Below are 133,325 nucleotides of genomic sequence, written 5' to 3'. Positions count from 1 at the left end.
GATGATCCAAGTTCAGGATAGCCCGGAGCCCGACCAGCTGTTGGCCACTTTGGAAAAGTGGGTTTTTAGGCAGCGCCCTTGCTGGGGGGGAGGGGAGAGCCCTCCTGGGGCCTGGGGCCGGCCCTTTACCCTGACCCCCCCCCTCACCCCAGGCAGGAGACGATTGAGCAGCTCCTGAGCAACATGCTGGAGGGGGAGCTGAGCCCGTCAGTCCTGGTCAGTGGCATCCAGGTGCTGCTGACCCTGCTGGAGCCCAGGAGGCCACGGTAAGGGGGCCGCTTCCCTGGGTGGCTCTGTGACTCCCTGGGGACCTGGCCTTCCGTGCAGGGGTGAGGCTCAGAGAACACAGCCTCCCCAAGTGGTAACCACTTCACAGTGGTCACTGCAGTGCTGGAGAAGGGTCCTCTTGTGCCTATCTGACAGCTGATGAAATTGAGGCCAGGTCAGCTGCCCATAGCTTCCAGCTGGCCATTGGATTCCAGGGTCCACCAGGCAGGTTGCTTCCTGGGACACTGAGGCTTCTACCCTATTGCCCCGGACCCTGCCTGGGTGCGGCCGCGCGCCCAGGCTGGGAGCAGGTCCTCGCTCCTTTCCAGCTGGGGTCTGCGTACACACATGCTCACAGTCTGGGCAGCTCGCCTCGCCCCCTGTTCTCCCCATCGCAGGGCTGAGTCTGTGATCGTGAACAACTTCTTCAGCAGTGTGGATGGGCAGCTGGAGCTCCTGGCCCAGGCCACGCTCGACAGTGCTGTGTCCAGCGTGGGCACCCTGCACGCCCTGTGCCCGCGGCTCAGCTGCTTCCACCAGCTCCTGTTCGAGCCGCCGGAGGTGGGCGAAGCGGGCCGGGAGGCTGACAGGGAAGGTTGCTCCGTGGTCCCAGACAGCAGGGGGCTAGGTGTCGAACCTCCTCTTTGTTTGCAGTTGGAGCCGTTGTGCACGACGTGGGGTACCCTGGTCCCACCGCTGGGCAACACACGGCTACACGTGGTCAAGCTGTTGGCCAGTGCCTTGACTGCCAACGATGCGGCCCTGACCCAGGAGCTCCTGGCACTGGACGTGCCCAACACCATGCTGGTGCGGGGGCAGGGGCTCCGGGCAGCGGGTGGGGATGGGGTCAGCTGGGGACAGTGGGCCCGGGGACAGTGGGCCAGGGCCTCTGGGGCCTCTCCGTGCCAGCCCACCCTATCCTCCCCAGGACCTCTTCTTCCACTACGTGTTCAACAACTTCCTGCACACCCAAGTGGAGGTGTGTGTGAGCGCCATGCTGAGCACTGGGCCCCCTTCTGACAGCAGCCCTGAGATGCCTGCCGCAAACCCAGTCGTGAAACATGTGAGCTGAAGCTCCCGGCCACCCCTCAGCCCCCTGGGTGGGCTCTGCCCTGCATCCACTGCTTGCTTGCCTGTCCTGGGTGACTTTGTGTCCTGGGGGTTGGGGGCTTGGAGTCATCTTTAGGTCATGTCTGAGAAAAGAGGCTGACGTTCAGGCAGGTGGGGGGACCTGGTGGGCTTGGGAGGCGGTGGGTGTCCTAGGAAGGACTCTCCCAGGGTGACGGTACTGGGGGAGACGGGGATATGCCCTGCATGTGGCCCAGGACCTCGGAGAGGAGTATGCAGTGGGGCGCGTGAGGTTTGTTGTCCAGATTGAGTGGGAACTGGACAGGTTGAAGATGTTTCTGGGGATGCAGAGCAGAGCGCAGAGGGGCAGGGGCGGGTGTGTGTGGGCTGTTTTTGAGGGTGCGCTGCACGCTCGGAGGGAGGCCCGAGGCTGGGCTGCGGGTCCCCGGTGGGGGCTGCCTCTGTTCCTTCCTGCTCTGTGCATGGGTGGCCGGGCCTGGGGTGCAGCGCTGACCTGGCTGCTGCCCCCCCCCCCCCCAGCTGCTGCAGCAGTGCCGTCTGGTGGAGCGCATCCTGACAGCCTGGGAGGAGAACGACCGTGTGCAGTGAGTGTCCCCGCCTTCCTTCTGGGTGGGGGCGGGTGTGTGGGCGGCCTGTGTCCAGCTCTGGCCTCCACCTTTGCCCAGGTCTGCAGGGGGCCCGCGGAAAGGCTACATGGGTCACCTGACGCGAGTGGCCAACGCCCTGGTGCAGAACGTGGACAAGGGGCCCAACGCTGAGCAGCTGGGGCAGTTGCTGAAAGGTGAGGTGGCGGCTTGCTTTGGGGGGGTGTAGGCTGGTGGAGGCCAAGGGCCACCTCCTCATGTCTTTGTCCTTGTCCCTGTCCCTGTCCCTGCTGCACAGAGCTGCCAGCTGAGCAGCAGGAACAGTGGGAGGCCTTCGTGTCAGGACCCCTGGCCGAGACCAACAAGAAGAACATGGTGGACCTGGTGAGGCCCCCGCAGTCCCAGCTCCCTGTCCCCACGGGGTCCCCACAGCCTATGGGCCCTCACAGCCCTGCCCCCTGCCCACCCAGGTGAACACCCACCACCTGCACTCCTCCAGTGATGACGAGGATGACCGGCTCAAGGAGTTCAATTTCCCCGAGGAGGCCGTGCTGCAGCAGGTGGGGCTGTGGGAACTGCGGGATCCTCCAGGTCCAGTCCTGTCCCTCCCGTCCCACCCCCTACCCCCTGTTCCAGCCCCACCCTCCCCCCCACCCACCTGCCCTGCCCCACCAGCCAGCAGCCCCTGACCACCACCCGCCGCCCTACAGGCCTTCGTGGATTTCCAGATGCAGCGCATGACCTCAGCCTTCATCGACCACTTCGGCTTCAATGATGAGGAGTTTGGGGAGCAGGAGGAAAGCGTGAAGTGAGTGTGCCGCTCTGTGGGAGGCTGCCTGCTGTGGGCTCCCACCATCCCTCCCAGTCCTTCCCGGGCTGCGCGACTGTGTGGGACCAGCTTGTGCAGGGTCAGAATGGCCCAGAGGCCGGGATTACCACTTCCCCTTCCAGAGGCCTGGGGGCAATGAGAATTTTTTTTACTTACTGATTTTTATTATTTTATTTATTTATTTATTTATTTTGTGACAGATAGAGTGAGAGAGGGACAGACAGGCAGGAAAGGAGAGATGTGAAGCATCAATTCTTTGTTGCGGCTCCTTAATTCACTGATTGCTTCTCATATGTGCCTTAACGGTGGGGGGGAGGTGTGGTGGCTACAGCAGAGCGAGTAATCCTTTGCCCAAGCCAGCGACCTCAGCATTTCGAACTTGGGTCCTCCACATCCCAGTCTGATGCTCTATTCACTGCGCCACTGCCTGCTCAGGGTGATTTTTATTTTTAAAATTGATTTTAGAGAGAGAGGAAGAGAAACATCCATTTGTTGTTCCACCAGTTGGTTCTTGTATGTGCCCTGACTGGGGATTGAACTGGCAACCTTGATGTACTGGGATGACACTCTAGTCCACGGCACACCCAGCCACTACCACAATATCTCTTTCAGTGATCAGCTGTGCCCATTTGTTGCAATAGCATCTTAACATTATCACTTCTGGTGCTGTGGCCGTGAACATTCTTTTTTATCCTCTGAATTTTCTGCCACAGGCTCTGTTACTTGAACAATCAGAGAAAAGAATGAAAATTGAGTAACAGTTTATAAATTGCACAGGCACGCTCGTGACAGCAGCAGGCAGACAGCGAAGGGCGGGTGGCCACTGAATGAGCACAGAGGACACCGGATCAGGGGCAGGCGTGGCCACCACGGCTTTCTCACTGCCTGCCTGCCCAGGGGCCTCTGTTCTGAGCTTGCTTTGTGCAGTGTCAGGCCCTGGCCCAGGGCAGATCGCCTGTGTGGGCCTGGTCTCCTTGTGCGCACCTCAGGGTTGAGGGGTCTGTAGGGCTCTGAATGGAGCGCGCCCTGCAGGGCCCCTGAAGGATGTGCTGGTGAAGCGCTGTGTGCCCTGTGCCTGCTGAGCAGAGGTAGTCTGTGCTCGGGAGGAGCCTGTCGCATCCCCAGGTGGATGGGGCAGTGGGCTGACGGGGGCCCAGCCGGCCCTTGGGGTGCGCACAAGCACCCAAGGGGTGTGGTTTAGAGTCAGGTGGGAGGACAGCTGAGAGGGGCTCCTGCAGCACACAGCCCCCTTGGGCACCTTTGTACAAGGGCAGGGACCTCAGCTCTGCCAGGCTTCGCCCATGACGTGACTGTATCACGAGTGTTGACTTGGGTTACATATAGAGAGAGGTGAGCGAGTGGGGGGTTGGCAGAGGCACAACTGTGAACAGTAAGGGTACATGCATGAGAGAAGAAGCTGGAGGGCCCCCCCGCCTCCCCATCCCCCTACATCCCCTGCCCTGTGCCTCCATGGCCCCCCAGCCTCCCCTCACTGTCTTGCTTCCCTCTCAGTGCGCCTTTTGACAAGACAGCCAATATCACCTTCTCCCTCAATGCTGATGATGAGAACGTGAGTGCTGCCCTGTTCTTGGGGGGGGGGGGGGGCTGCGAGCCACGCCACTCACCCCACCCTCCTGCCCCTGCAGCCCAACGGCAACCTGCTGGAGATATGCTACAAGGACCGGATCCAGCAGTTTGATGACGAGGAGGAGGAGGAGGAGGAGGAGGAGGAGGAGGAGGGCCCAGGCTCTGGGGAGTCCGACGGGGAGGATGGCGCCTGGCAGGGCAGCCAGCTGGCCAGGGGAGCCCGCCTGGGCCTGCGGTGAGTCCCTTCCTGCCTCTCCAGGCTTCGTGGCCTGGTGGGGCAGTGGGCCCATAGTGAACAGTTCCCATTGGCCTGTGTGAGGGAGAAGTGTGCGGGGAATGGAGTGTATATTTGTCAGGGGACTTGCAGTTGTGAGCGTTAGGAACCCAGTTCTGATGGGTTAACAGTGGATTTCAAGATGTTTACATTTGGGAACTAGTGAAAAGAGGAGAATTATTTCCCAGGCTGCTAAGGCAGAAATCACCCCAAATATAGTGAATTGGACTGGGATTGTTGGGTCTAATAACCTTCATGCAATCAGGGTGGTTAACTCTTTCATGGACCGGTCCGTAGACTGGCCTGCAGACTGGTGGTTGAAAAACACTGGATAAAGCTACAAGAAGAGCGTAACAGCTTGTGTGTGGCTGGAACCTGAGGGGTCTCTTTCAGGTACAGCATGATCCAGGTGCATCTGCAAACAGCAGCTCCCGGGTTAGCTGTCGTGCCGTTGTTCCCAGAATGGTGGTTCCAGCAGCTTCTCTTTCTCTTAATTTTGGTAAAATTACAGGTGATAATCATGCCATCCTCACTGGCCTCGTGTCAGTCAGCTGTGACCAGGTCTTTGTGCTAACGTTGTTATTTCTCTGCATGCTGTCTGGCTCGGATGTCACTGACCATGTGGGGTTGTTCCACGTCAGCTTCTTGGTGCCTGCACCTGAGCCTTTGCCCCCAGGGTTCCTGATTTGAGGATTAGAGTGCTTTACCTATTGGACTTGTAACAAGCACAGGCGAGTGTGTGAATCCTGAGAAGATGGCCATATGGACAGCCCTCGCCAGGGACGGGGTTGGAGCCATCCCTGTACCCCTGCTGGCTGCCGCTGCAGACCCCTGTGGCAGGGGTGGTTCACTGCCATCCTCGGCTGTGCTGCTGTGGGGCCACCAAGTCCCAGGTCGTGATCACCCATGCTTCTGTGGGTTTAAGGTGGTGTTAGCTCTTACGCTTAGGTTTCGATCCACTGAGCGCTGTGCGGGGTCCAGTTCATTCTTGCATGCGGGGATGCCGCTGTCCCAGTGGCACTTGAAGGGACGGTCCTCTCTCCAGGGCAGGTTGTGGCACCCTTGTGGACACCATTTGACTGTGTGTGCAGGGCTTATTCCCACTCTTCTGGCCCATTGGTCCCGATGTCCATTTCTATGATGGACAGACGGGTCTTGATCACTGTTGCACTGTAGGAAGTTGTGAAATTAGGAAGTGTGGGTTCCTGCCACTTTGTTCAAGGTTGTGTTGACTATTGAGGGTCCTTGAGATCCCGTATGCATTTTGGGATCAGCTTGTCAGTTCCAACAAGAGCCGGCTGGGATTCTGACGGGGATGGCTCCGGGCCTGCCGCTCAGGGTGCGGGTGCTGCTGTTCTGACAGTATTTGGTCACAGCCTGTGAGCATGGGGCGTGTTTCCATGAATTCAGGTACTTTTAACTCTCAGTACTGTTTTGTAGTTTTCGGAGTGAGTTTTATGCTCCTTTGTTAAATGTATCCCTAACTTGTATTCTTTTGGATATGACTGAATGTGGCTGTTTCCTTGTCATTCTGAGGTGTCTCAAGTGTATAGAAACGCCATCATTCCCTGGCCACCGACGTCGTGACCAGTGCCCTTGCAGAATCCTTTCGGGTTTGAGAAGCTCCCCTTTGTCCCCCGGTTGCTGAGTGTCTCGTTACTTTCAATGCTAAGGAGATGTGTTCCTTCCCACTGTGAAGATGGTGGCATGGTCAGCATTTGCTCAGCTGTCCCCCTGGGTGGACATCTAGGCCGGTCAGACTTTGTGGTCTCAAGTCACATGTTAGTCCGCACTCAGCAGTATTTTTGGAGCCACTGCACATGCTGATGTTGTTCTTGGCCAAGGAAACAGTGGTGATGGGGACGAGGACAGCCACTCTTGGTGCTGGCGGTATCACTGGCCACCCGGCCCCTGTGGGACAGGACTCTCCTGGGCGTCTTGATGCCCCCTGGGCCCAGCCCGGGAGGCCCTAACCGACTTCTCCCCCCCACACACACATCACCTCCACCCCTTTTTGTGCCTGTTGATTCCTTCACAGATGGCTGCTGGGGGCCAGCCCGGGAGGGGGGGTGGCTGGGCAGTGGGGACACCGCCCTGCCCCAGCTCCATGGTGACAGCTGGTTTTGGTGGCAGGAGCGGAGGCAGCACAGACAGCGAGGAGGAGGAGGACGAGGACGACGAGGATGATGAGGAGGACGAGGAGGAAGACGGCCAGGCGGCCCGAGGCAGAGCTGGGCCCTCCGCTTACCCTAGCCCGGGCCCCCAGCCTCCTGGTGGGTGAACACGGGCAGGGCCGTGGTCAGCGGGCATAGGTGTCTGCCCGCCTGCCGTGCTCACTGCTGCCCCTACCCATCCCCCAGGCTCCGGCTGGACAGCCACCTTTGATGCAGTGCCTACAGATGCCCTGACCAGCCCGCAGGACTCCAGGGAGCAGGAGCCGTGCTCTGGGCCCCCCGCTCCACAGGGGCCTCTCGCTGTGCCCCAGGACCTCCCTGCCTCAAGCCCAGCCAGCCCTGCAGCCCCCAGCACCCTGCAGCTCAGGTGAGGCCAGGAGGCCAGGCTGGGGCACGGGTGCTGGGTCCTGGTTCCCTCGGGCCGCAGATTCAGTGTCAGCCGCCACCTCGGGCTGCCCCTCTCCCCTCCCAGGTCCCAGGACCCCGCGATCTCCTCAGCACCTCAGGAAGCCTCAGAAGGCGGCCAAGTAGCGGAGCCCTCAGGTGAGCTGCTGCCTGCCCCTGCCACCCTCCCCACCTCCACGCCCCTGCCTCCGCCACTGCTACCTGAGGGGTTGGCTGAGTGGGCCTCTCTTTTGCAGCCCCCTGTCAGGCCTTGGTCAGCATCCAGGACCTCCAGGCTTCCCTCAGAGGGACAAGCTCCGCCCCCAGCTCCTTGGACAGGTGACCAGCTGGGGAGTAGCTGCTGGGGCTGTGTGTGGGGGGTAACAGAAACTTGGGGTTGTTTCTGCCCCTGAGCTACTGTAGGGGGCCCTGGTGGGACCCCTGAGGTCCATGCCCCTTTCCTGGGGCCTCTAGCAGCTGAAGGTCCAGGACTGAGCCTGTGCCTGCAGGATGTCATAGAACCCAGGGCCACCAGCTCAGCCCAGGGGGGCTTCCAGCAGGGCACAGGGTATGTGCAGAGCCTGTATCCCAAACTGTCTGTCCTGCTGGGACAGCTCCTGGGGGCCTGTGGGTGTGAGGGCCCCGGGCCGCGGGCAAGTGTCCCGCAGGGCATCGGAGTGACAGTCACCCCACTGGTCCGCCCACAGTGCAACCAGAGACCCTGCTACCTCTGTTCCAGCCCCTTGGGCCCCCCAACCCCCCCAGGCCATGGAGGGGGAGAAGAGCCCAGAGCCCCCAGGACTCCCTCAAAGCCAGAGGTGAGCATGGGCTGTCTTCCTGCTGGTTGAGTGGGGTTCATCTTGGGGGGGGGCATTGACCTCTCATACTCGTCTCCCAACAGTGCCCAGGCCCTGCAGCCGCCTCCGATACCCAATGGCTCTGCCCAGGGCGGGCCCATGTCCCCGGGCTCCCAGTGAGTATCAGAGCCTGGGGGTGAGGAGTGGAGGGGTGTGGGGGTGGAGAGGGGGCCAGTGGGCCCCTCATGCCGGTCTCCCTCTTCCTTCCCAGGTGACTGCGTGGTTGCTGTGGTGGAGGCCAGATCCTTGTCCTGTGTGTGGACCCTGCCCGGGCAGGGTCAGGGGTGTCCCAGACAGCCTGGTACCCCCATCTCCCATCTCATCCCCCCTTATGTTCTCTCCTCTGGACTCCCCGGAGGCTGGTGCCAGGGAGACAGGCCCCACCCACCCCATTTGCACTGAGAAAAGAAAAGATGGAGTTTTACCTCCTAGAATAAAGATATAGAGTCGGGTAGAGAGAGAGAGACCTATATTATATATTATATGTATGTTGAGGGAGGAGAGGGGGTAGGAGGAGAGCCGGCAGGAAGCCATGCCCTGCTGTGGGCAGGGCTGGGTCTTCCCGTCCAGTGGTCCAGTGGGGGCTGGCGCAGCCGCAGGGGGCCGTGTCCATCCTGCCCACCCTTGGCACACCCCGCTCGGTGCAGATGTCCACACCCACACTCGGCCTTTCAGCTCAGGTCCACCTGGGGCCCGAGTGGGGGCCGTGCCTTTGCCCAGCCCCGCACACCCTGGACCCTGCATTTTCCCCCAGGCCAGGGAAACAGGAGCCCGGCCCGGCCCGCAGTGCTCTGGGGGCTGGGGTTCCAGTCCAGGGGGGGCCTCTCCCGTGACATTCCCATGAGGCCCTGACACACTCGTGAGCGCCCTGCGCCTCCCACAGGCGCTGGGGCTGGGCTTGGCGGGGGTCCGGCTGGGGTCCCCCTCCAATACCCGAGGGTCTGGGGTCCAGCCCAGCTGCCAAGTGACCTTGTCCCAGCTCCCTCTCTCAGGCTGTGTGAGTGCGTTTGTCCCGTGTGTCCGTGCGAGCTTCTGTTTCGTATTGCAGATATAAGTAATAAAGGACCGTTTACGACTTCTGTTGCTCAGACCTGGAGTTCTGGGATGTGGGGGGCGGGGGCCCTGTCTCCCGGGGTCCCCTTCATGATCCCAACCAGGGGGTGGCCCTGCAGGAAACTCTTCTCTGAGCCTCTTCCCTCTGGTGGGGCAGTGGGTAGTTGGAGGTGGCCATGGAGGCCGGACTGGACTGTGGGCGCCTGGTAGGTCCCTGCCATGCAGGGGGAAGTGAACAGACCAGTAGCACTCACCAGACTAGGGGTTCGAAGCTTTTGTTCTGGTGCCATCCGGGGGCCTTGGGGCGCAGGCTGCTGACAACCTCTCAGGGAGTCCTCCCTGACGCACATGCTCTCAGAAAGTGTTCGTGGGAGGCCCTGGAGGTGTGCAGGGGGCTGTGGACCCAGAGGGGCCCTAGTGGCGATGGGAGGAGTTTCATCTTGTCCCTCCGTCCCACCGGTGAAGACAAGGTGATGGTGCCCTGTCCCTCTGGTGAAGGAGGGCTGGCTGGGCATGGGACTGTGAGGGGCATTCGCACCCACAGCAGAGGGGTTGGAAACTAGGTTCTGGGGGAGGCTGGGGAATGAGTGTGGAGGGGGGTCCCCTGCATCCCAATGGGCACCTTATCTGCAGGTGCCAGGCTGAGCCATCCCTGGGTGGGGACAGCATCTCCCTAGGCCATTATCAGTCCCAGAGTCCACAGGACACTCCTCGGGTTAATGTGTAACCACACACCATCCCCTCCACCCCTAAAGCCATTGGTGCCCACAGACAGGCCACTGGGGGGGGGGGGGGTCACAGACCGTCATGGACGCCGAGAAAGAGGGGCTGCCCCGAAATCTTCACTTCTCAGCCCAAGTGAGAGCCTGAGTGTGAGAGGGGAGATGGGCCTGGGGTCCTGGCCTCCTGGGAGGCTGGACAACCTGGGGTCCCTGGGTGGGGGTGGCGCTGGAGCCCTGAGACCTTAATCTTGGTGGGGCGGGGCCTGACTGGCAAGGGCTGGGGGCTGGATGAGACCGCGAGGTCAAGCGGGTCTGGAGTGGACCCTCATCCCAGGGTCTGAGCGCTGGGCCAACTCCACTGTCTCAGCGGCCCCCCTGTCCCCAAAGCAGCTGCCCCTGGGCTGGCTGAGCCCTTACTTTGTCACCTGCACTGCCTACTTCCTGCTCTGGATCCCGGAGGAGCCGCCATCCTGGGTCGGTGCCCTGGTCAAGTGCCTGCCTATACTGTGCCTGGTGGGGCTGCTGTGGGCGTCCCCCGGCGGGAGGTATAGCCGCCTCCTGCAGGTGGCCCTGCTCTTCTCAGCCCTTGGGGACATCTTCCTCATCTGGCCTGAGGCCTTTGTCTATGGTAAGCAGGGGGAGCCGGCGGCGTCATCCCCTTTGGCCTCCCTTGCTGAGGGGTCCCGGTTGCTGGGGCGGCTCCCTGATAACACCTGCCTGCCGTGGGCTAGGTGACATTCAAAGGCACTGGGGTGCGGCAGAGACCAACACACACCTGGACCCCCCACCCTCAGGGAGCTCGGCTTGACCTTCGCAGGTGTGAGTGACAGGCATCAAGGAAGTTGAGTGTGGGGTCCGGGTGTGACAGTCTTGAGTAGGATGGTGTTGCAGACTAGGGGACATCTTGGTGGGGGTACAGGAAGGTCAGACAGTCCAGGCAGGGGCCCTAGGGTGGGCGTGTGCCCAGTGTGTGCATCCAGGTGTGAAGCCAAATGCATAGTGGAGCTCGGGGGAGTCGAGATAGCATGTGAGGGAAGTAAGGACGGAGGCTGCACCAAGGACCCTGGCTGGGAGCATAGTGGGGACAGTCCTGTCCCTCATGCCGTGGGCTGCACGGTGACGCAAGCAGCAGGCCTCTCAGGCACCCACCCCCATGTCCCCTAGGCGTCCTGGCTTTCACCCAAAGCCAGCTGCTCTACATCTGGGCCTTCGGCTTCCGGCCCCTGCAGCTGGGCCTCCTGCCGCCCATCCTGTTGACCTGTCTCCCATTATATGGCCTCCTGCTGCTGCACCTGCCTCCCGACATGGTCCTGCCCCTGAGCACCTACTCCCTGGCCCTGACCACCATGCTATGGCGCGGCCTGGCCCGGGGTGGCAGTGCCCGCTGGGGTGCCCTCTTCTTCACCATCTCCGACACAACACTGGCCTGGGATGCCTTCATCCAGCCCCTGGCCCATGCCCGCCTGCTGATCATGGCCACCTACTATGCCGCCCAGCTTCTCATCGCCCTGTCGGCCTTCCAGAGCCCCCGGCTCAAGACCAACTGACCAGGAGCCCGGACTGGCCAGCGGGTGTCTGCCTGCTCCTATCCAACAAGGTCCTGGGCCTCCCAAAGGGGCCTGGCCCCCGGAAATGCCGTCAGGGGGGCAGAACCAGGCCCCTGGACTCCTCATCTGCAGGCTTCCTTCCCTGTCCAGAAACGTGGGAACTGAGACACATGGGAACCCTTGGATTTGCTGAATTCCACCCAAATCCACAGCTGAATTTTGAACACCTCTCAGTTCTAGTTCGGGGTTCTGGGCCCTTCAACCCAACCTGCACTGGGCATTCCCCAAGGCCTCTGCCTGCTCCTGTGACTGCAGGTGGCCTCCTGTGTCTGCTGGCCAGCTTCCCTCTCTCTGGCACTGATCAATTTTTTTGTTGTCTGAGTAAAGTGAGTGTTGAAATGACATCTCCTTTATTTGGGGGAGGGATGTGGAGGAGGGGTGATTACCATAACACCCAAAGGGTTTTCCTTTTTTTTTTCTTACAACAAAATCTACCATTTAAAAAAAAGATTTTATTTACTGGTTTTAGAGAAAGGATAGAGAGAGAAAGGCAGGGGGAGTGAGGGGAGCAGGAAGCATCAACTCCTAGTAGTTGCTTCTCACGTGTGCCTTGACCAGGCAAGCCCAAACCTGGGGTTTCAAACTGGAGACCTTAGCGTTCCAGGTTGAGGCTCTATCCACTGCACCACCACAGGTCAGGCCTTTGTGTTTTTGTTTGTTTGTTTGTATTTTTCTGAAGTGAGAAGCAGGGAGGCAGAGAGACAGACTCCCACATACACCTGACCAGGATCCACCCGGCATGCCCACCAGGAAGCAATGCTCTGCCCATCTGGGACGTTGCTCCGTTGCAACCAGAGCCATTCTAGCGCCTAAGGTGGAGGCCATGGAGCCGACCTCAGCACCCAGGCCAACTTTGCTCCCATGGAGCCTTGGCTGCGGGAGGAGAAAAGAGAGACAGAGACAAAGGAGAGGGGGAAGGGTGGAGAAGCAGATGGGCGCTTCTCCTGTGTGCCCTGGCCAGGAGTCAAACCCGGAACTTCCACACGCCGGGCTGACACTCTATCGCTGAGCCAACTGGCCAGGGCCAGGCCTTTGTTTTTATTCTTGTGGTAGGAACACTTACAGTGAGAATCTCCCTTGGATCACATTTTTATATATGCAATGCAGTAGTTAGCTATGTGGACAGCAAACTCTCCTGGTGCCCAGGGCACAGACACCCCCCCACCCACCCAGGGGTTTTGATGGTGGCGGAATTCAGATGCCCATCTTTGGGTGAATTTACGGATCTGTGGCCAAGAGGAGACTTTGGTCCGGGTGTTAGTTCCTGGGGCTGCTGTCCCAAATGACCACAAACCCAGCAGCTTCCAAGAACAGAAGGTTAGTCTCTCACAGTCTGGAGGCCAGACATGCAGAGTCAAGGTATTGGCAGGGTCCTGCTCCATCCCAGGCTCTGGGGAGGGTCCTTCCCGCCTTTTGCACCTCCCAGTGGCCCCAGCCACACCTGGTGTCCCTCTGGTCTTGGTGTCCGTTTTCCCATGGCGTCCGCCTTCTCTGCGTCTCTTCTGAGGACACCAGTCACTGGTTTGGGGGTTTGCCCTACATCCAGGATGATCTTATCTCGAGATCCTTAACTTAATCACATCTCCAAAGCCCCTGTTTCTACATAACGCCACATCCATAGGGACTGGGACTGGGCCTTAAGATTTGGACACCTCTTGCCTGACCTATGGTGGCGCAGTGGATAAAGCGTTGACCTGGAATGCTGAGGTTGCCGGTTCAAAACCCTGGGCTTGCCCAGTCAAGGCACATATGGGAGTTGAAGCTTCCTGCTCCTCCCCCCTTCTCTCTCTCTCTTTCTCTCTCTCTCTCTCTCTCTCAATCTCTCTCTCTCCTCTAAAATGAATAAATAAAAATTAAAAAAAAAAAGATTTGGACACTTCTTTTCTGTTTTTAAATTTTTATTTATTGATTGATTTTAAAGAGAGAGGAAGGAGAGGGTTGGGAGACATTGATCTGTTGTTCCACTTAGTTGTGCATTCATTGGTTGATTTTCTTTTTTTTTCTTTTTTTTTGAGAGAGAGAAGGGGTAGGGGAGGGAGAGAGAGACAGGAAGGGAGAGAGATGAGAAGTATCAATGTATAGTTGCGGCACTTTAGTTGTTCATTGATTGCTTCTCATATGTGCCTTGACCGGGAAGGCTCTAGCTGAGCCAGTGACACCTTGCTCAAGCTGGTGACTTTGGGCTTCAAGCCAGTGACCTTGGGCTTCAAGCCAGAGACCTTTTGGCTCAAGCCAGCAACCATGAGATCAGGTCGATGATCCCATGCTCAAGCTGGTGGCCCTGCGCTCAAGCTGGTGAGATTGCATTCAGGTCAGTGAACTTGAGGATTTGAATCTGGGTCCTCAGTGTCCCAGGTCAATGCTCTATGCAGTGTGCCACTGCCTGGTTAGGCTCATTGAGTTGATTCTTGAATGTTCCCTGACCGGGGATTGAACCAGCACTCTTGGCTCCAACCAACTAAGTTACTTGGCCAGGGCTTAGAGGACACAATTCAACCCACTCCAGTCACATATAGTATCAGGAGAGGAAAAGATTGGGAAGGTGAGGAGATTCGAAGATGAGGGGACCTTTAGGAAGGAGTAGGTAGCAATGAGGGAGTACAGTTCTAAGGAAGAAAAAACCCAGGTGTGACCTTGGCAGCCCACTGCCCCTCTCTGGGCCTCAGTGTCTGCATTTGAGGGCATGAAGCCATCAGAATTGCTCTCCAGACCCTGCCTGACTTCTACATCTATGATGTGCTTATAGGGGACTCTTAAGGCAGAAAGGAGACTTAACATCCATGACATACTTTAGGGGACTTTTATAGCAGAAAGGAGACTTGTACATCCATAATATGGTTATAGGGGACTCATAGCAGAAAGGAGACTTAAAATTTATGACCTGCTTTAGGGGGCTCTTATAGCAGGAAGGTGACATGATGTGGGCATCTGGGCTGGTTCACCATCAGCAAGGTCAAGGGAAGATCTCTAGCCGATGAGAGCACGGGGGCCGGGGGGGGGGGGCGCACAGGGACACGGAGCCAGCGTGTAGAGAACACAAGATCAGATCTTGGTTGGCGGACTAGGATAACTTGATGTGCAGAGAATCCAATCCAGGCCCGGTGAGGTGTCCTGAGCCACAGCTGGGGCTCAGGTGGCTGCAGAGAGGAGCAGGTCATGTCTGGATCCTCAGAAGGAAGAACACATCCGCAGCCACAGGCGGGCTAATTGCTGAGTGTTATCGTGAAAGATTTGCTTAGGTAAACTCACACTGGAGGGAGGAGTCAACCAGAAGTGGAAGAGGACATGCCAGTCCTGGGAGAGCACAGGGCACGTGCAGACAGCCTGGCATTGAACAGCCTGGGGTACCCACACACAAAAAATGAAGACCTTCTGTGTATCTGGAGCAGAGCGAGGAGACTAGCTGGGATTTGGGTTGTGCATTCACACACCAGCAGGGACACAGTGCGCTATCTCTGAGTATTTCTCAGGGACAAAGGAGGGTCCAGAGGCCATGACCGAGGCCAAAGGACAGGGCGGGGCTGGGAGCGCACCCTGAAGCCTCCACTTCCTCCTCCGTTGTTGTCGGTAGGGCTGGGAAAGGGGAAATGCTGTCCATTTAAAGTCCAGCAGGTGGAAGGTCTGGGACCGGGACACCTGGGTCCCCGGGAGTGTCTGCAAACATGGCCGGCTCTAGTGGGGACCTCGGGGCCTGGGGGCGCCTGGTGCTGCTGGTGAGTGTGCCCAGCCAGCCTTGCGGGTCTCAGGGATGAACAGGAGGGGGCCACTGCTGGTTCTGAGGGACACAGGCCTAAGGTCACTGATCTTGGGTTCTGAGGGAGTAAGGGCTGACCTTCCCGGGAGAAGAAAGCAGGTGTCTAGGTTGGGGGTGATTGTTGGGGGGTGTTACACCTGCCCTCTTAGGGAAGGCAGCGTGTGGGATGAGAGCAATTCTGCTTTACAAAGACCCAGGGGTCCTGGCCCCCAAACCTCTCCCCCTTCAGACCCGATGGGGGTCCCAGCCCTTAAACCCCTCTTCCCTCAGACCCGGGGGTCCCGGCCTTCAAATCTCTCCCCCTTCAGACCCAGTAATTCAAACCCCCTGCCTCCGCCCCTCCAGTCCCAGGGGTCTGGCCCCCAGCCCCTCCCCCCCCAAGAGGAGTCTAACCCTCCACCTCTTTCAGACGGGATGTCACCTCTGGTCTCCAGCCTCATTATCAACCCCATTCTCAGTTTGTTCATTACTTTTCTTTTCATCATTTAATACTATTATTTAAAAAAAAAATTTAAAGATTTAATTTATTGATTTTAGAGAGAGGAGAGAGGGAGAGAGAGGGTGGGGAGAGGAGCAGGAAGCATCAACTCGTAGTTGCTTCTCCTATGTGTCCTGACTGTGCGAGGTTTTGAATCAGTGACCCTAGCGTTCCAGGTCGATGCTTTATTCACTGCACCACCACAGGTCAGGCAATTATTATGTTTTTAAATAATTTAAAAAATTTTTTTCCCATTGATTTGAGAGAGAGAGAGAAAGGGAGAAAGAGAGAGAGAGAGAGAGAGAGAGAGAGAGAAGAAGCATCAACTTGTTCCACTTAGTTGTTCCATTTAGTTGTGCACTCATTGGTTGCTTCTCATATGTGCCCTGACCAAGGGTCTATCTTGGTGCACCAGGTCAAGGCTTTATTCCCTGAGCCACCTGGCCAGGGCTATTTTCTAAATTTATATTTATTGACTGATTTTTAGAGAGAGAGAGGAAGGCTGGGGGGGGGGGGGAGGTGGGAAAGGGACATTAGTTTGTTGTTCCACTTATTTGTGCATTCATTGGTTGATTCTTGTATGTGCCCCGAAGGGGGATTGCACCCACAACATTGGCATACTGGAACAATGCTCTAAGTCAGTGATTTTCAACCTTTTTTGAGCTGCGGCACATTCTTTACATTTACAGAATCCTGGGCACACCACCTACCAAAATGACACAAAATGACACTCTAACACAATACATATTATACATATAGTTAATAATATAGTTTCTAAATGTATTTATACTCACACCTGACCATGTCTCATGGCACACGAGTGTGCCACGGCACACTGGTTGAAAAACACTGCTCTAAGTAACTCTGCTACCCGCCCAGGGCTGCTATTATTATTATTATTATTATTATTATTATTATTATTATTATGTGTGTGTATGTGTGTGTCTGTGTTTAGTGAGAGGAGAGGAAGCAGGGACAGACTCCAGCATGCAATGCAACTGAGATTCACCTGGCAAACCCCCTAGGGGGCGATGCTCTGCCCATCTGGGGCTATTGCTCTGTTGCTCAGCAGCAGAGCTCTTCTTAGTGCCTGAGGCAGAAGCCATGGAGCCAACCTCAGTGCCTGAGGCCAACTTGCTCCAATTGAGCCATGGCTGCAGGAGAGAACTGATAGAGAAAGAGAGAGAGAGAGAGAGAGAGAGAGAGTAGTGAGAGGGGGAGGGGAGAAGAAGCAGATGGGCGCTTCTCCTGTGTGCCCTGGCTGGAAATTGAACCCAGGACGTCGACACACAGGGTCAGCGCTCTACCATTGAGCCAACCGGCCAAGGCTGTGTGTTATTTTTTTTAACCAGCAAAATGTTGCTCACTTTTCTGCTTCTCTCCCACGGCCATACTTTTCAGGGGAAGCGAAACCATTATGTTTATCTACCGGCCTCAGGGGTGGAGCCAAGCCCAGCTCCCAAGTCCCTGGAGCCGGGCCTCTCGTCCCCCCACCCCCGCCCCGCACACCCAGAACAGACAGCAGGAGGTTAGGATGACCTTTGTCAGAGCTCAGCCCTGAGGAGGAGCCACCGTTCGTGCTGGGGTGACTTGTTGAGGGCAGAGGGCGGGCGGGTGCCGGCTGCTCACCCAGCCCCACAGTCTCACCTGGGTCTGGGGAGGGGAGGCTCACTCCGATGCTCTCCTCTGCGCTCTCCCCAGGGCCTGTGCTGCTTGTCGGGGGCCAGGACAGCTGGTGAGTGACCCTCGCTGAGTTTCCCACCCACGCAGACAGGTTGCACCTCACTCCCTCCCATGCGCTCCTAGGGGGGCGGGATCTCCATGGAGGACACAGGCGCGGATGGGGCCAGCCTTTCTGGAGTGGGGGCAAGAACTGGGTGTGGTGGCGGCGCTCCCTGCTGACCCACTGGCTCCTCCTTCCCGATTCTCAGCCCCCAACCCCGTCAGGAACCTGAGAGTGGACTCCCAGACCACCAGCTCCATCACCCTGACCTGGGAAGCCCCTGAGGGCCTAAACCCTCAGAACTACATCTACTGGGTCTGGTGGACTGGACAGGGGAACAGAAATGAGATCACAAACACTACAGACACCAGTTTTACAGCGAAGGGACTTGAACCCGGGTCCTTGTATGGGTTTTCCGTGTGGGTGGATGAAGGTGGCGTCAACAGCTCAGAGCAGACCCTCAATGCTACTACAGGTGAGTGGCAGCCCCTGTTTAATTTTATGTTGTTTGTTTCTTTTTTTTCTTTTTAATTTTCCACTGATTTGAAAGAGGGAGAGGAAGGGAGAGAGAGAAGCATCAACTCTTTGTTCCATTTACTTGTGTACTCATTGATTGCTTCTCATATGGGCCCCTACTAGGGATTGAACCTGCAACCTGGGCACACAGGGACAATGCTCTGTACACTGAGTGACCCGGCCAGGACCATTTGCTTGCTTTTTCTTTCTTTCTTTTTTTTAATTTAGTGAGAGGAGGGAAGGCAGAGACAGACTCCCACATGTACCCTGACTGGGATCCACCCAGCAAGCCCGTTACAGAACAATGCTCTGTCCACTGAGGCATTGTTGCTCCGTTGCTCAGCAAACAAACTCTTCTTAGCACCTGAGGAGGAGGCCATGGAGCCATCTTCAGTGCCTGAGGCCAGCTCACTCCAATTGAGCCATGCTTGCAGGAGGGGAAGAGAGAGTGAGAGCGTGTGCGCGCACACACACGACGAAAGAGAGAGAGAGAGAGAGAGAGAGAGAGAGAGAACCAAGAGGGGGGGGGTGGAGAAGCAGATGGGCGCTTCTCCTGTGTGCCTTGACCGGGAATCGAACCCGGGAGTTCTACATGCTAGGCCGAAACTTACTGCTGAGCCAACCGTCCAGGGCCTGCTTGCTTCTTAAAGGGAGGTGGCTGGCAGAGCTTGAGAACCCATTGGAGAATATGGCGAGTTCTGTAGACTGATAAAAATAGAAGCCACAAATATAAATTCAAATTTGCTATCAGCCACACTGAAATTAGTAAAAGAAAACAGCAGGTTGAAATTAGTTATAAAGACATACTTCATTCAGTCCAGTAGATCCAAAATGCTATTATTCTGACATGTAGTCAGTGTAAAGAGAGGCGAGAGGTTGGGCAGGCTTGGCTTCATGCCAATTCTTTGAACTTGATATTTATTTTTAATTTATTGATTGATTTTTAGAGAGAGAGGAAGGGAGAGGAATACAGAGAGAGAGATATAAAATTGCTGTTCCACTTATTTATGCATTCATCGGTTGATTCTTGTACGTGCCCTGACTGGGGATTGAACCTGCAACCTTGGTGTATTGGGACAATGAACCAATTAAGCTGTCTGGCCGGTGCTCGGTGTATATTTTACAAGTCTCATTTCCAGGGCTCAGTGCCACCTGGAAGTCATGACCTGCCCCATTGGACTTGTGGGTCTAGCGGTCCACTTTGCATTTTCTGAGTCCAGCAGCGGAGGGAGGAAGGCGGGCAGCGTGGGAACCAGAGACCTCAGCTGATTTCCCCTCCTGTTCCTCAGCCCCTAACCCCGTCCAGAGCCTGAAGGCGGAGCCCTGGACCAACAGCTCCATCACCCTGAGCTGGGCGGTCCCTGACGGCCCAGACCCTCAGGGCTACACCTACTGGGTCTGGTGGCCCGGAGACGGTGACAAAAATGAGACCAGAAACACAACAGACACCAGTTACAGAGTGGAGGGGCTTCAGTCGGCATCCTCATATGAGTTTTCCGTGTGTGCAGAGAAGAATGGTATCTTCAGCTCCGGAAGCACCGTCCGGGGCTCCACAGGTCAGAGGTGTCCTCTCCTTGTTTTGTTCCCTGGGGCGGGGGGAGGTCGAGGATGGCTGAGGTCCAGCAGGAGGAGGGGTCAGCAAGTGGGGGCCAGCATGTCCTTAGGGCTCATTGGGTCAGACCTTCAGCTGAAGCTCCACATGAGATCTGGCCACATCCCTGGGGGTGTCCACGGGCCCCCTGGCCTCTGAGTTAGAGGCTTGGGGAGCATTCTAGACCATTGCACCAGGGGGTGTCTCTGCTTCGCAGCCAGGGCTGTAGAGGGGGCAGGATTGGGAACTTGGAGGGTTAGCAGTGGCCACTGAGTGTCCCCTCTGATCTGAGAATGTCCTCTTTGGCTGACACGAATCTCTTCCTCTGAATGTCTTAGCTCCCAACCCTGTCAGGAAGCTGATTGTGCAGGCTTGGACCAACAGCTCCATCACCTTGAGCTGGGAGGTGCCCGACGGCCCTGCCCTTTGGGACTACAACTACTGGGTCAAGTGGACAGGTGGCGGTGACCAACCTGAGACCCAACACACAACAAACACCAGTGTCACAGTGGACGGGCTGAAGCCTGGGTCCTCCTATGAACTTTCCGTGTGGGTGGAGAGAAATGGAGTCAACAGCTCCTGGAGCACTTGCTTTGCTGCCACAGGTGACAAGCAGGGCCATCCATTTGTTTTGTTGCCATCGTGTGTGTGTGTTTGTTTTTTTGTGGCACAGAGAGAAAGAGATGGAGAGAGGGACAGATAGGGACAGACAGGAAGGGAGAGAGATGAGAAGCATCAATTTTTCATTGCAGCTCTTTAGTTGTTCATTGATTGTTTTCTTATGTGTCTCGACCGGGAGGTGGGGTACAGCAGACTGAGTGACCCCTTGCTCAATCCAGCAAACTTGGGCTCAAGCAGCGACCATGGGATCATGTTGATGATCCCACACTCAAGCTGGTGAGACCACGCTCAAGCCAGCGACCTTGGCGTTTTGAATCTGGGTCTTCTGGGTCCCAGTTCGATGCTCTATCCACTGTGCCACCTCCTGATCAGGCATGTTTGTTTTTTAAGACTTGATTCATTTTAGAGAGAGAAGAGACACAGAGAAAGAGAGGAGAGAAGGAAGGGGGGAGGAACAGGAAGCATCAACTTCTATATGTGCCTTGACCAGGCAAGCCCAGGGTTTCAAACCAGTGACCTCAGTGTTCCAGGTTGATGCTTTATCCATTGCACCACCACAGCCCAGGTGTGTGTGTGTGTGTCTGTGTAAGTGTGTGTGTTTTACGGGAGGTGGCAGGTGGTGGTGGAGAATCGTCAGGTGAAAAGAGCAGAGTCCCTGGCCCCGCGTCTCCATGGGTCATGTGGAGTAGGAGATGGGGGAAGAACATCTCTGGGGGTCGAGCTGCGATGGGTCCTGGGAGTGTCTTCCTGAGCTGCTGGGCTGTGTAGGGGGCAAAGGCATGTGGCTTCAGCCCTGGGGGGGGGGACAGATACTGTGCAATGTGGACACCTGAACCCTCAGACTCTCCTTCTAGTGCCCAGCTGTGCCGCAGATCCGTCAACAGCATCCACTAAAGTGGGCTCCTCCTCTGCTCGAGACCTCCGCTGTCCATGTGGCAGCCATTAGTCCTGTGTGGCTAGCTAAGGTCGCTAAAACTGCAAAGCCCGTTCCTCCTGTCACGTGCTCCATAGCCCTACTGAGGAGGTCCCAGCCTGCTCAGTCTCCCGCCGGGCTGGTGCCTGCTGTGTCGGACCCTCTTGGGAGAGCGTGTCTCTCCTCACCACAGGAACCCAAGGGGAAAGCTTTGGTCAAGACCCTTGCTACTCAATGTGGCCCATGGTTGGGCATCAACAGCATCCCCCGAGGAATGGCTGGAGATGCCAGATCTCGGTCTCGTTCAGACCCAGAGTCAGGACCTGCGTGCTAACAAGAGCCCGGCGTAGTGTGTGTACGCTACAGTGTGCAAAGCACTGGCCTGAACTGCTCACCCTCCCTCTCCTGGGACCAGTGGTGGAGGCAGCACTGGGAACTCAGAGGGTTAGAAATGCCCACTGCGGCTCTGGCTGGTTGGCTCAGTGGTAGAGCAGCAGCCCACCATGTGGAAGTCGTGGGTTCGATTCCCAGCCAGGGCACACAGGAGAAGCGCCCATCTGCTTCTCCACCCTTTCCTCTCTCCTTTCTCTCTGTCTCTCTCTTTTCCCCTCCCACAGCCAAGGCTACATTGGAGCAAAATTGGCCCGGTGCTGAGGATGGCTCCATGGCCTCCACCTCAGGCTCCGGCCACAAGGGAGTGATGGCCCAGATGGGCAGAGCATTGTCCCCTAGTGGGCATGCCAGGTGGATCCCGGTCGGGCACATAGAGGAGTCTGTCTTTCTGCCTCCCTGCTTCTCATTTAAAAAATAAATAAAAAGAAAGAAATGCCCACTGGGTGTCCCCTCTGTTCTGTTCCTGGGCTGACAATGATTCTCCTGATGTCTCAGCCCCCAACCCCGTCAGGAAGCTGAGCATGCAGGCTCGGAACAACAGCTCCATCACTCTGAGCTGGGAGGTGCCCGACGGCCCTGACCTTCTGAACTACACCTACTGCGTCCAGTGGATGGATGTTGAAACCAAGACCGAAAACACAACCACCACCAGTTTCACTGTGAAGGGACTTGAACCTGGGACCTTGTACGAACTCTTTGTGTGGGCGGAAAAGAATGAAGTGCGTGGCTCTGGGCAGGGCCTCAACATCTCCACAGGTGAGAAACACCAGTGTCCACTCTGCTTTGGTGAGAGACCAAGGACTGGCAAAGATGGTGCCTTCTCTTGGCTCTGGGCTCAGGTCATCCACTCTTCCGCCTCAGTGAGCCAGACCCACCCGTCCTGAGTCCACAGGGGAGACGCGGTCATGCCTGCAGCCTGGCCTGTCCAGGGGTGTGCTGCTGAGCAAGGGGCTTCATGGCCCCAGGTGTCTCTAGGTCCTATTGCTAGAAACTGTTTCTTTATAAATTGTTTTTAAAAATTATTTGTTAATTAATATGAGAGAGAGAGAGAGGGAGAGAGAGAGAGAAGCATTCATTTGTTGTTCCACTTGGGTATTCATAGTTTGCTTCCTGATGTGCCCTGACCAGGGATTGGCCAGGGCCTTAATTTTTCCTTTCCTTTCCTTTCCTTTCCTTTCCTTTCCTTTCCTTTCCTTTCCTTTCCTTTCCTTTCCTTTCCTTTCCTTTCCTTTCCTTTCCTTTCCTTTTCCTTTCCTCTTCTCTCCCTTCCCCTCCCCTCCCCTCCTTCCTTCTTTTTCTCCTTCCTTCCTTCCTTTCTTCCTTCCTTCCTTCCTTCCCTCCCTCCCTCCCTCCCTCCCTCCCTCCCTCCCTCCCTCCCTCCTTCCTTCCTTCCTTCCTTCCTTCCTTCCTTCCTTCCTTCCTTCCTTCCTTCCTTCTTTCCTTCCCTCCTTCCTTCCTTCCTTCCGAGAGAGAAAGAGGAAGGGAGGTAGAGAGAAAAACATGGATTTATTGTTCCAGTTATTTATGCATCATTGATTGATTCTTGTATGGCCCCGACCAAATCAAACCTGCAGCCTTGGCGTATCAAGACAACACACTAACCAACTGAACTACCCAGCCAGGGCCTAAAAAGTGTTTCTTTCTTTTTTTTTCTTTTTGACAGAGAGACAGAGACAGAAATTCAGGCTTAGTCTGCTTGGCTTAAACACTCAACTATTAAATGCATAGGATTTCAAATCCAGGTCTGTCGAGGTGAAAAAATGATGTGTGTGTGTGTGTGTGTGTGTGTGTGTGACAGAGAGAGGGACAGACAGATAGGAAGGAAGAGAGATGAGAAGCATCAATTATTCATTGCAACACCTTAGTTGTTCATTGATTGCTTTCTCATATGTGCCTTGACCGGGGTGGGGGTCTACAGCAGACTGAGTGACCCCTTTTTTGAGCCAGCGACCTTGGGCTCAAGCTGGTGAGCCTTGCTCAAACTAGATGAGTCCGCGCTCAAGCCAGCGACCTTGGGGTTTTGAACTTGGGTCCTCCGCATCCCAGTCCGTCGCTCTATCCACCGTGCCACCGCCTGGTCAGGCTAAAAAGTGTTTTTTAATGAGCTGGGCAGCATGGGGAGCAGGCACATGACTGTGTTCTGGATTTTTGTGGATGGGGAATGAAAAAAACCTATCTGTTTCTTCTGCCAGTCCCCAACGCTGTGACAAGTCTCAGGATACAGGACCAGAACAACAGCTCCATCACTTTGAACTGGACAGCTCCCCTGGGTCCAGAGCACGCTTTCTACGCCTACTGGGTCTCATGGATCCAGGAGGGTGGTGTTGCTACTAGGACCCAGGACACCCTAGGGACCAGCATCACACTGATGGAAATGGAAGCAGGGAGCCTGTACACCTTCGCTGTCTCGGCGGAGGCGAACGGGGTCCTCAGTGACAACAAGACCCTCACTGGGGCCACTGGTGAGACACAGTCTGTGGACCCAGGACTACTGGGTGGGGGAGGAGAGTGTTGGTGGGATGTTGGGAGGTTCCTGGGAGGTGAACTGTGCTCAGCAACCCCTCTTAGCCTCATCAGAACTTGAACTTGTAGGTCTGCTTCCTGGGGAGGTGGGGGGTGTCTGTCCTCAGCAACCAGGGTTTTCCAATTTGATGCTCTGCCTTTGGGGACAAAGAGAATCCCTGACTGTCCAACACCGCATCTCAGGAATCAATAAAGTCAGCAGCTAGACGATGATCCACAGCTTGTCCTGGAGAATTAGCTGAACCCACAGAACCCTGTCCCCTCTAACCTGCACACAGAGGGTCCTGAGAGTGATAGGCACCAGAATTGCCCCAGGAACTAGGTTCACTGTTGATGGATGGAATCAGAAACTGTTAGTCTTTGGCTGGTTGGGCTGAGAAGACGGAGGTCAGCAGCTCCGTCTAGAGACGTGGTGTGTCTAGAAGTGACAAAGGGGGCCTGCCTTGGGCTGCCCATGGAGAGAGGTGGGAGGTGGGACCCGAGGGCTTGTAGACTCAGGACAGACAGGACTGGTCCCCGCTTATTCTCTGTGGTTCACCCTCCTTAGGAAGTAGACGCCTCCGATGACCATGGACCGGGGAGTGTCCGCTTTGCAGGGAAGGGGAAGTGAGCGGGCTCCGGTAGGAGAGCCCCTGAGGACCCAGCCCCTTGAGTGTCTGTCGGTCCATCTGTCTGTCTCACTTCTCAGCTCCCAGTGAGGTCACAGCTCTGCAGAAGGAGATGCAGACCAACAGCTCCATCACCCTGCGGTGGAAGGCCCCCGCCGACCCCCACTCTGAACTCTACGTATACTGGGTCCACTGGGCTGGTAGCGGGCATCCCCAGAGGGAACGCGATCCCCAAGGACATTGGGACAACCAGACAGGCAAGACCAATAAGACTTGGTATGTGGTGGAGAGTCTGGAGCCCGGGACTCTGTACAACTTCAGCGTGTGGGCAGAAAGGAGCGACGTAGTCAGTTCCACACAGAGCCTCCCTGCATCCACAGGTGAGATGGGCCCCCATATACCTGGCGGGTGGGAGAGGGGGGCTTCAGTTCGACATTGTGGGCAAGAAGAAGGAAGTGGACTACAAATCCCATCAGGCCATGAGGTGATGACCTTGTAAGCGATGGTGATAAAGAGAGTTAGAGGGCTCACGGGAGTTGTAGTTTATGGGGACCTTTAGGAGTCCATTCGGGAGGAAGATGGAAAATGACTGATGAAGAGGTATTTGCTTTGGGGAAGGAAAGGATGGGCTTGTTGTAAGAGAATTGGCACCACTGGTGGGAAGTGGGGAGAGAGATGAAAAACCACCTTGGATAGTACCCACTGACTCCTCCTACTTGTCCCCTCCACCCAGAGCCGGACCCAGTCACTATCACCTCCTGCACCAGCACCTCTGGGGGCTATGGGGTGTTCCTGACATGGTCCTGCCCCCTGGGAGGCTATGAGGCTTTTGAGTTGCAGCTGGGAGGTCTGCAGGCCTCCAAGGACAGATCCTTCTGCGGGACAGAGGTGCTCGTGTCGGATCTCCAGCCAGCTCAGGTCTACCAAGCCACCATCAGGACCGTCTGGCACGGGTTGAAGGCCCCACCTGCCTCTGTGACCTGCCATACCGACAGTGCAGGTGAGCAGAGCCCCAGGGGACAGAGGAAGCCTCTCTAAACTCCATCTGGCTCTGCTGTGAGGGGGTCTTACCTGCCCATGGGGTCCTTTTTTTTTTTTTTTTTGTATTTTTCTGAAGTTGGAAATGGGGAGGCAGTCAGACAGATTCCCACATGCGCCTGACCGGGATCCACCTGGCACGCCCACCAGGGGGCGATGCTCTGCCCATCTGGGGCATCACTCTGCTGCAACCAGAGCCATTCTAGTGCCTGAGGCAGAAGCCATAGAGCCATCCTCAGCGCCTGGGCCAACTTTGCTCCAATGGAGTGTTGGCTGCTGGAAGGGAAGAGAGAGACAGAGAGGAAGGAGAGGGGGAGGGGTGGAGAAGCAGATGGGCGCTTCTCCTGTGTGCCCTGACTGGGAATTGAACCCGGGACTCCTGCATGCCAGGCCGACGCTCTACCACTGAGCCAACCGGCCAGGGCCCATGGGGTCCTTTTCATTTGCTTGTTTGTGGTTCATTTTCTGTTTCCTCTAAAACAGTCTTATTGAGATAACATCACATAACATACAGTTCACTCATGTAAAATCTGCAACCAATGGCTTTTTGTGTGTGTGTGTGTGTGTATGACAGAGACAGAGAGAGACAGAGAGAGAGACAGATAGCGACAGACAGACAGAGAGGGAGAGAGATGAGAAGCATCAATTCTTCGTTGTGGCAACTTAGTTATTCATTGATTGCTTTCTTATATGTGCCTTGACCGGGTGGGGGGCTACAGCAGAGCAAGTGACCCCTTGCTCAAGCCAGAGACCTTGGGCTCAAGCTGTTGAGCCTTGCTCAAGCCAGATGATCCCACGCTCAAGCCGGCGACCTCGGGGCTTAGAAGCTGGGTCTTCTGCGTCCCAGTCTGACGATCCATCCACTGCACCACTGCCTGGTCAGGCCCAATGTCTTTTGATACCAGAAGTATTGTGCAAGCATTGTCAGTATCAATTTTAGAGTATTTTCACCACTGCATAAAGAAAAACCACCTTCTGAGCTCTGAGAGGAAAGGGTGGGTGGGAGGAAAGGCTTTATCCCAAAGGCTTCTTCTTGCCCCTCTCTGCCCTGGAATCTACCTACCCTGTAAGCCTTTGGGTCACATCCTGGGTGTAAGGGTCGAGATAGGAGAGGTGGGACATCAGGAGACGGGACCTGGGTTCTTACAGCTCCCCACGTTCCCCTCCTCCAGGGGTCATCATCGGGGCCATTGTTGGGGTCCTCCTGTTTTTCATCCTGGTGGGCCTGCTGCTTTTCTTCCTGAAGAAGAGGTGAGGCTGAGTGGGGACTGACCGACCGCCCAGAGGTGGTGGCTGGGGCCAAGACCGGGACCTCTGGTTCCAGCCGCACTCCCTGAGCCTGTCATCTCAACGTCCCTTTTCCCAGGTATAACAAGAGCCAGAAGAAGTCAGCACCCAGGGATCTGAGCTTCAGGTGAGCAGACAGTTTGGGGAGCATCTGAAAGACTCCCTAGCACAGGGGTCGGGAACCTATGGCTGGTGAGCCAGATGTGGCTCTTTTGATGGCTGCATCTGGCTTGCAGACAAATCTTTAATAAAAAAAAATAATAATAACGTTAAAAATATAAAACATTCTCATGCATTACAATCCATTCATTTCCTACCGCTCATGTTCATGGTTGCAGGTGACTGGAGCCAATCACAGCTGTCCTTCGGGACAACACCAAATTTTTATTAGATAATGAGTAACGTACACGGCTCATTGTATGGCTCTCATGGAATTACATTTTAAAATATGTGGCGTTCATGGCTCTCAGCCAAAAAGGTTCCCGACTCCTGCTCTAGCAGGTCCAGCTGAGGGGTGCTTGCTGGTCACTGTGCGGGTCCGAGGGCAAGACTGGCAAAATGATTTGCATGAGTCTCAGAAAGGCCTAATGTCTTCTGTGACAGTGGCCACAACTCTTTCTTATTTCCTGACCACTAAACAGCCTTGGCCAGTGACTTTGGAAACAGCTCCAGTCCCAACTTTGGGACTTCCATTCACTCATCCCACAACATATTAACTGAGCACCCACTGGTGTCAGGCAGCGTCCTGGGTACTGAGAAAACAGTGAATTATTTTTTAAATTATTATTCATTTTGAGTGAGAGAGAAAGAGAGAAAGAGAGAGAAAAGGGGGAGGGGAGAAGCAGGAAACATCAACACCCACATGTGCCTTGACCAGGCAAGCCTGGGGTTTTGAACCAGCGACCTCAGCGTTTCCAGGTCGATGCTTTATCCACTGCGCCACCACAGGTCAGGCATGAAACAGTGACTTAAACAAAAGTCCTCCCGGAGTTTCCATTCTAGCACAAGAAAACATTGGTAAACAAGATACTGAAGACTGTGACTCTTAACTTGGAGATAAATAGAGCAAGAGGTGGGGATAGGAAAGGTGAAGTAAGTTGTCAAGATTAGAGGCAATGGTAGACAGGGTGTACAGGAAAAGCCTTACAAAGAAGATGGCTACGAGGAAGTCATTTGAGCACAGACCTGAAGCAAGTGAGGGGAGGAACCATGTGCTCATTTGGACACAAGGCATTCCGGGCAGCAAGTGCAAAGGCCCTGGGGTAGGAGCACGCTTGACGTGTGTAGAGAACACTGTGGTATCTCAGAGACTGGGCAGAGTGGGTGAAGGGAAGGATAGTAGGAAATGAGATCTGAGAGGTGGGGGCAGATCAGGAAGGACCTCATAAATGAAAGTAAGGAGTTTTTGCTTTTATTCTGAGATGGAAGTTTTGAGAAGGTTTTGAATAGACTAGTGATATAATCTCACCTATTTAAGAAGCTAAAGCAGCCTGACTGGGTGGTGGCGCAGTGGATAGAGCGTCAGACTGGGATGCGGAAGACCTAGGTTCGAGACCCTGAGGTTGCCAGCTTGAGCGAGGGCTCATCTGGTTTGAGTAAAAGATCACCAGCCTAAGCCCAAGGTCGCTGGCTTGAGCAAGGGATTACTTGGCCTGCTGAAGGCCCGCGGTCAAGGCACATATGAGAAAGCAATCAATGAACAATTAAAGTGTTGCAACGTGCAACAAAAAACTAATGATTGAAGCTTCTCATCTCTCCATTCCTGTCTATTCCTGTCTGTCTCTGTGTATCCCTCTCTCTGACTCTCTCTCTCTGTCTCTGTAAAGAAAAAAAAAAAAAAAAAAAAAGAAGAAGCAGCTAAGGCAAAAATAGGAAGACAGAAAAAAGAGCTATGTTATTATCCAAACAAGAGGTGGGTATGTCCTGGACAAGGAAATGGTTAGAGGTCGTCAGATTCCAGGTACAGCATGAGTGTTTCAACTGCAGATCTAGTTGATGAGAGTCAGAGGGGGCTCAAGGGTGACTTGAGCACTGGGCAGACCGGCACCGCCCTTGCTGGAGGTGGAATGACTGTGGGGTGGGGCAGGTTGTGGGGGCCATGTCAGGAGCTCAGCAGTGGACACCGTGTTGGAGGTGCTTGTTGGACATGCCGGTGGACATATTGAACAGGCCGTTGGATACACAGTGCAGTGATTCAAGAGAAACTCTGTGCAGATGTCTTCTTCATCACTCAGAGTCCTCGTTAGGTTGGGCCAGGAGTTATCAGATGGCTTTGTTGGAGAGAGGAGAGATGGGCAGGGAGAGACGGAATCTGGCAGACCAGTGGTGCTGCTCTGGGCACAGAGGAATAAAATGTCAGCGGAGATGGTGCCCACGGAGCAGAGAGGCAGTGAGGTAAAATACATTCAGGTGTGGGAGAAGGGGATATCCCGCTTCTTCTTTGCCCTGGCCAGTGTCCCAGCCCAATCAAGTTGGCCTTCCTCCACCATTTTCTGTGCCCGCCTGCCTTAATTGGTGTTCGTAACGCATCACCACATTCCTTGGAGTCCCGGTCTGGCTCTGTCTATATGGTGAGCGTGTGGTCACCCCCGAACTCAGCATGTATGGTTGGTGTCCCAGTGATAACCTTCCAGGACGTCTAGGTGGAAACTCCAGGGAACGGGCGGGAGGGGCGGGGATGAGACCTGATGTTCACAAGAATGAGAAGCAAGACCTGGGGAGAGAGATTCTGACATTACAGATGTGAGGGGCAACAGTCAGAAGTCGGGAGTGGGCCCTGCCGGTTGGCTCAGCGGTAGAGCGTCGGCCTGGCGTGCGGGGAACCTGGGTTCGATTCCCGGCCAGGGCACATAGGAGAAGCGCCCATTTGCTTCTCCACCCCACCCCCCTCCTTCCTCTCTGTCTCTCTCTTCCCCTCCCGCAGCCGAGGCTCCATTGGAGCAAAGATGGCCCGGGCTCTGGGGATGGCTCCTTGGCCTCTGCCCCAGGCGCTAGAGTGGCTCTGGTCGCGGCAGAGCGATACCCCGGAGGGGCAGAGCGTCGCCCCCTGGTGGGCGTGCCGGGTGGATCCCGGTCGGGCGCATGCGGGAGTCTGTCTGACTGTCTCTCTCCATTTCCAGCTTCAGAAAAAAAAAAAAATGATTGTTTGCGTGTAAGGCCAGTAGATTAGGGCACGGTGCCATGGAAGAGATAGTTTGCTGTGCTCACAGATTCGGAGTGGGGGGGGGGGGGAACATGGCCAGCCACACAGGGCCACTTGGGAAAGCCCCAGAGTTGGTCCGAGGCGGGGGAGGGGGGGAGTGTGGCAAGAGGCTTTATTGTGGTGCCTGCAAGAAGGAATGGGAGACTTTGTTTGATTGATTTCACGGGCTTTGGCCCTCAAGGGCTGTCCCTCCACCTCTGGTACCTGCTCTGGAGAGTGAGGACAGGTGGAGGGTGGCCGGGACTGTGCCTCATAAGGAGCTATAGGTTTAACTGCTGCTGCCTGAGAAGCGGAATAGACAGGCCTCTGGGCAGAATCTCAACATGGAGTCAAGACAGCACTTATAAGACTATCTTACAAGGGGGGCCGTGAGAAAGAGCCGGATTTCAGTGACATGAGGTCAGAAGACTTCTTTTTAACAGAAGGGAGATTAGTGTGTTGACAAGCTAAGGGACAGAGGACAGGGCACCAAGCCAGAAGACAAGGAAGAGCCATGGTTGAAGAAGTGGGACGATATTGAGCCCAGGGGGAGGAGAGTGGCCCGAAACAGAGACAAAGCAACTTTTCCTTTTTTTTTTGAATTAAAAATTTTTTTTTGTTAAGTGCAAGAGAGGGAGGCAGAGAGACAGACTTCCACATGTGCCTTGACCGGGATCCACCTGGCAAGCCCACTAGGGGGTGATGCTCTGCCCATCTGAGGCTGTTGCTCTGTTGCTGAGCAACAGAGGTACTTTAGCACCTGAGGTGAGGCCACACAGCCATTCTCAGTGCCCGGGGCCAACTTGCTCAAAGCATCTGAGCCCTGACTGCAGGAGGGGAAGAGAGACAGAGGGAGAAAGAAAAAGAGAGAGAGACGGGGAGGGGGAGGCATGGAGAAGCAGATGGGCGCTTCTCCTGTGTGCCCTGACCAGGAATCAAACCCAGGACTTCCACATACCAGCCGACACTTTACAACTGAGCCAACCAGCCAAGACTGAATTTTTAAAAATTAATTGAGGTAAAACCACAGTATTTGTTCTTTGTGACTGGCTTATTTCACTGAGCATAATGTCCTCAGGGTTCATCCATGCTGTGCAGCTGTCAGAATTTCCTTTTCTTTTTAAAATATTTTATTTTAATGATATTTAAATTCTTTTTAACATTCTTATTGATTGATTTGAGAGAGAGAGAGAGAGAGAAAAACACTGATTTGTTGTTCCACTTATTTATGCATTCCTTGGTTGATTCTTGTATGTGCCCTGACTGGGAATTGAACCCACAACTTTGATGTATCGGAATAATGCTCTAACCAACTGAGCTCCTGGCCAGGGCCTTTCTTAAAGCTGCATAATATCCCATTGTATGAGCAGACCACATTTTGCTTATCTATTCATCCATTAATGGACATTTGGGTTCTTTCTAGATGGGTCATTGTGAATAGTGCTGTTAGGAATATGAATGTACAGTCATCTTTCTGAGACACTGCTTTCAGTTCTTCTCAGTGGAATCCCAGGAGAATTGATGAATGAAAACATTTTTTCTTGTTTTTTGATCCCACAATTCCACTTTTGAGATTTATCTGAAGGAAATGAAATCACTATGTCAAAAACATATCTGCACCCGGGCGGGCTGGCTCACTGGTAGAGCATTGTCCTGGTTTGTGGAAGTCGCAGTTTTGATTCCCAGTCAAGGCACATGGGAGAGGCACCCATCTGCTTCTCCAGCCCTCCCCCTCTCACTTCTCTCTATCTCTGTCTTCTCTCTTTTCCTCCTGCAGCCATGGCTCAATTAGAGTGAGTTGGCTCCGGGTGCTGAGGATGGCTCCATGGCCTCCACCTCAGGCGCTAAAATAGTTCCAGTTGCAATGGAGCAATGGCCCCAGATGGGCAGAGCATCACCCCCTAGTGGGCATGCCCAGTGGATCCTGACTGAAGCGCATGTGGGAGTCTGTCTCTCTGCCTCCTCACTTCTCACTAAAATAAAAAAAGAAAAAACGAGAAAAAAACATCTGCACCTTCATATTTACTACACGTTACTCACAATAGCCAAGACATGTAAACAACCCAGGTGTCCACTGATAGATGAACAGATAAAGAAAATATGCTGTATACATAGACAGTGGAATATTATTTAGCCTTAAGAAAGAAGAAAATCCAGCCATTTGTGACAACATGGATAGACCTTGAAGGCATTATGCGAAGTGAGATAAATCAGACAGAGAAGGACAAATACTGTATGATCTCACTTATATGTAGAATCTAAAAATAATTTCTAAAATAATGAATTCATAGGTCCTGGGTGTGTTGCTCAGTGGATAGAGCACCATACTGGTGTGCTTAGGTCACGGGCTTGATCCCCTTTCAGGGCACGTATGAGAAGCAACCAATGAGTGCTCAACTAAATAGAACAACTAAGTAGAACAAGGAGTTGATGCTTCTCTCTCTTTCTCTCAAATCAATGGAAAAATTAAAAAAGAAAGAAAGAAGAAAGAAAGAAAAAGAAAGGAAGGAAGGAAGGAAGAAAGGAAGGAAGGAAGGAAGGAAGGAAGGAAGGAAGGAAGGAAGGAAGGAAGGAAGGAAGGAACTCATAGATACAGAGAATAGACTGGTGGTTGCCGGCGCTGGCTGGTTGGCTCAGTGGTAGAGCATTGGCCATGCGTGTGGAAGTCCCAGGTTTAATTCCTGGCCAGGGCACACAGGAGAAGCGCTCATTTGCATCTCCACTTCTCCCCCTCTTACTTCTCTTTCTCTCTCTCTTCTCCCTTCCTGCAGCCAAGGCTTGATGGAGCGAGTTGGCCCCAGGCACTGAGGATGGCTACATGGCCTCCACCTCAGGCACTAAAAAAAGTGACTGGTTGCAATGGAGCAAAGGCCCCAGATGGGCAAAGCATCGCCCCCTAGTGGACTTGCTGGTTGGATCCCAGTTGGGCGCATGCAGGAGTCTGTCTCTGCCTCCCTTTCTCTCACTAAATAAAAAAAGAAAAGAAAAACATTGTGGTAGCCAAAGGCTAGAGGCTGAAGATGTGGGCAAAGTGGGTGAAGGTGTCAAATGTGACATGCTTCCAGTTACAAGATAATATAAGTTCTGGGTGCGTAAACCACAATAAAAGCACCTTTCCTTTTTTTTTTTTTTTTTGTATTTTTCTGAAGCTGGAAATGGGGAGAGACAGTCAGACAGACTCCCGCATGCGCCCAACCAGGATCCACCTGGCACGCCCACCAGGGGCGATGCTCTGCCCACCAGGGGGCGATGCTCTGCCCCTCCGGGGCATCGCTCTTTTGCGACCAGAGCCACTCTAGCGCCTGGGGCAGAGGCCAAGGAGCCATCCCCAGCGCCCGGGCCATCCTTGCTCCAATGGAGCCTCGCTGCAGGAGGGGAAGAGAAAGACAGAGAGGAAGGAGAGGGGGAGGGGTGGAGAAGCAGATGGGAGCTTCTCCTGTGTGCCCTGGCCGGGAATCGAACCCGGGACCCCTGCACGCCAGGCTGACGCTCTACCACTGAGCCAACCGGCCAGGGCCAGCACCTTTCCTTTTTATCCCAAGAATATACAGACTTAAAGGAGGTTAAAATCTTTGTCCTTCTCCCACCAGCTTCCCACGGGAAATTCTAGCACGTGACTTTGCTGAACATGTCAGGAAAAATGAGAAGGACAGCAACTGTGGCTTCGCTGAGGAGTACCAGGTGGGTGAGAACAGAGAGGCTCAGCTGACCCTTTCACACGCTTTGAGATTCAACAAAAACAGCAGCAAAGAACTGTTCACGTGTACAAACATTCTCAGGTGTGATTATATACTGCTCACAAAAATTAGGGGATATTTCAACATGAATATAAAGCGATAAAATATTCCTTAATTTTTGTGAGCAGTATATTTTTGTGTGTGTGGGTTTTTTTGCTTTTTTTTTTTTAAGTTGAGAGGAAGGGAGACAGAGACTGACTCCTGCATGTGCCCTGATGGTAATCTACCTAGCAAGCCCCTACTGGCAATGCATTATCCATCTATGGATGTTGCTTGGAAACTGAGCTATTTTTAGCACCTGAGGCCAAGGCACCACAGAGCCATCCTCAGCGCCCAGAGCTGATGCACTCAGACCAATCAAGCCATGGCTGTGGAAGGGAAGAAAAAGAGAGTGAAAGAAGGGGGGGAGGGGTGGAGAAGCCAATGGGCGCTTCTCTTGTGTGCTGTGACTGGGAATCGAACCTGGGACATCCACACACTGGGCTGACACTCTACCATTGAGCCAACAGGCCAGGGCCATAATTTTGTTTTCTTGTCAGGGGGCTGTTACAGTATGATGGATCCTTGGGTCCCTCCTAGAGAAACAGCTTGGTTTTCCCCTGACACCCCCTCTCTCTCACCTGACCCTCTAGCCCCCACCATCCCCCAGTGCCCTGCAGGGATGGTGGCACAGACACATTCTATTTTTACAGTCCCTACAGATCTCCAGGGTGTGAGGACTCCATGGGGGGGGGCACTGAGCAAATCAAAGGGAGGAATGGGGGTGTCCTTCGGGGAAGGTGGAGGTATTCTCACACCATGCACCCTGCCTCTGGCTCCGCCCCCAGCAATTATACCTGGAGGATCAGAGCCATTCGCAGACCGTGGCCTTAGCATCTGAAAACAGAGCCAAGAACCGTTATGGAAATGTACTGCCCTGTGAGTCTTAAGCTTCTGCTGCCTTTGTCCCCAGGCGTGACTGTCAACACTCAACAACCAACACCCATCACCGGTTGATCCCTTATCCCCTGTGAGACATGCGCTCCTGACCCCCCTTCCGCCCCTGCACCCCCCACTCCCACCCCGGCCCAGTCCTCCATTCCTCTCAGAGCTCCCAGGGTCTGTCTGCACGTCAGCATGACTTCTGTCCCTCCCTCTGCACCATGCTGGCCTCTTCCATAGATGACTGGTCCCGCGTGCCCCTAAACCCCCTCGGAGAGGAGCCTGGCTCTGACTACATCAACGCCAGCTTTTTGCCTGTAGGTTGTGGCCGGGTGCTCGGTGGGGTGGGGTGATGTGGGGGGAGCTGAGGGAGTAGAGGAAAAAAGGGCTGGAGGGAGGGGGTCACGACTGGCTGCCCGGTTTCCTCCACTAGGGTCTCTGGAGCCCCCGGGAGTTCATTGCGGCCCAGGGCCCCTTGCCCCAGACAGTGGGCGACTTTTGGCGCCTGGTGTGGGAGCAGCAGAGCCACACCCTGGTCATGCTGACCAACTGCATGGAGTTCGGCCGGGTGAGAGGGCTTCTGCAAGGGTCCGGGGCGTCTGACCCCTGAGCTCCATCCCGTGACCCCACCCTGACACTGATCCCAGTGTGGACCCTAGCCAGCACCTCCCGATTCCCTCCTGTGAGACCCCAATCTCCTCTATCGCCCCTGGTCCACTCTGTCCACCTAAGGGGTGAGGCTGGTCCCAATGACCTTGGGAGGGAGCGGGGTCCTCCTGGCTGGGATGAATCCGCACCTGGCTGCCTGTGGTTCCCCAGCCCTGAATATAGGGGCCACCATGCAGAGGGGCCCTGGAACGGGTTCTAGGGGCCTCCTGTTCTCTGACCCTGACATCGTCCTCCAGGTGAAGTGTGAACATTACTGGCCTCTCGACGCCCAGCCCTGCACCCATGGGTACCTACAGGTGACCTTGCAGGGTGAGGAGGTGACAGAGGACTGGACAATCCGAGACCTGAAGCTGTGGCACGTAAGCCCACCCCCCAACCCTCCGGCTCTGTGTGCACCGCCCTCAATTCCTCCCCCATGACGTCCTGGGCAGCCTTCTCCCCAGAAGGGACTACAGTGTGCCCCCAGGGGGATGCTGCCTCCCAGTCAGGAACGAGCTCCCCACCCCCGCCCCTCCATCCCAATTCTGAGCTCTTCCTCCCCCTCCCCGCCCTCCGTCTAGACGCAAGAGCAGAAGAGTCTGTCCGTGCGACAGTTCCACTACGTGGCCTGGCCGGACCATGGCGTCCCCCACTCCCCGGACCCCCTGCTGGCCTTCTGGAAGATGCTCAGGCAGTGGCTGGACCAGACTCAAGGCGGAGGCCCCCCCATTGTGCACTGCAGGTAAGGACAGCCCCGCCTCCCCCACCCCGGCCCTGGTGAGACACGCACGCCCCCTAGCGACTCAGAAAACGGAGTAATCTGGGGCTGAGGGAACTGGGAGGGAAGGCAAAAGCGAGAAGGTGATGGCGACGAAGGTAAGAAGGCAGGGAGGCTGCCCGAAAACAAGGGTGTCCGTGAAAAGACGGGGAAAAAAGAGAAATGGGAAAGGAAGAGGAGGCTTGAGTGAGAAAGAGGAGGAAGAGGAGGAGGAGGAGGAGGGAGGGAGGAGGAGGAGGAGGAGGAAGAAAGAGGGGTGAAGAACGGAAGGGAGAAGCCGCCAGAGGCTCTGAGAAGCATTGGAGACTCCCCACTAGGGTCCTCTGCTTGCTGGGGCTTCGCCCCTCCACCCACTCCTGTTTATGCTGAAGCCACGCCGTCCCGTTCCCATGTCACTGAATGCACATCCCGGGAGGATGAGGAAGGGGCGTGCCTCAGAGGGACAGCCTGCCTCTGAGTGGGGCGCTGAACCCCTTCGCCACCTGGAGCCCTAACACCCATCCTAACTCTCGTCCTGTACCCCGGAGAGCGCCTTCCGGGGGGAGGCGTCCCTAGCAGACTGCCCTCCCTTCCCTGGTAGTGCAGCAGGGTCCTGCGGAGAGGTCCAGCTCGTTAGCCGGAGGAGGGGGAGGGGGAAGGGGAGGAGGAGGAGGGGAGGAGGAGGAGGAGGGGGAGGAGGGGAGGGGGAGGGGAGGAGGGGGAGGAGGAGGAGGAGGAAGAGGACGACGACGACGACGTGGTGCATGCTGGTTCCGGCGATGACGGGGGTGGGGGTGGAGGGAACCTCGAAAACATTCCGCTGAGCGAAGAAGGCCTGACTAGGAAGGTGGCTGCGTGCGATTCTGTTGACAGGAAATGTGCAGAACAGGCAGATATGCAGAAAACACTGGTGGTTGCCAGGGGCTGGGGGAGGTGGTGGTGGTAGTGGTGGTGGAGAGTGGGGAGTGAATTGTCATGGGGGTGCTGGGCCTTTTCTGGGGGAGTCAGGTGTTTGCATAAATCGTGGTGATGAGGACACAACAGGGCGAACGTTATGGAAGTCACCCAATGGCTTACTTTAAAATATGGTGAATTTCATGTTTATATTTCTTTGAAGTATTTTAAAATTTTATTTCTCAATGGCAGTCGACATTCATAGGATGTTTCTTTAGGTTCAGGCGTGCAGCCTAGTGGTTAGACGATCATGTTGTTGTATGAAGTGTTCCTCCGAGTATTTCAAGTCTTCACTTGGGACCACGTCGTTATGACAGTATTATTTGCTTTATTCCCTATGCTGTACTTTTACATCCTTGTGAAAATTTTTTTTTAAATTTTAATGTTTTTTATTGATTGATTTTAGAGAGGACAGGAGAAACAGAGAGGAAAAAAACCACATTGATTTGTTGTTCCACTTATGTATGCATTTGTTGGTTGATTCTTGTATGTGTCCTGACTGGGGACCGAACCTGCAACTTTGGTGTATTAGGACGACACCGTAACCAATTGAACTACCCGGCCATCCCTCCCCCCCCCCCCCCGTTTTAAAAATTATCATCTTGGGAGTTTGTCCTGCCATGTGTGAACCTCAGCTCTGTCACTCAGTAGCCGGGTGACTAGCTCAGCTGGTGAGAACATCGACCCCCATTTGCAAAGGTTGCAAGTTCGATACTCCATCGGGGTAGATAAAGGAACAGATTTCCATTTCTGTTTCTCTTTCTCTCAAATTTATTAAAAAAGAAAGAACACAGAGCTGCACATCATTACTTCTCCCTTCACTAAGTACCCCCCTACACACACACACACACACACACACACACACACACTGGATCCTCCCACAGTCTTGCTGAATAATGCCTTAATCACAGGGAACTCCAAGAACAGATCCCAGTTATCCGTCTCAAAAACCCCTCCCCTGTCTTTGCCTAGTGCCGGTGTGGGCCGCACGGGCACCCTCATTGCCCTCGACGTCCTGCTGCGGCAGCTACAGTGTGAGGGTTTCGTGGCACCCTTCAACTACGTGAAGAAGATGCGGGAAAGTCGGCCCCTGATGGTGCAGACTGAGGTGACTGGGGTCCTCCGGGAGGTGGGGGGGGTGGAGGTGGAGGCTGGGGGGGGGAGAGGGCACCCCTCACACAGCCCCGTTCCTCCTCCCCAGGCCCAGTACGTGTTCCTGCACCAGTGCATCCTACGCTTTATCCAGCAGTGGTCCCTGGCCGATATGAAGGCCACCTATGAGAACCTACTCTTCGAGAGTGAGGGCCCACCAGGGGAAGCTGAGCTTCGGGGCGCTGAGGGCCCAGCCAGTAGTCTCAGACTCTAGGCACAGACTTCAGCGCCAATGCCTGGACCCCTGGAGAGCTGGGGGAGGGGTCCCAGACTCTGGGGGCCCTGCAGGAGGAGGGGCTGGCAGCCTTGGGGGAGAGGTCAAGTGGGAGCCCGGATTCTGGTTCCTTGAAGGAGAGGAGGGATGGGGTCTAGGATGTCCTAGTTCTTGGTGGGAGCAGGAGGCTGGGGGTCCAGGCTGCAGAGTCTCCCGGAAACAAGCTGGATTCTGAGGAAGGAAGGAAAAAAGGAAGGAAGGAAGGAAGGAAGGAAGGAAGGGGAGAAGGAAAGAAGGAGGGAAGGTAGGTGTGGGGTTCTGGCTACCCAAGGAGCAAAGGCAGGCAAGATCCTGTCCATGTTTTACTCCAGAAACCAAATCTTGTAGGGTCTCAGGCTTTCCACTACCCACACCCCCTGTATGTACATAATCCCCCTCCTCTATCCCATAATTTATTAAATCACTATTCTCTGCACAAATACTAGCCCCAGTGGATTTCTGGGTCTGGGTAATAATCTTGGGGGTGGGTTCCTGTGGATGGGATGTCTATGTACCAAGGCAAAAGTCCTAAGGAGGTAACTAGAGGGACCCACAGATTTGTACCGGGAAAAACTCTCAGTTTGGATGACTGAGAAGGCTGGAGGTAGCGAGTTTTATGTCCACAACAATGTGGATGCGGTTCCCTGGAGCTAGAAACATGGAGGCTTGTCTCCTGGGCCTGGAGATAGGGGAATTTAGGGGTGGGGTGGTGCCTGGGGGTAATATGCTGTAGACTTTCACGCTGAGACTGGCGTCTGGATATCTGAATGCTTCGGAGTGGGTCTCCCGGATTCTAGGACTGGGTATTGTGGCACCCGGTTCTTTGAGCAATACTGGAGGTGTATGTGTGTGTGGGGGGCTGGATGCCAGGTGTCTGGACTAGAAGGCAGAAAATTCTGGGGGCCCAGGATGAATATCCCTGGTGGTTCCTGGCGGGGGCTGGAACAGGGGCAGGACGGGGTTCTCCACCTACCAGTAACTGAACACGCATGCGCGGCACACACACACGCATGCACACACATACATACATATATACATACACTGTCTCTTTCAACGCACACACACAGACACTCACATGGTCTCTTCCTCTCTCTCTCTCTCTCTCTCTCAACACACACACCCATACACGATCTCTTCCTCTTCTTCAGCGCGCGCGCGCGCGCACACACACACACACACACACACACACACACACACACACACACACGGTCCATCTCCGCCGCGCCCCCGCTCCGCCGCGCTCCGCTATCAGCACCGAGGACAGCGCCACTCTCCTACGTCAGTCAGGGTTGGCGCCTCAGTGTCTCCCGGGAGGGTCTTGTCCAGCCGCGGAGCAGGTAAGGAGGATGCGGGGACCCCCTCCCTAAGCCCCATCTTCATTCCCATCCCTAGAAGGTCGGGTGTGGGGGACACGGGGGTACCCGGGGAAGGACCAGCAGAGGGGGAGTGGGCGGGCTGGAGCCTGAGCCGGAAGACAGGTGTGCGGGCAAAAAGCCGGAAGGAAGGTGGGAGCAGGCAGGAGCAGGTAGAGGGAGTGAGCCACCCCGGAGACAGAGACCAGACAACAGGCAGAGGGCTAGGGAGACCCACGCGGGAGCGGCGAGAGGCCGACGAGGGAACGGCCGAGGGTGGGCGGAGGCCGCGGCGCTCACGAAGACAGGTGTGAAGACAGAGCTCGAGACGCGCAGGGGAGAATAACAGGTTGAGAAGGAAGTGGGGGGCCAGCAGAAGCAGCAGGGTAGCCTCCCTGCCCCTCACACTCCCGCAAGAGTGGGAGAGGAAGAGCCTGAGTCTCCGCCAGGGCCAGATGTGGAGGAGAGGCCAGCTGTGGAAGTCTGGACCCACGGGCAAAGCCGGCCCTCCCCACCCTCACTCGTCCCGGGATCTGGGTCTGGGATCCTAGGCCCGACAGAGCGCGGAACCCGCCCAGCCCCGCGGGGACTTAGCTTCGCCGCGTAAGCCCCGCCCGTTGTCGTGGCAACAGGCCGTTCCCGGGGCAACCAGCGTGGTTCCCACCCCGCCCCAGCGGAGTCAGGCTTTGCTTTGGGCAACCGGGTGTGCTGATTCCCACGCTGGCCTTCGCCCACTTCCTGCTCAGGTCCTGGAGAGGGGCAAGGAAAAGGCAAAAATCAGCGGGATTTCTGGGGGACCTCGGAGCAAGGGGGCGTCCCTTAGAAATGGAAGTAACTAGGACTTGGAATGCACCCCCGGCGCGGTCCCTCCGTCGCGGGGAGGCTGAAACTACAACCCTCAGCATGCCTCGCGGCAGCTGGCCGATTCCTACACGGCCGGTCGCCGAGGGAGCCGATGGGAATTGCAGTTTTTTGTTGTTAGGAGGACTCAATGGTTGCACGGGTGGGCACGGGAGGTTAGGACGCTTGGTGCCTCCGCAGAAAAGACCGTAGGACTCCGCCGCCATGTTTCCAGAGCCCCCAACCCCGGGGCCTCCAGCGTCCGACACGCCTCCTGACTCGAGTCGCCTCAGCCGCGGTCTTGGTGAGCCAGACCTGGGGCAGGAACAGAGGGAAAGCCCGGCAATGATTCACGGGGCGGGATTCGGACTGTTGTACTCGTTTGGCGGGATAGAAAATCTAGGTGGGATCGTAGTCGGAAACCTGGACTGGAATATCAATGAAATTATAATAATAAAAAGAACAGGTTTGCCGTAAAAACGAGACCAGAATAAGGGGCGTGGAATGGAATGGGAGCTTGGATTGGTGAATTGGAGGGTCCACCAGTCCCTTTTCTTAAAGGTAGGAAAACAGGCCTGGGGAGGGGCTAAAAGCATTAGGAGTTGAACAGAAAATTAGAATGTGGGTGAAAGTGACAGGCAAAAAAAAAAAAAAAAAAAAAAAAAAAAAAAAACAGATGGTATCAGGTTGGATTAAGGCATCAAATCGTTTTATAGGTGAGATCAGTTGGAAAGAAAACACGGGGAGAAAAAGGAACGGACAGGGTTGGAGGGAAAACAAGGCCAGGATTTCAGCTTCTGCATGTCACCCGGGCTGAGCCAGACGGCTTGCTTCCTAGGGCCTCAATGTCTGTTGTGTCCATGTCCTCTGCAGTGCCCCCCTGGGCCCTGGCCACAATCGTGCTGGTCTCGGGCCTCCTCGTCTTCGGCTGCTGTTTTTGTCTGTACCAGAAGCGCTGTCGGAGGAGGTTGGCCAAGAAGAGCCAGGCCCAAGCCCAGGTCTACCTTCAGGAAGTGAAGGAGTTGGGCCAGAGTTACATAGACAAGGTGTGGCCTGGACCAGTGACTCTGCCCTGCCCCTTCCTGCACCCCTGCTCCCTTCCCTCCTCTGTCTGCCTTATTCCCCATCTCCTCTGTGTGTCCAGCTCCATACTGGACTCTGGGGGCCTGGCGATGGACCAGACCTAGAAGAATCTTCCAGTTTGGTGGGGAGGTCAGACGCTCACTCACATTCACAATGCAAGGTGGTATGTGCCACATCCAAGGCAGTACTGGGCATATGGGAACACAGAAGAAACACATGATGGCCTAGAAGGTCCTAGAAGGCTTCCCAGTGGAGGTGACTTCTGTGTTGAGACCCAGGGGACATACAGACTTAACTGAGAGCAGAAAGAAAGGCATTCTTGTTTAGGGAGAGCATGTGCTGGTGCCTGGCATCCGGGTTGTCAGGCATATTTGGGGAAGGATGAGTCATTTTCACAGTGGATGGGGCCTATCCTGTGCTCTAGAGCAGTGGTCCCCAACCTTTTTTGGGCCACAGACCGGTTTAATGTCAAAATATTTTCACGGATCGGCCTTTAGGGTGGGATGGATAAATGTATCACGTGACGGAGACAAGCGTCAAGAGTGAGTCTTAGACAGATGTAACAGAGTGAATCTGGTCATTTTTAAAAAATAAAACATTGTTCAGACTTAAATATAAATAAAACAGAAATAATGTAAGTTATTTATTCTTCCTCTGTGGACTGGTACCAAATGGCCCATGGACTGGTATTGGTCTGCGGCCGGGGGTTGGGGACCACTGCTTTATAGTGCAGTGGCTGGAGAGCCAGCCATATTCACATAATGAGGGCGATTGGGAGCCATGGAAATTTTGAGCAGGACAGGGACAGGGTCAAATCGGTGTTAGGATGAACTCTCTGGAATCTACATGGAGGACAGACCTGGGGCACGGAGACCAGGGAGGAGGTCATGTGGCAGCCCTAAGAGGATGAAGGAACCATGAGTTGGAAGAAGCCACTGGAGTGGAAAATGAAAAGACTTGGATGAGCAGTAGGTCTCTGAATGCAGAATGCAATGATGCTCACCCGAGATCCAGAAAACCCTGGGTTTCCAACCAGCTGTGTGGCCTTGGGGAACTCACAGTCCCTCTCTGAGTCTCAAGTTCATGGTCCATAACTCGTATTTCCCCTCCTCCCTTCTTAACAAGTACCTGTTATAATTCTTACCCACAGTGATGCCCTTTAGGGTTCTGGTTTCCAGTTTCCATTTCTATCCCTTAAGCCAGTGACTTCCAAAGGCCATTGTATCACCTGTTAATGGATGTATTGGGCTTGTACAGATCGCTACATTGTACAATGTACGATGCACCTCCGCTGAAGTACAAATTCTGAATCTTGCACCAAACCTGCTGAGTCAGAATCTCTGAAGTGTAGGCATTTTGCCACACTAATCAGAGGAATTCTGATTCACGTTGAATTCTGAAAATTGGTGGCTTAGGTGAAGAAGTCTTCTGATGTTGCTGTTCTACTATAGTTTAGAATGGCAAATACACAGTTTGGTGTCAAAACAATGTAGCGATTTGTACAAGCCCAATACATCCACTAACAGGTGAAATAAAAATCTCCTGCCTCCTTCCTGAAGGCAGTGAGATAATATGACCCTTGTTTTTTCTTGGCTACTGTGGGTGCTTGTCCCATCACTACCTAGCCCCAACCATAACAGACATCACTAATCAAACACTGAAAAACATTACACAGTGTGTTATGGTTATTCCCTGCCTGTGGCAGACATCACTAATCAAACACTGACGCTGCTTAGCATGCAAGTACTCAGTTATAATCTAGAGATGTGTGAGTCTCCCAGGCTTCTGGGTCTAGAGGATGAGACTCTCAGGGGAAGAGGTCACCCACCCTTGCCCCTGGCTCCCTAAGGTGCAACCAGAAGTGGAAGAACTGGAGCCGGCTCTCTCCAGGCCAGGGCCGCAGGTGCCAGAGAAGCACGAGCTTGGACGTCTGCAGTACTCACTGGATTATGATTTCCAGAGTAGCCAGGTATGTGTAGAGGAGGGAGAGGCTTTGGAGGGGAAGGTTCCAGGAGGGTTGGGAAGGGAAGCTAAGACTAGTGGCCCCTCCTCACTGTACAGCTGCTGGTGGGCATCCTGCAAGCTGAGGGGTTGGCAGCCTTGGATCTGGGGGGCTCTTCGGACCCCTATGTGCGGGTTTACCTGCTGCCAGACAAGCGGAGACGGCATGAGACCAAGGTGCATCGGCAGACACTGAACCCACACTTTGGGGAGACCTTTGCCTTCAAGGTGAGCACCTGGCTTCAATGCCCACAGTCGGCAGCCTGTCCCTTTGTACCTGGCACACTGGGGACAGACCCCTTTAGCTTTTTCTGGAGGCAGCCACAGCTCAGGTGGCAGCTACCAGCTCTGCAGACTATTCCAATGGCCCCAAGGTTGCCCCTTTGGGGCACTACTAACCCTTGGGCTGTTTCCTTGGTCTTGGTTGTCCCATTTGGGTTCCATGGACCCCCTCAACTGTTCCCTGGGCCCAATGCCCCACTCGTTGCCTCCACCTGATGTGATGTGCCCGACTTCCTTTATTTTCTTTTTCTTTTTGTATTAAATGAAAGGCAGGGAGGCAGAGACAGACTCTTGCATGCACCCTGATCGGGATCCACCCGGCAAGCCCCCTACCAGGCTATGATCTGCCTGTCTGGGCCGCTGCTCTGTTGCTCGGCAACGGAGCTATTTTAGCACCTGAGGTGAGGCCATGGAGCCACCTTCAGCGCTTGGGACCAACTTTCCTTGAACCATTCGGGCCATGGCGGCGGGAGGGGAAGTGAGAGAGAAAGATAAAGGATAGAGAGAGGAGGGAGGAGGGGTGTAGAAGCAGATGGTCGCTTTTCTTGTGTGCTCTCAGAATTTGAACCCAGGACATCTGCATGCTAACCGACGCTCTACCACTGAGCCAATCGGCCAGGGCTCCCACTTCCTTTCTGACTGTCTCCTTGTGCTCTCTCTGTGCTCCCCCGCCCAGGTTCCCTACGTGGAGCTGGGAGGCAGGGTCCTGGTCATGGCGGTGTACGACTTTGACCGCTTCTCCCGCAACGATGCCATCGGGGAGGTACGGGTCCCCATGAGCTACGTGGACCTGGGGAGGCCAGTGCTGGCTTGGCAGGAGCTGCAGGCTGTTCGACGGGTAGAGGTGAGCATGCGTGGCCATGCCCCCTCAGGCTGGGCCCACCCACCACAACTCTAGGCCAATCAGATCCCGTGTCTCCGGTCTACTGGGCTCCAGCTCTTTCACTGCTGTGGCAGGGTACGCCAAGGGCTCTCCTGGCGTTAACTCCAGAGCAAGGGGTAGGGAAGGGGGTCGCAGAGGGCATGGATGCCCAGTGGAGGCCTCTGGTGATGGGTCCCTCTCTGTCTTTTAGCGGGAGGAACTAGGGGACATCTGCTTCTCCCTTCGCTATGTCCCCACTGCCGGGAAGCTCACTGTCATTGTCCTGGAGGCGAAAAACCTGAAAAAGATGGACGTAGGAGGGCTGTCAGGTGCGTGGGAAGAAAGGAAATGGTGGTGGTGCACGGGGGGGGGGGGGGGGGGGGGGGGAGGTCCTCTGGCTAAGGTTGACAGTTTCTGGGCCTGAGTGAGGGTCTCTTGGGGGAGAGGGAGGCCCAGGCTGCCATGGGAGGGTATAGATTCAACTTAGGTGCGGAGAGGGGAGATGTGAGATGCACGGAGCATCTCTGTGTTGTTCCAAAGAAGTTTCCTGATTCCCCTCAATCTGATCCCCCCCCACCAAGCAGGAGGCGGGCTCTAAGAATCCTCCTCCTTCTCCCCAGATCCCTATGTCAAGGTCCACTTGCTGCAGGGCGGCAAGAAGGTGCGGAAAAAGAAAACGACCATTAAGAAGAACACTCTGAACCCCTATTACAACGAGGCCTTCAGCTTTGAGGTGCCCTGTGACCAGGTCCAGGTGAGCTAGACCTGCCCTTAGCCCCTCCAGAACAGCCACAGGCCCTTAGCAACCCCGTTGCTAGAGGAAGGGAGGCTCTTTAGCAACCTCGAGAAACCAGAGTCTGGAGGTGGCGGGGGAGTCTCAGGTTGTGTTTCCAATTTCCTTCTAGGAGGAGCTGGTTACCCCACCCCAGAGGCAGGACCAGGATGCCCCGCCCCCTCAGTAGCCATGGTTACTAAGAAAAAAATACTTTACAACCCATAAGGGACAGGTCCCACCACATATTTAAGAGTCCTGGAGGCAGGCCCTGGCTGGTTGTCTTAGGGACATAGTGTTGACCCCGTGTGTGGAAGTCCCAGGTTCAATCAATTCCCGACCAGGGCACACAGGAGAAGCACCTATCTGCTTCTCCACCCTTCCCCCTCTCTTTTCTCTCTATCTCTCTCTTCCCCTCCTGAAGCCAAGGCTCCATTGGAGCAAAGTTGGCCCAGGTGCTGAGGATGGCTCCAAAGCCTCCACTTCAGGCACTGGAATGGCCCCTGCTGCAAGGGAGGGATGGCCCAGATAGGCAGAACATCGCCCCCTAGTGGACATGCCGGGTGGATCCTGGTCGGGTGCATGCGGGAGTCTGTTTGTCTGCCTCCCTGCTTATTGCTTCAGAAAAAAAAATGTCCTGGAGGCTTTCCCCACTTAGGAGGCTTCTCCCTGAACTTGTGGAATTCAGACAGGTTCTCATTTGGCCGAGGCCTCTTGGCCAGCGAGTGACAGGACAAGTAAAACCAGGCATATCTGACACCAAAAGCTCCCTAAGGAGTCTCACAACAATCCCTTAGCAATGGAGTCCTGAGGGTCTCTGGCCTGTGGAATCTGATGGCAAAGGAAGAAAGACTGCAGAGCCCCGTCTCAGGGCAGGATCTCCCTACTCACTTCCCACACCCTCCCAGACCGCTTCAGGGGCCCTTGAACCCAGGACCCTAATGAGGCCCCCCGAGATGCTTCGAGAAAGGGGTTCTTCTGAGCAATGTTACCTGAGTCCCTCCAGGTACCTCCTTCCCCACTCTCCTGTCTCCTTTTCCTCTTCTGCCCATCCCAGAATGTCCAGGTGGAGCTGACCGTGCTGGATTATGACAAGCTGGGCAAGAATGAGGCCATCGGGAAGGTGTCTGTGGGGACAGAGACTGGTGGGGTTGGCCTGAGGCACTGGGCGGACATGCTGGCCAACCCTCGGCGTCCCATTGCCAAGTGGCACTCGCTGCGGCCCCCTGACCGAGTGAGGTCACTGCCTGCGCCATGACCCCACCTTAAAGCCCTTGACCCCATATGCCTGTCCAAAGCCACCCCCAGGCAGGCCCACCTTTAAACCTGCTCTGGGCACTAGCTCCCCCACTCCTCCCCTCCCCCCCTCCCCCCCTCCACCCCAGCCATCTGACGCATTCCTGCCCTCTCACCTCCATTTTGCCAATCATGCTGACTTGCCAACTCCCCTACCACACATACTCAGAAGCCCCATGACCCCTGGGGGAGGGGAACAGTTTGGGCTTCCTCCAACCCACCCATTGTCCTACCCTTGGCTGTGACAATCAGAGATCCCATTTTACTGTCTCCATTTCCTACACAGGATCACCTATCCCCTCCCCAGGCTTACTCCTGCCCTGCTCCTAGGGCCAAATAAATACTCAGTAACCTGGGTGGCTTGGCTCTTTGTTGGAGGTTGGCAGGGGCAAGGGCTGGTGCTCAAAAGGGAACCTCCAGGGGCAGGGATCACACAAGGGCAGAGGCAGGGTTACCCATCCTCGGAACATACTGAGGGAAAATCACCCTCCCAGCCGCTGGTTTATCCATCCATTCATCCCTTCATTTTTTCATCCCTCTGAGGACTGTGAGGAGTCAATGAGAGTTTGCTTACTCTCTTTGGGAAATGGTCATGACTTGTCCAAGGATCATGGAGCTGATGAAGAGAAGAGGCAGAGAGCCGAGCCTCCTTGGATGCTGCACCCCGTGTTGGATGTTGGAGCTTACCTGGAGACGTGTCTCATTCAATTCTCTGTCCAACTCACAGACAGGTTCTCACCTGGCCAGAGTCTCTTGGCCAGAAAGTGACAGGACAACATGTAAACCCAGGCAGATCTGACACCAAAAGCCACCTTGTCAAGTGTCCTGCTGTCTGGTCCCTCAAATATAAAGTAGTGGGAGTCCCAGGTAGACTGTAGTGGCCATTCTGCTGGGAAGGCAGGAGCAGAACTTAAGAGGATGATCCCCAGCTAGGGTTGAAAGGATGCACTGGATTTTTCCAGGGGTGGGGGGCATGGAGGAGGATGTTAGTGGGAAGAAAGCAAAGAATGGCCTGACCAGGCGATGGCGCAGTGGATAGAGCGTCAGACTGGGATGCGGAAGACCCAGGTTCAAGACCCCGACGTCGCCAGCTTGAGCGCGGGCTCATCTGGTTTGAGCAAAATCCCACCAGCTTGAGCCCAAGGTCACTGGCTCCAGCAAGGGGTTACTCGGTCTGCTGAAGGCCCACGGTCAAGGCACATGTGAGAAAGCGGTCAATGAACAACTAAGGTGTTGCAACGCGCAATGAAAAACTAATAATTGATGCTTCTCATCTCTCTCCGTTCCTGTCTGTCTGTCCCTCTCTCTGACTCACTCTCTGTCTCTGTAAAAAATAAATAAATTGGCCCTGGCCGGTTGGCTCAGTGGTAGAGTGTCGGCCTGGTGTGCGGAAGTCCCGGGTTCGATTCCCGGCCAGGGCACACAGGAGAGGCGCCCATCTGCTTCTCCACCCCTCCCCCTCTCCTTCCTCTCTATCTCTCTCTTCCCCTCCCGCAGCCGAAGCTCCATTGGAGCAAAGATGGCCCGGGCGCTGGGGATGGCTCTGTGGCCTCTGCCTCAGGCGCTGGAGTGGCTCTGGTCGCGACAGAGCGACGCCCTGGATGGGCAGAGCATCGCCCCCTGGTGGGCGTGCCGGGTGGATCCCGGTCGGGCACATGCGGGAGTCTGTCTGGCTGTCTCTGCGTTTCCAGCTTCAGAAAAATACAAAAAATAAATAAATAAATAAATAAATAAAATAAGTAAATAAATTTAAAAAATAAAAAAAGAAAGCAAAGAATGCAGTCCTGGAGGCAGGAGAGGACTTGAGCACTTCCTCTGCTGTGCTGTTACCAACTCTCTGAAGCCCTAGCGTGTTGTTTCCCCATTTCCGTGGTGAAAATACTGCTGTTGTGGCTGATTTCAGTCCCTCAATGTGAAGTCATCAAATATGCAGTTGAAAAGAGATGTCTACTAGCATACCAACATATAGTATTTTAGGATGAGGATCCCAAAATTTAAAGCAAAGCCAAACAAACAACCCGCCCCTAAACAAAACAGTAGTCAAGATAAATAGTATTTTTAACGCGATATTTTAAAAAAGTTAATGCAACAAAAAATATCTATAATGGACAAAATACAAAAACTAAAGACAGAATCAGACCTTGCATGTGGACCATTGTGCTTTATCCTAATTCTGGCACTGGTCCTAATAAAACTTTACAAAGATTGTTTGTGGTCTCAATTTACCTATTTGATTTTTTAAACTATTGCATTAAAATAGTATTTCCTTTGTGTAGGTACAATAGATGTAAATAACCTTAAGATCATAATAGTAAAATAAGAAGTGATGGGTCTGACCAGGCTGTGGCACAGTAAATAAAGCATCTGACCGGGACGCAGAGGACCCAGGTTAGAAATCCCGAGGTTGCTGGCTTGAGCTCAGGCTCACCGGCTTGGGCTTGAACACGGGGTTGCTGGCTTGAGTGTGGGATCACAGATATGACCCTATATCGCTGTCTTGAGCTCAGAGGTCGCTGGCTTGAAGCCCAGAATCGCTGGCTTGAGCAAGGGGTCACTCGGTCTGCTGTAGTCCCCTGGTCAAGGCACATATGAGAAAGCAATCAATGAACAAACAATCAAACAACAACTAGATGCTGAAATGAAGAATTGATGCTTCTCATCTCTCTGTCTGACTCTGTCTTTGTCAAAAAAAAGAAAAAAGAAGCGATGAGTTTTAAATGTGTATTACCTTTATTTTAACCTAATGTATGTAATTGCAATTTAATTTTTAGGAATTTAGTAAAAATTTTAATTTTTAGTAATGACTGAGTGTAATTCCCAGGTCACAAAATTCCTGAAAATTTGACAACCGGGTGCCAGTGCTGGCTGGCCACACACTTTGCTGTGTTTTTTTCCAATAACTTAAAAAAAAAGATTGTATTGATTTTATAGAGAGGAGAGAGAGAGAAGTGGGAGGAACAGGAAGCATCAACTCACAGCGGCTGCTTCCCATATGTGCTGGGACGGGGAAAACTCAGGATCTCGAACCGGCGACCCCAGCACTCCAGGTCAACGGTCCCTCTACTGAGCCACCACAGATCAGGCTTAGCTGTGTTTCCTACGAGTTGAGAAGCCCTGTGTTCTAGAAGCAGGGTGAGGGGGAAAGGGGACACAAATGTCTATAATTTAAGGTCTAGGACACCTCACTTTGATTTGGATTAATCAAGATTCAGTTCAATTCTGCCTGGCCAGGCGGTGGCGCAGTGGATGGAGCATTGGACTGGGATGCGGAGGGCCCAGGTTCGAGACCCCGAGGTCGCCAGATTGAGCGTGGGCTCATCTGGTTTGAGCAAAAAGCCCGCCAGCTTGAACCCAAGGTTGCTGGCTCCAGCAGGGGGTTACTCGGTCTGCTGAAGGCTCGCGGTCAGGGCACATGTGAGAAAGCAATCAATGAACTAAGGTGTTGCAACGCGCAATGAAAAACTGATGATTGATGCTTCTCATCTCTCTCCGTTCCTGTTTGTCTGTCCCTGTCTATCCCTCTCTCTCTCTCTGAAAAAAAAAAAAGAAAGAAAAAAAAAAGATTCAGTTCAATTCTAATTTTAAATCAGCCCTGGCTTCACCCATCCCAGTTCAGACCTCCCCAGACTCTTCCCCTCAACTTCTCCCAGCATCGTCGTCATGACAACCGCGTCCTCTTGCGGTTTTTTTCTTGCACTCCAGGATGGTCGTCCCTCAGTACTCCCATTGGCCAAAAGTTCTAAGTGGGCGGGAACAGCTCCTTCCCATTGGTAGATTGATAGGGGCGGTGCCAGTTCGCATACTCCCGTTGGCTGGTTGATCAAAAAAGGGCGGGGACTATGGACAGCAGTTGTCCAGCGGGATCGGCACCCGCAGCCCAGCACCTAGGAGCTTGGGAGGGGAAGTCCCAGGATATTTGGAAGGATAAAGGTGAGGGAGGGAGGGGGTTACCTGAAGGAAAAGGGCAAGAAGTCAGAGGAGGTGAGAGGGGAATGGGTGGACGACACAGAGACGATGTTTGGGAATCTCCTGGATGTCTGTCCCGCAGGGCGATGACCACACCAGCAGGCTCCGGCGCGGGCTTCGGCTCCGTGTCCTGGTGGGGCCTGTCCCCGGCGCTGGACTTGCAAGCTGAGAGTGAGTCCCCCACCCCAGAACCACATCTGTCTCAGCGGCTGCCATCACAGCCTGGCAGAGGGTGCGCTAATGTTCTTCGAGGCTCCAACGGCGGGGGGCGCCCCCGAGGCAGTCCGGGTAGCCTCTCTGAGGACTACAAGTCCCAGAATGCTTAGAGGCACAGCTCCCTTAGAACCTATGCCACAGGTGCAAAGTCCTGCTAGGAGTTGTAGTCCATTGTGCTGGGAGGCGGCTGCAGTGGACGCTTTTCAGCCCACCAACCGGCAGCCTGCTGTCGCCTTGTTAGGTCCTCCTGTGGACCCAGACTCGCAGGCCAATGCAGAGCACGGGACCCCCGAGCTAGATGTGCTGCTGTTGGGTTCTGTGGATGGGCGCCACCTGTTGAGAACCCTGGCCCGGGCAGCGCTCTGGCCTGGCAGGAGGTTCCACGTAAGCTGGGATTCTTATTCTCGGGTGTGGAAAGAGGAGGATGAATATGATAGTCTAGATTCCTGAGTCTTTGAGGGAGGAGGGATCTGGGGGCCTGGACTCCTAGGTTTGAGGGAGGTGGAAGCTGGGAGCCCTGACCTATGTGTCCAAAGGAAGGAAGTGTCTGGGGTTGGGGACTCCTGGGTTCAAGTGGAAGTACCCAAGGACAGGGTCTCCTGAGTAGTGGTGGGAAGAGGAAGAGGGTTCTGAGAGCCAAGACTTGTGTTTGAGGAGGGGGTGGTGGGGTACAGGACTCCTGGGTCCTATAGAAGGAAGGGGCTGGGGTCTTCCACTCCTGAGTCTCCTGGGAACCAGAGACACAGATCTCAGAATCTTTCTGCCCTGTTCACCCTTCCAGTTCTACGTCCTGGAGAATAATCTGGAAGCTGTGGCCCGACACATGCTGATCTTCAGCCTAGCCCTGGAGGATCCTGAGAAGCTGGGGCTGCAAGGTCAGCTGCAAGGACGAAGGCGTTCTGGCCCTCAGTCCCTTCCTCATCCCTGCAGGGATTCTGGCTTTTCAATGGTGTGATGAAAAACGTTGGACGTTGGCCCTGACCAGGAGGTTCAGTGGAGAGAGCCTTGTACCCGGTGCACCGAGGTCGTGAGTTAGATTCCCAGTCAGGGTACATGACAAGAAGCAACCCATGAATACACAACTAAATGGAACAACTAAGTGAAAGAACGAGTTGATGTTTTTCTCCTTTTCTCTTTCCTCCCATCTTCTCTTTCTCTCTTTTCTTTCCTCTCTCTTTCCCCACATATGGGAGTTGATGCTTCCTGCTCCTCCCCCCTTCTCTCTGTCTGTCTGTCTCTCTCTTCTCTAAATTGAATAAATAAATTAAAAAAATTTTTAAATAAATATATTGATGTAGATGTGTGTGAATACAACTAAAGGTATATAGTTTTCTTATAAGATCCTTAACTAAAATGAAACAATTTATACTATAACATTTCTAAAAAATTTAAAAAAGATTTTATTTATTGATTTTAGAGAAAGAATAGAGAGAGAGAAAGGCAGGAGAAGGAGCAGAAAGCATCAACTCATAGTTGTTGCTTCTCGTATGTGCTTTGACCAGGCAAGCCTGGGGCTTTGACCCGGCGACCTCAGCATTCCAGGCTGATGCTTTATCCACTGCGCCACCACAGGTTAGGCTATAACATTTTTTTTTTTTTAACACACATGTATCTGCATCTCCATCTGTAACCTTTTTAAAATTTTTTAATTTTTATTTTTTGTATTTTTCTGAAGCTGGAAACGGGGAGAGACAGTCAGACAGACTCCCGCATGCGCCCGCCTGGGATCCACCCGGCACGCCCACCAGGGGCGACGCTCTGCCCACCAGGGAGCGATCCTCTGCCCCTCCGGGGCGTCGCTCTGCCGCGACCAGAGCCACTCTAGCGCCTGGGGCAGAGGCCACAGAGCCATCCCCAGCGCCCGGGCCATCTTTGCTCCAATGGAGCCTTGGCTGCAGGAGGGGAAGAGAGAGACAGAGAGGAAGGAGGGGGAGTGGAGAAGCAAATGGGCGCTTCTCCTATGTGCCCTGGCCGGGAATCGAACCCGGGACCCCTGCACGCCAGGCCGACGCTCTACTGCTGAGCAAACCGGCCAGGGCCTGTAACCTTTTTTTAAAAGAGAGAGAGACAGACAGACAGGGACAGGAAGACAGGAAGGAAGAGAGATGAGAAGCATCTTTAATTAACTGAGAGTTGTGGTACCTTAGTTGTTCATTGGTTGCTTTCTCATATGTGCCTTGACAAACAGGTGGGGGTGTATGTGTGTACGGCTCCAGCTGAGCCAGTGACCCCATGCTCAAGCCAGTGACCTTGGGCTTAAGCCAGCAATCTTTGGCTTCAAGCCAGCGACCATGGAATCAAGTCTATGATCCCACGCTCAAGCTGGAGACCTTGGGGTTTTGAACCTGGGTCCTCAGCGTCCCAGGCCGATGTTTTATCTACTGTGCCACTGCCTTAACCTTTTCATTTTTAAGGCAAGGGAAATATAAACATGAAATTCAGGATTGGGGTTACCTGGGAGGAGGAGAGGAATAGGTGAGGAGACCTAGGTAAGGTGTAAGTTATTCTCATTCTAGCTATTGCAGAGGATAGAGAGTTTTCCGGGTCCGTTGCACCTGTTATATGATTAATGATAAGATTTTATAAAGAAGGTATGTGTCATGTAGAATGTGTCCTATAAACGAGGTACGAGACACTGGTCTCATTTCTGGGCTGACTCCTCTGCTTCTCCCACTACTTTTCTTCCCCGTCCCCACAGAGAGGAGCGAGATCTTCCTGGAAGTGTGGGGGAACGCGCTGATGCGCCCCTCGGTGGCCGCCTTCGTGCGCGCGCAGGCCAGCCGCCTGGCACGCCTGGTTCCGGAGCCTGATCTCTTGGCGGAGGAGCTGCCCTGGCTCAACCTGGGCGCCCTGAAGGTGCCTCCGCCCGGCCTCCATCCTTCACCGCCTGGTGACACCTGGGTGGCCACGGGAAGAATGGAGATAGGCAGTCCAAGAGAGTTTGCGTTGATGGAATGGGCTGGGGTCTCGGGAGTTCGAACCCCAGCTCCCCTGCTCCAGCTGTGGGATTTGGCTCAGAGGGTGGCTTCTCCCTGTGTCCTCATCTGAGAAACGGGAGAAAGGTGCCCACACCCTGAAATGGAAAGCAGGGTAAAGCAGGAAAGGCCGCTCTCCCTAAAGCCCCTCTCCCTCGCTCTCTCCCCACGCGTGCCTGGACGCGCAGTTCCGGGAGCGTGACGCCCTGGAGGCCGTGTTCCGCTTCTGGGCAGGCGGGGAGAAGGGGCCCGAGACCTTCCCCGTGAGCCGCCTCTGGGACCTGAGACTGCGCCACTACCTGGGCTCCCGCTATGATGCCCGCCGCGGTGTCAGCGACTGGGACCTGCACATGAAGCTGCACGACCGCGGGGTGCGGAGGCTGGGGTCTCCAGTCCCGGGTGTGAACGGGGAAAGGACGGGGCCCATAATCCGGATTCACTGAGGACTCTCTTCTTCCCAATCCCCTCCCAGGCCCAAGTCATCAACACCCGCGAGTTTAGGCGCTGGAGGGAGACAGGCATCGCCTTTGAACTCAGAGACTCCAGCGCCTACCAGGTGCCCAACCGGACTCTGGCGTCTGGTCGCCTTCTGAGTCACGTGCGTGTCTCCTCCCTGCCCTGGCCCGCTCCTTCTTTGGGGGGGGGGGACACCCAGGCACCCAGGAACCCGGGTCACCAACATCGACCTCCTCCTCTCTCCCTGACTTCCCAGCGCGGGGAGCGCGTGGCAGCACGAGGGTACTGGGGGGACATCGCCACCGGGCCCTTCATAGCCTTTGGCATTGAAACGGACAATGAGAGCCTCCTGCGGACCAGCAATGGGCAGCCTGTAAAGGTGTGTGCAGCACCGGGATTGGTTTGCGAGGCCCCGCCCCCTGAATTCAACCCCCGGCCACAAGGCCCTAGATTCCTCCTCCACGGACTAGGCCCCACCCCTCTCTACTTCTTCCTAAACCCAGTCCAGGAATCCAAGCTCGCCCCTCAGATGTTAACCTATGGGGATTGTGGGGGCGAGGGGTTGCGCACTTTAAGCGCCGTCCTAACCAGCTGCTGGCCATGCCCCTTACCCCGCAGACTGCGGGCGATATCACGCAGCACAATGTGACAGAGCTGTTCCGTGCGCTGGCCGCCTGGGGGCAGCCGAGCGTCACCCAGGGAGACCCCAAGGAGGTTCCGGGCGACGCGAATGGAACCCGGGAGCCTGGTAAGCGAGAAATTCAGCTCTCTCCCTCGAGATGGGAGGCCAGGCTTGGGTCATTACGTAGACAGACACATACATCATTCTCCGGGCCAAGTCCCAGGCTTCCGTTCCGGCTCCAGGTGTTTCAAGTGACAGTGCTGGGTGTGGGTTGATCGCCAGGGTTGATTGGACTGATCTGGCTGGCTAGGTGGGTGTCTCCTCCCCCCTCACCGCTCCATGGGCGTCCCTCCCGAAGCTACACGCTGGGTCGAAGAGGATAACCTTCCCCAATAGAGGAGAGGACCGTTCTTTGGTCAATGGTATACGAGTAGCTGCGCTCCCCTGCTAGAACTTACAAACAAACTCACAAGCGCCAGCGTGGATTGATCTGGTTCCCAGCGCCTGGACAAGTGGTTCCTGACTGCCCGTTTCTTTTTCTCTCTTCTCTTTATCTCTCCCTTTCCTAAGTCCTGACACCACTCTTAGCGTTCTGAATTCCAATGATAGAATTCCGATCCTACCAGCAGAAGGGTAAGAAGCTAAGAACAATCAATCTAACACGGTGCAGGATCCCCGGTCACTTTTGGAGAGACACCCCTCTTCCCGGATCTGGTTGTGCCTCCTCCCAACCATCCCGAGCCTGCCCCCGTGTCTGGACGCCCTGTCTAGCCATGGGCCACTCTTTTTTTTTTTTTTTTTTTTTTAATTTTTTTTTTTTTTTTTTCATTTTTCTGAAGCTGGAAACAGGGAGAGACAGTCGGACAGACTCCCGCATGCGCCCGACCGGGATCCACCCGGCACGCCCACCATGGGGCGACGCTCTGCCCACCAGGGGGCGATGCTCTGCCCATCCTGGGCGTCGCCATATTGCGACCAGAGCCACTCTAGCGCCTGGGGCAGAGGCCAAGGAGCCATCCCCAGCGCCCGGGCCATCTTTGCTCCAATGGAGCCTTGGCTGCGGGAGGGGATGAGAGAGACAGAGAGGAAAGCGCGGCGGAGGGGTGGAGAAGCAAATGGGCGCTTCTCCTGTGTGCCCTGGCCGGGAATCGAACCCGGGTCCTCCGCACGCTAGGCCGACGCTCTACCGCTGAGCCAACCGGCCAGGGCCGCCATGGGCCACTCTCTTGTCCTCTTTTGAGCCTCAGTTGCCTGGTCTCTAAAATGGGTTACTACCTACCACACCAACCGTCCCAGAATCCACCTAAGAGAAAGGATGAGAGCCCTGGCCGTTTGGCTCAGTGGTAGAGCATCGGCCCGGTGTTTGGAAGTCCCGGATTCGATTCCCCGTCAGGGCACACAGGAGAAGCGCCCATGTGCTTCTCCACCCTTCCCCCTCTCCTTTCTCTCTGTCTCTCTGTTCCCCTCCTGCAGCCAATGCTCTATTGGAGCAAAGCTGACCCGGGCGCTGAGGATGGCTCCATGGCCTCCGCCTCAGGCACTAGAATGGCTCCAGCGCAACGCAGCAAAGCCTCAGATGGGCAGAGCATTGCCCCCTGGCGGGCATGCCGGGTGGATCCTGGTCGGGTGCATGTGGGAGTCTGTCTGCCTCTTCACTTCTAACTTCGGAAAAATACAAAAAAGAGAAGGGATGAGAAAGGGCTTAAGATGGCCACGCAGTATTATCTACTAGTTTTGTGTGTCTGCCTAACTAATTGTGCTGGTCTTCCCCAACAGCCCCCAGCCCGGAATCGTTCACTATCCACTTCCTGCCACTCGGCTCTGCTCAGGCCCTCCACCACAAGAGCTGCTACAAGGGTCAGTTCCAGCTTCTCTACGTGGCCTGTGGGTAAGAGGGCCTGGGGTGTCCTAGGCTTCCTTCCCCCAGTAACTCCTCCCTCAGACCCAGGAGTCCAGGTTCCCAGACTTTGCTCTCTCTCTCTCTCTTTATTAAGTGAGAAGCGGGGAAGCAGATAGACAGACTTCCCCATGTTCCCTGACTGGGAGCCACCAAGCAAGCCCCCTACCAGGTGATGCTTTGTCCATGTGGGGCCACTGCTCCATTGCTCAGCAACCGAGCTATTTTAGTGCCTGAGGCGAGGCCATGGAGCCATCCTCAGTGCCCAGGGCCAACTTGCTTTAACCATTCGAGCCATGGCTGCAGGAGAGGAAGAGAGAGAAAGAGAGAGAGAGAGAGAGAGAGAGAGAGAGAAAGGGGGAAGGGGAGGTGTGGAGAAGCAGATGGTTGCTTCTCCTGTGTGCCCTGACCAGGAATCAAACCCGGGACTTCCACACGCTGCCGGGATGACGCTCTACCACTGAGCAAACTGGCCAGGGCCAAGCCCTTTCTCTATTAGTGTTCCAGTCCTCAGATCCTCCTCCCTAAAGACCTGAAAGTCTGAGCCTCAGCCCTCCCTTTTTCTCTTTGCAGGATGGTTCATCTTCTCAGCCCCGAGCTCGGGGCCTGCGTGGCCCCGGGAGGACATCTGATTGTGGAATTAGCCCGGTGAGCCAGCTCAGTGCAGGGCAAGAAATCAGGCTGGGAATGAAAGAAAACCGGGTCCCCTAACACGCCACTTCTCGATTTCAGGTACCTGGTGGATGTGCGGCAGGAACAGCTGCAGGGGTTCTCTGACCGGGTTGGGGCACTGGCTCTGGCAGCCGGATTCACCCCACAGGCCGGGGCCGGGCCTTCAGAGACCTTCGCTCGCTTCTCTAAGCCTGGGGACTCTGCTCCCATTGATGCAGCAATGGAATCTGGGACTCCACCCCCTGAAACTTTGGCCCTGCCCCCTGAGGCAACAAACCAGCCCTCTGAGGACCTGACTCGGCCTCCCCAAGGTCGAATCTCAGTCCCTGAATCCTTCACACTGCCCTTAGAGTCTCAGGCTTCACTCGAGGCGTTGGCCCCACCCACAGGGAGTCAGACCCCCGAACAGGAGAGTCTGACGGAATCCTCAGAGGCCACGTTCCCCATCTCTAACCCCTAAAGTCAAGTCCTGGAATTAGAACCCGCCTCTAGAACACTCAGTTATAACCTTCACATTGTCTTTCAGCCCCAGAGGTGTGGCTCGAAATTCAGATTCCATTTTTGAGATTCTGTATTCTGTCCCTTGAATTCTAGATTGTTCTCAGAATTCTACACTCTACTCCCCAGACTCTAAGTGAAGTCTAGAGATCCAGCCCTGGGTCTCAGGTCCTCTGCTTGGTCCCCAGGTGTCCCGTTCCTAACTGGGTGTTGGGGATGTCTCCTCTTCTGACCTGTGCGGTCCCAATAAAGGCAGCGGGCTATTCTCTGTCTGTGTGTCCGTCACCAGGGCTGGGAGTGGGAGGGCCCCGGAGAGATCCAGAGAGGAGAGCCCAGACCAGATGTCTGGTTTTCCGAATGGACTTTGGAGTGGATTACCCAGGACTGTCGCCTGAGAGCCCAGGCACCAAACACCTGGGTCCTCAAATAAATCAACAAGATTTTTTTGAAGGGGGCTAACCGGTTTTAGGCACGGAAACTCACAGTAAGATGATGAAAAAGACAGCTAAAGTTTCAGGCCTCATGGAGATTGCAGTTTAGCGAGGGGATGAGGCCCAGACTCCTGGGTCTGAAGGAGGAAGGGTTGGAGGGTCTGAACTCCTAGGTCAAAGTGAAGAGGCCGGATTCTGGGCCGCCACGGTGGAGGGGTGATCCAGCTGGAGAGCAGCCCGCCCCACCCCTCACGCGCCCCGTTATCTCGCATCCTGGGCAGGCGGAGGAGGGGGCAGCAGTATATTTAGTCTCTGCCTTCGCCCTTTATCAGTGTCCTCAGTGAGTGAGGTTTGAGCAGCCCAGACGGGACCGAAGTCCCTGGGGCCTTCAAGGTCACCCCGGACACCCTCTCATTGACTCTCGAACAGCGTGTTGTCCCTTCTCTGCCTCCTGCAACTCCTGGCCGGAGTCTCAGCATGGCGGATGAGTGAGTGAAGCTGCTAACCCGTCTCGTGAGGCCCGAGGCAGCGGGGTGTGGGGCGACCTCCCGGAGGGGTGAGAGCTGCGAGGCTGGAGCCCCCCGGCCTGAGATGGGAGGCGGGGCCGGACCCCTGGGTGTCGGAATGGGGTAAGAGTTTGGGAACCCTAGAACTCGAGACAGGGAAGCTGGTAGCCGGACTTCTTGGTCAGAGGGGTGTCCAGGGTCCCTCTGGAGACGGACTGGACAGGCCACAGGCCCAGCCTTAGACCCCTTTCCCGGTTTCTCTCTCTCTCCAGGAGCGGTGATGTGGTGAGACCAGGCGTGGGGCGGACAGCCGGGCCGGGGAGGGTGCTGCAGGGGGAGCAGCTCTGGGGCGGGAGGCTGCCTGGGGAGGGGGGCTGAGGGCCCCAGTGGTGACGCGGCTCCGTCCCCGCAACCCCAGGAAGGGCAGCCGCGCCCGGCTGCCGCCCCGACGCGACGCCGCTCCTCCGCCAACTACCGCGCCTACGCCAACGAGCCGCACGCCAAGGTGAGGGTGGGGCTAGCGCAGTGGGCAGGGCCGAGGCGGGGCCTGGATTCAGAGTCCTCGGAGTTTACCCCGCCCCTTGGGGAAAGGGGCGGAGCTATGAGCATAATGGAGGCGTGGTGTTTATCGTGCTGTTGGTGGTGGGCGGTGCCTAGCCAGAGTCAGAAGCCCAGATTGGTGGATGGGACTTGGGGGCGTGGCCTGTCTTACACTGAGGGCTGGAGTTGGAGGTGGGCTCAACTCTGGGACCTAGCTTGGGGGGGGGGGGGCGCGTTCTTTTTTTTTTTTTACAGAGACAGAGAGAGAGTCAGATAGACAGGGACAGACAGACAGGAACGGAGAGATGAGAAGCATCAATCATTAGTTTCTCGTTGCGCATTGCGACACCTTAGTTGTTCATTAATTGCTTTCTCATATGTGCCTTGACTGCGGGCCTTCAGCAGACCGAGTAACCCTTTGCTTAAGGCAGCGATCTTGGGTCTAAGCTGGTGAGCTTTGCTCAAACCAAATGAGCCCGCGCTCAAGCTGGCGACCTCAGGGTCTCGAACCTGGGTTCTCGGCATCCCAGTCCGACGCTCTATCCTCTGCGCCACCGCCTGGTCAGGCGGGGGGCGCGTTCTGAACTTTCTCCTACTGCCCACCTTTGAATTTCCCTCCTTCCCTATTCCTTCTTCTTTCCATCTTATCCCGACAGAAAAAGTCTAAGATCTCCGCCTCAAGAAAGCTACAGCTGAAGGTGAGGCCGGACCTGGAGAGGGAGGCTAGGTGTCCGGGGGGGAGCGGAGCAAAATAGTAGGCGTGGCGCTTCGTCCGGGCAAGTGGGTGGGGCTTGGAGTGTTGGGTTTAGAGGCGTGGCTTTGAGGCGGGAGGCTGGGTTACGGCTGGCCCGGGCCTTGGAGTGATGATGAGCCTTGAAGCGGCGGGGCTCTGGAAGAACCAAGACCAGGCTTGGGATTAGAAAGAGGGGCCAGGCAGACGGAGCCGCCCAGCCTGTCTTCATCCCGCTCCAACATGTGGGCCGCGGTCCGGCCTCCCCTTCGCAGACCCTGATGCTGCAGAAGGCGAAGCAGGACCTGGAGCGGGAGGCAGAGGAGCGGCGCGGAGAGAAGGGGCGCGCTCTGAGCACGCGGTGCCAGCCTCTGGAGCTGGCCGGGCTGGGCTTCGAGGAACTGCAGGTACCGGCTCTAGTCAGGGTCCCCTGTGGCTCTGGGTTCCTGTGGTCTAGTCTTGCATTCCTGGGGTTCATGTACAGTCGCTCTCCTTCCTCTTCTGCTTAGGATCTTGGGGTCCATTCTCCCTGTTTTTACCCTCACGAGTTCAGAACTAATGGCCTGCAAGCTGCCTAGAGTCTCAAAACCCAGAGGTCGGCTCTTTCATCCCTAATTCTGTAGAGTGTAAGAATTCCTGGCTCGGGAGTTCTGCTTTGTTCGCAGTTCTCCAGAGTCCGTCCTTAGTCTATTTCAGAACCAGATAACCAGGCCCCCAGCCCCTCCTCCCTCGGACCCGGGAGTCCAGGGACCCCAGCCCCTCTTTCTCAGACCTATGGGTCCAGGTTCTGAACCTTTCCCTTCCACACACACACCACGTTTCTTTACCAGGACTTGTGCCGACAGCTCCATGCCCGTGTGGACAAGGTGGATGAGGAGAGATACGATGTGGAGGCCAAAGTCACCAAGAACATCACGGAGGTGGGAGGCACGGGGCATTCTGGGTCCCTCCAGGGTAGCGTGCAATGCCTGGGGCTGTGGTCTCAGCCTGGCCCCTTGCAGTGGTTGAGGGTACTAGGGGACCCAGGTAAACTTTGTGAGTCTGGCAGGGAGGGAGCAGAAGCATCACTAATATATGGCCAGGCAAGGCTGTTACAGGTGGAGGGAGGTGGGACGACAGCAGACAATATGTTTGTGAGATGTGTGACTGGAGCGTCCAGTGTAGGGAAATGAGCTCAGGCATGGACGGGGTACCTGATCAGGAAATGCAGGTAACTGGGCTGGGATGTGTCCGTGGTTTCCAGAGAGATGAGACAGGCGGATCCGGGCGGGTTTCCAGCCCAGGATGAGGAGCTTGGATTTTGTCCCAAAGGCAGTGGATGCCTGAGCTAGGAAAAGCCCAGAAGAGGCCTGGGTACGGATGGGAGGGATGTGGAGGGTGGAAGGATGGGGGAAGCGGAGGGAGTGGTCCCCACCTCCGCTTCTGACCCCCCCTCCTCCCAGATCGCAGATCTGACCCAGAAGATCTATGACCTCCGGGGCAAGTTCAAGCGGCCCACCCTGCGGAGGGTGCGGATCTCTGCAGATGCTATGATGCAGGCGCTGCTGGGGACCAGGGCTAAGGAAAGCCTAGACCTGCGGGCCCACCTTAAGCAGGTGAAGAAGGAGGACACGGAGAAGGTAAGTGTGGTTGGGCCAGGGAGAGAGGGTGCTTGGAGAGGGTGTGAGGGCCACATTCCCAGGACCCAGCCTCAGGGCAGATGACTTTTAGAACTTTGGGGAGAAGAATCTGGTGAGGAATCCTCCACAGGAAGTAGAGGAGGGGGGCACAGGAAATGCAACAAGAAGTCAGGAAGTAGAAGAGGAAGATTACCAGTGCATTAGGAGAAAGAAAGTAGCATGGAGTCAGGATGTGCGTGAGGGTTATAGGAGGTGCACGAGAGGAAAGAGACAGGAAGTGCATGAAGGAGACTGGATGTGCCCGAGGGAGACAGGAAGTGCATGGGGCAAGTTGGATGGGATTATGGAAGGGACAAGAAGTGTTCCAGAACCAGATCCTTGGGTCGATGTCTAGAACAGACTGGCCCAGCAGGCTGGAGGGCAGGTTTGAGGGGAGACACTCTAACCTCTGACCCCGTTTTCCCAGGAAATCCGAGAGGTAGGAGATTGGCGCAAGAATATCGACGCGCTGAGTGGGATGGAGGGTCGCAAGAAAAAGTTTGAGGGCTGAACCAGCCTGCCCACCGGCCTGAGGAATAAAGCTTCTGTCTGAGCTGGGCGTGGCCTTTTTTACCCCTGCTACCTGGGGGCTTGGGTGTGAGGGTCAGGAGAACTGGGGACCGGGCTCTCCGAAGAAGCCACACTGCCTGCACATCAGGAGCGAGCTGGGGCTCCAATATGGGGCATTCTTGGCTCCTCTGCTCCAAGTGGAGGGCACCCAGGTCCAAAGAGACACAGGGAGAGACACAAGGCACAGACAGAGACCGAGTCAGAGACCCAGAGAAACACAAAGACCCAAAGGGAGAGGGGGAAGAGAGATTCATGGAAAGCAGTGCAAAGGAAGGGAAAACAGAGAGAAAGATACATGCAGCCTGACCAGGCGGTGGCACAGTAGATAGAGCATCAGACTAGGGCTCAGAGGACCCAGGTTCGAAACCCCGAGGTTGCCAGCTTGAGTGCAGGCTCACCAGCTTGAGCGAGGGGTCACTGGCTTGAACGTGGGATCATAGACATGACCCCATGGTCACTGGCTTGAGCCCAAGGTTGCTGGCTTGAGCAAAAGGTCACTTGTTCTGCTGTAGCTCCCCGGTCAAAGCACATATGAGAAAGCAATCACTGAACAACTAAGGTTCTGCAATGAAGAATTGATACTCCTCATCTCTCTCCCTTCCTGTCTGTCTGTCCTTATCTGCCCCTCTCTCTGTCTCTGTCAAAAAAAAAAAAAAAAGGATACACGCAGCTAGCAACAGCGACAGAGACAAAAATGAGGACCCATGGAGGGATAACTGCAGAGACACAAAGAGAGACTCAGAAAGAGCTAAATAGGTAGAGACATGGGCACAGAGCCAAAGAGAGACTTTGGCTCAGACAGTCACAAAAGAGACCCGGAGACAGACACCGAGAGAGGCCTGTACATAGGGACACTCACAGAAATACAGAGAAAAGAACACATGGAGAGACATGCTGAGTGAAGAACACACCGGGCAGAGAGCCCAGAACGGTGTCCCAAACAGAAACTCCAGAGACATGCTTAGAAACAGAAACACGGAGATCGGAGACAGAGACCAAGTGAGAGACACCAAAAGACATGGAGGTTGAGCAGTTCGCTCTCCACGGCTGGCTCCGCCTGAGGTCAAGGTCATGGTTTGGCAGGGAAGGAGGGAGAGATACCAAAAAATGTCCATGTCAGATGGAGGTGTGCGTGGGGGGTGGGGTAAGGTCGTGCCTGACACCCCACCCTGTCCCCTCCCCCAACTCACACCTGCTGCCCAGCATCAGCCCCTGTTGTCACCAGGGTGGAATCCTGGTGGCAGACAAAGGGAGGGGGTGGGGATGGGGAGACAGAAAGATGGGCAGAGACAAAGGAGAGACAGAGGCAGAGAAACTGCTGTGAGAGACGGACACCCAGAGAGACACAGAAAAGGGGACAAGAGCCTTGGAAAGATAAAACGTCCCTTGTACCCCTGTTATCACAAAGCATTCTCCAAGGACCTCTGTGTGCTAAGCCCAGGGACTTCAAAGCAGAGTGCCACATGCCATAGGGAGGTACGGCGGCACGGGCGTGGGGTGGCCTGACCCAGCCGGGGGTTCCTGGGGGGCGCTGATGAGGTGGAGAAGGGGTCTCAGCAGCCAGAGGTGCCTGAACCATTAACGCTGAGCCAGCGTGGGGGCAGGGCCGCCTCTGCTTTGGGACTACTGATTGGGAAAAGGAATTTCTCCCTCCCTCTCCTTGGGCGGGGCTAAGCTCCGCTATAAACTGGGGGTGCTTCAGCTGCCCGGCACGTTCACACCTCTGAAGACCCAGCCTTAGGTAAGGGTCCCCTGTGACACCCCCCGCCCGGGGGAGAGGGTGCGAGATGGAAGGGGTGTGGAGAAGCGGAGGGGCGCGCACGGGTGTGAGGATTTAGGGGTTACGGAGCCTGGGGGTGTGTGTGCTGAGAGTTAGGTGTCCCAGAATAGAATCTTGACATCTCAGAGTCAGGGAAATCTCAGAAATTGGGGGTGTCTAGGCTTGGAGGTCAAACGGTCTGGGTGTTAAGACTGGGGGGTGTGTCTCAAAATCAGGGGGTTCTAGGACTTGAGTACTCAGGATCTGCGGTCCTGAATCAGAGGCGTCAGAAGTTGTAGTGTTGTCATTTGGGTTACCATGTGTTGGGCCTCTGAGTTTGGGCATTCGAATTTGGGGTCTCTTGATCTTGAGGTTTCGGAATTTGGGAGGTGTCCTATTTCAGTCCTGGGGTCTCAGAATCTGGACATGAGGATTTGCTTGTTCATAATAAATTGGGGGGTATTCAGGATTTGTGGGTCTCAGAATTTTGGGGGACTCTTCAGGTGGGCACTTTGGGGCCTGGGGTGTGTGGAGATTGGAGGGGTCTATTTCGGGGTGAGGGTGAGGTCTGTGGACAGACGCTGCTCCTGTGGTGGCCGGCCTCCCCCCTTGGCTCTGGGTGAAGGTGATAGAGACAGGTGGGCAGCTACCCAGCCAGAGGGGAGGAGAGGTAGCTGGCGGTGGAAGAGGGGAACAGGTGCGACTAATTCTTCCAGAAGCCCTCCCCCCCCCCGTCCTAAAGTCCCTTTTTAGAAGATGTCCCCTGTTTTTCTGTCTACGACATCCCCCCCGAAATAGCCCCTGGGGGTGGGGCAGCTATTGTCTTCAGGCCGCTGTCCCTGCTCAAATACCTTCTCCTAATCCGACTCAGATCGGGTTCCCATGGACGTGTCATAAGACAAAAGAGGACAGCTGAGGCTGTGGGGGGGGGAGTGGGGGGGTGCAGCGTTGAAACTGTACCCCGGAACGCACCTCCCAGAGCCTTGTCCTCATACGGCTTAGGAGTCAGACCCCAACCCCTCCTCCCTCGGGCCCAGAACCCCGGCCCCTCCCCCCTCGGGCCCAGCACCCCGCACCGCCATCCCCTCTTCCTCTGGGACTCCACCCCACTCTCCCCGTTCTCTGTGCTCTTCAGGTCGCCCCAGGATGTCGGACACCGAAGAGCAGCAATGTGAGGAGTGAGTAATCCTGACGGGAGACCCGGGGGCCTGGAGAAGTGGGGGATACTCTCCCCCCCTCCCACACATCTAACTCCCTCCCTCTTTCCCTCGCACCCCCGGTCCTCAGGGAGCAGCAGCCGGAAGGTGAGCGGGGGAGGGCGCTGGCATTGCTTGGGGGGCTGGGGTCCCCCCGCGCGCGATCTCACAGGAGGGGCCGGTGCGGAGCTTGCGGGGCAGCCCACGCCGCCCCGACGTCCCGACGCCCGCCCTCCCTGAGGGTTTCCAGCGCGGTTTCCAGCGCAATCTCCGCGCAGCCCGTGGGAAGAGCTCGCTGGGCCCATCTGCAGCTGAGACCCCGATGGGTCCCCCGCCCAGCTGGGACTGGAACCCGGGTCTCTGCTTCCACCCACCCCCGGCCCCCACCCCCAGCTCCTAAAATCTCTCTTCTCCGCCCCCGCCCCGTCCAGAAGAGGAGGAGGCCGCAGGGGAGGAGGAGGAAGGTGAGGCCCAGGACTCCGCAGGTTAGTGCTGGACGCGGGGGTCCGGCGGGGCCGAGGCCAGGGAGGGGTGAGGACCATCGTCCAGGGGACAGGGGAGGGGAGGCTGGGTTGGAGGGGCTCCCAATGGCCTGGGTTTCAGTTCCTTTAACAGCTTCTCCCCTCTCTCCCCTCTCCCCCCTCCCGCACCCGGAGTGACCGCTTCTCCCCTTCCTGCACCCCCTCCGCAAATCCTCGCTTTTCCCCTGCCCGCTCTGCAGCCCCCGAGGAGCCGGAGCCGGCAGCAGAGCGAGGTAACTGTGGCTGCTTCGCTTCCTGAGAACGATTTCGGGGGTTCCCCTAACCCCCCGATATTCTCGGTACCCTGACCTCCATCCACGGGGACTCCCGCCCCCGGCCCGGTCCTTTTAAGCCCCGGAGAGTCCGCTCGCCCTCTGGTGGCCGCGAAGGGAAATCGCCTCGCAGTGGCTTTAATAACTTTCCCTTCCTTCTTAAAGGGACCGACACCCAAGCCTTCTTTCCCCAGTCTGGAGGAATATTTATAGAAGGGTTGGATGTTTGCGGAGAGACACCCTCGCTCCCATTTTCGCCCCCAACCCTGTCTGTTATGTTTCCCCTCCATATACATTCAAAGGTTGGGGCCTGGGTTGCAAAGGGACTGGCGCTGGGAGTCTGGACTCCTGTGTCCCCAGGGGCAGGGGACCCGGGACACAACTCCTTGGTCACCAGACAAAGAGAGCACTGCTAGGTCTTGATGTAGGAAGGCAGGAGTTTAAAGTTTTTCCTAGCTGCATTTAAAAAGGGGTTTGCCCTGACCAGGTAGCTCTGGGTGTGTAATGGAGTGGGGGGAGGGGAGTCTGGGCTTTGAATCTCTGGGTTCCCAGAAAAGTGGGAGGGGGTCCCCACACCAGTTCTGAATGTATATCTGATGCGTGTGACCCTCTCCCTTCTCTATGGCTATCCTGATTTTCCTTCTCCCTCTTTCTTCTCCCATGCTCTCCCCCACCCCTGAAGAGCAGCTGGAGGAGGGATCTGGGTTCCGGGGGGCCAAAACTGGGGGTGGGGGGCTCTTTCCTCATTCCCCCTCCATGAACTCTGTCTAATTATCTCTTTGTATCCTCCCCCCAGAAGAGGAACGCCCCAAACCAAGGTGAGATCCTCGGGGGTTGTTGGATCCAAATCACATCCTCCTAAGTGTGTCCCCCACATCCAGAGATAGGGTGCAAAGAAGGCAGAGAAAGACAGTGGAAACACTGAAGATTGAAGCAGAGAGCAGGACAGTCAGGGATGCCTTCTTTAGCAAATGTTTCTGGAGAACTTCCCACAGTGCCTGGAGGGTCAGAGCCTGTCTGTTTTGCTGGTGAAACAAACCCAGATAGGGTGTAGTAGCACAGATTGGAGCTCTACATTTGTCCTAGGCAATCCAGGAAGGCTTCCCAGGGAAGGTGGTACCCAGCTAGCTGAAGGAGGTGGAAAAAGATTGTAGCTGAGAAAGCAGTGCGGTGTGTGTAAAGTCCAGTGGCTGATCTAGACCAGGGAGTGGAGGCAGACACAGGCCATTCTGGTGATGAGGAGCCTAACCTAAGGGGAGGGGGTCCTGGAGGAGGAGACATTGGGCAAATGCTTGGAGACGCAAGGAGGCAGCCATCTGAGCATGAGAAAGGACCCAGAAGAAGAAATTCTCTGGGCCTGTGTGGGGGGTGGTGCGAATTTCAGAGTGTAGGGTACCACAAAGGAGCAGGGCCGTGAAGGTCAGGGCACTGGGGAGTCATGAAATGGTTTTATTTTTTATTTTTTTAAAATTATTTATTTAGCCTGACCTGTGGTGGCGCAGTGGATAAAGCGTCGACCTGGAAATGCTGAGGTCACCGGTTCGAAACCCTGGGCTTGCCTGGTCAAGGCACATATGGGAAGTTGATGCTTCCAGCTCCTCCCCCCTGTCTCTCTCTCTCTCTCTCTCTCTCTCTCTCCTCTCTAAAATGAATAAATAAAATAAAAATTAAAAAAATTAAGGGATATTTAAAAAATAAATATAAAGTGATAAAAAAAATTAAGAAAAATTATTTATTTATTTTACAGAGACACAGAGAGAGAGTCAGAGAGAGGGACAGATAAGGACAGACAGGAACGGAGAGAGATGAGAAGCATCAATCATCAGTTTTTCATTGCAACACCTTAGTTGTTCACTGATTGTTTTCTCATATGTGCCTTGACTGCGGGCCTTCAGCAGACCGAGTAACCCCTTGCTCGAGCCAGCAACCTCGGGTCCAAGCTGGTGAGCTTTGCTCAAACCAGATGAGCCCGCACTTAAGCTAGCAACCTCGAGGTCTTGAACCTGGGTCCTCCGCATCTCAGTCTGACACTCTATCTACTGCGCCACTGCCTGGTCAGGCATGAAATGGTTTTAAGTAGAGGAGGCAAAGGGCCAGATCTGGATGAGAGAGTACAGATGTAGTGATCTGGGTTAGGAGGAAAGGCCTCAGGGATAAAGTGTATCAGGGGAAGGGCACTGCTGGCAGAGTGAGCAGCATGTGCAAAGGTCCTGGGGCACAAAAAGCACAGGACATGGTCAGGAAACCATGAAATGTGGGGTATCTTAGTGGGGACATGAGACGCTGGAGAAACTGACTGGAGCTTTAGTGGAGAGTCTGGGTTGCAGACAGAATTGACGCACCCTTGGTTGGATGATAATCAAGGTTGAAATTACAGGGTGAATGACATTGATTATTAGAGTGTCCTATGAGTGAGTAAAAGAGAGGGACAAGGAGACAGAGATGGGACAGCCAGAGAAGTAGGAAGCAAGTCTGGAGGAGGTGCCTGGTCTCTCAGAAACCAAAGAAAGAGAAAAGATGAAGGGCTGACACCCCCCTCCCCCTCAGGCCTGCCCAATACAAATGTATTGGAAGCAGGCATGTAACTTTTTCCCTGTATTTCTTTTCTTTCTTTTTTAAATTTTTTGGTCATGTAACAATTATTTTTCAAAAAGACTTTATTTATCGATTCTAGAGCAAGGAGAGAGGGAAAGAGAGAGAGAGAAAGGCTGGGAGGGGAGCGGGAAACATCCTAGTTACTTCTAGTATGTGCCTTGACCAGGCAAGCCCAGGGTTTTGAACTGGCGACCTCAGTGTTCCAGGCTGATACTTCTATCCATTGTGCCACCACAGGTCAGGCAAGTTTAAAGTTTTTCCTAGCCACATTTGAAAAAGTAAGGCAAACCCTGACCAGGTAGAGCATTGTCCTATCAATACACCAAGGTTGCAGGTTCGATCCCCAGTCAGGACACATACAAAAATCAATCAATAAATGCATAAATAAGTGGATCAAGAGACCCATGTTTCTCTCTCCCTTCCTCTTTCTCTCTAAAAAACAATCAATAAAAAATTTACAAACAGGCCTGACCTGTGGTGGCGCAGTGGGTAAAGTGTTGACCTGGAAACGCTAAGGTCGCTGGTTCAAACCCCTGGGCTTGCCTGGTCAATACACATATGGGAGTTGATGCCTCCTGCTCCTCCCCACCTCTTTGTCTCTCTCTCTCTCTCCTCTCTCTCTCTAAAAATAATAAAAAATTAAAAAGTAAGACAAAACATGTAGAACTAATTTTAACATCATAGTTTGTTCTACCGGTGCTATCTGAAATTTCATCATTTCAATACGCAATGAACATAAAATGTAAGCTATTTTAGATGATGATGATGATGATGATGATGATGATGATTTTGACCAAGTCTTGAAACTCAGGTGTGTGTTTCACTGACTGTCCCTCTCGATTGGGACCAGGCACTTCTCAGGTGCTCAGAACCGCCTTTGGCTGATGGCCACCACACTCACTAGTATGGCCGGGAGTGTCAGGGACCTTATTTCACACACTTTCTCTTCTGCCCACTCAGCCGCCCTGTGGTGCCTCCATTGATCCCCCCAAAGATCCCGGAAGGGGAACGTGTGGACTTCGATGTAAGTAACAGACTTCCCGCCCTCCCTGAAACACCAGGAGCCAGGAGTGTTGTTGCCTTCATGCAAATTAGGAAAAGGTGTCTCCTTCTGCCTCTTTTTTTTTTTTTTAAGATTTTATTAATTGAATTTTACCAAGAGAGGAGAGAGAGGGACAGGAAGCAAGAAGCAGCAACTTCTAGTTGCTTCACTTTAGTTGTTCATTGCTTGCTTGTCATATGTGGCTTGACTGGGTAAGGCCAGGGTTTAGAACCATGACCTCAGCCCCACAGTTTGATGCTCTATCCACCGTGCGCCACCATTGGCCAGGCTCTGCCTCCTTATTTATTTATTATTATTATTTCCTAATTTATATTTTTCTGCCTCCTTTTTAAAAAATCACTTTTTATTTTACAGGTACAGCTGACATAGAATATTATATTAGTTTCAGGTGTGCAAACCAGTGACAGAGAGTCAGAGAGAGTGACAGATAGGGACAGACAGCAGGAAGGGAAAGAGATGAAGAAGCATCAATTCTTTGTTGCGGCACCTTAGTTGTTCATTGGTTGCTTTCTCATATGTAACTTGACCCCAGGGGCTACAGCACAGCAAGTGACCCCTTGCTCAAGCCAGTGACCTTGAGCATCAAGCCAGAGACCATGGGGTCATATCTTTGATGCCACACTCATGTCAGCCACCCCTCGCTCAAGCTGGTGAGCCCTTGCTCAAGCCAGCGACCTCAGGGTTTCGAACCTGGGTCCTCCGCATTCCAGTCCGATGCTCTATCTGTTGCAGCACCACCTGGTCAGGCAGTTATAAGAATATTATTGGCCTGACCTGTGGTGGCGCAGTGGATAAAGCGTCAACCTGGAAACACTGAGGTTACAAGTTCAAAACCCTGGCTAGCCTGGTCAAGGCACATATGGGAGTTGATGCTTCCTGCTCCTCCCCCTTCTCTCTCTCTCACTATCTCCCCCCTCCTCTCTAAAATAAATAAATAAAAATTAAAAAAAAAAAAAAAGAATATTATTGACTGAATTCCCTGTGCTGTACTTTACATCCCTGTGACTATTTTGTAACTACCAACTCTTCATTTACCTTTATCGCCCATCCATTCGGCCTTCTTTTGGAATTATTGATACATCCTAATAGCCAAGTAGGGTCAGAACACGATGCTTTGCTGCCACCTGCTGGACATTTAGTCAACTGTCAAACCCACCGATTTCTGCCCGGAGGGGCTCCCGCTCCTGAGGTCTCAGCACGGCGCTGCTAGGGAATGACCGGGACTCCCACTCCATGTCCTGCAGGACATCTACCGGAAGCGCATGGAGAAAGACCTGCTGGAGTTGCAGACGCTCATTGACGTGCACTTTGAGCAGCGCAAGAAGGAGGAAGAGGAGCTCGTGGCGCTGAAAGAGCGCATTGTGAGTTGAGGGAAGTGGGGCTTCCTAAATTCGTTCAGTGCCATCCTTTGGGTCTTGGAAGATAATGAAGAAAATAGTTATTTTTCTTTTTTTTGTATTTTCCTGAAGTGAGAAGCAGGGAGGCAGAGAGACAGACTCCTACATGTGCCTGACTGGGATCCACCCGGCATGCCCACCAGGGGGCGATGCTCTGCCCATCTGGGGCATTGCTCCATTGCAACCGGAGCCATTCTAGCACCTGAGGCAGAGGCCATGGGTCCATCCTCAGTGCCCCGGCAAACTTTGCTCCAATGGGGCCTTGGTTGCCGGAGGGGAAGAGAGAGGAAGGAGAGGGGGAAGGGTGGAGTAGCAGATGGGTGCTTCTCCTGTGTGCCCTGACCGTAAATTGAACCCAGGACTTCTACACACCAGGCCAATGCTCTACCATTTAGCCAACCGGCAGGACGAGAAAATAGTTCTTATCCAGTACAGACCCGAGGCTGAAACTTTCTGAAATGAGCCCAAGTCTAGCCACTCTCAAACTTGTGCATTTTTTGCTTTGGATCTCGTCTGGGATGGGCTGACGGATAGGTGGTGGTATTTACACTCCTCATTCTTCTCTGTTTCCCAGGAGCGGCGCCGGGCGGAGAGAGCTCAACAGCAACGCTGCAGAACCGAGAAGGAGCGTGAGCGGCAGGCCAAGATGGCGGTGGGTACCTTTCTCCTGTGGGAGCCTGAACTTTTTTTATTTTTAGTTGATTTTTAGAAAGAGAGGAAGGGAAGAACACACACACACACACACACACACACACACACACACACACAGAGAAACATCTTCTTGTTCTACTTATTCATGTCATCATTGATTGATTCTCGTATGTGCCCTGACCCGGCATCGAACCTGCAACCTTGGTGTGTAGCGACAATGCTGTGACCAACTGAGCTACCCGGCCAGGGCCCTGAATGTTACTTCTTGCATTGGACACTCTATTTTTTATTCATGATATTCTCTATGATCCGTCCCCCTCCCAAAAAAAAAAGTTCTCGTGCTGTATTGTGCAAGGATCTTTCTGTTGGAAGGGATAACCACCCCAACTCAAGTGGGATTCAGCAGAAAGAGAATTTTATTGGCTTGTCTAACACAACATCCAGCGTGTGTCTTGCTTCAGGCATGGCTGGATCAAGTGACTCAAATAATATCGCAAAGACTCAGCTTCTCTCTTCCTACCCCTTGGCCCATCTTGCTGCGGGCACTGAGGTGACCAGCCTCACCTCTGTTTGCCTGACCTTTCTCTGGTCTGAGCCCTAAAAATCCTGCCTCCTGTGTGTCCCAGGCTAACCAGAATTGTTCACCTGGCCATAGTTGGGGGGGGGCGGTTTGAATGCACTCATCCCTTTTTGGGCTTGCAGTGACATCAAGAAAGTGCCCACTGGGACCACTTTGAAGGAACAGGGGTGTGGTGGCATGGTAGGCAGAATAAAGACGTCCCAAAGATGTTCACATCCTAATTCCTGGAGTCTGCCATTGTGGTTTCTTATACAGAAGAAGAGACTGGGCAGATGTGGTTCAAGGCTTTGAGACAGGAGAGTGCTCTTGGATTATCCAGGCGAGCCCAGTGTCATCACACAGGTCCTTGTAAGAGAGAGTCAAGAGAGTCAGAGGTATTTGAAGATGGAGGAAGGGGTCAAAGCGAAGGGATGCAGGCAGCTCCTAGAATCTGGGAAAGGTCCTTGCTGGAGCCTCCAGGAAACCAGCTCTGTTCACGCCTTGGTTTTAGCCAGCAAAACCTGTGTCTAACTTCTACGCTGCACAACTGTAAGATAATAAATCTGTATTATTTTTTTAAAGACTTTATTTACTCATTTTAGACAGGAGAGAGAGAGAGAGAGAGAGAGAGAGAGAGAGAGAGAGAAGGGAGGAGCAGGAAGCATCAACTCCCATATGTGCCTTGACCAGGCAAGCCCAGGGTTTTGAACCGGCGACCTCAGCATTCCAGGTCGACGCTTTATCCACTGTGCCACCACAGGTCGGGCTGTATTATTTTTAAAAAGTCTTTTGTGCCTGACCAGGCCATGGCACAGTGGATAGAGCATCAGCCTGGAATGCTGAGGACCCAGGTTGGAAAAAAACCCAAGGTCACCGGCTTGAGCGCGGGGTCGCCAGCTTAAGCGTGGGATCATAGACCTGACCCCATGATTGCTGGCTGGAGCCCAAGGTCACTGGCTTGAACAAAGGGGTCACTGGCTTGGTCGGAACCCCCCCCCCCAATCAGGGCACATATGAGAAAGCAATCAATGAACCACTAAGATGCCACAATGAAGACTTGATGCTTCTCATCTCTCTCCTTTCTTTTTTTTTTTTTTTTTTTTTCATTTTTCTGAAGCTGGAAACGGGGATAGACAGTCAGACAGACTCCCACATGCGCCCGACCGGGATCCACCCGGCACGCCCATCAGGGGCGGTGCTCTGCCCCCCAGGGGGCGATGCTCTGCCCATCCTGGGCGTCGCCATATTGCGACCAGAGCCACTCTAGCGCCTGAGGCAGAGGCCACAGAGCCATGCCCAGCGCCCGGGCCATCTTTTGCTCCAATGGAGCCTTGGCTGCGGGAGGGGAAGAGAGAGACAGAGAGGAAAGCACGGCGGAGGGGTGGAGAAGCAGATGGGCGCTTCTCCTATGTGCCCTGGCCGGGAATCGAACCCGGGTCCTCCGCACGCTAGGCCGACGCTCTACCGCTGAGCCAACCGGCCAGGGCTCTCTCTCCTTTCTTGTCTGTCTGTCCCCCCCAAAAAATATTTTGTCTATTTACAGTTGACATTTCCTATTATATTAGTGTCAGGCATACAGCACAATACTTAGACATTTATGTAAATTAAGAAGTGACCCTGCCCCCCTCCCCATAAGTCTAGTACCCACCTGGTGAATTTGTGTCATTTCAAGCAGCTAAGTTTGCAAATTACAGCACTATGGGAAGCTAACTCAGGTGAGGAATGCTGGGTGTGCAAAAACCAGGAAGCCCACCTCACTGGCCCTCACAGTGGGGAGGGGGCTTGGTCTGAAACATGCAGGATGCACATTCTGGTAAGGCTATCAGCCTCTGTAGTGCCTCAGTCCCCCCACTGCCATCACCAGTTACTCTCCTTGGCCCTCTGAGGACAGTCATATTTGTCTCATGAGACTAAGGGAGACTAAGGCCCAGAGAGGGTGAGTAAGTGTGCTGAGGTCACACAGCCAAGTTCACCATTGGCCATTGCATGCTGAAGGGATGCAGGAGAAGCAAACACATCCCTCTCCCATTTGAATTTTGCTAGAGGGAGGAGTCCCAAGGCCCACAGAGACAGAGGGACTGGCAGGTGCTCACACAGACAGGCTTGAAGGAACTGAGGGGACTTCTGCACATTTTGCCTGCTTTCATATTGACTTGTCTCTCATCATTGGATCTGAGCTCCATCTCCCACATCTCACTCTCAGGCCCTCTCATGCCACACAGTGGGGAGCAGGCCTTAGGTATTTTTTTTAATTAAGTGAGTGGTGGGGAAGCAGAGAGACAGACTCCTACATGTGCCCCGACCAGGATCCACCTGGCTTGCCCACTAGGGGGTGATACTCTGCCCATCTGGAGTTGCTCTGTTGTTTGGCAACTGAGCTATTTTTAGTGCCTGAGGTGAGGCCATGGAGCCATCCTCAGCGCCTGGGCCAACTTGCTTGAACTATTTGAGTTATGGCTGCAGAAGAAGAGGAAAAAGAGGAGGAAGGGGGTGGAGAAGCAGATGCGCGCTGCTTCTGTGTGCTCTGACCGGGAATTGAACCCAGGACTTCCACATGCCAGGTTGACGTTCTACCGCTGTGCCCACCGGCCAGGGCCAGGCATTTGGGTTTAACCTTTTTTTGCTCACAGGAGGAGAGGATGCGGAAGGAAGAGGAAGAGGCCAAGAAGCGGGCTGAGGATGATGCCAAAAAGAAGAAGGTTCTGTCCAACATGGGGGCCCATTTTGGGGGTTACCTGGTCAAGGTGAGTTCAACTGGCTGGGGACTTAGTTCTAGGTTTTCAGGGGGGAGGCAAGTGAGAGCTCAGACTTCTGGTTCCAGGGAGGAGGGGCTGGGGGTATAAACTCCTGGGTCTGAGGGAGGAGGGGCCAGGGTCTTAGGTACCTGATGTCCTCAGAGAGATGGTGGCCTGGACCGCAGATCCCTGGGTCCTGATGTGGGGAGCTATCGGGAGGATTTGTACCCCAACTAAAGATGTCCCCTTCCCATTCCTCAGGCAGAACTAAAGCGGGGTAAGCGCCAGACTGGGCGGGAGATGAAACTTCGCATCCTCTCTGAACGTAAAAAGCCTCTGAACATCGACAACATGGGAGAGGACAAGCTCCGGTAGGTGGGGAGGGGCCTGAGTATGAGACCAGGCGATAAGGGGTCCTCATCCAGATCTGGGTGGGCAGAAGCCCTGGTCCTGTGTGACTTAGGGAAAGTATCTCCACCTCTCTGGGCCCCTGTCACCTTCTCTGTGAAACATGTCACTGATAGAGGACTCACTCTTTGTGGATAGCAAGCTCCCTGAGTAAAGGTCAGCAACATAATAAAATTTCACACCTATTATTTTGTCCTACAACAGCTCAATGCAGTAGTCTTTTATCAGTTAAGAATAAATTTGGAGCCTGACCAGGTGGTGGCACAGTGGATAGAGCGTCGGACTGGGTGCAGAGGATCCAGGTTCGAAACCCTGAGGTCACTGGCTTGAGCATGGGCTCACCAGCTTGAGCGTGGGGTTGCCAGCTTGAGCGTGGGATCATAGACATGACCCCATGGTCACTGGCTTGAGCCCAAAGGTCACTGGCTTGAAGCTCAAGGTTGCTGGCTTGAGCAAGGGGTCACTAGGTCTGCTGTAGCCCCCCACCCTGGTCAAGGCACATATGAGAAAGCAATCAATGAACAACTAAGGTGCCACAACAAAGACTTGATGCTTCTCATTTCTCTGCCTTCCTGTCTGTCTGTCCCTCTCTCTGTCTCTCTCTCTGTCTCTGACACACACACACACACGCAAAAGAATAAATTTGGATCCCCACTCAGAGCATATACAAGAACAACAGCTTGATGTTCTTGTCTCTATCTCTCTCTTCCTGCCTCTGCCTCTCTGTGTAAAAAACAAATAAACAAAAAGAACCAATTTGGCGTCTAGTAACTGAGGTCTGACTATATAGCAACTTAAATACAGAGCTCTTTTTTTCACATCAAAGAAATCTGTAGTCCAATGCTTCTATGGAAACTCTACAAAATCGTTAGAGACCCAGACTCCTATTTTTCTTCTCTACCACTTTTAGCACAGTATTTCCATCCTCAAAATCACCTTGAGGTCCAGAACGGCTGCTGGAGTTGCAGCCATCCCATCCAAGTAGCAGAAAGAAGTTACAAGGGAAGAGCCACAAAAACTTTCTTGGAAGCCCCATCCAATGACTTCCGTTCATCCCACTGACCACCCCTTCCTGCAAGGAAGGTCAGGAAGAGTGGCTTTCTAACACGGATTATTACAAAAAGTTCTGCTTCTCTGTTTTGTTTGTTCTTAATTTCCCCCCCATTGATTTGAGAGAGAAAAAAGAGAGGAAAAGAGAGAGAGAGAAGCATCAACTCATTTTTCCACTTAGTTGTGCACTTGTTGAGTTTTTCTGATACGTGCCTGGACAGGGGCTTGAACCAGAGACCTTGGCATCGAGCCAGTGTCCTTGGTATCCAGCTGGCTACCCAGGGATCGAACTGGTGACCTCAGCACTCTGGGATGATGCTGTAGCCTCTGTGTCATTGGCCAGGGCTTTTCCTCCTCCTCCTCCTCCTCCTCCTCCTCCTGTTCTCCTCCTCCTCCTCCTCCTCCTTCTTCTTCTTTTGTATTTTTCTGAAGCGAGAAGAGGGGAGGCAGAGAGACAGACTCCCGCATGCGCCCAACCGGGATCTATCCGGCATGCCCACCAGGGGGCGATGCTCTGCCCATCTGGGGCGTTGCTCTGCTGCAACTGGAGCCATTCTAGAGCCTGAAGTGAAAGCCATGGAGCCATCCTCAGCACCTGGGCCAACTTTGCTCCAATGGAGCCTTGGCTGCAGGAGGAGAAGGAAGAGATAGAGAGGAAGGAGAGGGGGAAGGGTGTAGAAGCAGATGGGTGCTTCTCCTGTGTGCCCTGACCGGAAATCGAACCCAGGACTTTCACACACTGGGGTGATGCTCTACTGCTGAGCTAACCGGCCAGGACCTTTTCTTCTTATTTTATTTTTTATTCTTTACAAGAAGTTTTGTAGAAACAGTCTAAGGAGAAAAGGAATAAGGGATATTGGGTGGGCAACCAACCATCTCTTTCACAGTTTTATTTTTACTTTCTTTTTTCTTTTTTGGAGTGGGAGACAGGATCCTAGGGAACGTCACTTGGCCATAGTCACCAACCAGAGAGTTGAAGAACTGGGACTGAACTAGGGTTTTCTGACTCCGGAGCCTGGGTCCTTAATGATGACCTTGTTCTCACTTAAGAGAATATGAATCTCTATTCTGGGTCGGGAGAGAGCAGGCAGAGATTTTAAAATCCTTTGCTTCCATTCACATTGAATATTTCCACTTCAACTATTAACAAAACGGCAACAAGAACAGCAAACTCAGAGTCACGCTGTGTGGCTTTGGAGAGTTCCCTCAACCTCTCTGAGCCTTGGGCGTGGCCAGCCAGCCCCACCCCCTTCCCATCCATGACGGCCCTGTCTGCCCTGCCAGGGAGAAGGCCCAGGAACTATCCGACTGGATCCAACAGCTGGAGTCCGAGAAATTTGACCTGATGGAGAAGATGAAAATGCAGAAATACGAGGTGAGACCCACCTCTGCGGGGGACCTCTGCTGGGCTGGGACAGGGCAAGGCAGGGCAGGGCAGGGCAGGGTGATGGCTCTGTCCCCAGTGGTCCCAGCATTTTCCTCCCACCTGCCCCCTGCAGATCAATGTGCTCTACAATCGTATCAGCCACGCCCAGAAGTTGTAAGTGTGACCCTCTGACTCTTGGGGTCTTTCCTTCCTTTCCCGAGCCCCCTTCACTCCCTTTTGGTGTCTGTCCCTTTCTCTCTCTTTGTCCCTCATTCTCTGTCATTTCTCTCTGCTCTCTGTCTCTCTCCTGGGGTCTCAGTCAGCATCCCCTTATCCCGCTAAGTCACTGGTTCTCAAGCATGGGGAGGGGGGCGGTCATCTTGCCTGCCAGGGGACAAATGGGGCAAAAGTCTGGAACATTTTTGGTTGTCACAACAGCACGGGTGCTCCTGGCATCTAGTGAGGGAGGCTAGGGACCGCTGCTCAACAGTACAGTGCCAAGAAAAGCACCCCAGAGCAAAGAGACTCGGCCTCAAATGCTGTAAATGTCACCCATGTGCACGCCTGTGAACACCCTAACTAGGCACAGACACCGGCACTGGGCTCTTTGACCATGAACCACACCCCCTGAGTCAGTGAACCCGCATGACAACGCATTTGTCCGCCTCTTCCTCAGGGAGTGAAGGGTGGGTATTTGGGGGAGAGAGGCGTCTCACCTCAGAGGTCTGGGATACCCTCCCTCCTGAGACACCCTCCTTCTCCTCCAGCCGGAAGGGGGCCGGAAAGGGCCGCGTTGGAGGCCGCTGGAAGTGAGGACAGGGCCATGGCCCAACCCCAAGGCACCCGGAGCCATTGCACTGCTTGTCTTCTCTGTATCTTAAAATAAATGCTCCGCCTGCTGGCACCTGCTGAGGTGATTGTTATTTCTTTTTATTTAAATTGATTTGAGAGAGAGAGAGAGAGAGAAGAAATTGGTTTTTTATTTCACTTACTTATGCATTTATTGGTTGGTTGATTCTTGTCTGTTCTCTGATGGGGAATGGAACCAGCAAACCATGGTGTATGTAGGTCAGGGGTCGGGAACCTATGGCTCGGGATCCAGATGTGGCTCTTTTGATGGCTGCATCTGGCTTGCAGACAGATCTTTAATAAAAAAAATAATAACATTAAAAATATAAAACATTCTCATATATTACAATCCATTCATTTCCTACCGCTCATGTTCATGATGGCGGGTGGCTGGAGCCAATCACAGCTGTCCTCCGGGACAACACCAAATTTTTATTGGATAATGCCTAACGTACACAGGTCATTGTATGGCTCTCATGGAATTACATTTTAAAATATGTGGCGTTTATGGCTCTCTCAGCCAAAAAGGTTCCCGACCCCTGGTGTATGGTGATGACATATACTCTAACCAACTGAGCTACCGGCCAGGGCAAGGTCCTTATTAATTACCATTAACATGCAGACAGTCTCTCATGGTTAATTGACATATTACCACCAACTTCTGTTTGGAGAATCCTTATATACTGCTCACAAAGATTAGGGAATATTTCAAAATGAATATGAAGCAATAAAACAATAAGCATTTGATTGTTTGTAATTAAACAAGAACATCAGAAAAGCAAACGACAGCCTGACCAGTGGTGGCACAGTGGATAGAGGGTTGGACTGGAACATGAAGGACTCAGATTTGAAACCCCGAGGTCGCTGGCTTGAGTGCGGGGTTACTGGCTTGAGCATGGGATCATAGACATGACCCCATGGTCACTGGCAGGAGCCCAAAGGTCTCTGGCTTGAAGCCCAAGGTTGCTGGCTCGAGCAAGGGGTCACTCAGTCTGCTGTAGCCCCCTGGTCAAAGCACATATGAGAAAGCAATAAGTGAACAACTAAGGTACCACAATGAAGAACTGATGCTTCTCATCTCTCTCCCCCTTCCTGTCTGTCTGCCCCTATCTGTCCCTCTCTCTGTCTCTGTCTCAGTCACAAAAAAAGGAAAGAAAAGCAAACAAGTCAAAGAAAGGTGTTGATTATACAAATGAGATGGAAAACCAACTTTTATTTCATTGGTGAAAATGCATTATACAAAAGGCTGAACGTACTGGAGTATCTGCACGTTCCCTGAACCCCTAATTTTTGTGAGCAGTGTATTATCACAATGATATGTAAAGTGAAATGCTCATCTTCGGCTGGTGGGAAGGTAAAATGGGGCGGGGCTTTGGGGAACAGTCCTCAGGTTACTTAAAACGTTAAACACGAGTTACCGGCCCAGCAATTCCACTCCTAGGCGTCTACCCAAGGCAACTGAAAACGTAGGTCCACACCAAGAAAGTGCACACCAACGTGGCAACCACATCATTCACAGTAGCCCAAAAGTAGAGACAGCCCAAGTGTCCGTCACCGATATATGGACACAGTGGAATATTACTCAGGCACAAAAAGAAGCATGGCACAGAATGGATGAACCTCGAGTGATGCTTTAGTGAAAGAAGCCAGACATGGAAGGTCACATGGTGTATGATTCCATTTTTTTTAGAGAGAGAGAGAGAGACAGACAGACAGACAGAAAAGGAGAGAGATAAGCATCAACTCATAGTTGCAACACTTCAGTTGTTTGTTGATTGCTTCTCATATGTGCCTTGACTGGGGAGGGGAGGCTCTAGCTGAGTCCCTTGCTCAATCCAACGACCTTAGGCTCAAGCCAGCGACCATGAGATCATGTTGATGATCCAATGCTGAAGCCGGCGACCCCGCGCTCAAGCCGGCAACCTCAGGGCTTCAAACCTGGGTGCTCAGCATCCCAGGTCGATGCTCTATCCACTGGGCCACCACCGGTCAGGCTGGATGATTCCATTTTTATGAAATATCCAGAAGGCAAATTCACAGAGACAGAGGTTAGATTTGTGCTGCCCAGGGACCGAGGGGAGAAAGGGTTGGGGAGCGGAGGGCTCAAGGGGCTGGTGTTTCTTTTAGGGGGTTGTGAAAATGTTCTGGAATCAGTGAGTCACACACCTTTGTGAATATACTAAAGAACTGCTGAGTTGGACACTTCAAAACGGTAAAAAATTTTGGTATGTGCGTTGTATCTGATTTTAGAAATGCAAAACCAAAGCCTGACAAAAATATGTTTACAAATTTGCCCATGGGAAGATCAGTTGAGTCGCAAATGAATGCCTGTCACTTGCCATGCTGCCTTTCTGACTTTCAGAATAGGACTTACAGTGGTAAGCAGGTCCGTCTGGCTACTGGGCCCCAAATGCCAAATTACAGTGCTCAAGCAAGATAGTTGAGTTCCCTTACATGTAAGAGTCTGAACTTAGATGGGGGCTCTGTTCAGTGAAGTGTTCCAGGTCTGGGCTCCTTTATCTGTGAGACAACATTGTCCAAGGGGTAAGTGTTGTGGACTAAAGGTCTGTGTCCCCCTAGATCCATCAGTTGACGCCCTACCCAGCCTGATTGGTGTTTGGAGGTAGGACCTTTGGGAGGTGCTTAGGATTTCTGAGGTCTTGAGTGTGGGGTCCCCATGGTGGGATTAGGGCTTTATATTATTTATTTATTTTTTAAATTTTTATTTTGGTATTTTTCTGAAGTGAGAAGTGGGGAGGCAGAGAGACAGACTCCTGTATGTGCCCGACCGGGATCCACCTGGCATGCGCACTAGGAGGCGATGCTCTGCCCATCTGGGGCATTGCTCCATTGCAACCAGAGCCATTCTAGCGCCTGAGATGGAGGCCATGAAGCCATCCTCAGTGCCTGGGCTAACTTTGTTCCAGTGGAGCCTTGGCTGTGGGAGGGGAAGAGAGAGATAGAAAGGAAGGAGAGGGGGAAGGATGGAGAAGCAGATGGGTACTTCTCCTGTGTGCCCTGATGGGAAATTGAACCCAGGACTTCCACACGCATGGGCTGATGCTCTACCACTGTGCCAACTGGCCAGGGCTATGGCTTTTTAGAAGAGGAAGAGACAAAGGCTTTCTCCACCGTGTGAGGATACAGCAAGAAAGTGGTTGTCTACAAGCCAGGAGGAGGGTTCTCACTGGAACTCCCCCCCCCCATGCTGGCACCCTAATCTCAGACTTCTGGCCTCTAGAACAGTGGGAAAGAAATATTTGTTGTTTTGTCATAGCAGCCTGCAGTTGACTAAGACAATAAGTGATCCACCAGCCTCTACAAACAGGTCAGTGGTGGGGTGTCTTTCGCAATATATTTTTCTCTTAAATGTAAAAGGCTCTTTTGTGCACATAAGGCTTCCAAGGACAGTGTTTAAAAGAAGTCAGAACTGACTTACAGTGTGCTTAGCCCTGTTCCCACACCAGAGAGGAGAGTAAACCGGGCACTAGGGGAATGTTTTCATTTCAGCCCTCTATCTGAACCATCTTTATGATGCAGACCAGCATTTGGTTTTCTGCCTGTTGCAGTAGAAGAGGGAACATCTTTTTCTTTTTTCTTTTTATCATGCTGAGGTTATTTTCACCAGCAGTGAGGAGAGCCCACAGCTCCAAAGTCAACCATTGAAATTCTAGGATTAGCACTGAGAGAAAATAGGACTGAGAGGTGAAAAAACTTTCACCATGGAAAAGAAAAGAGCAGAAGAGAATTTTAACAAGTAAGACAATGCCTGGACACAGCCAACGTCTTCTACCTATCAAATACTTTATGTCTGCTGTCTCAACAACTCCAGAGATGAACTTACTGGGCCCAAGTCCCAGAGCTAGGAAAGGGACAGAGACATGATTCAAACCCAGGACTGCCTAAACCACAGCTGGAAATCTTTTAAAATTTTTATATATTTATTTATTTTAGCGAGGAGAGGGAGAGAGGGAGAGAAGTGGGGGAAGAGCAGGAAGCATCAACTCCCATATGTTCCCTGACCAGGTAAGCCCAGGGTTTTGAACTGGCAACCTCAGCAATCCATTGCACCACCACAGGTCAGGTGGGAATTCTTAACCATCGCAATAGAATAGAATTTTTAATATAGAAGGTAAAGTTAATGTGAAGATTGCTAACAGAGTTCACGGTGGGAGCACATCCTACAGTTCCTTCTGTGGTGTGGGCCAATACCCCAAATTCTGTCTCCCACAAATAAATGATCACAGTCACAAAAATACACCAAAGCTTACTGACACCAAAAACAGAAGCTTCCATAAATAGCAAACAGCCAGCCACAGACACAATTCAAAACGCACGCAATTATAATGTGTCACAGTACGCGTAGGTACGTAAACACACATAACAACATACGGATGATTTACTGCCTGCCTGTCCTTTAAGTTCCCTGAAGAAGAATGTTGGCGGATAGCGATGGAAAGTGTGGAGACGAGGACTACAAATCCCAAGAGCCACCACCGGGACAGTTAACCTCCTTGCATCTATGTCGGTGCTCCCAAAGCATCATGGGGTTTGTAGTTTATGTCTTTACACAGGCCCAAGGACTTCGAAGTGGGTGGAGTCTGTTGCCTCCTTCCGGATTTTAGTCTCTTTTTGTGTGACTTTGACGGGTCTTTATTCCAGTCTCAGAGTCCTGCATCTCTCCCAATTTGGATTTAGGTGCAGGATACTTAAGGTGAGGATTATTTCGTGCTCCGCGGAGCTACGTATGAGACAACTTGCCCTCCAAATCTAGTCTAACGCCTTGCCGTGGACTACAAATCCCAGCATGTTTTAAGGGAATTGTAGGAGCGGGACTATATTTCCCAGCGTGCTCCACTACCCGGGATGAAACCTAGAGGGAAGATGAGACTGAAGGTTCTAGGGAATGCTCACAGTAAACTCCTCGTCATGGGTTCCTGTCCATATGTGATCCGGGAACTATCATCAGGGGCTTTGGACTTTTCTTGTCATTGACCCCGATTTCTCAGGATGGTTTGGGGTATCTGCTTAGGACCGAGTGAGCCTCGAGGGGCGTGGCCCTGTGGACTACATTTCCCAACATGCCCCTCAGCTGCAGGTGGATTGCGTTGAGCTTTGTTCTGCAAACTTAATTTCCCAGCATGCCGCGGGTGGCCAAGGGAGGGTCGGCCGTGAATTGTCTTGAATGATTAGGGGTTGCGGACTCAATTTCCCACGGTTCTTTGGTGTTTCCCACGACCTAGGGAACCCACTGATTCATTCATTCAAAAACTCTTGTCGATATCGTACTATTAGGGTCAGTTCTAGGCTATGGGAACTAGGAGTGCACGCAGAAGACAAATTCGCCGTTCCCCGGCAGCTTCTTTCTGGTTGAAGGGAGTAGACAGCTTACAATACATACATTAGATTTGGAAAAAGCTGATAAAGCGTGTGGAGAAATTTGTTCTCTGGGCTGTACAGTCTTTTTCCGACCAGATCCTGTGAACTACATTTCCCAGCATGTCCTAGGGACACTCCCACACCCTACCCCACTGAATATAGACTCCATTTCCTAGCGTTCCCCTGGCAGCATCCTCTCAATCTGATTTCCATTTGATGCCATAGAGCAGCGCAGTTTTTGCGCCTGGGGGCCGATACAGGCTGCAATGTTGCCCATTGGCAACTTCCGCCTGAGAGAGACTTTATTTCCCAGCGCCCCCCGCGGTTCTCCCTCTGGACTACATTTCCCAGCACGCCCCGCGTCGGTGTGTTGACGTCAAACGCCGGGCGGGGGCCGGGTGAGCCTCCCGCGGGCGGTGCGAGGCGGGCGGCAGAACCCGGTGGCCCCGGGGCGGGCGGCGGCGGCGGTTCGGAGCTCGCTCGCTCGATCAGGAAGCGGGCGAGCGGGCGGCGCGCGATGTCGGGCGAGGACGGCCCGGGGACGGCGGCGGCGGCGGCTGCCCGCGAGCGGCGAAGGGAGCAGCTGCGGCAATGGGGGGCGCGGGCGGGCGCCGAGCCGGGCCCCGGGGAGCGGCGCGTCCGCACCGTGCGTTTCGAGCGCGCGGCCGAGTTCCTGGCGGCCTGTGCGTGCGGAGACCTAGACGAGGCGCGCCTGATGCTTCGCGCGGCGGACCCTGGCCCCGGCGCCGAACCGGTCCCCGACCCCGCCGCCCCGCCGGCCGCCCGCGCCGTCCTCGACTCCACCAACGCCGACGGCATCAGCGCCCTGCACCAGGTCAGCCGGGTCGCCCGCGCTCCTCGCCATCTCCCTGCTAGGTCCTGGTCGGCCCGCAGCCGTGGTCCTTGCCATCCTGTGCCGACCCCTCCTCGCCCGAGCCCCCTTTCCCCATCCCGTCCAGTCCTGAGCCACTGGAACCGGACTTGGTTTTGGCTACCCTGCGCTGCCCTTCCCCGTGGCCCCCAGCTTTCGCCGACGGCCTTCCGTCCGGTCCCTCTCACTGACTTGTCACTTGGCACTGTCCCTCCCCCAACCCTGAGCGCCCTTTACCAGGGTCGTCTGTGCCACCCCTACTGGTGTCACTTCTACTCTGCCAGCCTCTTCCAGGAATACTGGTACCTTCTCTGGCGCACTCTGCCCCGTTCCAGGCGGGTACCGCCTTCACGGAGTAGCATCCTCTCTCCTGGGCTGCGCTGGGCCTGGGCCTCCTCCTCCTCCTCCTCCTCCGGTCCCTGCCCTGGGCCACCTCTCTGAAGGATCTGCCCAGATCCTTCTTCCGTGCCTTGCAGGTGCCTCCCTCTCCCCTCTCTCGCTCCCCCTTGGTCTGTGCCATTATGTTGATGCTTCAGGACGCACTTTCCTGAACGTTCCCACTGCCTTCTGGGCTCTGCTCCCTTGAAGGGGAGGCTTCCCTGGTCTGGGTCACTTCCCTCTGTCCTCCACTACCACGCCCTCTTCCATGCTCCTTCTGGGCGGGTGCCACCCCTTGCCGCCCACTTGCAGGTCTACTCTCCCAGGGCTGCTTCTCCTGTAGGCAGCTAGCTGCTCACCGTTGTCCCCTCTCGCCCTTTGCCCAGGCGAGGCCTCCATTATCGACCTTTTTTCTGAGCTCCCTCAAAGCACCCACCTCTTCCTGGCTTTGGGCCACTTCTCCATCCTCTGGGCATCTTGCTTTCTCTGCTCAGACACCGTTCCTGCTGTGGGTTTGGCTGGCTTCTCCCTCCCACAGTTTGTGCCATCTCTTGGCCTTGTCACCGAGTGCAACCTGGGACATGTCACCTTGCCCAGGGTTCTAGAATCCTGTTAGTCTGCTCCCTCCACAACCTGGGCTCTTGTGCTTTTCCTCCTCCCCCCGCCCCCCCCCTTTTTTTTACATGAGAGGAGGGGAGGTAACCTCCCGCATGTGCCCCCACTGGGATCCATCCGGCAACCCCCATCTGGGGCAGATGCTCAGACAAACGGAGCTATTCTCAGTGCCTGAGGCTGATGCTCAGACCAACTGAGCTATCCTCAGTGCCTGAGGCCGATGCTCGAACTGATCAGGCCACTGGCTGCGGAAGGGAAAGAGGGAGGGAGAGAAGGGGGAGAGAAGCAGATGATCACTTCTCTGTGTGCCCTGATCAGGGATTGAACCTTGGGACATCCGCACATCAACCTGATGCTCTATCCACTGAGCCAACCAGCCAGGGGCCCCTTATGCCTCTCTAAGACACCCTGGTTGCTGCTTCCAGTGGCCTTGGGTCCCAGAACCAAGCCTCGTATCTACCCCACCCCCTTGGATTCTTTCTGTTTCTGGGTGATTTTAGCTATCCTCCCCTGCCTCCAGCAATGGGACCGCCAGGGACAAGACTGGCCCACAGGAGAGTCTCCATCCCCTTCCCCTATCCCTGAGACCACTCCCTCTCAATTTCCTAATATTGATCCAGTCCTAGCCCCTTCCTCCCTGCTGGAAGCCCTGGGATTTGGTTACTGATGGAGCCAGAGAAGACCCTAGGAAGGAAAGGTTGGTGGGGCAATGGGAGGAATTGCTTGCAGAGGGCCACTTCTCAGCAAGAGGAGCAGTTCAGGAACATAGAGTAACCCTGAGTTCTCATCCCAGCTCCTCAATCCTGTGATCTTGACTTCGTGGCTTTTTCTCTCTGTGCCTCAGTTTTCTTTTCTGTAAAATGGGACCAGGGACCAGGCCCTCCCTGGCAAGGTGCTGGTGATGGAGGGAAGTTATGTGTGTGTTAACTCCCTTCTGGAAGCAGCCTAGGTGGTCAGTGGGGAGTCACTTGCCCAGGCCTATGTGTTCTTCCCCCATTTCTTTTCCCATCCCCAGGATTGTCCCCTGCAGAGGCCCTAGTGCAACCTGGGACATTTTCTTCCACCCAGAGGAGGGTCCTGCTTCCCTGAGGCCATGCAGGGTCTCAGAAGTTGGCCAGCTCAGGAGAAGGTCTTCAGGCTTTAGTGTCCCCCTTTCTCTGCTACTGTCCCCATTGCTGGCTACCCTGGACCTTCCCTAAGGGGCTCCTGGCTCTGCTTTTCAGGCCAAGCCCTGTTACAGAGCATCCTCCTTGGCCTGGACCCTACAGAAGACCTTGCCTGGCAAGCTGCTCGGCAGGTGGGAATCCCTCTCTCATTTCTGGCCAACACTTGATAAACTTGCAGCTGGGGCTCTGAGGAGGCCTGAGGGGTTCAGGGGTCCCAGGTTCAGGGAGAGGAGGAAGTTCCTGTCTTGGATCTCAGTGCCACCTTGGGACAGCTGGGTGTGGGTCAGGTTCAGGTCTGGGTTGACCACATTGTGCTGATTGGCCTGAGACGGGCCTGGTTTTAGCACCGAAAGTCCCAGGTGCCTTGGAAGACCGCGGTTCTGGGCAGATGGGTGGCCACTCCCCTGTCTGGGCGAGTCCTGGGGGCTGTGGTTTCTGTTCTGAATCCTCCCTGGGGCAGGTCGCCAGGCATCAGCCCCTTGCCCTGCTTCTGGGTCTAGGAGTTCTTAAGCCCCCCACCTGGTGGTATACTCTCGTCTCCTCCCTGCGATTGCGTTGTGAGTTGGTGGCCAGGGGTCTGGCTTAGTGGGATGGACCCGGAGCCAGGATTCTCCGGTCTGAGCAGGGAGGTGCTGGGGACCTGGGTCCTGGGTCCAAGGGAGGTGGGGCGGAGGCCTGGATTCCTGGGTCCCTGGTGCCCGGGCCCCAGGCATCTTTCACACGGATGCCTGTGCTGGGCCAGGTCCTTGAAAGGGAAAGACCCATCTCCCTCCTTGCCCCCCTCCCCCGTTTCCATGACAACCGCGTGGAAATAAACGGAGCCCAGAGTTCATCCCGTTCCCAGGGCACGTGTGGCCCCCCTCCCGTAGCCTGAGTTTCCATGACTTCATGCTCTTGGCCCTTGCGGCGGGCATCCTCCCCCTCTGCAGATGGGCCTTGTCTATGAGGTGAGGGAGTTGGGGGTTCACTCACCCTGACGACTCAGCGTCCTGGTCCACCGCCGCCCTGAGGGCCCCCTCGGGTCCAGCACCCACCCGGTGTTTGGGTGTGCCCTGGGTTGTTTTTTTTTTTTTTTTTGTTCTTGGAGCTGTGATTCTTCTTCCCTTTGTGAAAACCAGAATCCCGACAGTGGGAGGAGTGGGAACATGCCCGCGGAGACCCACGGGAGTGGCGCCCTGGCTCCGAGGATCGCGCATGCTCAGTGCGTGTGAGCTGCGGCCCCTCAGGCCCCCGGCCCCAGGCGCATGCTGACACAGCCTCTCCCACCTTCGAAGGCCATGGTCACCTCCTGGAGAGCATGTGCAGGATCTGAGGGCGGAGGGGCTGGGCCTCTTCCCTTCGGTTCATCACTGAAGCCCCATCTTTGGGGATGGTGACCGCAGGGACGTCAGGTCTGACAAGCAGCAGGCCCAATTCCTGCACGTGGGTCAAAAACACCCCTCTCTTCTCCACCCAGTTCTGATGCAGGGAGCTGGAGTCCCCCTGGCATGGTCTCCACTGAGCTCTGGGTGCCCAACTGTCACAAACAGCCGGCTGGCCGGAGGGGCCTGTCCCAGGGTCACTGGGGTCTCTTCCTTCAATGTCACAGCCGCTTGGCACCTTGATCTGTCCAAAGGTCCCTGTTGGGAGTCCTGCCTGGTTGGGCATGTGGTGTCCGGCTGAGCTCAGGGCTGACCACCCTGTCCCTCGTCCCCCAGGCCTGCATTGACGAGAACCTGGAGGTTGTGCGCTTTCTGGTGGAGCAGGGCGCCACGGTGAACCAGGCAGACAACGAGGGCTGGACGCCGCTGCACGTGGCCGCCTCCTGTGGCTACCTGGACATCGCCAGGTGAGGCAGGGGGAGGGTGGGCAGGGCCTGATGGAGGGGCCAGGGCTCGGATCCCTCAGCCCTGACCTCTGCCCATCCCCAGGTACCTTCTGAGCCACGGGGCCAACATTGCCGCTGTCAACAGCGATGGGGACCTGCCCCTGGACCTGGCGGAGTCTGACGCCATGGAGGAGCTCCTGAAGGCGGAGATCGCCCACCGAGGTGGGCGCTGGCCGCTGCCAGGGGTGGGGGGTGGCGGTGGGGATGGAAGGGTGGGGATGGGGCCTCTCCTCCCCGGGGCCTCGGAATGCAGGGGTGCAGAGCACAGGACTCGGACTACCAGGGATCAGAGGCCGGCCCCTCCCTCTGTGTCCTAGGACTCTGACTCCCTCTGTGCCTCAGTTTCCTTGCCTGTGGAATGGGGGTATATAAGTACCTACTCCAGGGGTTCCTTGGCACCTTAGATGAGCAATCGTATAAAGTGCTTGCGCTATGACCACCAGGCCCAGAATTGGAGCTCAGGGTGACATCGACCTGAATGTCATTTTACCCTCTGGGGAACTGAGGACATGGGCGGGGGGGAGAGGGTCAGTGGGCTCATCCAGGGGTCTGTGGGGTGAGATTGCGCAACCTCCAAAGCAGGCGTTCCCGGGAATGTTAGCTGACGGGAGTAGAGTGTGGGGTCCCCTGGGGGGGCTGGTTCCCCTGTGCTCCGGATCAATGAACCCCAGGAGTCCCTTGTGTGCATTACCATGTTCATTTTCTTTTTATTATTATTATTTTTATTTATTTATTTCTTACAGAGACAGCGAGAGTCAGAGAGAGGGGCAGATAGGGACAGACAGACAGGAACGGAGAGAGATGAGAAGCATCAATCATTAGTTTTGTTGCGACACCTTAGCTGTTCATTGATTGCTTTTTCATATGTGCCTTGACCATGGGGCTACAGCAGACCGAGTGACCCTTGCTTGAGCCAGCAACCTTAGGTCCAAGCTGGTGAGCTTTGCTCAAACCAGATGAGCCCGCACTCAAGCTGGTGACCTTGGGGTCTTGAACCTGGGTCCTCCGCATCCCAGCCCGACGCTCTATCCGCTGCGCCACCGCCTGGTCAGGCCCATGTTCATTTTCTAAGGAGAGCATGTATTGCTTCTAGTAAATTCTCAGAGGGGCTTGTGACCCCCCCAACACACCTAAAAATAGCTGTGTAGGACAAGTTGACGTGAGGGCTCATGGGACAGGCTGTAGCCTGACTGCCCCATAAGCAGAGGACGTGGGGCAGGTTGGCGGGGAACATGAACTACTTCGCTGGGTCTCAGGGTTTGTGATGCCCGTGGGACCCCCATGGCTTCTCGCGTTGGCACCATTGCCAGGGGTGGGTATGTGACTGAGGATGTTTTCAATGCCACCTGGGGTGGAGGACCAGGGAGGAGGCAGACAGTGCCAGGTGCCCCGCTGCAGGCCAGGATGGGAGTTGTCTGGGCCAGCCTCGGGCAGGTTGAGTGCCCCGCCTACCTGAGGGAGAGAGCCCTGCGGGGTCTATCTGGGTCCTGGGAGCCCCACCTTGGTTGACATGGGAGTTAGGAGACCAGGCAAACCTGGGACTCCCTATTCTTCTGTGACTTTTCATGTTGAAAAAACGTCAAACGCAGAGAACGGTCGTGACCTCCCCTAGGGTTCACCCGTGTTTCTGCAGGTTTGTGGGGATACAGCTCACAGGTTTGTGGGGATGTAGCTCCCCCGTGAGTATGGTTTCAGCACTGCGCACCCATGGCCCGTTGGTGCACGTGATCTCGATCACCCCGAGAGCAGCCCTGCACCGCTAGCCAGCACCAAGGCCCTCACCCCGGGGAACCACCCTGGGCTCTCTGTCTCCGTGGGTCTGCCAGTTTTGGATGTTTCGGGTAAATGGAATCATAAAGAAGAGATTCATTAGTTTGATAACTTTTGGGTGATTTCTGTGGGCTCCTCTCCCCCTCCCTCCTCTCCTTCCCCCTTTTCCTCTCCCCACCCTATAAATCCACCCCTCCCTCTTCCTCCTTCTCTTTCCCGAACCTTCTGAGACCATGTTGCCGCTGCCAACCGCCCCCTGGCACAGAAGCTGGTGTCTTCTACATACAGCAAGGGCAGTCCTGGCAGCCGCGTGGGTTGCAGCATTGTCACTAAGTGGGCAGCACCAGGACCCCTGTTAGTACCTGTAGGGCAGATAGCCTTCTCAGTTCATGACCCGTGGTCACCCTGGGAGTCAGGTCCTATCTGTGCCCCAGTACTGGTGACATTAACCTTGAACTTTGTTCTGGGTGTTGGCCAGGTGTTTGTACTGTGAAGGCATCCTCTCTTTGTTTCTGTTTTAGCGGGAGACAGACAGGAAGAGAGGGAGATGAGAAACATCAGCATGTGGTGGCGTCACTTAAGTTGTTCAGTGATTGCTTTCTCATATGTGCCTTGACCCAGGGGGGGGCTACAGCAGAGCGAGTGACCCCTTGCTCAAGCCAGCGACTATGGGGTCATGTCTATGATTCCACGCTCAAGCCGGTGACCCCACACTTAAGCTGGTGACCTCAGGGTATCAAACCTGGATCCTCAGCATCCCAGGTCGATGCTCCACCCTCTGTGCCACTGCCTGGTCAGGTCATCTTCCTCCTTGTGTAATGAAAAGTAGTGTGCAGGGCGATGCTTGGAGGCTGCCCCCGTGGGCCTCCCTCCACCTGGCCTCCCTGGACCCTGGGTGCGTGAGGATGACCATCAGGGGGTTCGCAAACTCTAGGATTTTCTGGGTTTTTCTGCAGGAATTGCCGATAGCACGCCTCAGTTCCTTAAGGAGGCCATGCTCCCCTTCTGTGGGGTGAGGAGAAGGTTGGTAGGTCGTTGGCTGCAGGACAGAGGTCAGCGATACAGCTGCAAGGACCCTCGGCTGCACTGCTGGGGGCGGGGCGCCGCTGCCCCTGGAGGCAGGGCCTCCGCCCACATACCCGCACAACCTCATCTTCCTCCAACGCTTCTACAGGAACAGGGAGGACCCGTCCGGCAGAGAGCCTTAGCCTGTCCCCCTGCAGACAGCTGCGGGCTGCAGTGGAGCCCTGGCAGCCCTGCGCAGCAGGGCCAAGGGCCAGGACAGATGGCGCGCGTGGACAGAGGCTGGACGTTGCAGGAGGGAAGGCGTGGTCCGCGCTGTGGACACGGTCCTCTACTGCCTGGTCCCACTCACTGTCTGCCTGTATTTCCGTGGCTGCTGGTCACTGAGCAGGTCCGATCCACTCAGCCAGCTTTCCGGAGCAGGGCTCTTATCCAGCATGAGGGCCTCTGGGGCAGTTTGGCGTGGGGCTGACTTACACGTGGCCCTTTGCAAGGACCGGACGCCCACTGCAGCATGGCTCGGCTCGCCCGTCCTCACAGCTCCCTGGTTCACCACAGCTATAAGGGGGGAGCAACCTGCATGTCCCTCCGCGGGTGGATGGACAACATGTGGTCGAGCCATACAGCAGAGATGCTATTCAGCCTGGAAAGGAAGGACATTCTGACACATGCTCCAACATGGATGCTCCTTAGGGACATTCTAATGAGTGAAATAAGCTAGTCATAAGAATGTAAATACAGCCTGCATGCGGTGGCGCAGTGGATAGAGCCTCGGACTGGGACGCAGAGGACCCAGGTTCGAAACCTTGAGGTCACCAGCTTGAGCGCGGGCTCATCTGGTTTGAGCAAAGTTCACCAGCTTGAGCCCAAGGTTGCTGGCTTGAGCAAGGGGTCTCACTGTGCTGTAGACCCCTGGTCAAGGCACATATGAGAAAGCAATCAATGAACAACTAAGGAGCCACAACAACGAAATGATTCTTCTATCTCTCTCCCTTCCTGTCTGTCGCTATCTGTCCCTCTCTTTCTCTCTGTCTCTGTCTCTCTCTGTCTCTCTCTCTCTCTCTCACACACACATACACACACACACACACACACACACACACACACACAATGCAAATACTGTGCGATTTTATTTATATGAGGTACCCAGACAGCAGATGCACAGAGAAGACAGGAAGCAGAATGGTGGTGACCAGGGTTGGGGCAGTTGTTGTTTCATGGGGGCAGACTTTCGGTGTTTTGTAAGATGAAGAACATTCTGGAGATGGGGAGGTGGTTGCACAACCAGGGGTCCCCAAACTTTTCACACAGGGGGCCAGTTCACTGTCCCTCAGATCATTGGAGGGCCGCCACATACAGTGCTCCTCTCACTGACCACCAATGAAAGAGGTGCCCCTGGCTCTGGCCGGTTTGGTCAGTGGTAGAGCGTCAGCCTGGCATGCAGTTGTCCTGGGTTCGATTTCCGGCCAGGCACACAGGAGAAGCGCCCATCTGCTTCTCCACCCCTCCCCCTCTCCTTCCTCTCTGTCTCTCTCTTCCCTTCCCGCAGCCAAGGCTCCACTGGAGCAAAGTTGGCCGGGGCGCTGAAGATGGCTCTATGGCCTCTGCTTCAGGCGCTAGAATGGCTCTGGTTGTGGCAGAGCAATACCCCAGATGGGCGGAGCATCGCCCCCTGATGGGCATGCCAGGTGGATCCCGGTTGGGCACATGCGGGAGTCTGTCTGACTGCCTCCTTGTTTCCAACTTCAGAAAAATACAAAAAAATAAATAAATAAAAGAAAGAGGAGCCCCTTCTGGAAGTGTGGCGGGGGCCGGATAAATGGCCTCAGGGGGCCTCATGTGGCCCGCAGGCTGTAGTTTGGGGACGCCTGGTAGGCGCTGTGGAGCATCCGGTCAGCTCCGGACCACTCCACTTGCCCGCTGCCATGGTGAGGAAGACAACCAGGGGCTGTGCATGTGTGTGAGCATGGCCGTGTTCCAGGAAAACTGTTGACACTGAGAATGGTCCACGATGACAGGAAGCAGAATGGTGACTGCAGGGACGGGAGAAGGGAGGCACAGGAAGTGACTGCTCATTGGGTATGGGGGTTTCAGGAACTAGACCAGGAGTCGGGAACCTATGGCTCGCGAGCCAGATGTGGCTCTTTTGATGGCTGCATCTGGCTCGCAGACAAATCTTTAATAAAAAAAATAATAACAAATATATAAAACATTCTCATGTATTACAATCCATTCATTTCCTACCACTCAATGTTTATGGTTGCAGGTGGGCTGGAGCCAATCACAGCTGTCCTCTGGGACAACACCAAATTTTTATTGGATAATGCATAACGTACACGGGTCGTTCGTTGTATGGCTCTCACAGAATTACATTTTAAAATATGTGGCGTTCATGGCTCTCTCAGCCAAAAAGGTTCCCGACCCCTGAACTGGACGATGTGATGGCTGCACGGCGTTGTGGGCGTGCTAAGTGCCTCTTGAGTTGTACGCTTTAAAATAGTGAAATGGGTGAATTTCACGTTATCTTTCTTTTACCATCTCACTTCCCACCCCCCACCCCCTAAAGCAGGTGGCCTGTACCCACAGGCTGCCATTTGCTAACCTTATCTTCAGAAAGAAAGCAGATCTGAGAAGGATGAGTATGAACATGCAGAACATGGCACTGACTGCGGTGGCCGAATCAAGTCAGTGAGCTTGGTCCTCTCCTGCCCCGGAGCCGGCCACGTTCACCTGTAATGGATCTGGCTGTCCGTGATTCCCTTTAAGGAAATAGAGGAGGAGGAAGGGGGCGCGTGGCTGGGTCCCCAGCACCTTCCAGGCCTCCGCACCCTGGACTGGACCCTTGAGATGGGCCCTCACCAACCAGGCATTCCTAGAATAGCTAGCTGCCTCTGTCTGTCTGCCAGCCAGCTGTAAGTCCCAAGGTGGTCCTTCGGCGGTTAGCCCGAGTGCCACCAGGTGGCGCCAACGTGAAGCCCGGAGTTGGATGGATTTGGTCTTCGGCTGGCTAGGGTAGTTGAGTTTCTGGGATCCCACTTTGGCCACACATTTGCAACATTTGCAGTCGCAACAAAAGAGCAGATTGGTGATGGTGGTTACATGAGAGGCCACAGGGAGTGGGGTGAGATCAGCTAGGGGCGCACAGGCTTCGGTTATCTCTACCTGCTTAAGCCAGGTGGTGGTCCGTGGCGGCTCTCCACAGGCGCTGTCCATTGGAAAGCCACCGTGAGCCCCAAGTGCAACTGAGAATTTTCAAGGAGGTGCATGTAAAAAAGGCGAAAAGACACCAGTGAAATTAAGTTTAGTTATATATATTGTTTTACCCTGGTAGATCCCAAACATTCTCATTTCAAAATGAATCGGCAGAGAGAAAACTAGTCACGAGTGGCTGCACGTTTTCATACTTCAAAGTCCAGCATGTGTTTTAAGTTAAGGACACATCTGAGCTCAGACTGGCTATATTCCAGTTGCTTGGTGGCCACGTGTGGCTGACAGCGACTGTGCAGGGCAGCTTGGTTCCATGTGCACTCTGGCAAGTGTGGGAAATCTCACGGTTGAAAAAAGTTAGAGACAATAATAAACCTTTCAGGAAAGAGACAGAACTGTCCCTAAAAAAGACCATCTTTGCAATTCCGGTCCTCAGTAGTTTCGTGGGGCAAAAGAATACAGAGCCTCAGTGACAATCCACGACCTCAACTAGGCTGTTTTGATCCAAAGTCAATGTCTGTTTCATTTGAAGTCAGACCTTGCCTCTTGCATCCATAAATGAGGCACAACTACCCATGAAGCTGATTGGGTGAACTGTGTTTCCCTGTGTATAAGACGTCCCCATGTATAAGACGCACCTTAATTTTAGCCCTTTGATTAGTGAGTTTTTTTCATGCTTGCTGACCCCTGGGAGTGAGTTTTCTTTTCAAAAAATGAAATTAGTTCCAGTTTCAGTTTTACTAACTTAAAATTATGTTTGATACCCAATTTATAGAAACAAGAATATACATTTGCCTCTTTTTAATATTGCCTTGCACATTTTTTTAAAAATTTATTCATTTTGGAGAGAGGAGATAGAGAGACAGAGAAAGAGAAGGGGGGAGGAGCAGAAAGCATCAACTCCCGAATGTGCCTTGACCAGGCAAGCCCGGAGTTTTGAACCGGCGACCTCAGCATTCCAGGTCGACGCTTTACCCACTGCGCCACCACAGGTCAGGCTGCCTTACACATTTTTAAAATAAAAATTTTTGTACAATTATACTCTGGGTGGTCAGGAGACACAAGGACGTACATGAATGTTTGTACTACTCAAAGGGTTTGGGCTGGAAATTTGAAAAAAAAAAGTCTACATAAAGTTATTGAACTCAAGTTTTACTCATCATAAAATCCATCCAGCTCCTCATCACTGTCAAAACTCTTGTCCATTAGCTTGTCTTCCTCTGTGTCTGATGACAAATCACTGTTTTCAACAATGAGCACAAAAACAAGTGCAAAAAAGTGGGAAATGCAAGTAAAAAAAACTACAACCACGGTATAAAACTCACCCAGTGTTTAGACCCTAAATTTTTCAAAAAAACGTGTCGTACATGTGGGGAAATATGGCAATGGTATTGACTGACAGGGAGGCTGGATTGTTGTAGGTAGTAGCAAGCTGGGAACAGGGATCAGCCCTGGGGAGGAAAGAAGCTGCCCCCCCCCCACTTGGACAGTTTGTTCAGTGGCTTTTTGCTTGGTTTATTCTACTCATGAGTTGTCCAAGTGGTAATTAATGGTGACAAAGTGCATGAAGATGGTGGGCCAAGGACGATCTCAGTGGTGATAGAGCTAGATATCGTCCAATGCTGGATTTGCTCAATAAACTTTAGATTTTATACCTAGAGATCATTATCTCTAAGGGTGATGCTTTGGTTGAAATGGGAAAATGCCTGCTCTTTCCATTCTCTCAGCCCCCAGAAGGGACTTGGGGACCCTTAGCAGAAGGGTAATTTGATAAGACCCTTAGCAGAACCCTGGGCTGCACAGGACACAGTTGGAACATTGCTGAGCCGGTCCAGACCCTCTGAGTCCCACCTGTCACCTTCTTATCCTCCCAGGTGTGGATGTGGAGGCAGCCAAACGGGCTGAGGAGGAATTGCTACTTCATGACACAAGGTGCTGGCTGAACGGGGGTGCCATGCCCGAGGCCCGGCACCCCCGCACAGGGGCTTCCGCCCTGCATGTGGCTGCAGCTAAGGGCTACATTGAAGTGATGAGGTAAGCTGGGCTGGAGAGGACTTCCTGCTTTCCTCTGCTTTTTCTTTGGGGCCTGTCTGTTTCTTCTTGTCTTACATCTGTCTGCCTGTGGTTTTGTCCATTTTCATTTTCTCATAATGTATGTACTTAAGACTATGTATTTGCCTCTAAATACAGTCTTAGCTGCATTCACAAGTCTTCTGAAGAAAAATTTTTTAAATTTATTGGTTGATTTGGAGAGAGAAGAAGGAGAGAGAGAGAAAGAGAAACATCAATTTGTTGTTCCACTTATTTATACATTCATTGGTTGATTCTTGCATGTGTCCTGACTGGGGATTGATCCCGCAATCTTGGTGTATTGGGATGACGCTCTAACCAACTGAGCTACCTGGCCGGAGCACAAGCCTTGATGTGTACGCTTTTCATTGTCATTCATCCCGTTTAGCCTGACTAAGCAGTGGTGCCATGGATAGAGCGTCATACTAGGATTCAGAGAACCCAGGTTTGAAACTCTGAGGTCACCAGCTTGAGCGTGGGGTCGTTGGCTTGAGCGTGGGCTCATAGACATGACCCCATAGTCGCTGGTTTGAGTCCAAAGGTTGCTGGCTTGAAGCCTAAGGTTGCTGGTTTGAGCCCAGGGTCACTGGCTTGAGCAAGGGGTCACTCACTCTGCTGTAGCCCCCCACCCCGTCAAGACACATATGAGAAAGCAATTGATGAACAACAAAGGTGCCGCAACGAAGAATTGATGCTTCTCATCTCTCTCCCTTCCTGTCTGTTCCAATCTCTCCCTTTCTCTGACTCTCTCTCTCTCTGTCTCTGTCAAAAAAACCCCAAACATTTTCCAACGTGTAATTTTTGGTTTGAACCATGGATTATTTAGTAGTACCTTCCAAGTACATGGGATTTCCTAGTCATTGTGTGATTACCAGGCTTTCTTGCACTGTGGTCAGAGAATGTGGTTCTCTGATTCCAGACTTCTGCAATTCGCTGAGGTTTGCTTGATTTTGTTCCCCGGCATGAATAAGGTGGAAGAGAATGGTATTGTCAGGCATAGTGCTGTATGTAGGTTATTAGGTCAACTTTATAGTCAGGCTATTTAAATCTATGTCCTTAGTGGTTTTTCCCCTCATCTGCTTATTCTGTCCCTTGTTGGAAGAGGGGTGCTCACAGACCAGTGATTATGGATTTTGTCCATTCTTCCTTGTGGGTCTATCAATTTCTGTTGCATATTTCAAGGCTAAGTTGTTTGGGGCATGTAGAGTCTATAGTGTTGAGGTGCACACTCCCTTTCTGTCGCCCCGCCCCCGTTTGTTGGAGTAATTGCTTCTAGTTCTTGGCCTCAGGTTCTTACTCTCTCTTTAATACACCCCCCTTTGTGACCTGACACTTTATTTTTAGTATGAAAATGGAGTTAAGGTGAAACCCTTCATCTCTGTTCACCTCCATGTTGAATCTGCAGGCAGGTTTTCCAGTGAGGTGTTAAAGATGACCCCTGAAAGCTCCAGGCTCGTGTCCCAGATGCTTAGTTCTGGCTCCTGCAGTAGGGTGACTTGTCCCTTATTCCAGCAAAAGTCCTGAGTCTGATGCTCCCTGGGCAGCCTGAGACACCTGCCTGTCCTGGAGCCAATCCCTGTGACAAGGGGAACAGGATACTCTGGATAGTCAGGCCCAGGGGTGCGCCTGTGGGGAAGGAATGCCCGTGTGACACTCCCTGGTCCCCCAAGGACACCCACCAGGCAAAGGACAGTAGGTGTAGGACCGAAGTGGGCACACCCGCGGGGAAGTAGCAGGAGGCCCAGCAGGGCTGGAGCAGAGGGCACTGGGGGACAGGTGTGTGACCAGATCCGCAGGGCCACACCCAGGACCTTCCTGTTCAGCCACCTCCTCTTCCTCCTTGACCAAGCCTAACGCCAGTTCTCGAAAGCACCCGTGTCTGTACCCAAGCTGCGTTTGCAGAGTTGCCCTGGACTGGTAGCCTGGCCTTGCCCAGGATCGGTGGTCTGAGGGGCCGACTCTCTCCCCGGGAAGAACTTCTAGCTGCGGTTTCTGGGCCTTGGCACTGGCAGCATTTGGACCACGTCATCTTTTGCTGCAGGGCATCCTCTGCACCCTGGGAGGTGTGGCAGCAACCCTGGCACCGAAGCTAAGTTTGCAGACACTGCCAGCTGTCCCTGGGGTGACAGTTGGGTGCTGGAGACGCCACTGTCCCTGCTGCCCCCTCCAGGCTCTCATCTTTTTCACAGGGCTGCCCCTCCCTGCCCTCGCCCACCGTAGGTATAAGGAGCAGGGTACCAGAGGCCACCTGCTAGGCCGGGGATGGGGTCAAAGCTGCTAGCAGTGGGGTCACTGGTGAGGAGGGCTTGGGGCAGTGTTCCTCTTTTTTTTTTTTTTTTTTGTATTTTTCTGATGTGAGAAGCGGGGAGGCAGTCAGACAGACTCCCATATGCACCCAATGGGGATCCACCTGGCATGTCCACCAGGGGGCGATGCTCTGCCCATCTGGGGCGTTGCTCCATTGCAACTTGAGCCAGTCTAGCGCCTGAGGTGGAGGCCATGGAGCTGTCCTCAATGCCCAGGCCAACTTTGCTCCAATGGAGCCTTGGCTGCAGGAGGGGAAGAGAGAGACAGAGAAGAAAGAGAGGGGGAAGGGTGGAGAAGCAGATGGGCACTTCTCCTGTGTGCCCTGGCTGAGAATCGAACCCAGGACATTCACATGTGGGGTCGACATTCTACTGCTGAGCCAACTGGTCAGGGCCCAGTGTTCCTCTCACCACCTGGCCCGGGACAGTGTTACCACTGTCACAGCTGCTGCTGCCACCACAGCCCTTGTCCTCGACCTCTGTCCTGGTCCTTGACCCCGAGCCTCTCTGGCCCCCAGGCTGCTGCTCCAGGCTGGCTATGACCCAGAGCTCCGCGATGGAGATGGCTGGACCCCCCTGCATGCGGCGGCCCACTGGGGTGTGGAGGATGCCTGCCGCCTGCTGGCCGAGCACGGCGGGGGCATGGACTCCCTGACCCATGCGGTGAGGACCTGGCCCTGCCTGTGGACCGCTGGGGGGCGGGGAAGAGGCCCCCACTCCTCCTTCACCACCTGCCCTCCCCCCTCCCCCACAGGGGCAGCGTCCCTGTGACCTGGCCGATGAGGAGGTGCTCAGCCTATTGGAGGAGCTGGCCCAAAAGCAGGAGGATGTGAGTCTCGGGCCCCTCCCCTCCCATCAGCACCTGCCGAGGCGGGGGGGAGGGCCTCTGGTCCCCTGAGTCCCCAGTGCCCCCTGTCCTGGGGACCTGCTGTTTGCCATGGTGACCAGGACCTAGGGGAGGACGTGCAGGGACTGGTGCTGGGGTCCAAGTAACCGTTGGGATGCAGACAGGTAGTCTGCCCAGGCTCTGGCTGGGCCTTGTACCCTCAGGGGTAGCCCCAGCTGGCAGTGGGCCAGGCCTTGGTTCTAGAAAGATGTGGAGCGAAGAGTAGATGGTGTGGACTCCGACTCAGACCCCAGCTCTGCCATGCATTTGCTGTGTGAGCTCGGCACACAGGGGAATCACGAGGCGGCCAGGCTGTGAGGGGTGTCCAGGTGTGAGGGGTGGGAAAATTTTGAGCAGGTTGCCCCTGGGAGCTAGGGAGACCCCTCTGGGGATGAGACCGGAGGCTGGGAAGTGGGAAGCCCATTGAGAATGGGATGATGGGGGTGGCGTGTGGCGCACTCGCCTGTGAGACCCAGGGTGGCTCCTACGGACGCTGCACACCACCTGCAGGAGGACCCCATGCCGCCTGTTGTCGGAGCACCGTGAAGGCATGACCCATACAGCTGTGCAGGGCGGCCCTCCATGTTGGGGACGTGGCACCCAAAAGGGTCCGCAGTGTTCTGTTCCTCAGCTGCCCCCTCTCCCCTGCAGCTACGGAACCAGAATGCAGCCTCCCAGAGCCGGGTCCAGGACCCCCAGGGGCCCACTGGCAGCAAACACCGAAGGTACAGGGGAGTCCTTCTGGGGGGCAGGGGCTGGAGGGGCCCCAGGCTTGGACCCCCGACCGCACTCCCCTTCCCCACCAGGAGCTCCGTGTGTCGTCTGAGCAGCCGAGAGAAGATCTCCCTCCAGGATTTATCCAAGGAGCGCAAGCCAGGGGGGACGGGGGGACCCCCCATCCAGGATGACGATGAGAGAGAGGAAGGCCCCACAGGTGAGGGACTGGGGGCCCAACTCCGCAGGCTGAGGGAGGCGGGGCTGGTTCTCAGAGGTAGCTGGCATATTCTTGTGACTGGTCCCATTTCCTTATGCAATAGAGCCACCCCCTGCAGAAACCAGAACCGTCAATGGAGTGTCCTCCCCGCCATCTCCTAGCCCGAAGGTCCCCACAGTGAGTCTGGGTGCCCTGGAGGCCACACATCCAGAGGGTAGGGGAGGGCTCTCATGAAACACCTCTTGTCTGGGTAGATCAGTAAAGAATCCTCCAGTACAGCTGACAGCCTTTTTTGGGGGTTGTACCTGCCCCAGGGGCTGCTGGGAATTATAGTTTGTTGCGGTCCTTCTGGGGGTAATATTTGCAATGGATGGGAAGAGGGACATTTTTTCCATACCTGAGACCTGTCTCTTCCCCCAGACCCCCGAGGAAGCCCCCTTCTATAGACGCTTTGGCCTTCAGAAGACGGGGAGCTCTGGTGCCCTGGGCCCTGCAGACAGGCGGGGGCCTGAGGGGGCCCCTGGGGCCGGGCTGCAGCGCTCAGCCTCCTCCTCCCGCTTGGAAGGGACCTCCACACATGTGAGTGGGACGAGGGACAGGGGGCCAGGCCCTTCTAGTCAAGCGGAAGACTCCGTCTCCCTCCCTCTCTCCACAGGCCAAGGAGCCCCGTCTTGCCAGAATTCCCCCCACCCCGTCCCGGAAGGTGCCAGAGCCGTCTGCCCTGTACGTACCAAGGGCCCGGGCCTTGCTGAGGGGGAAGGCGGGTTCGGCTTCCAGCCTGGTCCGCATGATCCCGAGCAGCTCTGTCCGCGCCTGGGGTCTGGTCCTGCTCCATGCCGCTCTGCCTCAGTTTCCAGGGAAGACATACAGTGCCATGTCCAAGGCCACCCAGGTCTAGCCTCCTCCTCTGGCTTCTGTACATGGTGCCCCTTGTCCCTTTGCCAGCACGGTGCCCTCCTGCACCAGGGCCTCTGCTCTGGCTCTTCCTCCCTCCAGTCTGTTCCATGTCATGGGAACTCCCCGAGAGGCCAGCCGCCGTGGCCACTGCAGCCACCGCTCACATCGCCGTGGTGTCAGGACACGCACGCCCTGCCATCTCCCATCCCGGTCCCGGCTCTGTCTCTTTTCCGGTGTGCCTGACCCTCCTGACGTAGCCGATGGCAGACTGATCTTTTTATTTTTACGGTGGTGGTTGATTTTACGTCCGTTCTGCTCAGCCATGACTCTTGGGACGAGGTCCTGTGTTGCTTTACGCACGGCTGTGTCTCCGGTGCCCGCTAGTCTTTGCGGAATGATGACCTCACGCAGGCGTGAGAGCCCTGGACCTCCTCCCTCGGATAACGCCACTCCTCCCTCCAGGATCCCGGAGCCAGAAAACTCAGGGAAGCCCACTGTCCCTGCGGCCTCTGCAGCGCCCGCTGTGGAGTCCCGGGACCGACGGAGGTAAAGAGGCCCCTGAAAGTGGTCTCCCGGGATGGAATGACTACATTACCCAGGAGGCCCTGGGCTCTGGGAGGGAGCACCCAAGGGAGAGTTTGCCCCAGGGCCTGCTGGGAGTTGAAGTCCTTCTGTAGAACTTGCCTGCCCTTCAGGGTGTCAGCCATGGGATGGGGACAGGCCCGAAAGGAGCCCTCCCTGAGGTTAGGGGCCCTAAACACAGGTCCTACCAGATGCCTGTGCGCGACGAGGAGTCCGAGTCCCAGCGGAAAGCTCGCTCTCGCCTCATGCGCCAGTCTCGGAGGTCCACTCAGGTGTGGGGGGCGGGCAGGGGGTCTGGACTCTATGGCCTAAGGGAGGAGGGGCTGGGGGTCTGGACTCGGGCCCTCAAGGGGCTGTTCCCTGGGTCCCGGGAACCTGACCGCCCGCCCCCTCTCCCTGCAGGGCGTGACTCTGACAGACCTGAAGGAGGCAGAGAAAGTGGCAGGGAAGGCCCCGGAACCAGAGAAGTCGTGCCCACAGAGCTCGGTGAGAAGCCACGGGGTCAGGGGACTGGGCAGGGGGTGGTACAAGAAGCCTTTGTCCGCTGACCCCCCTGTCCCTCTGCCACAGGACCCTTCCTGGCAGCCCCGAGTCCCTGGGGTTGAGAACTCTGATGGCCCTGCCCAGAGAGGTGAGGTCTGGTCTCTGGGAGGTCCTCCTGCTGAGCCCACCCGCCTGCCCGGTCCCTCCTGCCACAGTATTCCCGCTTTCCTGGAGTCTTGGGCCCAGGGACCCTCACACCACAGAGAGGGGGATTCCTGATTCTTGCCCCTCCCCTAGTAGAGGCGCCCGACGGGCAGGGTCAGGGACCACAAGCCTCCAGAGAGCACCACAGAGTTGGCAAGGAGCGGAGAGGGCCTGCGGAGGTGAGGGGTGGACCCTAGTGGGCCAGCTGGGGGTATGGGTGGGGGAGCAGGGGCACACTCCCCCTTCAGGCGTCCACTGAATCCCACCCTGCTCACAGGGGGAGGAGGCGGAAGCAAGGGACATCAGCCCGGAATCCAGGTACAGTATGGGCAGGGCAGGGCAGGGCAGGGCAGGGCAGGGTTTGGGCTGACTGATGGCGTGCCCCCTGCCACCCCCTGACACTGTGCTCTGATCCCTCCCAGCACTTCCAGCACTTCCGAGGTCCGCCCGTCGTCCCGCAGGCAGCGGCACCGCAACCCAGAGCCCCAGCCTGCATCCGAAGAGCCCGACGGAGGCTTCAGGAAGGTTGGTGACCCCACCCCATCGTCGGTGAGGTTACCAGTCCCACCAGTCTGCCTTCACACACCTGCCCTCCTGCCCAGCAGTACCCTTCCTGCCCAGTCCCCGCATCCCTGCCCTCACTGCTGTGCTTGACCTCATCTGTGCGCCGTTGGCCCCGCCCCCGCACTCCGACCTGACCCCCTGTCCCTCCTCCCGGGGCCCCCAGCTCTATGCAGAGCTGCGCAGTGAGAACGCGAGGCTTCGCGAGGCCCTGACGGAAACCACGCTGCAGTTGGCGCAGCTCAAGGTGGAGCTGGAGCGCGCCACACAGGTGATGGCCCTGGCATCCCTGTTTGAGGAGAGGTGGGTGGCTCAGGACCTAAGGGGGGGCGGGGCACAGGAGCAGCAATGGGCGGGGCCTGGATGGGCTCCGCCTTCAGAGGGCAGGGCCCGAGCATGCATGAGTAATGGGATTGGGAGCTCCTGTCTCCTTTCAAGGGGCAGGGCTCTGGGGGCGAGGTTTGGATGATGCGGGGTGGGGCATGTGGGCCAGCAATGAACTGCCATGTCCAGTCCAGCCAGAATCCTGGACTGCCTTCCCGGCCATTGCGGCTTGGCCGTTTCTCTGACGCCTGTGCCTTTTCTGCCCCCACCAGAGGCAGGAGAGCTTTGCAGAGAGGCCGGCCCTTCTGGAGCTGGAGAGATTCGTGAGTGGGGCGGCCGGGGTGGGGCCGGACGTGTCCCCAGCTTTACAAACCTGTGCAGGTTTGCACGAAGGGGGTCACGCTGACCTTCTGACCTGGCCCTTTGACCTTGCCCCACCTCTCAGCCCCGCTCAACCTCTGGCCTTTCCCACTCCTGGTCCCTTGTTCTCACCCTCCCACATGTGTTCGCTGCAGGAGCGCAGGGCCCTGGAGCGAAAGGCCGCCGAACTGGAGGAGGAGCTGAAGGTGAGGACTTCTGGGGCACTGTGGTCCGTGGGCTAGGCCTGTCCAGGCCCCCAGCTGACCCCGTCCTGTCCCACAGGCCCTGTCCGACCTCCGGGCTGACAACCAGCGACTCAAGGATGAGAATGCCGCCCTGATCCGGGTCATCAGCAAACTCTCGAAGTGACTCTGAAGGACTTGTCCCCACACCTGCATTCATACAGCTGCTTCTACCACATGCACCCCTTCCCCTGCGTGAACACGAGTGACAGGGCTCCTGGGGGAGTCTCTGAGAAGCCATAACCTCCCCTCAGGACCTCCGGACTGGCAGGGAAGGACAGAGTCCCCAGGAGCCAAGGGGGGCCGTCTGAGGCCAGGATGGAGGCAGAGGTGGGAGGCTGAGCCAGATAGGGGGACGTTGTTGAGGGGGGACCAAGGTTGGAGGCCAGACCAGGAAGGAACCAAGGACCAGGAAGTGCCAGGACCAGTAGCCAGGACCAGAGTGGCCACCCGGAGGCCCCCTCTCACGTGTGATGCCACCCAGTCACCCCTCCTGCTCCTGAACAGGGATCCGAGAATGTGCCAAGTGTCCCACCGGCTTCGGCCAGTTGGGCCTGTATATAGGGTCCGTGTGCAATAGGGAGGGATGTCTTCTATTTTTTGCTGCCCCCTCCCTGGACACTGTCTGGGGCAGGGGGAGAAGGTATTTTCGAGACAAAGCACAGGCACCACAAATAAAAGTCATGAAGTTGCCACTCAGTGACTATGTTCTTAGCTGGGGCTGGGCTCTGCTTCTGTACCCTTCTGTGTCAGTGACCACACCACTGGGATGTGCAAGTGGGGTGCTGAGGGGGGGAGGCTGTGTTCCAGGGTGGGAAGGGACTTTAGGAAGGGGCGGTTGGAACAGGTCCCAGCCAGGGCTGGCATCTCTTTTTATTTATTTTTTGGCGAGAGGATAGGAGGCAGAGACAGACTCCTGCATGTGCCCAACTGGAATCCATCTGGCAAGCCCACTAGGGGACAGTCCTCTGCCCACCTGAGGTGTTGCTCCATTGCTTAGCAATAGAGCTCTTATTAGAACCTGAGGCAGAGGCCATGGAACCATCCTCAGCACCAACCCGCTTCAGTTGAGCCATGGCTGCAGGAGGGGTGGAGAAGAGAGAGAGAGAGCACCAGAGAGAACCAAGAGGGGGAAGGGTGGAGAAACAGATGGGCACATCTCCTGTGTGCCCTGACTGGGAATTGAACCCGGGACATCCACATGCCAGGCTAATGCTCTACCACTGAGCCAACCGGCCAGGGCCATTGTCATCACTGCTTTTGATAGAATCATTTGCCAACATTTAAAATTTGGATAATTTGTGCCCTGGCCAGGTGGCTCAGTGAATAAAGCGTTGTCCTGTAGCACTGAGGTCGCCGGTTTGATTCCCCTGTCAGGGCATGCATGAGAAGCATTCAGTGAGCACACAACTAAATGGGACTGGCAAGTTGATGCTTCTCTCTCTTTCCCCTCTCCTTCCTTTTCTTTCTTCCTTCCTCCCTTCCTCAATCAATGGGGATTTTTTAAAAATTAAAATTTGGGTAATTTGCATAGAAAAATCTGGAAATTTTAAAAAAAAATTTTATTTTTCTAAAGTTGGAAACAGGGAGGCAGTCCGACAGACTCCCGCATGCTCCCAACCGGGATCCACCCGGCACGCCCACCAGGGGGCGTCGCTCTGTTGCAACCAGAGCCATTCTAGCGCCTGAGGCAGAGGCCACGGAGCCATCCTCAGCACCCGGGCCAACTTTGCTCCAATGGAGCCTTGGCTGCAGGAGGGGAAGAGAGAGACAGAGGGGAAGGAGAGGGGGAGGGGTGGAGAAGCAGATGGGTGCTTCTCCTGTGTGTCCTGGCCGGGAATCAAACCCGGGACTCCTGCACGCCAGGCCAACGCTCTACCACTGAGCCAACCGGCCAGGGCCTAAATCTGGAATTTGACTTCTAATAAGGAGCTGTGATTGTGAGCTCTTCTATCCTGCATGGTAATGGTTGGCTGGAGCTGAGTAGGAGCCATCTCTTTTTTTAATATTAAAAAAGTTTTATTTATTGATTTTAGCGAGAGAGGGAGAAAGAGAGGAAGGAACATCGAGCTGCTCCTGTATGTGCCCTTATGGGGAATCAAACCGGCAACCTCTGTGCTTTGGGAGGATGCTCCAACTAACTGAGCTGTCTGGCTAGGGTCGAGCCATCTCCTTCTAAGGTGGGGCATTCACTCATTCATTCTTGGTCATATTCTATATGCCAGGCCCTGTCCTGCCTGTTGCTGATACAATAATGAATGAAAAAGGTGCCCCTAACTCATTTTCTCAGAACATCATCCAGAAACACCAAGGTTGTGGGTTTGATCCCTGTTCAGGGCACACATGGGAAGCAACCAATGAAGGCACAACTAAATGGAACAAGCTTGGCCTGTGGTGGCGCTGTGGATAAAGCATCGACCTGGAATGCTGAGGTCACTGGTTCAAGTCCCTGGGGTTGCCTAGTCAAGGCACATACAGGAAGCAACTACTATGAGTAGATACTTCCCACTTCTCCCCTCTCTTTGTGTCTCCTCTCTCTCCAAAACTCAATAGATAAAAAAAAAATCTAAAAAAGAAAAACCAACACGAATGCTTTTCTCTCTCCCCCTTCCTTTCTCTGTCTCTAAAATCAACCAATTTAAAATGAAAAAGGCAATGATCCAAAACGTCTTAGGAGAGGCATAAGGCATCCAACAATAAAATGAATGCATTTCAGGTGGCGGTGCTATGGAGCAAAAGCAGGGGAAGGGGACAGGGAGGCTGGTGTGTTTGTGCGTTTGCAGAAGTACGTGCAAGTGTGTATTTTGTACAGGGTGGTCAGAGTCGGGCTCTCCAAGAAACTAGCACAGGCAGATACTTGAATGCATCAGGCAATGAGCCATGTCGATATTTGAGGAAAGAGTCTCTGGATGTTGAAAACACATGTGCAAAAGCCCTGAGGTAGAAGTTTTGCCCAACGTGTTGAGGCACAGGAAGAAGTTGCTATATATAGCTGGAGGGAAGTAGTAGGGGATGGGGTTGGGGAGATAATTAAATGGCTGGTATGTAGGGAGGTGGCCCTGGTAAGGACTTGAGCTATGAGGTGGGACCTACGTTTGAACAGATCCCTCTGGCTGTCGCACTGAGAACAGTCTGGGGACAGAAAACAGGGAAACCAGAAACACGGGTCAGCAGTCTGGCTCAAACCCCATTCCTATCACAATCCAATTTGTCAGGACAACCTGGAGGCCGTCCCCTTCACTATTCCGTGAATCATTCCGGTTCACAGCCCAGGTGAAGGAAGGCAGTGTGGGGGTGTAGCGAACAGGAGAAAACTGGTTGGAATAGCAGGTTTGGGGGTCTGCTTGCATCTCTGGTCTCTCTGTTGGAAATGATGGTTGGGGTACCAAACAAGAGACTGAAGGGTTAGGTATCCACAAGGGCCGATGGTATTGAACAAGGTCTGGCAGCAGGAATAGGGAAGCAGTGTGCTGAGCACAAGAAGCTGATGAACCTGGCTGGCCACCAGCCATCTGGTGGTCCTGGTGGAAGCTGAGCTCCAGGGGGGGAGAAGCCAGCAGGAATTGTCAGGGAAGCTCAGCCGTGGGCGTTCTGGGAAAGCAGGAGCCATGGGAGGAAGAGGAAGGGGACTTCTTCCCAAAGCTGGAGGTATGTCCAGTTGGAAGATGGCTGGGGGCCAGAGAAAACCAGCCTGAACCTAGCAGGCCAGAGGGAAAAGGAGCTGGTTCTCGAGGAGGTAGGCAGCTTCCTATGGAGCTGTCATCTCACATGATGGAGAAGCCAGGAAGCCTGGGGGCAGCTTTGGGAGGCTGCCACTCTTCTGTGGCTGGACCCCTGTCTGGAGGTGGGAGGTGAAGCAGAAAGTGGCTGCCCGAGACCAACCTGGGGGGCTGAGGGCAGGTTTCCCTGAATTGGGCATTTGAGCTGGCCCTGGAAGGCTGAATAGGTCCATCAGGCAGACAATTGCTGTTCGAGCAGCAGAAAGTAGCAAATGCAAAACCCTGGTGGTTGAAGAGGTTTGGGATGGATGGTTTGGAGGAAGGCGGGACCAGAATGCAAGGAAGAATGAGGAAGCAAGGAATGAGGTTGAAGAGGTGGGTAGGGACCAAATCAATGAGGCCTCGAATACCAGGCTATGGGGCTAAGAGGGCAATGGGGGGCCAGAGAAAGATTCTGAGCAAGGTACGGGTTGGGACACTGGGTGTACAGAAGATCCCTCCAGAATGAACTGAAGGACAGACTGGAGGTCAGAGGTCAGGAGGAGGCCTGGGTTGTGGCCCCAAGGAACGAGAGGATTACCTCTCTCCAAAACTCAATAGATAAAAAAATCTAAAAAAGAAAAACCAAAACGAATGCTTTTCTCTCTCCATAAACAAAGAAAGAAAACAAAGGGGTCCTGGCCAGTTGGTTCAGCGTCGGCCGGAGTGTGGAAGTCCCGTGTTCAATCCCCCATCAAGGCACATAAAAGCGCCCATCTGCTTCTCCACCCCTCCTCCTCTCCTTTCTCTCTACCTCTCTCTTCACCTCTGGCAGCCAAGGCCAGGGCGCTGAGGATGGCTTGTGACCTCCGTCTGCTTCAGGCGTTAAAATGGCTCCGGTTGCAACGGAGCAACGCCCCCTAGTGGGAATACCGAGTGGATCCCGGTCAGGCACATGCAGGAGTCTGTCTGCCTCCCCGTTTCTCACTTCAGAAAAATATAATAAAAAACAAAAAACAAAGAAGGTGGGACGTCTCCTAGATTGCTTTCCTCCCCCCTGTAGTCATGTAGAGAAGGGACAGCAATGGACACGGCCGCTAAGAGGAGGCTATTTATAGACTGGGCAGCACATCGCAATGCACAGGGCTCCCTGAGCGCTCTCTTCCAGGTGCGCCACAAACGCGGTCCTTACATCGTCCCTTCGCCCTACTCCCCTCCCACTGGCCAGTCCGCGAGGGCTCGCTCCGGAGACTCCAGCAAGGATGGTCTACTTTATCCACCGGACAGGCAGGGAAAGACCAGGGCCGGCACAGCTCAGCGATCCTTCGAGGGGTCCACTTCCCTTGGTGGGGTAGGGTCGGCAGAGTCCGTTCTTCCACGGGGCGCGGGGAAACCCGCTGCCCGGACACTTTTAAGCGGAGGCCCGGGAAGGGTCAAATGACCTCCGTTTCTATCTTGCCTTCCACCTTCTTCTTTTGCTTCTCCATTACCGCCTCCAGCTCTGACACTTCCTCTTTGTCCTGGAGGGCAGGATGGAAATCAGGACTCTCGCTGGCGTCCGAGCGCGGGACGCCCTCCCCGGTCCGTTCCGGTCCAGGCAGCCCGGCTCACCTCCAGCAGCGCGCGCTGCACGGTGACCTGGCTATACACACGGGTGCCCTCCTCGGGGCTCACCGCTCGGAACTCCTCCTTCTGGAGCGAGAAGATCTGCGCGCCTGTCAGCACGCCCAGCGCGTCCACCGTCCTGAGCAAGTGCAGAGAGAATGCGGTCAGACCTGCCGGCCAATCAGAGCTTACGCCCCACAAGCTCTACCGATCATTTCACGCTCCAGCCTGCCGTTTGTCCAATCAGCAGCAATCTGGGCTCAGCTGAATACTCCTGAATCTCCACCCATCAATCACATTGTGCCACGGCGGGCGGGGCACCCTACTTTTGAGGGAGGTGGGACTTGTATGGAGGCTCCAATTGGAGCCTGGGGAAACATGCCAATCACAACCTGCCAATCATTGCAGCATCCTGACGGACCCTCGCTTTGGGCAAATCCCGGTTCCCCGTGGTCTGCCACGCCCCCGCCCTCCGGGTCAATCACAACACTGCACCTCTAGCGTCGGAATCTCAGGCCGCCCGAACCGGTACCCGCCACTCACCCAGCGCTAAAGCCCTTAACCTGCAGCCAGGCGCGGACCTCAGACGCGTTCGAGCGCGGGCTGAGCTGCGGCTCCGCGGCGCGGGGCCCCGCGGCCGTGCGGCTGGGGCCTGAGCGGCCCTGGGCCAGGAGCGCCTGCAGCTCCTCGTTGACACTGGACATCTGGCAGAATTTCTCTGCAGGCGGAAAACCGGGAAGGAGGGCCAACTCAGGGAGAAGGGTCGTCATGATGGGCCAGACTCCATTTACTCTTCCTGAGCCTCGGTTTCCCTGCCTGAAAGGCGAGGAGAGGGACTGCTCCCCTGAGAGGGTGCCCCCAACACTCACCCTTCTCGCTGGGGTCCAAGTGGTTGAGGCTGTCGCAGCTGTCCCAGTGGGGCCGAGCAGGGACAGGAACCACGGCTGGGGCCGGGGCTGATGGGGGAGGTGGGGGAGTGCTATTCTAGAGAGGACCGAAGGGAGAGAGAGCACCTGGATTAGAGGACTCCGAGACCCAGCTCCTCCTTATGGAGGTGAATTTCTGAACCCCCCAAGCACCTCCTCTTACTGTACCCTTGACACGACACACCCTCATTCCCAGGACCCAGGACCTGGGAGTATGCCCTAGCTTACCAGAATGCAGGCAGGGCTTTGGCTGCGGCTACTCCGGGGCCCCGGGTGGGATGTCAGGATATTATAGGGCACGTATCCCTCCTGTCCCCGCTGGTCTCGAACTTTCCACCACTTGCGCTGGTCATCCAGGACCTGGGGGAGGTAAGAGGGGAGGGTTCAGAGCCTGTGCCTGCCGTTAGGATTGGGTCCACTCTAGCCTCCGACCCCTCTAACCTCCAATATGTCCCGATGTTTGACCGATAGCTCGCTGCTGTTGCGGGCCTGGAAGTCATAATTACATAGGACCCACTTCCCGACTGCTGGCTCTGGTTCCGGTTCCGGCTGGGGCTCAGCTTCTGGCTGCGGATCTTGGTGACTGAGGAGAAAATGAAAGGATTGGGGACAGGAAGCAGCCAACCCCACTGCTCAGGGCGGTAGGGTGTTGGTGTGAGCTGGTGTTAGAGCCAAGCAGGGGCCAAGGCAGGGGGCCAAGTTAGTACTGTTAATAAAAACTTAATGCCTGACCTGTGGTGGTGCTCTGGGTAAAGTATTGACCTGGAATGCTGAGGTTGCTGGTTCGAAACCCTGGGCTTGCCTGGTCAAGGCACATATGGGAGTTGATGCTTCCTGCTCCTCCCTCTGTTCTCTCTATCTCTTTCCTCTCTCTCTCTCTCTCTCTCTCTCTCTCTCTCCTCTCTCTCTAATAAAAACGAATAAATAAAAAAAAATCAAATCAGTAAATATTAAAAAAAGAAAAAGAAACTTAAGACGAGAAAAACAGCTTGAACATATTTTGCTTGGCAGTGGGCTGTAAGCACCTGATATGGGTACGAGCACTACTTTCATTTTACAGATGAGAAAAATAAAAGTGTCCCCGGATCACACAGCTGAGGACAGCTGCTAGTGACTCCGCATCTACTATGTATCAGACTTGTGCATAATGAAAACGCAGTCATAATACAAACAATGGTTAACACTTACATTGCACTTACTACGTGCCAGGCCCTGTTCAGTCTGTTACCTATATTAGCTGATTGGGTTCGCGACACAACCCCTGGTAGAACCATGAATTTGAACCCTCCCCCTATCTCCCCCCCCCCCCCAGAGACCCTATTATTATTTCCATTTTAAAGGTGAGGAAGTGGAAGGGACCGTGATGTAAAGTGACCCACTGATGTAAAGGTCTCAGTGCAAGGAGAGGTGTAGCCAGCCTGCAACCTAGGCAGGCTGGCCCCAGGGTCCGCCTCCTGAGAAATTCTGCTCTCCTGTGCATGCCGCTGGATATGAACCTGACCTCTCCTGGGGTCTGGACTCTCAAGTGAAAACCTGTGCAATCTCATGGACTTCTCACTCTTCCAGAGAGGAGGTACTATCCCCCCCCCCCCCAGGAACCAGAGAAACAGAGGTGACTTAAAAGCTGGGAGTATCAGCAGCACGGGGATGGGGTCAGCGTTCCGCGAGACCAGGCAGCAGCTGGGGGAAGGGGGTGGGATGTGGGCTCCGAGCCCCCAGGAAAGGGACCTCAGCCCGGATGAGGCCTACCTGTGCAAGGGAGAGGGGGGTCTTCAGGGCCGCGGCGCCCCCTGTGCGGGGCTGGCAGCTCCCAGCATGCTGTCCCTCCTGAGACCCTCTGCCGGGGCCCTAATCCAGACCCCCCTTTGGCTCCTCCAGCCTTCCTGTTGGATTTCTTCTCATCCTACGCAGCTAACCTCCCATCTGCCCTCGACTTGCCCAGGGACTCTATAGAGTCCTCACCTCTCTACCCCCTACTTCCCCCAGGACCCTAAAGTGCACCCCTACTGCTTACTGGAATCATGAACTTGGACCTCCCAGTTCTTTCCTCCCCTCGAGACCCAGGAGTCCAGATCTTAAGCTTTAATGTCTCCGTCCTTTGAACCCATAAAGACTCCCAGTCTGATAACCCAGCAGGGTCCGAGACAGTTGCTGTACAGCCTTGGGAGAGCGAGGGTCAATCCTCCTGGCCTTTACCTCCCCGAGGGGCCCAGTCAGAGATACTACCCCTTCCTCACTTTCCCACAAACTTGCCCCTAGGCCTTTGAAGTCTCTCCAAGGTCCCAAGTACCAGATTTGAGCTCTTCTTTAAAACTCAAATCTTTAATTCCCAGCTGCTTCCCTCCAACACCCAGGAATCTGTCCTGGTAGGGACCCAGGTAGTGAGCATCCCAGATCCTGGGAAATCAACGTGCTTACTCTCAGCCCTTTGGGGACTCTGGGTCTGACCTCTCAAGACTTTAACCCACACCTAGCCTCCTCCTCCCTCCGACCCTGGATTCTGATCCTCCAGCCCCCACCTCCCTCAGACCCAGAAGTCTGGGCCCCGCCCCCCTCCCACCCTGCTCCTCCCCCCTCTCTCAGCCCTTCCCCGGGGCCTGGTCACCACCTCACCCACCTGCAGAAGAGCCGGGAAGACAGAAGGAAAAAGACAGAAAATAGAGGGGCGGAGTCAGTGCCAGGAACCCCAGGACGCACCCCTCCTCGAACCCCTGCCCTGCCCTGGGGCTGACACTCACCCATTGACAGCGATCTGGGGGGCGCTTTGCTGCAGGAGGTAAGAACGCAGCAGATCAGGGGTGTGTGTGTGGGGGGGGGGCGGCCTCCTCCCAGACTTCCCAGTCTTGGCCTTACTATGTCACCTGGGGGAGCCTGCTGCCCCTCCAAGCCTTAGCCTCACCTGCCTGCGCCGCCGCTCGTGCTGTAGCTGTTTCTCCACTGGGTCCTCCCAGGGGCGGCCCTGCGGGTCAGTAGCTGCGGGCTCCCAACCGCTGTAGAATTCGGGGCTGTATGGGGGTCCCTCCTCTAGGGGCAACTCCAGCCTGCATCCAAGGACGGGCAGAGGGCTCAGGAACCCTGGTCGGCCCCGATTTAGCCCTGTCATTAAGTTCACTTTCTCCCTTTCCCTAAACCTCGCTCCAACCCAGCTATTCTTTCCTCGCCTCTTTTTGCCAAGCCCTGCTTGTGCTTCTGAGTTATCCCATGACATCAATTATATGTCTAAATACATTGATTCCAGAGCCATGGGCGGGTAGTTCAGTTTGTTAGAGCGTCGTCCCGATACGCCATGGTTGCAGGTTCTATCCCAGGTCAGGGCACATACAAGAATCAACCAACGAATGTGTAAATAAGTGGAAAAACAAATCCATGTTTCTCTCTCTCCCTTTCTCTCTCTCTCTAAAATCAATCAATAGAATAAAATAAATAATACTAATTCCAACTAATGCTCCTACCCAGCCTCTGAATTCAAACCTAGTTTCTAGCTACACACATCCCTCCCTGACTCTGCCCCCACCCCTTAGATATAGCCACGCCCCATTCCTCCAAGCCCCGTGTCCCTGTTTCATTATCTAATGAAGTCTTAAACCTCTCCTTCACACTAATTTCTGGCCTTTCCTCCAATCGGATGCTGGCATTTGTCCTAGGTCCCACCCTTTCCTCATTGGCTACACCCTCCTGTCTAAGCTTCGCTAACTCTTCCCAGTCTCACCTTTCCAATCACCACATCCCCACCCTCGGCCTCATCAGTCCTCCAATCACCACGCCCCTGCCTCCCAGCCCCGCCTCTCAAGCACCCGCACCCTCACCCTGGGCGGGTCCACAAGTCCCCCAGCGAGGTCCAGAGCACATTTTCACTTGGGGAGACATTGTCCCGCAGCAGTGCCACAGCCTCGGACGTCAGGTGTGGCCTCCGCACGCCGCTGGCGAACTGGGGTCCGCCTGACATTTCCACAATCTGCCATGGGGGCAGGAGTGGGTACCCCATCAGACCCTCTCGAAGGGGAATCCCGATTCCTCCCGCTGCAGGGGGAACAGGAGGACCGAGGCGATGGTCTCACCACGTGCAGAGGTCCGAACAGAAAGTGCAGCAGCTCTTGCGAGGAAGGGTTGGCGATGTTACCACGCAGGCGCCCCTGCGGAGAGGGGGAGGGGCTGGCATTAGTGCGTGTACCGGGTCAGGTTCGGTATCCCCTTCCACCCCTGATGCCCTGCGCTGGACGTGTCCTCACCAGCAGGCTGAAGGCATACTTGATTTTCTGAAGCACGTCGGTGTACTCGGCCTCGGTGGGGGGCTTGGCTCGCAGAGTCAGGAGGTCCTCTGTGAGTAGGGGGGAAGGGAAGGGGATAGGGGACCCAAAGACAGCATCAGGGAGAGGAAGAACCCCAGCGAGATCCCGACGGGGAGTCAAACTGGCAGGGGGTGCGAGGGGAGACCCGCAGGCAAGGAAGGCTATTTGGGAGTGACCAGAAGAGGGGGGTGTTTGGGATCCCACCCGGTGGCGCCCCTCACCCTCAGCCTTCTGGCGCCGGGGCCTGCGGCGCTCCCGGTGCTCCAGTACTCGGGCCGCCTCCGCAGACTTCTGCAGCTTCGATACGAAGCTCTCCACGTCGTCGAACACGTGGTTCAGGATGTCCTGGGGGACAGAGCAGGGGGGTGGTTGAGACCGCTGAGTCCCGGACCCTCATCACTACTGTCAAAGCCCGCCCTCCAGCCAAGAGCGCTTAGACACACCCCCAGCCCAAGCTGCACTGTCTGATACCGGGCCCTGCCCCCACTCGGTCACACCCTCAAACGTCGGACCCCGTGCTCAGAGCTGATTACTCTCCCCTGACGGGGGACTCAAACCCCACAGCCAGTCCAGCTCTCACCCTAGCCCGGCCCCTCTCACCACGTCCCGTTCCGCCTGCAAACTGGCCAGGTCCGGGCCGCGCGGGCCCAGGTCCGGGGAGGTTGGGTCAGCGCTCCCGGAGGTGTCCTCCCGGCCCGGTCTCCGCGCCGCTTCCGCCTCAAGGATCGGCTCGGTCTGGGGTCGCCCGAGGCCCGGGGCCGACTCCGCTGTGCTGATCGCTGCGCGCACCGACCAGCGGTGCCGCAGGGGCGGGGTCTCGGCGGCGGACGAGGGGCGGCGCTGCAGCTCTTCTCGCGTGGCCCTGCGCAGAAAGACGGGCAAATGTGAGTCTGGGTCCCCCGAGGAGTCCGTGGAGGGGAAATTTTCGGGGCTTAAAACGTAAACAGTGGCCCAAAGGGGTCGAACCGAGGCTCACAGAGTGGTAGGAAAATATCCAAGATATGGGGGGCGGGAGGGGGAAAGCATTTCTCTGGAGGAAAACAGGCCAAGGGAGGAGGGAACGAGGACCAGAGCCGGGAAATGTAGGGTCCTGGAGAGGGGGCACACTGGTCTGGAAGGTACACGCAGGACTTGAGGAGGCTTTGTTTGACTCCATTCAAAATTCATGCAGCCCGACGCTAGTGGTAACAGCCCGTTTCTCGGAAGGGGAGACTGAGGCCCAGAGAGACACCCCCCACCACCACTACCCGTCCCCTCTTCTTTCCGGCTTCCGGCCAGCGCTCTTACTTGAGTGCAGCTGCCCTGCGATCCCCACGGCCAGAGCGGAAGCTGTGCAGGGCCCCCTGGATGTCCTCGTGGATCAGCTCCGCCTGCCAATCACGACGTCAGACCACGCCTCCATCCCATCCACTGCCCTCCTCGGGCTGCGCGGGGGATGGATTCCTTGGCTCGGTCCCACACCACGTCCAGTCAGCGTACACGCACGTGTACCCGTGCAGGTTCACGCCCCAGACTCACACCTTCGCCCTAAATCTGTCCCTGAACTAGGCCACGCCCCTACCGACGTAGGCCCCGTCCAGGTGGCTCCTCACTTCTACAACCAAACTTACCCCCGTCCCCAGAGGACCCCTTCTCCGGTGTTCTGTCCAAGCCCCTTGACCTTGAGTTTAACCAGCCCTCAAAGCCCCCTTCTTTCCAGAGTATCTTTTAAGGCCACGCCCCTCCGCTGGCCCTGGCCCGGCCTTTGCCCCCAAGCCACGCCCCTTTCCAGTTCGCTCCGGCGCACAAGGGTTCCCAGCCCCTTCCTTCTCCGTGACCCCAAACCACTCCCGCTCACCCCGAGACGCAGACCCTGGAAGAAGTGCACGTCGGGCTGCATACGCTCGGGCTCCTGGCACACCAACAACAGAAGCGAGCGACTCCGGCCCGGCGGCGTCACCAAGTCACAGCGCACGATGGCGTCCAGCGGGTACGACTCCAGCTCCTCCTGCGGGGCGGGGCGGCGGGTAAACTGAGGCTCGGAATTGACGACACTGCTCCAGGGCGACAACAGTGCCAGCAGGCGCAGGCACTTCGCAGGACAACGGAAAACACCCGCAAAAACACCCGTTTAATAGATGAGGCTAATATAGGGCTCAAAAAGGGGGGCGGTGTCCTTTGCCAGAGTTCCCAGAGGAAAGGCGACCAGAGCCCAGATTCCCACTAAAGTCCCCGACATGGCCAGGGCCAAGCTCTCCATGCCTGGCTGCTCGGTCCGGCAGCGCCTTCCACCCATGTGTCCCCTGGCACCTTGGAGAGGGGGTCGAGCAGCGTAACGTGGTCAGGAGACACGCGCAGCAGCATCTCCTGGGCCCAGACCCGGCCCTGGCTGTCCATGACAGCCAGTTTCCGCGAGGCGTCCTCCACCGTGTGCACGCCATCCTCTTCGCCCAGACAGAACGTCACCAGGTGCTGCCACGGAGAAAGCAGTGAGTTCCAGGATGATGCTGGGTGGGTTCAGAATCCCTTGAAATCAGTTTTCCGACTTACGACTAACCACACCTCCTTTAGGAAGCCTTCCCTGATCACTTGCTCCACCTATGGGCGCTTCCACTCAGCGCCTTTTGTTTCTCTTTCATCAGTGACTAGCATCTGGGTCTGTCTTCCCTCCAAGACTGGAGGTTCCCTGAAGGCAGGGAATGGTCTGGATTATATTTAGTCCCACCAAAACAGCTCTACCTGCATCAGAACACCTGGCACTCTTTGCTGCGCCTCTGGACCTTGTCTGACCCCTACTCATCTAGGATGGCGCCTGATTTGTTCCTGTGGCCAGACCGTCCAGCTCAAGGCTGGTCCAGAGAAAAAATTGGCAGGTTCGAGTGGAACTGAGTTTCTCCACGGACACTCATGTCTGAGGCAAGGCAGAGGGAGGAAGTCCACTTAATAGATGAGCAAACTGAGTTTCTCCAGTTCTTTCTGCTTGGAAGCCCGACTGCTGTCAACACCCCCATCTCCTTTTGTCCCAGAGGACTCCCTGTGGCAGTGCAGACCCCAGACTCACATTGACAGGATACTGGGACACGTCTGCCATCACCACCGTGGAGTAACGCTTCCTCTGCTCTGTGGGGTGAGGAGGAAGGCAATTCAGGAGACGTGGGCCCCCAGCTCCCTCCTCTGTCAGACCCAGTTCCCTAGCGTTTCTTTGCTCATAAACTCACCATAAATGGACTTGGCACTCGGTTTGGGGGCAGCTTCAGGGCTGGTGAAGGAAAACAAGGGTGAAAGGGACTGTGGGAATTGGGAGCAGGCAGATCATAGGGGTTCCAAATGCCAAGAAGTGCAGTAACTTCATTATAAGGGCACTGGAGAGTCATTGAGGGTACTGAGCACGGAGGAGAGAGCAGTGCTGGTCTGTATAGTAAGACAGGTAAAGTAATGTTACTGGGCAGTGGTGGGGAATGAGGTCTCTACTGTCACACAGACCTGGGATTAAATGCCCCATCAGCTACAATCTTGCCTTAAGACCCAGGATAGGAGAACTTATCTCTCCTGCCTCAGTTTTCCTCTCTGTAAGATAGGGTTTCGTTCCCCAGTCACTTCCATCTGCTAGGGCTGCTGTGTGAATTCAATGAGGTGATGCAGTTGAAGTGTTCTGTAGCCTCAATAACTTATTATCATTATTATAATGCTAAGGGCTCAGCACATGACAGTTGCTTCATAAATGGGAGTTTTTACAATAGTATTAGTAGTATTTGGAGCAGATGGACAGTTATCTCCTCTCCCTCCCACTCCCATGGACCTGGCTTTAGCCAAACAAATCCTTCTCTGTCTCCTGCCTTTGCCCTCCTCTTCAAGGTCACCTCCAAGAAGAATTCTTGAGTCCCCATTTCCCCAGAAATGACAGAGGCGCAGAGCCCGGGTGGGGTCAGGAATGAGAAATGCAAAGTCCTTTCAGTCAAACCTGTACTCCTCAGCCTGCTCCTGTTGGTCAGGTCTCCCCACAATTTGATTACCTTTGGAGCTGTGGAACTCACTACTTCACATCCTCCATGCAGCTATCCTATGTGTCTGTCTTTGTCCTCCCCAATAATCTAGGAGACCTGAGCCTTCATTATGAACATCTGTGACTTCTTAGCAAAGGGTCTCTATTCAATAATAAGGCAACAATCGTAGCCACAAGAATGCCTTTGAGTTGAACCCGTGCTGTTACTCAGTTCTCTGCTAAGTCATGTGTGCACTATCCGATCAAGTCCTCAAAATCGTCCCTGTTTCACAGAGGAGAGACTGAGGCACAAAGAGGTGAAGTCCTTTGGCCAGGTTCACACCACTGCTGAGTGTTAATGTCCGAATTTGAACCCAGGTCTGCTTGCTCTGGAGTGGAGCTCTAACTACAGGCTGGACCGGGAGAAAGGCAGCCCAGGGTCCTTCTGAGTGTCCAGACCTCAGCGGCTGTAAATGCCCTGTGGGAGCGGGTGAGAGAGTGGAGGAGGTGTGCTGGGGCTGAAGGGCCGGTGGGCTGCGAACACTTACCTAATGGTGGTGCTCATGGTGCTCAGAGTGGGGAGCTCTTGCTACAAGGAGGTGCCCTGGGAGCCAGCAAAGAGGTGAGAGCCCGACCTGCCTTGCGGGACCTATAATTCCCACCCAGCTTCCTCCCTCGGACCCGGAGCCCGCCCCCCCCCCGCCCCTCCTCCCTCGGACCCGAAGCCCGCCCCCCCCGCCCCTCCTCCCTCGGACCCAGTGGTCCGGCCCCTCCTCCCTCAGACCCGGGAGCCCTTCCTCCCTCAGACCTAATGCCCTGTCCCCAAAATCCTTCAGCAACCCATGCATTCAATTTCCTAAACTTTGTCTAACCCGCTTTCCTCTTCTACCCAATGCCCAGTCTCCCAGCCGTATCTTCGCAGGGGTCCCGTCGGGGCTCCGAGGTTCTCATTCTTAAGAACCAGGGGGCTTTGACCCCACGCTCTCCTCGGAGAACCACTCATCCACTTCCTCAGTCCCGCTGAGCCTATGTTCTTTACCGACGGGGGAGGGCACTTTTCAACCCTTACCCCTTGAAGACTCGAGAATGCAGGTCCCCCAGCCTGTCCTGAGTCCAGGCCCCTGCTCCTCCGCCCCCAAACCCAGGCGGTCCCACCTCGCAGCCCCTCCCGGGCCCCCTCCTCACCTGCCTTGCCCGGTCAGGCTCTGTCCGAGGAGAGGCCTGCTGGGCTCTCCCTTCCAGACCTAGGCCCCTCCTTCCTCCCTCCCTGGGCTGTCCCGCCTTCTTCGCATACCTGAGCACTCACCTGGCACTGCCCGGGCTGCAGTGGCCCCTGGGCGGGGCTGGCAGGAAGACCCAGGGCTGGGCGGGGATGCCTCAGGAGCCTTGACTGTCTCTTCACCACAACAATAGAACAATAACAACAACAGTCCTCCTGGGTCACCCCTTGCTCAGTCTCACATACCCCCTTCAATTCTCCTCATACCTTCTGGGCAGTCAGAGGTTTGATTTCCACATGGTCACAGTCCAAGAGAGAGGCCATCAGTGTGGAAGGCTGGACTTTTGAAATGGGGCTGTTCTGTCTAGCCTCATATCTAGTGTCTGTCCCTGTCTGGGCACACCTGTCTGTGGTTCCCATCTGCATGTATTGTCTTGACCCCCACTCCATCCCTTCCCTCTTTCTTTGGAAATTTCCCTCAATAACCCCATGTTGATGATGGCTGAGACTCAAGTCCCTTGGTGCCCAACATCGCACGGGCAGTGAGTTGATCAGCAGGGTCAGATGTCAAAACTCAGGTGCCCAGAGCAGAAGGGTGGACGTGCCCACTCTTATTTTCTTCCACCTGGGTCCCAGCACCGTCATCTCTCCCCTGGACCTGCCTCCTCACTTGTCTCCCTGCTCCCTCCTCTCAGTCTAGTCTCAATGCAGAGACTTCATAGAAACCTAGGTCAGTCCATATCACATCTCTGCTCAAAATCCTTCAGTGGCTCCCATTTCTCAGAATAAAAGGTGAGTCTGCATAGTGTCCGGGGATATTACTCTGACCTCCTTTTCCTACCCCTGCTCTCATCACTCTGTTCCAGCTCACCAGCCTCCTTGAACACCCAGACACCATTCTGCCTCAGGGCCTTTGCATATGCTGTTTTCTCTTCCTGGAATGCTATACCTTTAGAGAGCCTCACCTCCTTCCTGTCATGCTGGAATGTCTTCTTCTCAGAGAGGCCCCCTGAACACCCTATTTAAAATGGCAGCACCTCTTACCTTTCCCTCCTTTGTCATACCTTCCTTCACTTCGTACTTAATTTTTCTTCAGAGCATTTATCACCTTCTAACACACTATATTATCTGTCCATTTTGTTTATTTTATGTCTCCTCCATTAGAATGTAAGCTTCCCGAGAGCAAAGACTTTTTTTTTTCTTTTTCTTTTTTTTCAACAGACAGAAAGAAAGGGAGAGAGATGAAAATCATCAACGCATTGTTATGTTGCTTTACCTGTTCACTGACTGTTTCCTATACCTACTTTGACAGGGGTGGGGGCGGGGGGGCTCAAGCCTAGTTAGTGACCCCCTTGCTCAAGCCAGTGACCTGAGATCATGTTGATACTGCACTCAAGCCAGCGACATAGGTGTTTTGAATCTGGGCCCTCAGAGTCCTAGGTCGACCCTCTATCCACTGCGCCACCACTGGTCAGGTGAGGGCAAAGGCTTTTGTATATCCAGCCCCCGACTTTAGATTGGGGTCTAGCACAGTGTGAGATACTGCATTAGTGAGATTTTTGCATTTGGAGGATTCCTTGCATTGTTGCTATATTGTTTCATTTAACACATGTTGACCCACAGTCAATGCCGAGAGAGGCTGGAAACAGGAGAAGTCACATCTTTGTCCTAAATCAGGGGTTGGGAAACTTTTTGGCTGAGAGAGCCATGAACACCACATATTTTTTTAATTTTATTTTAGTTTTTTTTAAAATTAATTTTACTAGGGTGACATCAATAAATCATGGTACATATGTTCAAAGAAAACATGTCCAGGTTATCTTGTCAATCAATTATGTTGCATACCCATCACCCAAAGTCAGATTGTCCTCCGTCACCTTCTATCTAGTTTTCTTTGTGCCCCTCCCCCTCCCCCCCCCCAACCACCACCACACTCTTATCAATGTCTTTTAGTCTCGTTTTTATGTCCCACCTACGTATGGAATAATACAGTTTTTGATTTTTTCTGATTTACTTATTTCACTTCGTATAATGTTATCAAGATCCCACTATTTTGCTGTAAATGATCCGATGTCATCATTTCTTATGGCTGAGTACTATTCCATAGTATATATGTGCCACATCTTCTTTATCCAGTCTTCTATTGAAGGGCTTTTTGGTTGTTTCCATGTCTTGTCCACTGTGAACAATGCTGCAATGAACATGGGGCTGCATGTGTCTTTACGTATCAATGTTTCTGAGTTTTTGGGGTATATACCCAGTAGAGGGATTGCTGAGTCATAAGGTAGTTCTATTTTCAGTTTTTTGAGGAACCACCATACTTTCTTCCATAGTGTTTGTACTATTTTACATTCCCACCAACAGTGAATGAGGGTTCCTTTTTCTCCACAGCCTCTCCAACATTTGCTATTACCTGTCTTGTTAATAATAGCTAATCTAACAGGTGTAAACACCACATATTTTAAAATGTAATTCCATGAGAGCCATACAACGACCTGTGTACGTTAGGCATTATCCAATAAAAATTTGGTGTTGTCCCGGAGGACAGCTATGATTGGCTCTAGCCACCCGCAACCATGAACATGAGCGGTAGGAAATGAATGGATTGTAATACATGAGAATGTTTTATATTTTTAACATTATTTTTTAAAAAATATTTATTTATTTATTCATTTGAGAGAGAGAGAGAGAGAGAGAGAGAGAGAGAGAGAGAGAAAGAGAGGAGCAGCAGGAAACATCAACTCCCACACGCGCCCTGACCAGGCAAGCCCAGGGTTTCGAACCAGCGACTCAGCATTCCAGGTCGAGGCTCTATCCACTGCGCCACCGCGGGTCAGGCACATTATTTTTTTTTATTAAAGATTTGTCTGCGAGCCAGATGCAGCCATCAAAAGAGCCACATCTGGCTCGCAAGCCATAGGTTCCCGAACCCTGTCCTAGATGGAAGGGGATGAAAGAACTGGGAGTAGGTGCCCTGGTCAGATAGCTCAGTAGGTTAGAACATCGTCCAAAAGTGCAGAGGTTGCCGGTGTGATCCCCGGTCAGGGCACAGACGGAAACAGATCATTGTCCTTGACTCTGTCTCCCTTCCTCTCTTGCTATAATCAATTAAAAAAAAAGAAAGAAAAAGAACAGAGAAGGAGAGACAATCACATGGTGGTGGTGTTGGTGGTGGGTGTTGGTGGTGGTGTGTAATAACAAAGAGTCCAGGGGTGTGGGTTCGAGTCCTGCTTTTGCCTAATTTTGGTCATATTTAAGTGCTTTTCTGTGTACATCATACATGTGTATGGATACTCCTCACAACAATCTATGAAATGGGTCCTATAACCGCCATGTATGTGAGGAAACTGAGGCACATGCACGTTAAGTAATGTGTCTATGCCCACAAAGCTAATATGTGACAGAGAGGGTTGAACCCAGGCCATGCCATGGAGACCCTTCATCCTTTCGTGTTACCCTGCCCTGCTGCCTCCTGATCTGGCCCCTTTCTCGCGGTGTGACTCTGGGCAAATTACTTAACCTTTCTGTGCCCCAGTCCCCCGACTGCAAAATGGGGATCCCAGTGTTGGGAGGATTCGATGAGATTACCAAGAGCTCTTAGCACAGTCATGGGCTAAGAGGAAACAATAGGTGAGTGTTACAATGACAGAGATGTTAGGCTTTCTTCCCGCATGTGCTGTCATGGGGGGAGCAGAGGGCCCATGAAAGCCCAGAAAAGGCGGCTGAGAGAGTGAGAGAGGCAGGGCAGGCTTCCTGGGGGAGGAGGGGTGGCCAGGGCTGAACTTGAAGGGCCAGTTTGGCTGCCCAGGGTGGCCGACAGGAAGGGGGGGGAGAGCGGGGGGAGTGTTCCAGGTCAGAAAGCTCGCTGAGCCTCGGAAGGGAGGGCCGAGGAGACAGGGCGCTGTGCTCCGGGTGGGCACACTTAGGTGCTCCCAGGGAGAGGGGACAGTGCATCTCGTCACTCTGAGCTCCTGTCGCATCCATGTTACAGATGTTGTCTGAGCTCGGCCTTGCCTGGGTTGGGGTCCGAGGGAAGGATCAGACCCCTTACCTTTTGTGAGGCAGACCGAGGGGGACTGGCGCCCCCTCGACAGCGACAGCGGAGTAGATAGAGGGTCAGGGTGGGGAGGCCGCTAGCCGAAGGCCCAGGTGCCCCGGGCCTGTGACACTAACGCGTATTTGGGTGAGCCCAGGTCCCTTCTTGTGCAGATGTAGAAGCTGTTCTCTAGGGGCATTAGATGGGAGTCACGGGCAGGGGCTGTGGGTCGGGGTAGGAGGAACGGTGGCCCTGCTTCCCGGGTCTGAGGGAGGAGACAGTCCCTGAGCAAGCGCCCCCCCCCCCCGACACGCCCCCTCCCCCCCTCCCAGAGGTCTAGAGCAGCGGGCGAGACCGAAACCGGAGTCTCCGCCCCACTTCCTGGGCCCAGGGGCCCCTTCCTCCTTCTCTGGCCGCAAAGGAGGCCCCTCCCTCTCTGCAAACCGTAGCAAGTGGTTCCCAAATTCCAATTGGGGTTCCCACCCTTGTGCAGCCTGACTCAGTAAGTCCTGGGCGGAGCCAGTGAGCCCTTGTCTTGGAAACTGTCCAAGGGGGAACCCGGCAGCTAAGAACCCAACATATACCTTCCCGGAAGGTCGTCAGGGCGCCTTTTACTGAGTGAGATTTAGGCCCCTGTGTCTGGGTTTACCTCTGTCCCCAGACTTGTCCTTGGAGGACTGGTCCAGTATTGATTCGCAGGATGAGGAAGGAAGTCAGATTCCCGGGAAATGAGACCTATGGCAGGTAGTTGTGGGAGGGGTGTTAAGTAACAAGGAAGCTGGATGTCAGGGGAGATACATTTACTCACCTATTGCTATTTTTTTTTATTATTATTATTTTTGCGTGTGCAAAAGACATGGGGCAGGGACAAACAAGAAGGGAGAGAGGTGAGAAATATCAGCTCTTCATTGTGGCACCTTAGTTGTTCATTGATTGCTTTCATATATGCCTTGATGGGGGGGGGGATGATGGGGGGGAGGGCTTCAGCTGAGCCAGTGACCCCTTGCTTAAGCCAGCGACCTTTGGGCTCAAGCCAGCGACCTTTGGGCTCAAGCCAGAGACCATGGGGTCATGTCAATGGTCCCAAGCTCAAGCCAGTGACCCAGCGCTCAAGCCGGCAACCTCGGGGTTTCAAACCTGGGTCCTTTACATCCCAGGCAGACAGACAGATGCTCTATCCACTGCGCCATCGCCTGGCCAGGTACCTATTGTTACTTTATTCTTTCAATAAATGGTTGAGACCTAATTTGTGCTTCTCCCTTTTCCCTCAAAAAAGAGTCTACTTGGGGAACTAGACTGTGCTGGCACCTATAGTCATCATTCACAGTGACATGTGTACTAATGAGGGTGTTACAGGGCTTTGTGATTCCCCAGAAGAGGCCTTTATTCCAACTTTGTTGTTGTGGGTGTGTGAGGCAGTCACAGAAGCTTTTCCTGCTTAAGCGATCACTGAACAGGGTTCTGAAGGATGAATAGTTCACCAAGGGCGATGTGGCCAAGAATGATATTCTAAGCAGGGGGAATCGCAGGCAGGAAGTCCCGAAGTCATGTGGCAGCAAATTCTTAAGCACCTACTGTGTGCCAAGCACATACTAGGTGTCGGGCCAGGGAAACCCCTGTCTTGTGTGTCATCCTAGTAGGCGCGGTGGGCACACATTCATGAAAAAAGACTTTCAGCTATGGAGGAACTGAAACAAGGGCGAAGTGATTGGACTGACCGAGGGACAGGCAGGTGTGGTCACTTCAGGTTGGGCGGTCAGGGATGGCCTCTGTGAGGAGGTGGCATGTGAGCTTTGACCTGAATTTCCAAATGAGAGGTTTCAGGCTAAGGGCATACCTTGGGGACGCAGGGCGGGGCGAACCCTGCTGGAGGTGTGGCTAGCTAGAGAAGGCGACACTGCACCTAGCTATGCGGATGGTCACGACGTTGATGATGACGACAATGACAATGGCAAATGACAAGGTGACCCAAACCGCAACTCAAATGGGTGTGTCTGAAGCCTGAGTCTCAAGAAGCTCGTAGTATATTCGGCGAGGCCACCAGACGCTCGCAGCCTTAAACGAGCCATACTGGGGGTGGCTCAGGCAGTGCGGAAGCCCCGGAGCCCCTTGCCAGGCCAAGGAGTGAGGGTAGGATTTTCCTTGGCATTCCCCTGAAATCCGCCAAATGTGGAGAGGGGGAGTAGAGTAGCACGGGGTGGGGGCGGGGCTAAGAACCGGCCTGGCAGGAGACGGAGGGCGGGGGAGGGAGGCTGGTGGCCGAGCTGTTTGTTCTGGAGGGATCGAATGAGGGAAGGTCTCCGGAAACTTCAGGTGCCTGGATCCGAGGCTGGAGAGCTGGACCCACGGGGCAGTAACCGGGAAAGGATTCATTTCATTCTCTTTATTTTTATTTATTTAATGTATTGACCTTTTTTTTTTTTTTTTTTTTTTTTTAGAGCGAGAGCAAAGGAGAGAGAGAGAGAGAAAGATAGAGAAACAAACATCGACTCTTTGCTCCACCCACTGATGCCGTCAATTAGTTGATTCTTGTATGTGCCCTGACCCGGAATCGATCCTGCAGCCTTGGCGTATGGGGATGACGCTCTAACCGAATGAGCCAGGGCCTCATTTCGTTCTCATTTCTTCCTTTCTAAGACGAGCAGACAGACGCCTTGCACTTGCCGTAAAGGCTGGTGGGAAGGCAAGGTGTAAGATTGTTACAAAGTGCTTAGACCAAGTCTCGGGGCTTAGTTGATAGATGAAAAACCGATGGACAAAGGAATGAATCACTCACTAACTACATGACCAAGGTGACGTTCGGTGACAGGGCGGTTCTGGGGGCTGATAGCGTAGAGTGCCAGCGCCTGCTCTGACATCTCAGGCAACCGGCAGCCTCAGTTTCCCTACCTCAGCTTTCGATGACCATTCACTTATTCAAGACATGGCCTCACCGATTCAACAGATGTATATTAAGCATCTATACTACAGCAGAAACTGTTGTACAGTAAGGGGAGGGGGTGGGACAGGAAGTCACAGAGGTAATGAGGGCCACGGTGAGTTCCCAGGGTCACTGTCAGGATCAGAGTGAGTATGGGGGCTACAGAAGTGTTTGGATCAAGTATTTTGAAAGAACTGACATAAAATTAACCACCACCCCCCCAAGTGATAAGGGAGGAGGCAGAGAGACAGACTCCCGCATGCACCCGACCGGGATCCACCCAGCATGCCCACCAGGGGGCGATGCTTTGCCCATCTGGGGCATTGCTCTGTTGCAACCGGGGCCATTCTAGCGCCTGAGGCGGAGGCCATGGAGCCATCCTCAGCACCCGGGGCCAACTTTGCTCCCATGGAGCCTTGGCTGTGGGAGGGGAAGAGAGAGATAGAGAGAAGCGAGAGGGGGAAGGGTGGAGGAGCAGATGTGTGCTTCTTCTGTGTGCCCTGGCCGGGAATCGAACCCAGGACTTCCACATGCTGGGCTGAGGCTCTACCGCTGAGCCAACCAGCCAGGGCCAAAATTGACCATCTTAAAATGAATAACTCAGTAGAATTTAGTATATCCACAGCGCCTCCGTGCAACCAGCAACTCTGACTAGTTCCACAACAATTTTGTCACCCAAAATAAAGTCCCGTATCCATTAACCATCGCTGCCCATTCCTCCTGCCTCTGACTCTTGGGAGTCACCATTTGCTTTCTTCCTCTGTGGATTTTTCTGTTCTGTACATTTCACATACAGGGGGCCCTCGGGTTACGACAGCCTCGACGCATGATGTATCGGGTTTCTGATGCTCACTCCCATAAAAACTTTAAAAAATGGAGACATGAGCGTTTCGGCTTAGGTGGTTAGCGTCGTACTTACCGATTACGTGGACGAACTAGTTTGGTTGTAAGAGGTGGAAGAATACGCAGTACAGTGTACAGTACAGTAGATTTACGTCTTTTTCTTTTTTGTGTGGCTTAGTTGTGTTTTTATGTTCTAGATTATGATTTTACAACTGTGTTAGTATAGGTAAGTGACTTAGGCTACGGTGTGTTTCACCTTACACTAAAATGTGGGTTAGGTCACTGTCTCTAGGATGGAACTTTGTCCTAACAGAGGGACCCCCCTGTACATGGAATTGTACACTGTGGGACCTCATAGTGTTCTTGAGTTTCATACACGTCGTGTGGATCAAGTTTGATATAACTTCAGATGTATAGAAAAGTTACAAAAGAAGACAAGGAATTGCCCTGGCCAGATAGCGGGTTGGTTACAGCATCCACCCGAAGCACAGAAGTTGTGGGTTCGATTCCCAGTCAGGGCCATACAGGAGCAGATCGACGTTCCTTTTCTCTCTCCCTCTCTCCCCTCCTCTCTAAAATCAACACAATAAACATTTTAAAAAGAACAAAAAGCCCTGGCTGGTTGGCTCAGTGGTAGAGCATCGGCCTGGCGTGTAGGAGTCCTAGGTTTGATTCCCAGCTAGGGCACACAGGAGAAGCGCCCATCTGCTTCTCCACCCCTCCCCCTCTCCTTCCTCTCTGTCTCTCTCTTCCCCTCCCGCAGCCAAGGCTCCATTGGAGCAAAGTTGGCCCGGGCGCTAAGGATGGCTCCATGGCCTCTGCCTCAGGCGCTAGAATGGCCCTGGTTGCAACAGAGCAACACCCCAGATGGGCAGAACATTGCCCCCTGGTGGGCATGCCGGGTGGATCCCGGTCGGGCGCATGTAGGAGTCTGTCTGACTGCCTCCCCATTTCCAACTTCAGAAAAATACAAAAAAAAAAAAAAAATTAAAAAAGAATAAAAAGAATTTCCATATACTAAACCCAGACCCCCCAGGTTAGCTGTGAACATATTTATAAATTTTTTTTATAGACTCCCGCATGTGGCCTGACCCACCCAGCAACCCCCATCTGGGGTCTGCCCATTTGGGGCCATGCTCACAACTGAGCTATCTTTAGCACCTGAAGCGGAGGCTCCACAGAGCCATCCTCAGCGCCCAGGGCCAATGTGCTAAAACCAATTGAACCCTGGCTGCAGGAGAGGAAGGAGGGGGAGGGAGAAAAGGAGGAGAGGAGGAGGGGTGGAGGAGCAGATGGTCGCTTCTCCTGTGTGCCCTGACTGGGAATCGAACCTGGGATTCCCACATGCTGGGTTGACTCTCTACCACTGAGCCAACTGGCTAGGGTCGAACATAAATGTTTTTGCTTTATCCTTTTCTCTGCCTCTCTTTGTCTCTGTGTAACACACACATACACCTTTTAAAAACTGTTTGAGTCATTGCAGACTTGATATCCCTTTGCCCCTAAAAACATATATTTCCTAAAAACAACAGATTTTTGAGAGAGACAGACAGACAGAGATGGAGAGACAGCAACAGAGAGAGAATTGGGAGCCACAAACCCTCTGACGGGAAAGCAGAGAGCATTGTGGGAGAATCCTCTTAGTTCCTGAAATAGCATCCAACACTTATCAGGGGTTCATTAACATCAACAATGGTAAACATGCATAGTCTTCCTGGAGTCCAAAGAGAGATTCTAAACACTTTGGGTGTGTCTGGGAATCAGGTAGGAGGCCCTCCTAGGAAGGCGTTTGTACACACTGCTGTCTTTGTAATTAACATTAACAGCCAGCCATGCTCTGGCAATCACTGTGGGTTACGTCCTAGTTGCATTTCAACCTTCCACACTCCTGATAGGAGCCGGCGAACTACGACCCTCCACTGGTTTTTGTGTATAAAGTTTTATTGGAACACAGCCGAGCCCATTTGTTTGCATACTGTCCATGGTTGCTTTCCTGCTTTCTGGCCCTTTGCAGAAAATGTTTGCCGACCTCTGCCCTTAAAGGTACATGATATTAGGAGCCCACATTACAGAAAAGGAGAAATATTCTCTGAGAGGGAATGTTTTATTCGAGGTTGAGAGAACCAGCATCTAAAACCAGCACCCCTGTTCTTTTTTTTCCCTTAAAATCTGCCAAATTCTGGTTTAGATGAAAGTCTCTATGATATATATTTTCTAATTTATTAATTTTTAGAGAGAGAGAGAGAGGGAGGGAGAAACACTGATTTGTTTTTCCACTTATTCATGCATTCATTGGTTGATTCTTGTATGTGCCCTCACTGGGGATGGAACTCACAACCTTAGCATATTGAGATGATGCTCTAACGAATTGAGCTAGCCGGCCAGGACAGAATTCTCTCCTTTCTAAGGACGAATAACATTCCCCTGTCTGTACATACCATGTTTTGTGTATCCAGTCATCCATCGATGGACACTTAGGGAGCTGCACTATTTCCATTGTTTCTTATAGATTGTTTCACCTGCATAGGGAAGAAACCATTCTCCAAGAACACTGCAAAAATGCAGGCAAATAAAAAGCAAATAAAATAAAATAAAATAAAATTACCCATCATTCTGTCTGGCAGAGACCTCTCTCAGAATTTGATAGTGTTTTTTAAAAAACGTATTTATTGATTTTAGAGAGAGAGGAAGGGGGAGAGAAGAGAGAGAGAGAGAGAGAGAGAGAGAGAGAATGGGGGGGGGGGGAGGAGCAGGAAGCATCCACTAATAGTAGTTGCTTCTCACATGTGCCTTGACCAGGCAAGCCCAGGGTTTGGAACTGACGACCTCAGTGTTCCAGGTCGACGCTTTACCCACTGTGCCACCACAGGTCAGGCAGTATTTTTTTTTAACTCTAAAAATATTCATGTTACTATATAAACTTTAAAAAGAGAGAGTCAGGCTGCTGTAGTCCCCGGTCAAGGCACATATGAGAAAGCAATCAATGAACAACTAAGGAAGCACAATGAAGAATTGATGTTTCTCATCTCTCTCCCTTCTTGTCTGTCTGTCCCTCTGTCCCTCTCTCTGACTCTCTCTGTCACTGCCCCCCCAAAACAAAAAAACGAGAGAGAGAGAGAGAGAGAGAGAGAGAGAGTGTCAGGGCCTCGGCCAGGTGGTTCAGTAGATAAAACGTTGTCCTGGCCTGACCTGTGGTGGCGCAGTGGATAAAGTGTCAACCTGGAAACGCTGAGGTTGCTGGTTCAAAACCCTGGGCTTGCCTGGTCAAGGCACATATGGGAGTTGATGCTTCCTGCTCCTCCGCCCTTCTCTCTCTCTCTTTCTCTCTCCCTCTCTCTCTCTCTCTCTCTCTCTCTCTCTCCTCTCTATAATGAATAAATAAAATCCTAAAAAAAAAAAGAAAACAAAAAAACCAACAACCCAAAACGTTGTCCTGGTGAGCTGAGGTCATGGGTTAGAACCCCAGTCAGGGCATATATGAGAAGCAATCAGAGTGCACAACTAAATTGAACAACTCTCTTTCTGCCTCTCTCTCAGATAAATGAAAAAATATTTTAATAATTAAAATAAAGGCAGAGTAAGTCTGCTTCCCCACTCCACCACCTTATTGGCGCTTACTGAAGGAACTCATGATGTTAAAATGTCTGAACCTGATAATGCTGTGTAGACAGAGTCTGTCTAGAGACATGTATGGAAAAATTAATGTTTACTGTCTGTCTCAGGGAATCTGTGAGTGCAGGAACCCTCTCTGTCTTGTGGCTGAATTCCCAGTGACTAGTTCAATGCCTAGGACAGTAGATACTCATTAAATAATTGTTGTAGAGGGAATATAGGGGCAGGAATAGAAGAGAGTAGGACCACTCTTCTACTGATAGACCATGAGGTTGATTTTATTTGCTTCTAGAGTGTCGCTATGGCAGAGAAGCACGACTGTGAGGAACATTTTCCTATGTATGCTTCTTTCTCAATGACTAATTCGTTGCATAAATTCTTACAAGGGGAAGGCTGGGTCCAAGATATGCACAGATGGTTTTGCCATGCATTGGAACAACCTTTTAGGAAGGCTGTATGCGTTGATACTCCCACCGGCAGGTATGAGTACTTGTTTTACCACATCCTTGCCAACACTTGATATTATCATTGTTTTGATCCTGCTAATCTGATATGTGAAAAATATGTTGTTGTTATCTCAGTGAGCATTTCTCTGCTTCCCAGTAAGGCTGAGTAGTTTCAAACATTTGTTACCTTTCTTTGCAAATTGCCCATCACAGCCTTTGCCTATTCTCCCCTCCCCCTGTTGGGGGTGAGATTTTTTTCTTATTGATTCATAAGTGCTCTTTACATATCAAGGATACCAACTCTTTGTCGTTTTGGTGGGTAAAGAGGAACCAGAATTTGAGAGAGGGGAAGTCACTGCTCAAGGTACACCTCTAAGAAGGGGTGGGTCAGGAATTTGAAATAAGTTCTGTCTAGATCGTTGTCTGGGGTTCTTTACCACAGCCTCCATGATATCATTTTCTTTTCCTGGTTTTGCCCCTACCCGGAAGCCTTGAGTTCCCACAATCTCAGAAAGGGGAGAGGC

General features: G+C 54.3%; 9 protein-coding genes and 1 long non-coding RNA gene across 22 annotated transcripts in view; 9 read left to right on the top strand and 1 right to left on the bottom strand.

Annotated features, from left to right (window-relative positions):
- Window positions 1-9,120, top strand: part of PPP6R1 (protein phosphatase 6 regulatory subunit 1) — a 20,454-nt gene extending 11,334 nt beyond the window's left edge. For 3 of the 4 annotated variants that reach the window (XM_066374502.1, XM_066374504.1, XM_066374503.1), the window contains exons 6-24: window positions 1-57; window positions 153-266; window positions 666-828; window positions 922-1,074; window positions 1,196-1,330; window positions 1,876-1,940; window positions 2,022-2,137; window positions 2,239-2,324; window positions 2,411-2,500; window positions 2,651-2,748; window positions 4,282-4,339; window positions 4,416-4,591; window positions 6,764-6,903; window positions 6,991-7,171; window positions 7,277-7,347; window positions 7,446-7,527; window positions 7,896-8,006; window positions 8,090-8,161; window positions 8,257-9,120. The exon at window positions 1-57 is cut by the window's left edge and continues 56 nt beyond it. In XM_066374502.1, the coding sequence (XP_066230599.1) occupies window positions 1-57; window positions 153-266; window positions 666-828; window positions 922-1,074; window positions 1,196-1,330; window positions 1,876-1,940; window positions 2,022-2,137; window positions 2,239-2,324; window positions 2,411-2,500; window positions 2,651-2,748; window positions 4,282-4,339; window positions 4,416-4,591; window positions 6,764-6,903; window positions 6,991-7,171; window positions 7,277-7,347; window positions 7,446-7,527; window positions 7,896-8,006; window positions 8,090-8,161; window positions 8,257-8,260 (1,972 nt within the window). In that variant the 3' untranslated portion in view covers window positions 8,261-9,120. Of the gene's footprint in view, window positions 58-152; window positions 267-665; window positions 829-921; window positions 1,075-1,195; window positions 1,331-1,875; window positions 1,941-2,021; window positions 2,138-2,238; window positions 2,325-2,410; window positions 2,501-2,650; window positions 2,749-4,281; window positions 4,340-4,415; window positions 4,592-6,763; window positions 6,904-6,990; window positions 7,172-7,276; window positions 7,348-7,445; window positions 7,528-7,895; window positions 8,007-8,089; window positions 8,166-8,256 lie in introns of those variants that run through there. The other variant, XM_066374505.1, reaches the window with a different exon arrangement.
- Window positions 9,121-9,800: 680 nt separating this feature from the next.
- TMEM86B (transmembrane protein 86B) lies at window positions 9,801-11,769 on the top strand. Of its 2 annotated transcripts, none has more exons than XM_066374507.1 (3): window positions 9,801-9,956; window positions 10,211-10,448; window positions 10,985-11,769. In XM_066374507.1, the coding sequence occupies exons 1-3, from the start codon at window positions 9,906-9,908 to the stop codon at window positions 11,365-11,367; spliced, it is 672 nt and encodes a 223-aa protein (XP_066230604.1). In that variant the 5' UTR covers window positions 9,801-9,905; the 3' UTR covers window positions 11,368-11,769. The 2 variants fall into 2 exon arrangements, with proteins under 2 accessions (XP_066230604.1, XP_066230603.1); XM_066374506.1 differs by having other exon boundaries at window positions 9,829-9,956; window positions 10,208-10,448.
- Window positions 11,770-14,999: 3,230 nt separating this feature from the next.
- PTPRH (protein tyrosine phosphatase receptor type H) lies at window positions 15,000-38,915 on the top strand. The gene is made up of 19 exons (XM_066374501.1): window positions 15,000-15,140; window positions 17,361-17,394; window positions 17,591-17,857; window positions 19,188-19,454; window positions 19,828-20,094; window positions 21,912-22,172; window positions 23,609-23,878; window positions 24,628-24,927; window positions 25,281-25,547; window positions 26,758-26,836; window positions 26,952-26,999; window positions 33,644-33,734; window positions 34,618-34,708; window positions 34,952-35,028; window positions 35,145-35,279; window positions 35,617-35,739; window positions 35,941-36,101; window positions 38,043-38,178; window positions 38,272-38,915. The coding sequence occupies exons 1-19, from the start codon at window positions 15,090-15,092 to the stop codon at window positions 38,434-38,436; spliced, it is 3,090 nt and encodes a 1,029-aa protein (XP_066230598.1). The 5' UTR covers window positions 15,000-15,089; the 3' UTR covers window positions 38,437-38,915.
- Window positions 38,916-39,673: 758 nt separating this feature from the next.
- SYT5 (synaptotagmin 5) lies at window positions 39,674-47,320 on the top strand. Of its 3 annotated transcripts, none has more exons than XM_066374498.1 (9): window positions 39,674-39,812; window positions 40,810-40,971; window positions 41,541-41,713; window positions 43,600-43,719; window positions 43,812-43,979; window positions 44,710-44,877; window positions 45,107-45,224; window positions 45,516-45,649; window positions 46,725-47,320. In XM_066374498.1, the coding sequence occupies exons 2-9, from the start codon at window positions 40,893-40,895 to the stop codon at window positions 46,923-46,925; spliced, it is 1,161 nt and encodes a 386-aa protein (XP_066230595.1). In that variant the 5' UTR covers window positions 39,674-39,812; window positions 40,810-40,892; the 3' UTR covers window positions 46,926-47,320. The 3 variants fall into 3 exon arrangements, with proteins under 3 accessions (XP_066230595.1, XP_066230597.1, XP_066230596.1); XM_066374500.1 differs by having other exon boundaries at window positions 39,685-39,812; window positions 40,869-40,971; XM_066374499.1 differs by having other exon boundaries at window positions 39,705-39,812; window positions 40,849-40,971.
- A 3,478-nt stretch (window positions 47,321-50,798) lies between these two features.
- On the top strand, window positions 50,799-58,518 carry DNAAF3 (dynein axonemal assembly factor 3). Of its 2 annotated transcripts, XM_066374497.1 has the most exons (12): window positions 50,799-50,893; window positions 51,012-51,100; window positions 51,387-51,529; window positions 51,927-52,020; window positions 53,844-54,001; window positions 54,309-54,491; window positions 54,593-54,718; window positions 54,833-54,955; window positions 55,195-55,324; window positions 56,975-57,086; window positions 57,669-57,743; window positions 57,828-58,518. In XM_066374497.1, the coding sequence occupies exons 2-12, from the start codon at window positions 51,016-51,018 to the stop codon at window positions 58,225-58,227; spliced, it is 1,629 nt and encodes a 542-aa protein (XP_066230594.1). In that variant the 5' UTR covers window positions 50,799-50,893; window positions 51,012-51,015; the 3' UTR covers window positions 58,228-58,518. The 2 variants fall into 2 exon arrangements, with proteins under 2 accessions (XP_066230594.1, XP_066230593.1); XM_066374496.1 differs by lacking the exon at window positions 50,799-50,893 and having other exon boundaries at window positions 50,908-51,100.
- Window positions 58,519-59,014: 496 nt separating this feature from the next.
- Window positions 59,015-62,683, top strand: TNNI3 (troponin I3, cardiac type). The gene is made up of 8 exons (XM_066374494.1): window positions 59,015-59,184; window positions 59,475-59,487; window positions 59,621-59,707; window positions 60,399-60,440; window positions 60,748-60,879; window positions 61,303-61,392; window positions 61,915-62,091; window positions 62,558-62,683. Exons 1-8 carry the CDS (start codon window positions 59,174-59,176, stop codon window positions 62,639-62,641), a joined length of 636 nt encoding a protein of 211 aa, XP_066230591.1. The 5' UTR covers window positions 59,015-59,173; the 3' UTR covers window positions 62,642-62,683.
- Window positions 62,684-64,419: 1,736 nt separating this feature from the next.
- Window positions 64,420-79,184, top strand: TNNT1 (troponin T1, slow skeletal type). Of its 3 annotated transcripts, XM_066374491.1 has the most exons (14): window positions 64,420-64,441; window positions 65,595-65,637; window positions 65,747-65,763; window positions 66,087-66,140; window positions 66,377-66,409; window positions 67,245-67,266; window positions 70,004-70,067; window positions 71,351-71,467; window positions 72,078-72,155; window positions 75,344-75,457; window positions 75,710-75,819; window positions 78,191-78,281; window positions 78,406-78,446; window positions 79,040-79,184. In XM_066374491.1, the coding sequence occupies exons 2-14, from the start codon at window positions 65,606-65,608 to the stop codon at window positions 79,083-79,085; spliced, it is 819 nt and encodes a 272-aa protein (XP_066230588.1). In that variant the 5' UTR covers window positions 64,420-64,441; window positions 65,595-65,605; the 3' UTR covers window positions 79,086-79,184. The 3 variants fall into 3 exon arrangements, with proteins under 3 accessions (XP_066230588.1, XP_066230590.1, XP_066230589.1); XM_066374493.1 differs by lacking the exons at window positions 64,420-64,441; window positions 66,377-66,409 and having other exon boundaries at window positions 65,498-65,637; window positions 66,087-66,119; XM_066374492.1 differs by lacking the exons at window positions 64,420-64,441; window positions 66,377-66,409 and having other exon boundaries at window positions 65,498-65,637.
- Window positions 79,185-84,883: 5,699 nt separating this feature from the next.
- On the top strand, window positions 84,884-105,945 carry PPP1R12C (protein phosphatase 1 regulatory subunit 12C). 3 transcript variants are annotated; one of them, XM_066374489.1, is made up of 22 exons: window positions 84,884-85,335; window positions 89,228-89,358; window positions 89,441-89,559; window positions 97,272-97,431; window positions 100,292-100,436; window positions 100,528-100,602; window positions 101,311-101,384; window positions 101,466-101,593; window positions 101,697-101,770; window positions 102,014-102,172; window positions 102,249-102,316; window positions 102,953-103,036; window positions 103,254-103,344; window positions 103,475-103,558; window positions 103,643-103,703; window positions 103,856-103,938; window positions 104,037-104,077; window positions 104,191-104,284; window positions 104,487-104,591; window positions 104,917-104,967; window positions 105,160-105,210; window positions 105,287-105,945. In XM_066374489.1, exons 1-22 carry the CDS (start codon window positions 85,018-85,020, stop codon window positions 105,371-105,373), a joined length of 2,283 nt encoding a protein of 760 aa, XP_066230586.1. In that variant the 5' UTR covers window positions 84,884-85,017; the 3' UTR covers window positions 105,374-105,945. The 3 variants fall into 3 exon arrangements, with proteins under 3 accessions (XP_066230586.1, XP_066230587.1, XP_066230585.1); XM_066374490.1 differs by having other exon boundaries at window positions 103,853-103,938; window positions 104,487-104,623; XM_066374488.1 differs by having other exon boundaries at window positions 84,885-85,335; window positions 103,853-103,938.
- A 4,097-nt stretch (window positions 105,946-110,042) lies between these two features.
- On the bottom strand, window positions 110,043-120,987 carry EPS8L1 (EPS8 signaling adaptor L1). Of its 2 annotated transcripts, none has more exons than XM_066374486.1 (20): window positions 120,911-120,987; window positions 120,274-120,329; window positions 118,962-119,002; window positions 118,805-118,863; window positions 118,054-118,215; window positions 117,602-117,751; window positions 117,052-117,134; window positions 116,365-116,626; window positions 115,986-116,109; window positions 115,705-115,793; window positions 115,534-115,608; window positions 115,282-115,430; window positions 114,375-114,516; window positions 114,214-114,242; window positions 111,917-112,058; window positions 111,704-111,835; window positions 111,419-111,533; window positions 111,093-111,267; window positions 110,556-110,688; window positions 110,043-110,464 (listed from the first exon to the last, which is right to left on the bottom strand). In XM_066374486.1, the coding sequence occupies exons 2-20, from the start codon at window positions 120,288-120,290 to the stop codon at window positions 110,378-110,380; spliced, it is 2,166 nt and encodes a 721-aa protein (XP_066230583.1). In that variant the 5' UTR covers window positions 120,291-120,329; window positions 120,911-120,987; the 3' UTR covers window positions 110,043-110,377. The 2 variants fall into 2 exon arrangements, with proteins under 2 accessions (XP_066230583.1, XP_066230584.1); XM_066374487.1 differs by lacking the exon at window positions 120,911-120,987 and adding an exon at window positions 120,795-120,817.
- Window positions 120,988-127,003: 6,016 nt separating this feature from the next.
- LOC136397459 (uncharacterized) lies at window positions 127,004-128,780 on the top strand. Its single transcript, XR_010749875.1, has 2 exons — window positions 127,004-127,110; window positions 127,419-128,780. It is a non-coding gene; the product is annotated as an uncharacterized lncRNA (long non-coding RNA).
- Window positions 128,781-133,325: the final 4,545 nt, after the last annotated feature.

This window comes from Saccopteryx leptura, chromosome 3 (genome assembly GCF_036850995.1).
Source record: "Saccopteryx leptura isolate mSacLep1 chromosome 3, mSacLep1_pri_phased_curated, whole genome shotgun sequence".
Lineage (NCBI taxonomy): Eukaryota > Metazoa > Chordata > Mammalia > Chiroptera > Emballonuridae > Saccopteryx > Saccopteryx leptura.
This window is presented reverse-complemented; position numbering and strand designations above follow the sequence as displayed.

Bases quoted from the DNA above. Each gene is read 5' to 3' on its own strand.
- TMEM86B (XM_066374506.1), top strand. From the start codon at position 9,906: ATGGACGCCGAGAAAGAGGGGCTGCCCCGAAATCTTCACTTCTCAGCC. The intron at 9,957-10,207 runs GTGAGAGCCTGA...CTGTCCCCAAAG, and splicing joins ATCTTCACTTCTCAGCCCAA to CAGCTGCCCCTGGGCTGGCT. The intron at 10,449-10,984 runs GTAAGCAGGGGG...CATGTCCCCTAG, and splicing joins GCCTGAGGCCTTTGTCTATG to GCGTCCTGGCTTTCACCCAA.
- PTPRH (XM_066374501.1), top strand. From the start codon at position 15,090: ATGGCCGGCTCTAGTGGGGACCTCGGGGCCTGGGGGCGCCTGGTGCTG. The intron at 33,735-34,617 runs GTGGGTGAGAAC...CTCCGCCCCCAG, and splicing joins GCTTCGCTGAGGAGTACCAG to CAATTATACCTGGAGGATCA. The intron at 38,179-38,271 runs GTGACTGGGGTC...CCTCCTCCCCAG, and splicing joins CCCTGATGGTGCAGACTGAG to GCCCAGTACGTGTTCCTGCA.
- SYT5 (XM_066374498.1), top strand. From the start codon at position 40,893: ATGTTTCCAGAGCCCCCAACCCCGGGGCCTCCAGCGTCCGACACGCCT. The intron at 40,972-41,540 runs GTGAGCCAGACC...TGTCCTCTGCAG, and splicing joins TCGCCTCAGCCGCGGTCTTG to TGCCCCCCTGGGCCCTGGCC. The intron at 41,714-43,599 runs GTGTGGCCTGGA...TGGCTCCCTAAG, and splicing joins GCCAGAGTTACATAGACAAG to GTGCAACCAGAAGTGGAAGA.
- DNAAF3 (XM_066374496.1), top strand. From the start codon at position 50,956: ATGGGTGGACGACACAGAGACGATGTTTGGGAATCTCCTGGATGTCTG. The intron at 51,101-51,386 runs GTGAGTCCCCCA...TCGCCTTGTTAG, and splicing joins GCTGGACTTGCAAGCTGAGA to GTCCTCCTGTGGACCCAGAC. The intron at 54,956-55,194 runs GTGTGTGCAGCA...CTTACCCCGCAG, and splicing joins GCAATGGGCAGCCTGTAAAG to ACTGCGGGCGATATCACGCA.
- TNNI3 (XM_066374494.1), top strand. The intron at 60,880-61,302 runs GTACCGGCTCTA...TTTCTTTACCAG, and splicing joins TGGGCTTCGAGGAACTGCAG to GACTTGTGCCGACAGCTCCA. The intron at 62,092-62,557 runs GTAAGTGTGGTT...CCGTTTTCCCAG, and splicing joins AGAAGGAGGACACGGAGAAG to GAAATCCGAGAGGTAGGAGA.
- TNNT1 (XM_066374491.1), top strand. From the start codon at position 65,606: ATGTCGGACACCGAAGAGCAGCAATGTGAGGA. The intron at 66,141-66,376 runs GTTAGTGCTGGA...CCCGCTCTGCAG, and splicing joins TGAGGCCCAGGACTCCGCAG to CCCCCGAGGAGCCGGAGCCG. The intron at 78,282-78,405 runs GTGAGACCCACC...TGCCCCCTGCAG, and splicing joins TGAAAATGCAGAAATACGAG to ATCAATGTGCTCTACAATCG.
- PPP1R12C (XM_066374488.1), top strand. From the start codon at position 85,018: ATGTCGGGCGAGGACGGCCCGGGGACGGCGGCGGCGGCGGCTGCCCGC. The intron at 102,173-102,248 runs GTGAGTGGGACG...CTCTCTCCACAG, and splicing joins TGGAAGGGACCTCCACACAT to GCCAAGGAGCCCCGTCTTGC. The intron at 104,078-104,190 runs GTACAGTATGGG...CAGCACTTCCAG, and splicing joins GACATCAGCCCGGAATCCAG to CACTTCCGAGGTCCGCCCGT.
- EPS8L1 (XM_066374486.1), bottom strand. The intron at 118,216-118,804 runs GTGAGTCTGGGG...TCTCCGTGGCAG, and splicing joins TGTCCCAGTATCCTGTCAAT to CACCTGGTGACGTTCTGTCT. The intron at 115,609-115,704 runs GTGAGGACACGT...CCCTCTCCGCAG, and splicing joins AGTATGCCTTCAGCCTGCTG to GGGCGCCTGCGTGGTAACAT.